Source organism: Gavia stellata, unplaced genomic scaffold, assembly GCF_030936135.1.
Source record: "Gavia stellata isolate bGavSte3 unplaced genomic scaffold, bGavSte3.hap2 HAP2_SCAFFOLD_91, whole genome shotgun sequence".
NCBI classification, from domain to species: Eukaryota; Metazoa; Chordata; class Aves; order Gaviiformes; family Gaviidae; genus Gavia; species Gavia stellata.
The window spans coordinates 6,320-145,210 of record NW_026776984.1 but is presented as its reverse complement, the minus strand read 5'-3'; the positions used below and the strand labels follow the sequence as shown (position 1 = coordinate 145,210).

Here is a 138,891-nt window from a genome sequence, read left to right as displayed (position 1 = left end):
CAAAAGTTCTCCTCCTCCTCCTCCTCCTCAGAAGACCTTATCCTCCTCAGGAGTCCTCCCGCTTGTCCTCATGAGTGCTCCTTCTGCTCTATACGAGTCATCCTCCTCAGGACCCTTTTCTCCTCCTCCTACTCAGGACTTCTCTTTGTCTAGGTTCTCCACCTCAGGGGTCCTCCTCTTCCTCCTCCTCCTCCTCAATGGTCCTCCTCCTCTTCCTCCTTCTTCTCCTAAGGAGTATTCTTATTCCTCCTCCTCCTCTTCCTCAGGAATCCTCATCCTTCTCCTACTCAGGTCTCCTTATGGTACAGAATTCTCCTCAGGAGTCCTCGTCCTCCTCAGGAGTCCTCGTCCTCTTCCTCCTTCTTCTCCTAAGGAGTCGTCTTCTTCCTCATCATCATCAGGAATCCCCCTTCTCCTACTCAGGACTCCTTCTTGTACAGAATTCTCCTCAGGAGTCTTTGTCCTCCTCAGGAGTACTCCTCTTGAGGAGTCCTCCTTCTATTCCTCCTCCTCAGGAGTCCTCCTTCACCTACTCAGAAGTCCTCCTCTTCAGGAGTCCTCCTCCTTCTCTTCCTCCTCTTCAGGAGTCCTCCTATGTCCTCCTCAGAAGTTCTCTTCCTATTCAGGAATTTTCCACTTCTTCAACAGGACTTCCCCTCTTTCTCCTCCTCAGGACTCCTCCTTCAAAAGAGTTCTTCTCCTCAGGAGTCCTCCTCCTCCTTCTCAGGAGACCATCTCTTTCTGCTCCTCAGGATTCATCCTTCAACTCCTAGGAGTCCTTCTCCTCCTCTTCCTCCTCGGGAGTCCTTCTCCTCCTCTTCCTCCTCGGGAGACCACTCCTTCTTTCTCCTCAAGAGTTCTCCTCATCCTCCTCAGGAGTGCTCCCGCTCATCCTCATGTGTGCTCCTTCTACTCCATACGAGTCATCCTCCTCAGGACCCTTCCTCCTCCTCAGCACTTCTTGTCTAGATTCTCCTCCTCAGGAGTCCTCCTCCTCTTCCTCCTTCTTCTCCTAAGGCATCGTCTTCCTCCTCCTCCTCCTCAGGAATCCTCCTCCTTCTCCTACTCAGGATTCCTTCTTCTACAGAATTCTCCTCCTCAGGAGTCCTCCTCCTCTTCCTCCTTCTTCTCCTAAGGCATCATCTTCCTCCTCCTCCTCCTCAGGAATCCTCCTCCTTCTCCTACTCAGGATTCCTTCTTCTACAGAATTCTCCACCTCAGGAGTCCTCGTTCTCCTCAGGAGTACTCCTCTTCAGGAGTCCTCCTTCACCTACTCAGAAGTCCTGCTCTTCAGGAGTCCTCCTCCTTCTCTTCCTCCTCCTCCTCAGGAGTCCTCCTCCTTCTCTTCCTCCTCCTCCTCAGGAGTCCTCAGAAGTTCTCTTCCTGTCCAGGAGTTTTCCACCTCTTCATCAGGAGTTCCCCTCCTTCTCCTCCTCAGGACTCCTCCTCCTTCAGAGTTCTCCTCTTCTCGAGTCCTCCTCTTCCTCCTAGAGGAGTCCTTCTATTCAGGAGTCCTCCTCCTCTACCTCTTCCTCCTCAGGAGTCCATCTCTTCCTCCTCCTCAGGATTCCTCCTTCACTTCCTCAGGAGTCCTTCTCCTTCTCTTCCTCCTCAGGAGTCCTCCTCTTTCTTCTCCTCCTCCTCAGGCCTCCTCCTCCTCCACAGGATGCCTCCTTCTTCAGAGTTCTCCTCCTCAGGAGTCCTGCTCTTCCTCAGGAGTACTCCTCCTCAGAACTCCTCCTTATCTTCCTCCTCCTCAGGAGTCCTCTTCCTCTTCCTCTTCCTCCTCCTCCGCCGCCTCCTCCTCTGAAGTCCTCCTTCACCCCCTCCTCAGGTGTTTACCTCTTCCCCCTAAGGAATCCTCCTCCTCGTCCTCCTCAGGAGTCCACTCCTTCTTTCTCCTCAAGAGTTCTCCTCCTCCTCAGGAGGCCTTATCATCCTCAGGAGTCCTCCCGCTTGTCCTCATGAGTGCTTCTTCTACTCGATAGAAGTCGTCCTCCTCAGGAGCCTTCCTCCTGCTCCTACTCAGGACTCCTCCTTTTCTAGATTGTCCTTCTTGGGAGTCGTCCTCATCCTCAGGAGTTATCCTCTTCTTCGTCATTCTCTCCTCCTTCTCCGGAATCCCCCTCCTTCTCCTACTCAGGACTCCTTGTACAGAATTCTCCTCTTCAGGAGTCCTCATCCTCCTCAGGAGTACTCCTCTTCAGAAGTCTTCCTTCTCTTTCTCTTCCTCAGGAGTCCTCCTCCTTTTTTCCTACTCAGAGTCCTCCTCTTCCTGCTAAGGAAACCTCCTCCTCAAGAGGAGGACTCCTTCTCTTCTTCCTCAGGAGTCCATCTCTTCCTCCTCCTCAGGATTCCTCCTTCAACTCCTCAGGAGCCCTCCTTCTCTTCCTCCTCCTCCCCCTTCTCAGGAGTCCTCCTCTTCAGGACTTCTCCTCCTACACAGGATGCCTCCTTCCTCAGAGTTCTCCAGGAGTACTCCTCCTCAGAACTCCTCCTTACCTTCCGACCCCTCAGGAGTCCTCTTCCTCCTCCACCTCCTCCTCCTCAGAAGTCCTCCTTCACCTCCTCCTCTGGACTTTACCTCTTCCCCCTAAGGAATTCTCCTCCCCGCCCTCCTCAGGTGTCCACTCCCTCTTTCTCCTCAAAAGTTCTCCTCCTCCTCCTCCTCCTCAGAAGACCTTATCCTCCTCAGGAGTCCTCCCGCTTGTCCTCATGAGTGCTCCTTCTGCTCTATACGAGTCATCCTCCTCAGGACCCTTTTCTCCTCCTCCTACTCAGGACTTCTCTTTGTCTAGGTTCTCCACCTCAGGGGTCCTCCTCTTCCTCCTCCTCCTCCTCAATGGTCCTCCTCCTCTTCCTCCTTCTTCTCCTAAGGAGTATTCTTATTCCTCCTCCTCCTCTTCCTCAGGAATCCTCATCCTTCTCCTACTCAGGTCTCCTTATGGTACAGAATTCTCCTCAGGAGTCCTCGTCCTCCTCAGGAGTCCTCGTCCTCTTCCTCCTTCTTCTCCTAAGGAGTCGTCTTCTTCCTCATCATCATCAGGAATCCCCCTTCTCCTACTCAGGACTCCTTCTTGTACAGAATTCTCCTCAGGAGTCTTTGTCCTCCTCAGGAGTACTCCTCTTGAGGAGTCCTCCTTCTATTCCTCCTCCTCAGGAGTCCTCCTTCACCTACTCAGAAGTCCTCCTCTTCAGGAGTCCTCCTCCTTCTCTTCCTCCTCTTCAGGAGTCCTCCTATGTCCTCCTCAGAAGTTCTCTTCCTATTCAGGAATTTTCCACTTCTTCAACAGGACTTCCCCTCTTTCTCCTCCTCAGGACTCCTCCTTCAAAAGAGTTCTTCTCCTCAGGAGTCCTCCTCCTCCTTCTCAGGAGACCATCTCTTTCTGCTCCTCAGGATTCATCCTTCAACTCCTAGGAGTCCTTCTCCTCCTCTTCCTCCTCGGGAGTCCTTCTCCTCCTCTTCCTCCTCGGGAGACCACTCCTTCTTTCTCCTCAAGAGTTCTCCTCATCCTCCTCAGGAGTGCTCCCGCTCATCCTCATGTGTGCTCCTTCTACTCCATACGAGTCATCCTCCTCAGGACCCTTCCTCCTCCTCAGCACTTCTTGTCTAGATTCTCCTCCTCAGGAGTCCTCCTCCTCTTCCTCCTTCTTCTCCTAAGGCATCGTCTTCCTCCTCCTCCTCCTCAGGAATCCTCCTCCTTCTCCTACTCAGGATTCCTTCTTCTACAGAATTCTCCTCCTCAGGAGTCCTCCTCCTCTTCCTCCTTCTTCTCCTAAGGCATCATCTTCCTCCTCCTCCTCCTCAGGAATCCTCCTCCTTCTCCTACTCAGGATTCCTTCTTCTACAGAATTCTCCACCTCAGGAGTCCTCGTTCTCCTCAGGAGTACTCCTCTTCAGGAGTCCTCCTTCACCTACTCAGAAGTCCTGCTCTTCAGGAGTCCTCCTCCTTCTCTTCCTCCTCCTCCTCAGGAGTCCTCCTCCTTCTCTTCCTCCTCCTCCTCAGGAGTCCTCAGAAGTTCTCTTCCTGTCCAGGAGTTTTCCACCTCTTCATCAGGAGTTCCCCTCCTTCTCCTCCTCAGGACTCCTCCTCCTTCAGAGTTCTCCTCTTCTCGAGTCCTCCTCTTCCTCCTAGAGGAGTCCTTCTATTCAGGAGTCCTCCTCCTCTACCTCTTCCTCCTCAGGAGTCCATCTCTTCCTCCTCCTCAGGATTCCTCCTTCACTTCCTCAGGAGTCCTTCTCCTTCTCTTCCTCCTCAGGAGTCCTCCTCTTTCTTCTCCTCCTCCTCAGGCCTCCTCCTCCTCCACAGGATGCCTCCTTCTTCAGAGTTCTCCTCCTCAGGAGTCCTGCTCTTCCTCAGGAGTACTCCTCCTCAGAACTCCTCCTTATCTTCCTCCTCCTCAGGAGTCCTCTTCCTCTTCCTCTTCCTCCTCCTCCGCCGCCTCCTCCTCTGAAGTCCTCCTTCACCCCCTCCTCAGGTGTTTACCTCTTCCCCCTAAGGAATCCTCCTCCTCGTCCTCCTCAGGAGTCCACTCCTTCTTTCTCCTCAAGAGTTCTCCTCCTCCTCAGGAGGCCTTATCATCCTCAGGAGTCCTCCCGCTTGTCCTCATGAGTGCTTCTTCTACTCGATAGAAGTCGTCCTCCTCAGGAGCCTTCCTCCTGCTCCTACTCAGGACTCCTCCTTTTCTAGATTGTCCTTCTTGGGAGTCGTCCTCATCCTCAGGAGTTATCCTCTTCTTCGTCATTCTCTCCTCCTTCTCCGGAATCCCCCTCCTTCTCCTACTCAGGACTCCTTGTACAGAATTCTCCTCTTCAGGAGTCCTCATCCTCCTCAGGAGTACTCCTCTTCAGAAGTCTTCCTTCTCTTTCTCTTCCTCAGGAGTCCTCCTCCTTTTTTCCTACTCAGAGTCCTCCTCTTCCTGCTAAGGAAACCTCCTCCTCAAGAGGAGGACTCCTTCTCTTCTTCCTCAGGAGTCCATCTCTTCCTCCTCCTCAGGATTCCTCCTTCAACTCCTCAGGAGCCCTCCTTCTCTTCCTCCTCCTCCCCCTTCTCAGGAGTCCTCCTCTTCAGGACTTCTCCTCCTACACAGGATGCCTCCTTCCTCAGAGTTCTCCAGGAGTACTCCTCCTCAGAACTCCTCCTTACCTTCCGACCCCTCAGGAGTCCTCTTCCTCCTCCACCTCCTCCTCCTCAGAAGTCCTCCTTCACCTCCTCCTCTGGACTTTACCTCTTCCCCCTAAGGAATTCTCCTCCCCGCCCTCCTCAGGTGTCCACTCCCTCTTTCTCCTCAAAAGTTCTCCTCCTCCTCCTCCTCCTCAGAAGACCTTATCCTCCTCAGGAGTCCTCCCGCTTGTCCTCATGAGTGCTCCTTCTGCTCTATACGAGTCATCCTCCTCAGGACCCTTTTCTCCTCCTCCTACTCAGGACTTCTCTTTGTCTAGGTTCTCCACCTCAGGGGTCCTCCTCTTCCTCCTCCTCCTCCTCAATGGTCCTCCTCCTCTTCCTCCTTCTTCTCCTAAGGAGTATTCTTATTCCTCCTCCTCCTCTTCCTCAGGAATCCTCATCCTTCTCCTACTCAGGTCTCCTTATGGTACAGAATTCTCCTCAGGAGTCCTCGTCCTCCTCAGGAGTCCTCGTCCTCTTCCTCCTTCTTCTCCTAAGGAGTCGTCTTCTTCCTCATCATCATCAGGAATCCCCCTTCTCCTACTCAGGACTCCTTCTTGTACAGAATTCTCCTCAGGAGTCTTTGTCCTCCTCAGGAGTACTCCTCTTGAGGAGTCCTCCTTCTATTCCTCCTCCTCAGGAGTCCTCCTTCACCTACTCAGAAGTCCTCCTCTTCAGGAGTCCTCCTCCTTCTCTTCCTCCTCTTCAGGAGTCCTCCTATGTCCTCCTCAGAAGTTCTCTTCCTATTCAGGAATTTTCCACTTCTTCAACAGGACTTCCCCTCTTTCTCCTCCTCAGGACTCCTCCTTCAAAAGAGTTCTTCTCCTCAGGAGTCCTCCTCCTCCTTCTCAGGAGACCATCTCTTTCTGCTCCTCAGGATTCATCCTTCAACTCCTAGGAGTCCTTCTCCTCCTCTTCCTCCTCGGGAGTCCTTCTCCTCCTCTTCCTCCTCGGGAGACCACTCCTTCTTTCTCCTCAAGAGTTCTCCTCATCCTCCTCAGGAGTGCTCCCGCTCATCCTCATGTGTGCTCCTTCTACTCCATACGAGTCATCCTCCTCAGGACCCTTCCTCCTCCTCAGCACTTCTTGTCTAGATTCTCCTCCTCAGGAGTCCTCCTCCTCTTCCTCCTTCTTCTCCTAAGGCATCGTCTTCCTCCTCCTCCTCCTCAGGAATCCTCCTCCTTCTCCTACTCAGGATTCCTTCTTCTACAGAATTCTCCTCCTCAGGAGTCCTCCTCCTCTTCCTCCTTCTTCTCCTAAGGCATCATCTTCCTCCTCCTCCTCCTCAGGAATCCTCCTCCTTCTCCTACTCAGGATTCCTTCTTCTACAGAATTCTCCACCTCAGGAGTCCTCGTTCTCCTCAGGAGTACTCCTCTTCAGGAGTCCTCCTTCACCTACTCAGAAGTCCTGCTCTTCAGGAGTCCTCCTCCTTCTCTTCCTCCTCCTCCTCAGGAGTCCTCCTCCTTCTCTTCCTCCTCCTCCTCAGGAGTCCTCAGAAGTTCTCTTCCTGTCCAGGAGTTTTCCACCTCTTCATCAGGAGTTCCCCTCCTTCTCCTCCTCAGGACTCCTCCTCCTTCAGAGTTCTCCTCTTCTCGAGTCCTCCTCTTCCTCCTAGAGGAGTCCTTCTATTCAGGAGTCCTCCTCCTCTACCTCTTCCTCCTCAGGAGTCCATCTCTTCCTCCTCCTCAGGATTCCTCCTTCACTTCCTCAGGAGTCCTTCTCCTTCTCTTCCTCCTCAGGAGTCCTCCTCTTTCTTCTCCTCCTCCTCAGGCCTCCTCCTCCTCCACAGGATGCCTCCTTCTTCAGAGTTCTCCTCCTCAGGAGTCCTGCTCTTCCTCAGGAGTACTCCTCCTCAGAACTCCTCCTTATCTTCCTCCTCCTCAGGAGTCCTCTTCCTCTTCCTCTTCCTCCTCCTCCGCCGCCTCCTCCTCTGAAGTCCTCCTTCACCCCCTCCTCAGGTGTTTACCTCTTCCCCCTAAGGAATCCTCCTCCTCGTCCTCCTCAGGAGTCCACTCCTTCTTTCTCCTCAAGAGTTCTCCTCCTCCTCAGGAGGCCTTATCATCCTCAGGAGTCCTCCCGCTTGTCCTCATGAGTGCTTCTTCTACTCGATAGAAGTCGTCCTCCTCAGGAGCCTTCCTCCTGCTCCTACTCAGGACTCCTCCTTTTCTAGATTGTCCTTCTTGGGAGTCGTCCTCATCCTCAGGAGTTATCCTCTTCTTCGTCATTCTCTCCTCCTTCTCCGGAATCCCCCTCCTTCTCCTACTCAGGACTCCTTGTACAGAATTCTCCTCTTCAGGAGTCCTCATCCTCCTCAGGAGTACTCCTCTTCAGGAGTCTTCCTTCTCTTTCTCTTCCTCAGGAGTCCTCCTCCTTTTTTCCTACTCAGAGTCCTCCTCTTTCTGCTAAGGAAACCTCCTCCTCAAGAGGAGGACTCCTTCTCTTCTTCCTCAGGAGTCCACCTCCTCTTCCTCCTCAGCTGGCCTTATGCTCCCCAGGAGTCCTCATCCTCATGAGTGCTCCTTCTACTCTAGAGGTGTCGTCCTCCTCCTCCTCCTACTCCTCAGGACTCAATTCTTTGTCTCGATTCTCCTCCTCAGGAGTCCTCCTCCTCTTCCTCCTCCATCTCCTCAGGAGTTTTCCTCCTCCTCCTCCTCTAGACTCCTTTTCCCCTTCCTCATGAGTCCTTCCTCTTCCTATGGTGTCCTCCTCCATCTCATCTATAGGAGGTCTTCTCCTCAGGTGTCCTCCTCTTCCTCCTCCTCCTCCTCTAGAGTCCTCTTCCTCTTGAGTCCTTCTCCTCCTATGGAGTTGCCATCATTGTCATCCTCCTCCTCCTCCACAGTCCTTTTCCTCTTGAGTCCTCCTCCTCGTCTTAAGGAGTCTTCCCCATCCTCCTCCTCCTCTATTGGAGTCCTTGTCTTCAGGTTCCCCTTTCATACTCCTCAGAAATCCTACTCCTCATCCTCAGGAGTTATCCTCTTCCTCATCGTTCTCTTCCTCCTCCTCTGCTTCCGCCTCAGGAGTCCTTCTCCTCCTTTTTCCTGGAGCCCTCCATGCCCTCAGGTGTCCTTGTCCTCCTCCTCCTCTTCTTCTTCCTCCTCAGGAGTTTTTCTCCTCTTCCTCCCCCTTCTCCTTCTCCTCAGAACTCATCGTAATCCTCATCCTCCTCAGGAGTTCTCCAGGCATCTCCCGGAGTCTTTTAACCTCTGCTTCAGAGACATGAGATCCCAGGTAGCAGCCCCAGACTCCTCCAAGGAAGCTACCCGAGATGTCTTTTCTCTCCTTTAAAGGAAACTCTCTCCTCTGGGATGCACCCGAGACTCCTCCCAAATATCTCCCAGAGAGTTCTGACTTCTGATTTAGGGATGTGGAATCCCAGGTAGCAGCCCCAGACTCCTCCAAGGAAGCTACCTCAGATGTTTTTCCTCCTTTAGAGGAAGATCTCTCCTCCGGGATACGCCTGAGACTCCTCCCAGGCATGTCCCGGAGTCTTTTGACCTCTTCTTTACGGTCCTGAGATACCAGGTAGCAGTCCCAGACTCCTCCAAGGAGGCTACCTGAGATGTTTTTTCTCCTTTAGAGGAACACGTCTCCTCTGGGATCCACTCAAGACTACTCCAAGGCATGTCCCAGAGTCTTTTGACCACTTCTTATGGACCTGAGACTCCACATAGTAGCCCCAGACTCCTCCAAGGAAAATTCACAAAATATTTTTTCTCTTTTAAAGGAAGATCTCTCCTCAGGGATCTGCCCGAGACTCCTCCCAGGCATCTCCCAGAGTGTTTGGACCTCTGCTTCAGGGACCTGTGATTCCAGGTTGCATCCCCAGACTCCTCCAAGGAAGCTTCCTGAGATGATTTTTCTCTTTTAAAGGAAGATCTCTCCTCTGGGATCCACCCAGGACTCCTCTCAGGAAGATCCCAGAGTGTTTGGAGATATGCTTTAGGGACATTAGTACCCGGGTAGCAGTCCCAGACTCCTCCAAGGCAGCTTCCCGAGTATATTTTTCTCCTTTGGAGGAAACTCTTTCCTCTGGGATCCACCCGAGACTCCTCCCAGGCATCTCCTGGAGTGTTTTCACCTCTGATTTAGTGATGTGAGATCCTGCGTAGCAGTCCCGGACTCCTCCAAGGAAGATACCCAAGAAGTTTTTCCCTCTTTTGGAGGAAACTCTCTCCTCTGTGATCCACCCGAGACTGCTACCAGGCATGTCCCGGAGTCTTTTGACCTCTGATGTAGTGACGTGAAATCCCAGGTAGCAGCCCCAGACTCCTCCAACAAAGCTTCACGAGATGTTTTTTCTTCTTTAGAGGAAGTTGTCTCCTCCGGGTCCACCCCAGACTCCTCCAAAGCAATTTCCAGAGTCTTCTGACCACTGCTTCAAGGACCTGAGATCCTGGGTAGCAGCTCCAGGCTCCTCGAAGGAAGCACCCAGAGTATATTTTTGTCCTTTGGGTGAAACTCTCTCCTCCAGGATCTGCCCAAGACTCCTCCCAGGCATCTCCAGGAGTTTTTTCACGTGTGCTTTAGGGATCTGAGACCCAGGGTAGCAGCCCCATAGTCCTCCAAGGAATCTACCCAAGATGTTTTTTCCTCTTTTGGAGAGCAGAGTGGATGGGCAGAATCACCTCCCTTGACCTGTTGGCTACACTGCTTTTGATCTAGCCCAGGATACAGCTGGCTTTTGGGCTGTGAGCACACATTGCCAGCTCATGTCCAGCTTTCCGTCCACTGGTACCCCCAAGTCCTTCCCTGCAGGGCTGCTCTCAATCCATTCATCCCCCAGCCTGTATTGATACCGGGCATTGCCCCGACACAGGTGCAGGACCTTGCACTTGGCCTTGTTGAACCTCATGAGGTTTGCATGGGCCCACTTCTCAAACTTGTCCAGGTCCCTCTGTATGGCATCCTATCCCTCAGGCGTGTCATCTGCACCACTCAGATTGGTGTCATCTAAACTTGCTGAGGGTGCACTTGATCCCACTGTCTATGTCACTGATGAAGATATTAAACTGTACTGGTCCCAGTATGGACCCCTGAGGGACACCGCTTGTCACTGATCTCCATCCGGACATTGAGCTGTTGACCACTGCCCTCTGGATGCGACCATCCAACCAATTCCTTATCCACCGGACAGTCCATCCATCAAATCCATCTCCAATTCAGAGAGAAGGATGTTGTGGGGGACTGTGTCAAAGGCCTTACAGAAGTCCAGGTAGATGACATCTGGAGCTCTTCCCTTGTCCGCTGCTGTAGTCACTCTGTCATAGATGGCCACTAGGTTGGTCAGGCAAGACTTGCCCTTGGTGAAGCCATGCTGGCTGTCTCGAATCGCCTCCCTGTCCTCCATGTGCCTTAGCATAGCTTCTAGGAGGATCTGTTCCATGATCTCCCCAGGCACACAGGTGAGGCTGACAGGTCAGTCGTTCCCAGCATCCTCCTTCCTGTCCATTTTAAAAACGGGTGCAATGTTTCCCTTTTCCCAGTCACCAGGGACTTCACCTGGCTGCCATGACTTTTCAAACAGCATGGAGAGTGGCTTGGCAACTACATCAGCCCATTCCCTCAGGACTCCGGGATGCATCTCGTCAGATCCCATAGACTTATGTACGTCCAGGTTCCTCAGGGGGTCACGAACCTGATCTTCTCTTACAGTGGGAGCGACATTGCTCCTTCAGTCCCTGACTTGCGGTCCATCGATAACCACCAGTGGCAGTCCTGATGGCTGCGTCTGGTCATGATGGCTGCGTCTGGCTCAAAGTGGATTCGGGAGACAGATAACAACACAATAGCCAAGGGTTGATGTGGGCAATGCGCCCACCTAACCACAGTGCTGGTCAAAGTCCCACTCAAGCCAAATCTGGAAGAAAGAAACTAAGATCTCTGTGGTCGGTATGCAAATACGACTAGGAGTCAGTCATCTTACCCCCATAAATAGTGAGCAGCCCAAGAGACCTTTGAGCTCTCCTGCACGGCAGCGGGTTGCATGACGGGATCTCCCCTTGAGCAGGGACGCCTCCCAAGGTTACGCCTGCCGCAGAGATCCCTTACTCCTCGGTGTTGAGAGAGTCCTTGCCGCAGCAGATCCTCGGTAAGTGACTAATAGCTTGCTAAACTTTGTAAGCTTCACTAAGATTATATCTTTGATTGCTTGTGCACATATAATTCTTTAGACATAAACCGTTGTCCAAGTCCAAGACCAAGTTTGGATCCAGCCGCAGCTAGCTCTATGCAGTAAATAATCAAGTGTCCCTTGCCATCGAATCGTGTTAAACCACTGTCACATTTACTATGAAACAGCAATTTAACAAAGTTTGATATCAATAAACATATTGCTGCTTCTCTCTTAGGAGCAAAGTGCATCTATCATGCCATCCACGACACGCTGTCCATTACCTGGCTTAAGAAGTTATCCTCAGTGCTCTCCAGGAGTCTCCTGCATCGCCTACAGCTCGCCGTGCTACTTTTCCAGCAGATGTCGGGGTGGTGGAAGTCCCCCAGCGGGACGAGAGCCTGCGAGTGCGATGCCTCCTGTAGCTGCAGCAAGAAGGCTTCTTCAGTAGGCTCCCCTTGATCTGGTGCCCTGTAGTAGACACCAAGCATAAGGTGACCTTTGTTTCCTCAGTCTCTAATTCTCACCCACAAGCTTTCAACTTGCTCGTGGCTATTCTCCAGAGACAACTCTTCACAACCTATCCATTTCTTGACATAGAGGGCAAGCCCTCACCCCCTCCTTCCTTGCCTGTCCCTTCTGAACAGCCTGTAGCCATCCATAGCCCCACTCTAGTCATGGAGTTCCTCCAGTAATGGCAACTAGGTCGTAGCTTTCTAGCAGCACAGTGGCTTCCAACCCCTCCTGTTTGCTGCCCATGCTGTATGCATTGGTGCAGAGGCACTTCAGCATGTCACCTCCTCAGAGGAACACACATTAATTCCTTTGAGGTATTAAAAGAAGCGTGAGCAGCAGGTCAAGGGAGGTGATTCTGCCCCTCTACTCCGCTCTGGCGAGAACCCAACTGGAATACTGCATCCAGCTCTGGAGTCCTCAGCACAGGAAAGACACGGACCTGTTGAGGCAGGTCCAGAGGAGGGACACGAAAACTATCAGAGCGATGCAACACCTCTCCTATGAAGAAAGGCTGAGAGAGTTGGGATTGTTCAGCCCGGAGAAGAGAAGGCTCCGGGGAGACCTTCTTGCGGCCTTTCAGTACTTAAAGGGGGCTTATAAGAAAGATGGGGAGAGACTTTTTAGCAAGGCTGTAGCGATAGGACAAGGGGTAATGTCTTTAAACTAAAAGAGGGTAGATTTAGACTAGACATAAGGAAGAAATGTTTTACAATGAGGGTGGTGAGGCACTGGCACAGGCTGTCCAGAGAGGTGGTAGATGCCCCAGCCCTGGAAACAGTCAAGGTCAGCTTGGACGGGGCTCTGAGCAACCTGACCTAGTTGAAGATGTCCCTGCTCATGGCAGGGGGGTTGGACTAGATGACCTTTAAAGGTCCCTTCCAACCCACAACATTCTATGATTCTGTGATTTCACTGTTGTTTCCCTCTTGGCTCCTATTACCTCAGGAGCCCCTGGCTCATCTCTGTAAGACTTCACGTCTGCTGCCCTGTACCCAGCACATCTCAGAGCAACGGGCCGAGGGCCCTCGCTAGCACCCTGTCCCGCTAACCTTGGCGTGTCATCCCACAGCTTGTCAGGGCAAGCCTGATATCATCTCCCTCCCCTTCCAAGTCTAGTTTAACGCTCTGTCAATGAGACCCGCTAGCTCGGCAGCAAAGACCCTCTTCCCCCTTTGAGAAATCCCATCCGACCCCAGCTGGCCTGGTGCCGTGTCGGCCTTCCCATTATCAAAAAACCCCAAACTGTGATGGTGACAGGAGTCACAGAGACCTGTATTAAGAGACCGGGTCCGTCTGTTTTCTTCCAGCGTGCGGTTCCCCCAGACCAGCTCCGTCTCAGCCCCCCGACGCCCCCCCACCTTCCTCCCTCCCCCCGCAGCTCTCCCACCGGGCCGAGCAGGCGCTCCGCTGGGTCACCCCTCCGCAGCTCTTCTCGCTCCCGCCCGCCGGCACCAGCCCCAGGCTCCGGCACGCCCGGCAGCCCGAGGCCCGGGCGGCTGCCCCTTCTCGGGGGGGCTCTCTCCGGCTGCCGCCGCCGGCCTGGCGAGCGCAGAGGACGCGGCTTTCTGCCGGCGGGGCACCGCAGCCGAGCTCCTCCCGGCTGCCACGCCGGCCTCGCCCGCTCCGGGCGCCAGCGCTGCCCCGGCCGCTGTCGAGAGCCGCGGGGGCGGCCGCGGCCCGGCGCGCCCAGACCTGCCGCTCCGCTCCGCTCCGCTCCGCTGCGGGCCGGGCCGGCTCCGGAGCGGCTCCCCTCGGCCACCGGCCGCTCCTGTCCGTTACAGCGCGGGGCGACCGCCCGCCGCCGCCCCGGCCCCGCCCCGGCCCCGCCCCGGCCCCGCCCCGGCCCCGCCCCGGCCTCGCGGCGGCTCTGGCGGCAGCTGCCGGCGGCTCTCTCCGCGGCCCGGGCGCTTCCCGCCCCGGGAGCCCCCCGCTGCGCCCAGACCTGCCGCTCCGCTCCGCTCCGCTCCGCTGCGGGCCGGGCCGGCTGCGGGGCAGCTCGCCCCGGCCACGGCCCGCGCCTCTCCGCCACAGCCGGGCAGCGGCCCCAGGCCCCTCCGGGGGAGCTTCCCGCGGTGCTGGAAGCAGCTCTCTCCTGCGGGACCCGCCCGCCACTCTGCCGGGCGGAGGCACCGCACCCCCCTCGGCCGCCCCTCCTGCCGTGTCTGGGACCGCGCCACAGCGAGGGGGTTCGGGTGTCCCCGGGGACGGGGACGGGGACTCACCCCGGTCGCTGGGACACGCGTCCTGGCGAAGAGGACGGTGCTGTGCGAGGGCCTTCGAGGGGGCGGTGACACGCGGAAACAAACTTCACAGCTCACACAGAGGTGTAAAGCCGACAGTGGTCTATTGCGGTCCCGGGTGCAAGGGGATTTCTCCTCCTGACATGCACACCGGGTTAAAATCACGACAGGCATTTAAAACAGTTAACAAAGTTAGTTACGCCTCCTGGTTCTACCCCTTAATTAACTATTGGTTAATACTGTTCTTACCTCATCTTAAAGTTACAGTTCTCTTTTAATTCACCACACATGCTCAGAGAGTAGGGGGCTTAATTGGGTTGGGGCTTTTCTAGCTAGGAGGTGTGTTCCTTAGCATTCTAATGACATTATAATGAGACGAGTTAACTGTAGAGCACTATTTTGGCAGTCCATCCTATTTTTCTACGATTCCTCCTTGTGCTAATCGTTATTACTAGTTAGCAGAGAGTAAGTGAGACAGTCTTTATCTCTAATATGTCTAAGTGCCAGGTGGAGTTGTTACGGAGCATCTTCTTTACATTCTTCTCACTTACTTTTAACCCTTGTTTTTCAAGACGTCCTGTATCAATTTCCCCCTTTTCTTTCCCCTAAGCAAATTCTTTGGCTTTTAAAAGTGGTTCGTTATGTTTCATTATTATTTTTAGTGTCCATACTTGCCCAATAAGTTCCTTGAGTTTACACCAAAGGATAAGATTTATTATTGTTAATGTTGTCGTAGCTATTAGTAAGACCAATATCAGGTGGGTCATTATGTTCAAGATTTTGGTAGCTGGCAGGGAATAACCCCTAAACACATCCCACCAATGGTGCTCTCCCTCTGACCTCACCCATTCCACTGCTTGGTGTATTTCCTCAGCATCATGATGGACAGTAATTAAAGTCTTTCTTCCACTTTCTTCAACTTGTTTTAAAAACCTTTTTAAATTTTTGTGATGCAATAGTTTTCTTATTAGAGGGAGATTCATTCCAATAGGGGTGGGCTGTATATCCTGAATCAATGTATAATTGATAAGTAGTAATTGTAGTAACTGTAGCAATTGATAAGTAGTAACAGGAGCCGTGTAGTTAAAATCACATCCTATAAGACTAACAAAGTTGCAAATGAAAATACTTAAATGGTTGCTCATGTCCACCATTTGATCATCTACTTGTACAAAATCACACTGACTTCTCAGACAAACACATCCCATACCCCTGTAAATTATGATGGTTCTTAGGGTCTCGTTGGGATGCACCTCAAAGTGACAAACATTTTGTTCAGTGTCAAGACAAATATCTTGCCCTTTGATGGTGTTTCCTTCACAAATAAATCCTTGCTGGTCTCGTACGACACAGGCCTCGACATCAATAGTTTGCCACTTATTCCTGTTTTTCATAGCCTATACCCTATGTTCTGGGGGATAAAGTACAGTCCCATGGTAATTTAATCCTAGTGCAACAATCGGGTATATGTTATACACTAAAGCTTTACATATTGTCAGTACAAAAGCTGGAGCTGTATTGTTAGTAGGGTCAAATGTAAAATTAATGAAATGCCACCACGATTGGAATATCCTTTCAAATTTTGTTGCGTTATTCCAAATCACCTTTCGGCTTTCTTTTGGTAGGATTCCGTCTTCACCTTCCCTAATGATTGCAGCTACTATTGTCTGTATCCATAATTGAGCTTGGATACAACTGAGTGCTGTAGAAACATTAGTCTGAGCCACGTCTCATGCATTTATAATTAGTTCACTGTCCTTTTCATTAAGCTTATCCCACTGTGGTAACACATTTGCTGTAAGCCATTGGCCGGTTCCTAAAGTGAGGAGGGAAGATCTTAAAGGGTTCTGTATTTTGTTCAGATCACTGGTCACCGTGGCGAGTTTGTTCCTTATTATCTCAGTATCTATGCTATTTAAAACTCCCAGTCCTGTTCCTACTGCACCAATCGCATGTCTCCTTTTTCTCATTCGGGAAGGAAGGGTCCTCTTATGTGACCATGATGTCCACCCCATATGTAAGGGTCTTATAAATGACGAACAAGCTGGTTGAACGGTGGAAATATCGTTCCGTATTAATAATTCCACTCACTTAAGAGACCATATTCGATTAGACGTTACCTGTTGCTGACCGACATAATTTCGTTATGTATGGTCCTGTCGGATACACATATGGTCCTATGTGCTCAGGCTCGGTGGGACTTGATTTAGTAGCCTGAGTCGGGGTGGTGTAGGCAGGGGGAGTGGTGGTTTCCTCTGGTGTCTGCAACCAAAATCTAAAAGTTGGAGCTTGGGCCCCCTCTTGAGTTGCCCCCAGACATACTATGGTCACCGTTTGAGTTATATTGAAGGGATACCAACAAACCTCCTTGCTTTCACATATTGTGCTGCCTGTCCTATTGGCAGAGTCCCAGACAGCACTGCTCTTGGCAGTAATTTGGGTCTGGAGAGGAGGCGGGTTACTTACATTAAGGAGTCTACAACCTATCTGGACCTCCTTTCCTTTCTCAAACGTCCAGGTATAGACCGAATCTATTCTTTCCCATTCAGTTGGTTGCAGTGTCATGTTATTATTATATATTACCACAGTTGCCAAATTCAACCCGTTTAAATCCTTTCCCCAGCTTCCCGTATACCCAAAATAAGAGTCTGTCCAAGGCCACTCCCAACAGTGGTTACAGTTCAGCAGAGTCATAAGAATCCAGATCATCGCTTTCGAATGCGAAGCTTCAGTGGTCCCATAGGTGTCGATTCCCATTGTGGCTTAGGGGCTTTCTTCACTCTGGTGTGATGCACCCACGAGGTCTGCTCTTTAATCTGGATCGCTGTATGGGATGTCAGCAGCACCTGGAAGGGGCCTTCCCATTTCGGTTTCAGAGGTGAATCTGCAAAGGACTTTACATACACATAATCACCAGGCTTAATATTATGCACTGGCCCATCAAGACCTCAGGCTCTGGTTCCTAAGACAAGTTTCTCTATCTGTTAGAACCAGCAGATATCAAAACCCTCCTTTTCTTGGAAGTTCTGAGAAATCAATTTGCCACTGCTGCCCTGGATTGTTTCCCTTTCCTATTTGTCCTTGTTGGACTTTAGGGCTTACCTTAGGATTATTTTGCAAACATATTTCACACTGCTGTGTCACTTGTTTAACAGTGGTGTAGAGGTTCCGGGCAACTATGCGCTGACACAAATGTTTATACAATGCCTCAGCTCTCCAGTGGGATTTCCTGTGTTCTGCTATAACTATGGCCCACAATAACACAAATGGGATTATTATTTTGCCCTGCGGAGCCTTTGCCCACTTGCCTTTCTCTATTTCTCCACCTACGTCTTCAACTAATTTCTGATCTTCTTTGGAATACCTGGGTCCACAATCAATTTGTATTTTACAATAATTTTTATTTATTGCAAAGACTGCACCTCTAATTCACCTTTCTCAGCTGCTCTTTTGGCTTCTCGATCTGCCATAGCATTGCCCAACTCTTGAGCGGAATCTCCTTTCTGATGAGCCTTGCAATTCATGATAGCCACTTTTTCGGGTTGCTGCACTGCTTCCAGGAGCCTAAGAATTTCTTCAGCATGTTTTATATGTTTCCCTTGGGTGGATAGGAGTCCGCTTTCTTTCCATATGGCTCCATGGGCATGGACTACCCCAAAAGCGTATTTGGAGTCCGTCCAGATATTAACCCTTTTGTCATTGGCTAGCTCCAACGCTCGGGTTAAAGTGATTATTTCTGCTTTTTGTGCCGAAGTATTTGGGGCAAGGGCTGCGGATTCTATTACCTGATTCACGGTGGTTATTGCATGCCCTGCTCTGCGGACGCCTTGTCGAACAAAGCTACTTCCATCTGTGTACCAGGAATCCTCAGCGTCTTCCAGTGGCTCCTCCTTTAGATCTGGTCGGCTGGAATAGACCGCTTCAATTGTTTCCGGGCTGTCATGTGATACCAGTTCTCCCGTGGTTCCACTGAGGAAAGTTGCTGGATTGACAAAGTTAGTAACAATTATTTCCACATCATCCTGTTCCACCAGAACAGCCTGATATTTAAGGAATCTCTGTGGTGAGAGCCAATGCCCCCCTTTCACCTCTAATACTGTGGATAGAGTATGAGATGTCAGCACTGTAATCTTGTGGCCCAATGTAAATTTACGTGCTTCTTGACTATTTAGCACCAATGCTGCTACCGCCCTTAAGCAGCTAGGTCAACCTTTACTTACTTCTTCAAGTTGTTTGGAGAAATAGGCCACTGCGCTTCTATATGGTCCCAAGTTTTGGGCTAGGATTCCCAGGGCTATTCCCTGATTCTCATGGGAGAACAACCAGAACGTCTTAGTAATATCTGGTAACCCCAAGGCAGGGGCTTCCATTAATTTCCTTTTCAGTTGTTGGAATGCTCTTTCTGCTTCCCCGTTCCAGGTGAGGTCTTTTGGATTAGATGTTAACAGTTTATAGAGTGGTCTTACCAAGAGTCCATAGTTATAGATCTATAGATGACACCATCCCATCATCCCTAAACACGTATGGAGTTCTTCAGCCGTCTGTGGTCGAGGAGTTTGGCAGATGGCCTCCTTTCTTGCTGTACTTTTTTTTTTTTTTGCTTGTACTTTTAACCCTTGTTTCTCAAGATGCCCTGTAACAGTAGGATCTTAGAGACACGTAGCTCCGCAAAAGAGTTGCTGCTCAAAAGGTATTTTATAAACCCAGTAGAACAGCATGGGAAAGACCCCAACAGTAGTAGGTGATATATTATGCTTCTGAAAAAGTAGTCTTTTCCTCTTGATGACGTTTGAAAAATCCACATATCACTTTTCTCACTGAACATTCCTGAAGCCAATACTGTCAGAGCAGGAGCGGGGAGTGGGGGAAGGACAGAGACAGAGAGAGAGAAAGTCTGATTAGTGTGTGCTGGTCCACAACAGAAGAAGGAACCAACTACTAAATAGTTCTCCTAATTTCCAGAAGGATTAGGTCTTACTGGAAAAACCTCACAAATGGGTGAAGCATTACCACCAAACCAGAATTCTCCTCTTTGATTCACAATGAGCACAGGAGGTTGTGAAGAAAGCAGTGAAACACAGAAACTGCTGTCGATTGACTTTAAAAACCCTCCCATGACTGTGAGAACAATAGCACTTTACAAGCTTTGTCATAGTAATAATTTTTGAAGAGGGTACTGAACAGCATGGGGCAAAAGAAGGATGGGAAAGGACAGTCCAGTTAGGAGACATGTTCTCCTTCGTCTCTTAGACCCACAGGTACGAGGCTAGCAAGATACGAGACAAACACTGAAAGTATCCTGACAAAGGCAGATTTTAAAAAGTGTTAAACTGAAAAGATGAAACCAAAAGAAAACCAAACCAAAAAAACCAAAACCACACTCCCCAAACCAGAGCAATTGCACACGATGGAGGTGTTCCAACTGCGTACAGCGAAATCTAAGCTACTGATCTCAACACAATTTATGAAACATTTTCATAATCAAGGAATACAGGAAGTTCCTTCCACAAATGGGGAAGACAGTCTAAGCTCTCAGTAACTATGGTATTGGCAGATTCACGTCACACCAAGCCAACTTGTGCCAAAACAAACAAATAAATCCAAAACAAAAAACACCACATGAAAAACAAAACAAGACATTCCCAAGCACCCCAGTTTTCCATTTTCCCCGCACTGCATGCACTTCTATGAAACGTCTCACAAATCAAAGAAAGTTAGCAGAATAATGCTCTTCATCTAGTACAAAACGTTTCTTTAACTTTTTTAACAGTATATGAAGATGTCCAAGACTTAAAAGCATTACGTTTTGAACTACACAGTACCTAAAGAGCACAGAAATAAGAAAACTCTCTTTCTAGAGTAATTTCTACACTGCAATGCTAGGAACCAAATTTTTTAGCAGTGCAGTAAAAGAAAATGTCAAAAATGTATCAGACTGTAAGCGATGCCAAATGCCGTTGAAAACACTTAGGACCCCACTTTCTGTTATTGCTATTCAGTGTCTATTCATTCTGTCACATAATTACCATCTGGAGAATTCAGAGACTTGCATTTATATAATTTCATAGTCTTTCATGGGACTGTTTAAAGGAACTACCAGACAAAAATACAAAGAGACTGTCTCTTCTATTTTTAATCACCCTCCAAAAAACTAACAAGTTATGCATTGCAAGGCAGTTAAATAAAGAAATTAGCATGAGTGCCTAATACTGAGCCCCCTCTATAAAAACGATTCAACTAAACATGAATATGGGTTAATTACTTCCAATACTGCACATACTAAGAATTCCTTCCTATATTACAGAAGCACGCATCTAGACTCATCCTTAGACTAAATGGCTTTTACACAGATGAAAACACCAGTACAACAACAGGGCAAAACATGAGCTTTGAAAAAGGAAAACAAAGACAGAACTAACACTGACAAAGAAAGGTATAAGATGAAAAATATCAGGTTAGATCTTGCAGTGTAGTATTTTTCTTCTGAATCATCCAAAAATCACTACTGCCAGGCTGTTTGTTAGACAGAGATCAAGACACTCAAGTTATTTACACTGTGCCTGAAAGCCAGGTAGATACAAAGAGAAAGTTTCTTGCTAAAAAAACAGTTGTTAGTTGAAGCTCAAACCATGCTAAGCCAGTTCTGGGGATGGAGGTAAAACACAGAGAAGGGTACGGTCACATTACCAGACACTACCGAGTCACACCAAAAGAATGGATTATTGTTCACCACCTGAGCTGTGGCAATGAGCGACAAACTGCCTCAGTAAGAGGCAAGTACGTGCCAGTTCCACACCTCCGTGCACCACCACCAATAACTCCTCATGCTGCAGTGGTCCAGTCCTTTGGCTTATAAACATCAAATTTAAGCATGCTTTAGTGAGACAGAAGCAAAAGGGACAGAAGAACTGCTGTAATGAAAAGGGATCCACATGCCAATTTAAATTGTCCATTGGTTCTATATCTAATGACAAAATACAGTTTTTCTTTGGTCTCTAGACCCAACATCATCGTTTTCAAAATCATAGCTCTGGTTTATCTGGAAAGGACAGATCAGGACTGCATGCTTCATTCTGATAGGAGCAGTGGACCAGTTAGCTGCCCTCTTCAGAAAGATCCAAACAAGCAATCAGGGATCTTCCTTACAGGCAGGGAGATGAGGCAAGTTCTTTGGACAGGTTTCAAATACCCAAACTCCAACAGGAGCAGACAATACTAAGAGATTTCCTTATCAGCAGAATTAATCTGGATCCTTCAAGTCCCTTCTTGGAGCAGCAAGGGCTTCTGCCATTCCAAAGTGCAAAGGTCCTGACTGCTAACCCACAAGGTAGGAAAAGGCTCTGCTCCTCCCTCCCAACAGCACCTGCCGAAGAAGTGCTCTCAAAAGTTGTGCTTTAGTCCCTGCAGAAAATCCCTCTCCCCACTTTAGCAACTCAGGTTCCTAAGGTGCAATGGAAACACGTCTCTGCCCCATGAAGTTGTCCGCTAACTAGTTTGGTTTGGTCAGTAACTGATAAAGCAAGAAAGAAATGGAACAAGTATTTTTAAAACTTCAGCTTCTCCATTAACATCTCTTTGCAATTAGGATTCTGCGTCTGTAGAAATAAATGAAATTCTTAAGGAGCCAAGCATTATAATTTGAACTATACGATGCTACCAATTGTACTTTCTTTATAATCCAGACAATGCAACAGGGAAGCAAAGCCAGGATAATTTGGAATCAGTTCAAAAATCTTTTGGAGTTAACGGATGAGTTTACGGTGAAACACTGACTTCATTACCATGTTTAATAAACACTTGTATAACCAGGGCTCCGAAATGATGTTGTTATGCAGTCATGTCAAGGTCTAAATAACATAGCTGAAACAATTGCCTAAGTCCTACGTGAGACCTGGTAAGCTATTCTCCTTTGTCTCCAACAGGTACTAGAACCTGCAGACTACCTGTCCAGCCGTTGCTGAGGAAGAGCAAGATCACGTACAACCTCATACACCCAGAGCCAGCTGACCCCACTACCAAAGGACAAGGCACCGGGACGGAGATTTTAGTACAACGACAGAGCAGTACAAGGAAACCTACGCCAGAAATCCCACTCACGTGTAGTTTGCAGCCTTCAGAAGAGGAACTACATTCCCAGCTACACACCCTTCCCAAAACCAACTTGGAGCAAAGCCAATGTCCCTCCCACCTATGCACTAAGCCAACTTTTTCACCTCAACACCTGCCTTAGAAAAACAAAGAGAACACAGAAGTCTGCAGTAAGGAAGCAAAGGAGTGTCTTTTTTATCCAGGAATGTGAAGAAACTGCCCAAGTGCACAAGTGTGGAAAGCGACAGTCTCCATAGAAGAGAGGAAGCTGCTGCAATCGTGTGCGTGAGGCAGCACAGACACCTTTTCCCTCACTGCTTGAGTTGCCACACCCCTTGTACTGACAGATCCATAGGATGAAAACATTGGCAACACACCTTCACAGAATACACCAACTGCCAGACTCGGCGTGGCTCGGGTGTCGTGCCGGGCCACAGAAAGATTGTTTGCCTGGGAAAATCACAACCCCACGGAAATTCGATTTTTTAAAATGCATCATACCTCTTTCCCCAGGCTCTCAATTTTATTATTTCCATTCTCAATCAATGTCAATACAAGCACAAGGGAGAGAAATATTTGAATATGCACAGGCATTCTACAATTAAAAAAATAACTCTATAAATAAGGGGAATTCTATACTTGGCTATGAGGTATAAAGGATAGAGGAAACCCACAGGACCAAGGGCTGTTGCTTAGCACATACATCACACCTGGCAGAGCCCACAAATAAGGGGTCTTCTGCGTATACTGCAATGGCACCAAAAGATCCAGGACCAGTATGTCACTTGTCAGAAAAATCACTACCAACTTCAGCAGCGCTAAGGAGGTACGCTACACACCTTGGACTTCTCCTCCTCCACAGACATTTGCAGGGAATAATGTGCAGAGCATAGCCCACGCTGCTTGTAACTCGGGAACTCACGATGTGGCTCCGTCCCTTTCCTCAAGGGTGGACCACATTTCGATCCAGGGCGCAGCCGCCTCAGCGAGCCCTCCGCAGGAGGGGCCCGGAGCAGGTCTGTAGCGCGGGGCTGGGGCTTGCCCCAGGCTTGGCTTGGGGTGGGGTTTGGCGGGGGCCGGGGCTGCCGGCGCCCCGCTCCTTCCCCCGGGGCCCCCTCCTCCCCCTCCCCTCTCCCCTCCCCTCCCCTCCCTCCCCTCCCTCCCTCCCCTCCCCTCCCTCTCCCCTCCCCTCCCCTTCCCCTCCTCCCTCCCCTCCCCTCCCTCTCCTCCCCTCCCCTCCCCTCCCTCCCCTCCCCTCCCCTCCCCTCCCCTCTCCCTCCCCTCCCCTCCCCTCCCTCCCCTCCCTCTCCCCTCCCCTCCCCTCCCCTCCCCTCCCTCCCTCCCTCCCCTCCCCTCCCCTCCCCTCCCCTCCCCTCCCCTCCTCCTCCCTCCCTCTCCCTCCCCTCCTCCCCCTCCCTCCCCTCCCCTCCCCTCCCTCCTCCCTCCCTCCCCTCCCCTCCCCTCCCTCTCCCCTCCCCTCCCCTCCCTCTCCTCCCTCCCTTCCCCTCTCCCTCCCCTCCCCTCCACCTCCCCTCCCTCCCCCTCCCCTCTCCCTCCCTCCCCTCCCTCCCCTCTCCCTCCCCTCCCCTCCCCTCCCCTCCCCTCCCCTCCTTCCCCTCCCTCCCCTCCCTTCCCTCCCCTCCCCTCCCCTCCCCTCCCCTCCCCTCCCCTCCCCTCCCTCCCCTCCCCACCCCTCCCCTCCCCTCCCTTCCCCTCTCCCTCCCCTCCCCTCCCCTCCCCTCCCTTCCCCTCCCCTCCCTCCCCTCCCCTCCCCTCCCCTCCCCTCCCCTCCCCTCCCCTCTACCGTCGGGCGGTAACGGCCGGCGCGAGGCGAGGGGGGCGTTGAAGGCAACGGCCGCCGCCGCGGGGCGCTGCGCGTGGAGCTGCCGGCGGGGCCGGAGCGGCGCTGTCCGGAGGAGGAGGAGGAGGAGGAGGAGGAGGAGGAGGTGGTGGTGAGGGGGGTGTGTGCGGGGAGGGCGGCCGGGTGAGCGGAGATCTCCTCCCGGGTGCTGGCGAGGGGAGAGGGGCCCTTTCCTGCGGGGAAGCGGGCGGCGGGCAGCCCGCCTGGAGGTGCGGAGCCGGTGCCCGGCCCTGCCGTGAGGACCGGCGCTGCAGCGGGCGCCGGCTGTGCTCCGGGCTGCGGAAGGGGGGTGTCACGCTGCGTGTTTGAAGCCGGGGGTCCCGGGGGTTCAGGGGCTGAGCGCTGCAGTCGGAGGATGGGGACCGCGGGTGCTGCCCGTTTCCACCTCACCCGGGACCGTTACGGCCCCCGCCCCCCCTTTGGCACTGGGAAACTAACGGAGTCGGTTATGGCGTTAGTATGGACACGAGGGGCGGGGTAAGACGCAAGGACATTCAAAACCTTTCCTTCCCACAGAACTGCTTGTGTGGAATAAACGAAGCCTGGCCCATGCGCTGAGCTACAGCTGGGGGGTTGGGGGGGGGCAGCAACCAGCCAAGGGCTTTGGGCTCAGGGAGCTCCAGTCGTGCTGTGCTGGACACGGGGAGAAGGAGCCTGGCTTGGGAAATGGCCATGGGGAGAAGGGGCCTGGCTTGGGAAATGGCCATGGACATCACACCCTGAGCCAAGCAGGAGCTGCCCGAGCAGGCTTAACTCTAGCGCTGCCCAGCTTTGTGGAGCCTGACTGAAAAGGTGGTGTGGAGTCATCTTTTCAGAGCAGTGTCACAAATGTGTCTTTGCTCATGGTGCCTGTTGCCCTTCCGTCCCTCCTCCCGCCGTGAGCAGCGGGGGACTCGCTTTCCGAGAGGCCCCACTGCCCTCATGCTTGCTAAAGTCTCGTAGGGTCTAGTTTGAAGTGCGCTGGCTTGAGCGTTGCTTTCCCTGCTAAGTACCTGTTTGCAGAATTTGCTGCATTCTGGTGTTTGGCAGCCCAGGAATGAGTCGCTCTGCTTTATTTTTCTTCTGTATCGCAGCGTAGTAATGCTGCTTGTCTCTTGCAGCATCTTCTGATGAGCTTGAAACTAAGGCGAGGAGACTAGAGCAGACTGGTCACCTCATCGGCTTCTCTGCGATACAGAGCGGGGACCCGTTCTTAGATGTCTTTCAAGCTTGATGGTAAGAAACTCAAGTTGCAAAGCAAGAGATTGTGGAGGTGAAAAGTTGAACGGAAGCAAAACTTGGTAGAAAGCAATGCCTCGTTTAGCTGACACCTAGTCCAGACTTCACAAGCGAGTGTAGCGGTAGCTCATGTTCACACTCGCGCTCAGTGACAGTGTGGGATGCTTTGACCCGACTGAAAGCCACGTGTGGCCCGTTCTCCCTTCTCCTAGCTTTTCCTGTATGTGCAACCCCCAAGTACCGGTACCTGACAGCTCCTGTCTGTCTGTCTGACAGGTCTGCTTGCACCCAGCCACACAAAATGGGGACATCCAGCAGCAGCACCTCAGATTATTCTGGAATAGCCTTTGCTTTGAGATACATTACTTCTTGCTAGAAAGTGGGAAAGGGCCAAAATACCTTCCACGTGACGCGTTTCATAAAAGTTCATCTCTGTCCTTAGATCAGCCGATTCTGTGCAAGGCTTATTGCATGCCTGAAGGGCCATCTCCTCGGTTCCTTCCTCTCTGCCTTCCCAAGGTGAATTGCCTTGGTGGGGTGTCGGGATTCCCCTTTCTGCTTGGTAAAGACAGTGTCATATCTGGTGCTGGTGGTAGCCTCTTGCATTTGGGGAAAGCAAGTGAGGAACACTTGTTCCCTGTGGGGAGGCCAGGAGCGAGGTTTGTAGTTGTTGTGGACCCTCGCAGAGCAATATGGCACCTGAGTCGTCCTGCGATAGCTGTCGTGGGTGAACGTGCTTTCCCTTTGCTGTATGGGGTTGTCTGCGCTTGAAGCGTGGTCCTGCCCACAGGTATATTTAAATGGGAATGTATTTAGGAATGGTATTTCTGTAAAAGGACTGATACATTGTAAGTCTGTAAATACTGGTATCTGTATGTAGATTTCTGAAATATACCTAAAGACTTTTCTATTTAGCCCGAAGGGGTATGTCTCTGTATTAGATACTGCCCAAGAGTCTGACCAGTTCACTGAGTTCCTGGGTGCCCTCCACAAGAGGGTGAAAGCGAGTTTAGCTGAATGTGGTTCCTTCTTCCTCCCCGGGGGAGAGAAAGGTGCGGGGAGGAACTTGAGCTGCACACGGCCAGCTTTCCCCAGGAGGAGCAGTCCTGTGTCTTCTCATGTGCCTGCCAGCCCTGTGCTTTCTAGAACTGTTTTACTTACCCCCATCTGGCCTCAGATGGGAAGACCTAGCTGTTAACCTCTGCCTTCATTTCTGTTACCTGTCCGCAATGGCTTTAGTGTGCCCTAGGCTTGCTGCGCTTCAGTTGTCTGGAAGTGATGGAAGGTAAGGGTTGCTGTCTCCAGCAACTCCCCTGATGTCCTAGGAGCAAGTGTAGTGCTCCGCGGATGCTTTTGTAGAGCTCTTAACAAGAGCGGTTGCTGGTGATGAATTGGGAGAATACTGGAGTGACATGAGAAATCTCTGGGCTTCGTAGAATGGGGTAGGTCGGGGTTGGGGGGTGGTCCTCCCGCTGCCGTCTGGTCTGATTTCCTGCTCAGAGCAGGTGCAGTCGGATCATGTTGCTCCAGGCTATGTCCAGTTACGTTCGGGGTATTTCCAAGGAGGGAGATTCAGCATCATCCCTGGCAACTTGTTCCAGTGCTTGGGCAGCCTCGTGGTGAGCAACTTCCCTTGTCTTGAGTCAGAATCTGCACCTTGTCCATTGCCCCTTGTCCTGCCAGTGTGCCCCTCAAGAAGAGTCTGGCTTTGTTTCCTCCAGTGAGGGAGAGGAGTAGGAGTGAGAAGTGGGGCAAACACCCCCCCAAAACACACACCCAACCCCCTGCCCACACACCTCTGCCCTGTGTAGCATCTTCTCTATAGCTTTTCCTTTGTCCTTTGCCAGTAAGTTCCCTTGCTGTTGAGCAGTGGCTTGCATTTCCCTTAGGCTTCCTTCTGCTTCCAGGAGCCTTCCAGAAGTCCTTCCTGTTGTCCTTCATCTCTTCCTAGTTTGCCTCCAGCTAAGCTGCGGCTTTCCACAGTCCATTCCTGTATGCTGGCGCGATGTCTCTCTGTTCCTCCTGGGTATCCCATCTCTGTCTGCGCCTCGTGTGTTCTTCCTTTTTGGCGTTTGAGGTGTCTCAGGAGTTTCCTGTCCGTCAGTGCTGGCCTTCTGCTACTTGTGACCGACTCTGTGTCTTGGCATGGACCCTTCTGGTGCCTGGGGAGGTGGGGGCTGTGGTCCTTGAAGTTCAAACAGTTGCCCTGGGCCCCTTTGCCCTCCAGGCCGGTCTCCTGTAGGCTCCTGCCTAGAAGCTCTTCAGGAAGCGGCAGTCTGCTCCACTGAAGTCCAGCGTTGAGGTTCTGCTGGTTTGCTCACTTCTCTCGGGTTCTTAAATTCTACAACCGAATGGTGGCTGCAGCCCAGCGTGCCCTTGACCTTTGCATGCTTGATCAGTTTTTCCATGTCTGTGGACAAGGAGTCCAGCGGGGAGTGGAGACGGGTGCCCCCTCATTCTGCTTTCACACATGGGGTGTGAGATGATATTGCTCTGTGCTGCTGTCCCCTGGACGCCTCCTCGCTGCCCCCGACACCGTGCCTGCAGGGTCGGAGAAGGCTGTGGTGGTGTATGTGGTTGCAGGCCTTCCTCACTGGGTTAGCCAGCCTGCTCGCAGAGACTCTCTTGTGCGCTCAGTCAAGGGAGCCGTGTCCCTGGGCCGGCAGTCCTTATTCCTTGTGCTCCTTGAGGAAGGGTCCTGTGGTCATAGGAGCCGAAGCCCTGACTGTGCCACCAGCCCAGTGGTGCTAAGCAGCAGGATGTGTTTGCTCCTACTTGAGCCTTCCTGAGGACAATCCTGCCAGAGCCCTGGGCTCTTCCCCCTGGATGTCGTGGGGATGAGGGCCTGATGAGCCTCCTCAGCCTCCCTGGAGCATCGTGGCCCTGAGCACCCAGTGAGCTGCAAGCCCCTGGAGAATTCAGGCCAGGTTGGCAGGAGGGTGCCTCTACCTGGCTGCAAGAGGAGGGCTCTGATAGCTGCCAGCCCCCCGGCAGCCTTGCCTTGCCTCATCCTTCTGCCTGTGCTCTACAAAGAGGGCATTGCCTGTGTACGGGCAGGAGCGCCCCACCGTCCCCTGCCTCTCTGGGTCTGTTGTGCAGATGAGCAGTGTATGTTCTAAGTCCAGAGTCATCTCCCTGCTCTCTAGACGGCCTGTACTCCACATACAGGCAGGAGAGCCCTGTACTTATGTTACCGAAAATCGTAATGAAGAAACCTCTCCAAACCAAATGATAGTTTAGAAAGCCGACATTGGTTTATTGCAGCTCCGGGTGCAAGGGGGATTTCTCCTCCTAGCATGCATACCGGGTTAAAATCATGACAGGTATTTAAAACAGTTAACAAAGTTAGTTACGCCTACTGATCCTACCCCTAAATTAACTCTTGGTTAGTACCTTTCTTACTTCATCTTAAAGATACAGTTCTCTATTAATTCCCTACACATGCTCAGAGAATGGGGGCTTATTTGGGTTGGGGGCTCTTCTAACTGGGAGGTGAGGTTTTTAACATTGTACTGAGACTATAATGAGGCAGGTTAACTTTAGGGCACTATTTTGGCACTCTCTTTTTCTAGAATTTGTCCTTGCGTTAATCATTATTGCTAGTTAGTGGAGAGTTAGTGGAGACAGTTTTTTATATTTGTCTAAATACCAGGTGCATTTTTTATGAAATAGCTTCTTTCCATTCTTTCCATTCTTTTTCACTTGTTTTTGACCTTGTGTTTCGAGATGTTCTGTAACACACAGTACTTGTGTGCACCAAGTCTTTGCTCTGCCAAGAGAAAAGCCTCACGTCCCCTGCTTGTGTGCTTCTATAGGCAGAGTGTGCCTGATGTACAGAGACACTCCCCTTTCCCCCCCCAGCCTCCCCAGATTTCACATGCTGGTGGGTGGGAAGGCCCTGCCTCACCTGGCCCGTCTCTGCTCCATCAGCAGAATACGTTCTGCATCCCCAACAGGAAAGTGGTGTGCGGTGCTCTCCATACGTCTTCTCTGTAGAGCCATTTTATAGTCTGTCTGGTGACGGAAGGCTATTGCCCCACTCTCACCCTTCTGTTGGTTTCTGTTCCCTGTACAGCCAGCGCACACTGTATAAGCAGATCATAAAACCCAGCCTTGGCAGTATCTAGTCTATGACTAGACATGCTTTGCCTGCATACAGTCTGTCTACAGATGAAATAGAGTCCGTATCCGGAGAGAAAAGCCTCACCGTCTCTCTTCTGATAGGCAGAGTACATCCTGAGATACACCACATCCTGAGAAAGCAAGCCTGGCTTTGCCTGTCTGTGCGTAGTCTTGAGGAAGATGGTATGTAGTCTGTATAGTGACAGAAAAGCCTGCCCTTGTTGCTGGCATGTCGTGTGTACACAGGTGGTCAATAGTCGAAGTAGAGGTAGGTGAGGCGCTGCTTTTCTATGTATGTTTGTTACATTTAGCCCCTGTATTCTCTGTGCAGAGAGAGAAGCCTCTTGTTACCTTGCCTGCATATATTCCACATATGCATGGGCTGTATTCTAAAGAAAAGGCTGAAAAGCCTTCCTCTCCTATCAAACATATTCTGTAGAGATAAACCAAATCCTCCTTTCAGCCCTGTGTGTATTTGGTAGTTAGGATCTCTTGTGCGTACAGACAGAAAAGCGTGACTGTATGGGTCTTCTGTAGTCTTCTATGGAAAGAGGCTCTCTTCTGGAAGCAGAGAAGACCTGCCTCAGCTCTTTGGATCTACTCTACAGACAGACAGGACGTATTCTGTGTAACGGCAATACGTGAGCTCTGTGCTGACGGAAAACCATACCTTGCCCCTCTCTCTGCCTATGTCTGCACGTAAAGTATGTGTATTCATGTCCGTGTGCTCCAGGTCAGGACAGCATACGCTCCATACGCAGAGGGAAATGCCCTTCCTCCCTTGGACTTGAAAATGTCTGCGTTCCGTGAGGAGACAGTATCAATTCAACATAAAGGCATCGACATTCATATTCACCATAAAGACAGAAAGCGTAGCTTCCCCTGTCCTGTCTGACTGCTTTAGTGTAGTACATACCCGACTGACACATCGTACGTCTATTCTGCACGCTCCATGTGTGTGTTCTGTGTAGAGAGTGTATCTAGGGAGAGAAAAACGTGGTTGTGCTACGTGCGTCTGTATACTTTTTTTATGCGTAGATAATCTATCTTCCGAATCGAGAGAGGAAAAAAGCCTCAGCGAGATGAGATCAGCTGAGGCAGATAGAGGATATTGTGTCTGTGAATGTTCTGTATAGCCAGTGCATGGGGGGTGTGTATCTGTGTTGGTGAAAGACATATATTTCTTTGTATCTCTCTCTGTCTATCCGTATATGTTCTCTTTATATTTGCTGCATGTGTTCTGTGTATCTCCTATGTATGTAAACGCATCTAGATGGTGTCCTAGCTGTGTGCATTTTGTATCCAGGCAGAAGTTCCCTTGCTTGGGCGATGCAGGACTTGTTGTGTATGTAGAATGTACACAACCTACAGACAATGTAAATGAAACGAAGCAAGCTTCAGCTAAGCAAGGTGAGGCTTTTTTGTTTCCACTAAAATACATACTCTCTTGTTTATGCCCCGTTTGTATATGCAGAAATCTCAGCCAGACTCTTTGGAGTGTAGGCAGTAAACATACTGTCGAGTTCTGTTCAACCTGTAGAGGGAAAGCAGGGACATAGTCCAAACCCTTTTGTCCGTCCGCCGCGTCTCTGCTGTCTGAATGTCTTCTAGCTGCAGGCCGGGGAACTGGGCTGAGCCTCTGCGTCGCCACAGACGTGGACTTTGTGCTGCTTGTGTATCTCTTGGGTAGCAGGTGAACAGCGAGGGTGAGGTCAGAGTGACCAGAGGAGCAGAAAGGTGGCTCCTGGGTGAACCGGGAGCTCTCCAGGTGGTCATTTGAAGGGGCCAAGGGGAATGTTTTGGGGGCCACCTTGTATCTCGGCCAGAAAGGGCCTTCTGTGAGTTGCAGGTTTCTTCAAGGGCAGAGAAGTGGGTTGTGCCCCGTGGAGGTGCCACCTGTGAAGGGTGAAAGCTCTCTAGGAAGCATTAAGAGCGGTGGGCCGCAGAGTTGACTAATCCCTGTACCATCAACAGGAGGGTTCTGGGAAGAGGTGCGGCATTTGTGTCCCCATCAGGTGTAGCCCGGTGAGGCGCAGGCAGTCTTTCTGTTGTGGGAATGTGCAGCGTGGCTCTTTGGCACAGCAAAACGAGAGAGAAATGAGGAATTTCCCAGGAAGCCCTAGGAGATGAAGAACTGGGATGCATTCAAGGAGTTTCCCAGGAGTTGCTAGGAATGACTGTCTCCTAGGAGATTGGCAGGAACATGGTACATTTGTTGGCTAGGAATTTCCAAATGGGAACAAAGATACCTGTTCCACTGCTGTTTTCTAGGATTGCCCACAGTCTAGGATTGCCCACACTAGTTCTGAAGCATGTGAGGAGCACATCACCATATGGCTCTGGAGGAGCGCTTCACCTTTTGGTTTTCCTCGCGGTCCTGCACCGTTTGGTTTTTTGGGAGCTGTCCACACAGGGGATTTCTTGGAGCGCTCTATCTGGGGCTTTTTGGGAGCTGTCCAGGCCAGGCCTTGGGAGTGCTTCACCCCGGTGCTTTTTAGGAGTGCTCCATCACTTGGGTGTTTTGGAGCTCTGCACCCCGGGGCTTTTTTGGAATGCTTCACCATTTTGTTTTTTGGAAGCCCTTTATGGAAGGGCTTTATGGAAGGGCACTGTTTTCTGGAATGCTACACCACCTGGGGTTTCTGGAGTGCATCACCTTGCCACCCCAGAGGAGTGCTTCACCGTTTGGCTTTTTTTGGGAGCCCTCTATGTGGGGCTTTTCCGGCTTGCTTCACCGGTTGGATATTTTGGAGCGCTTAACACCGGTGCTTTTTCGGAGTGCTCCATCCCGGGCTTTTTCAGAGTCCTCCATCGTTGTGCTGTTTGGAGCTCTGCACCCTGGGCTTTTTGGGAGCGCTCCAACCAGGCACTTTTTTGGACTTGTGCACCCTGAGGCTTGTTTGGAGCGCGTCACCATTTTGTATTTTGGGATCCCTCTACAGTTTTGCTCTTTACTGCAATATTACAACAGCCAGGACTTTTGGAGTGCTTCACCGCTCTGCCCCGGAGGAGAGCTCCACAATGTGGTTTTCTAGCAGCCGTTGTCCATTTGCTTTATAGAGGGGACAGCTGCATCGTTTGGTTTTCTTTTTGGAGCTCTGCAACCAGGCAGTTTTTTGGAGGTCGCCACGCTGGGGCTTTTTAAAGTGCTTAACCAATTTGGTTTTTTGCAGCCCTTTTTGCTGTATACCGAAATAATACAACACATGGCGAGTGCCCCCCCTACGAGAGGATCGCCGCGCCGCCTCCTTGCCCCCTCGCCGCAGAGGGTCGCCGTGCCGCCCACTTGCCCCCTCGCCGCAGAGGGTCGCCGTGCCGCCCGCTTGCCCCGCCGTCGAGAGGATCGCCGCCCACTTGCCCCGCCGTCGAGAGGATCGCCGCGCCGCCCGAGAGGATCGCCGCACCGTCCGCTTGCCCCGTCGCCGCAGAGGATCGCCGCGCCGCCCGCTTGCCCCGCCGCCCGAGAGGATCGCCACGCCGCCCGCTTGCCCCCCGCGACGAGAGCATCGTCGCGCTGCCCACTTGCCCCGCCGTCGAGACGATCGCCGCGCCGTTCGCTTGCCCCGCCGTCGAGAGGATCGCCGCGCCGCCCACTTGCCCCCTCGCCGCAGAGGGTCGCCGCGCCGCCCACTTGCCCCGCCGTCGAGAGGATCGCCGCGCTGCCCGAGAGCATCACCGCGCCCTCCCGCCGCAGAGGATCGCCGCGCCGCCCGCTTGCCCCGCCGTCGAGAGGATCGCCACTCCGCCCGCTTGCACCGCCGTCGAGAGGATCGCCGCCCACTTGCCCCGCCGTCGGAGGATCGCCCCGCCGCCCGAGAGGATCGCCGCGCCGTCCGCTTGCCCCGTCGTCGCAGAGGATCGCTGCGCCGCCCGCCTGCCCCCCGCGACGAGAGCATCGTCGCGCTGCCCACTTGCCCCGCCGCCGCAGAGGATCGCCGCGCCGCCCGAGAGGATCGCCGCACCGCCCAATTGCCCCGCCGTCGAGAGGATCGCCGCCCACTTGCGCGCCGTCGAGAGGATGGCCGCGCTGCCTGAGAGGATCGCTGCGCAGTCCGCTTGCACCGTCGCCGCAGAGGTTCGCCGCGCCGCCCGCTTGCACCGCCGCCCGAGAGGATCGCCGCGCCGCCCGCTTGCACAGCCGTCGAGAGCATCGCTGCGCCGCCCCGCTTGCACAGCCGTCGAGAGCATCGCCGCGCCGCCCGCTTGCCCCGCCGTCGAGACGATCGCCCCGTCGTCGAGAGGATCGCCACGCCGCTCGCTTACCCCGCCGTCGAGAGGATCGCCGCCCACTTGCCCCGCCGTCGGAGGATCGCCGCGCCGCCCGAGAGGATCGCCGCACCGTCTGCTTGCCCCGTCGCTGCAGAGGATCGCCGCGCCGCCCGCTTGCCCCCGCGACGAGAGCATCGTCGCGCTGCCCACTTGCCCCGCCGTCGAGAGGATCGCCGCGCCGCCCGCTTGCCCCGCCGTCGAGAGGATCGCCGCGCCGCCCGCTTGCCCCCCGCGACGAGAGGATCGCCGCGCTGCCCACTTGCCCCGCCGTCGAGAGCATCGCCGCGCCGTCCGCTTGCCCCGCCGCCGCAGAGGATCGCCGCGCCGCCCGCTTGCCCCGCGGCCGCAGAGGATCGCCGCGCCGCCCGCTTTGCCCCGCCGCCGCAGAGGATCGCCGCGCCGCCCGCTTGCCCCCGCGACGAGAGCATCGTCGCGCTTCCCACTTGCCCCGCCGTCGAGAGGATCGCCCCGCCGTCGAGAGGATCGCCGCGCCGCCCCCTTGCCCCCTCGCCGCAGAGGATCGCCGCGCCGCCCCCTTGCCCCGCCGTCGAGAGGATCGCCGTGCTGCCCGCTTGCCCCGCCGTCGAGAGCATAGCCGCGCTGCCCGCTTGACCCCTCTCCGCACAGGATCGCCGCGCCGCCCGCTTGACCCCCGCGACGAGAGCATCGCCGCGCCTCCAACTTGCCCCGCCGCTGCAGAGGATCGCCGCGCCGCCCGCTTGCACCGCCGCCGCAGAGGATCGCCGCGCCGCCCGCTTGCCCCCCGCGACGAGAGCATCGTCTAGCTGCCCTCTTACCCCGCCGTCGAGAGCATCGCCGCGCTGCCCGAGAGGATCGCCGCGCCGCCCGCTTGCCCCGCCGTCGAGAGCATCGCCGCTCCGCCTGCTTGCCCCGCCGTCGAGAGGATCGCCGCGCCGCCCACTTGCCCCGCCGTCGAGAGGATCGCCGCGTCGCCCGAGAGGATCGCCGCGCCGTCCGCTTGCCCCCCGCGACGAGAGCATCGTCTAGCTGCCCTCTTACCCCGCCGTCGAGAGCATCGCCGCGCTGCCCGAGAGGATCGCCGCGCCGCCCGCTTGCCCCGCCGTCGAGAGGATCGCCGCGCCGCCCGCTTGCCCCGCCGTCGAGAGGATCGCCGCGCCGCCCGCTTGCCCACTCGCCGCAGAGGGTCGCCGCGCCGCCCAATTGCCCCGCCGTCGAGAGCATCGCCGCGCCGCCCGCTTTCCCCCGCCGTCGAGAGCATCGCCGCGCCGCCCACTTGCCCCGCCGTCGAGAGGATCATCGCACCGCCCGCTTACCCCGCCGTCGAGAGGATCGCCGCGCCGCCCGCTTGCCCCGCCGTCGAGAGGATCGCCGCGCCGCCCGCTTGCCCCGTCGCCGCAGAGGATCGCCGCACCGCCCGCTTGCCCCCCACGACGAGAGCATCGTCGCGCTGCCCACTTGCCCCGCCGTCGAGAGGATCGTCGCGACGCCCGCTTGCCCCGCCGCCGCAGAGGATCGCCGCGCCGCCCGCTTGCCCCGCCGTCGAGAGGATCGCCGCGCCGCCCGAGAGGATCGCCGCGCCGCCCGCTTGCCCCGCCGTCGAGAGGATTGCCGCGCCGCCCGTTCCCCCGCTGTCGAGAGGATCGCCGCGCCGCCCGAGAGGATCGCCGCGCCGCCCGCTTGCCCCGTCGCCGCAGAGGATCGCTGCGCCGCCCACTTGCCCCGCCGTCGAGAGCATCGCCGCGACGTTCGCTTGCCCCGCCGTCGAGAGCATCGCCGCGACGTTCGCTTGCCCCGCCGTCGAGAGGATCGCTGCGCCGCCCACTTGCCCCGCCGCCCGAGAGGGTCGACGCGCCGCCCGCTTGCCCCGCCGTCGAGAGGATCGCCGCGCCGCCCGCTTGCCCCGTCGCCGCAGAGGATCGCCGCAGCGCCCGCTTGCCCCCCGCGACGAGAGCATCGTCGCGCTGCCCACTTGCCCCGCCGGCGAGAGGATCGCCGCGCCGCCCGCTTGCCCCGCCGTCGAGAGGATCGCCGCCCACTTGCCCCGCCGTCGAGAGGAGCGCCGCGCTGCCTGAGAGGATCGCCGCGCAGTCCCCTTGCCCCGTCGCCGCAGAGAGTCGCCGCGCCGTCCGCTTGCCCCGCCGTCGAGAGGATCGCCGCGCCGCCCGAGAGGATCGCCGCGCCGCCCGCTTGCCCGCCGTCGAGAGCATCGCCGCGCCGTCGAGAGGATCGTCGCGCCGCCCGCTTGCCCGCCGTCGAGAGCATCGCCGCGCCGCCCGCTTGCCCCGCCGTCGAGAGGATCGCCGTGCTGCCCGCTTAACACCTCTCCGCACAGGATCGCCGCGATGCCCGCTTGACCCCAGCGACGAGAGCATCGCCGCGCCTGCAACGTGCCCCGCCGCCGCAGAGGATCGCCGCGCCGCCCGCTTGCACCGCCGCCGCAGAGGATCGCCGCGCCGCCCGCTTGCCGCGCCGCCGCACAGGATCGCCGCGCCGCCCGCTTGCCCCGCCGTCGAGAGGATCGCCGCGTCGCCCGAGAGGATCGCCGCGCCGTCCGCTTGCCCCCCGCGACGAGAGCATCGTCGCGCTGCCCACTTGCCCCGCCGTCGAGAGGATCGCCCCGCCGTCGAGAGGATCGCCGCGCCGCCCCCTTGCCCCGCCGTCGAGAGGATCGCCGTGCTGCCCGCTTGCCCCGCCGTCGAGAGCATAGCCGCGCTGCCCGCTGGACCCCTCTCCGCACAGGATCGCCGCGCCGCCCGCTTGACCCCCGCGACGAGAGCATCGCCGCGCTTCCAACTTGCCCCGCCGCCGCAGAGGATCGCCGCGCCGCCCGCTTGCCCCCCGCGACGAGAGCATCGTCTAGCTGCCCTCTTGCCCCGCCGTCGAGAGGATCGCCGCGCTGCCCGCTTGCCCCGCGGCCGCAGAGGATCGCCGCGCCGCCCGCTTGCACCGCCGCCGCAGAGGATCGCCGCGCTGCCCGCTTGCCCCGCCGTCGAGAGCATCGCCGCTCCGCCCGCTTGCCCCGCCGTCGAGAGCATCGCCGCGACGTTCGCTTGCCCCGCCGTCGAGAGGATCGCTGCGCCGCCCACTTGCCCCGCCGCCCGAGAGGGTCGACGCGCCGCCCGCTTGCCCCCCGCGACGAGACGATCGCCGCGCCGCCCGTATGCCCCCTCCGACGAGAGCATCGTCGCGCTGCCCACTTGCCCCGCCGTCGAGAGGATCGCCGCGCCGCCCGCTTGCCCCGCCGTCGAGAGGATCGCCGCGCCGCTCGAGAGGATCGCCGCGCCGCCCCAGAGGATCGCCGCACCGTCTGCTTGCCCCGTCGCCGCAGAGGATCGCCGCGCCGCGGGCTTGCCCCCCGCGACGAGAGCATCGTCGCGCTGCCCACTTGCCCCGCCGTCGAGAGGATCGCCGCGCCGCCCGCTTGCCCCGCCGTCGAGAGGATCGCCGCACCGCCCGATTGCCCCGTCGCCGCAGAGGATCGCCGCGCCGTCCGCTTGCCCCGCCGTCGAGAGCATCGCCGCGCCGCCCACTTCCCCCTCGCCGCAGAGGATCGCCGCGCCGCCCGTTCCCCCGCCGTCGAGAGGATTGCCGCGCCGCCCGCTTGCCCCCCGCGACGAGAGCATCGTCGCGCTGCTCACTTGCCCCGCCGTCGAGAGGATCGCCGCGCCGCCCGCTTGCCCCGCCGCCGCAGAGGATCGCCGCGCCGCCAGAGAGGATCGCCGCGCCGTCCGCTTGCCCTGTCGCCGCAGAGGATCGCCGCGCCGCCCGCTTGCCCCCCGCGACGAGACCATCGCCGCGCCGCCCGCTTGCCCCCCGCGACGAGAGCATCGTCTCCCTGCCCTCTTGCCCCGCCGTCGAGAGCATCCCTCGCCGCAGAGAATCGCCGCGCCTCCACCTTGCCCCGCCGCCGCAGAGTATCGCCGCACCGACCGCTTGCCCCCTCGCCGCAGAGGATCGCCGCGCCGCCCACTTGCCCCCTCGCCGCAGAGGATCGCCGCGCCGCCCGCTTACCCCGCCGTCGAGACGATCGCCGCGCCGCCCGCTTGCCCCCCGCGACGAGAGGATCGCCGCGCTGCCCACTTGCCCCGCCATCGAGAGGATCGCCGCGCCGCCCGCTTGCCCCGCCGCCGCAGAGGATCGCCGCGCCGCCCGCTTGCCCCCCGCGACGAGAGCATAGTCGCGCTGCCCACTTGCCCGGCCGTCGAGAGGATCGCCGCGACGCCCGCTTGCCCCGCCGCCGCAGAGGGTCGCCGCGCCGCCCGAGAGGATCGCCGCGCCGTCCGCTTGCCCTGTCGCCGCAGAGGATCGCCGCGCCGCCCGCTTGCCCCGTCGCCGCAGAGAGTCTCCGCGCCGCCCGCTTGCCCCGCCGTCGAGAGGATCGCCGCGCCGCCCACTTGCCCCGCCGTCGAGAGGATCGCCGCACCGCCCGATTGCCCCGTCGCCGCAGAGGATCGCCGCGCCGTCCGCTTGCCCCGCCGTCGAGAGCATCGCCGCGCCTCCACCTTGCCCCGCCGCCGCAGAGGATCGCCGCGCCGCCCGTTCCCCCGCCGTCGAGAGGATCGCCGCGACGCCCGCTTGCCCCCCGCGACGAGAGCATCGTCGCACTGCTCACTTGCCCGGCCGTCGAGAGGATCGCCGCGACGCCCGCTTGCCCCGCCGCCGCAGAGGATCGCCGCGCCGCCAGAGAGGATCGCCGCGCCGCCCGCTTGCCCCCCGCGACGAGAGCATCGCCGCGCCGCCCGCTTGCCCCCCGCGACAAGAGCATCGTCTCGCTGCCCTCTTGCCCCGCCGTCGAGAGCATCCCTCGCCGCAGAGAATCGCCGCGCCTCCACCTTGCCCCGCCGCCGCAGAGGATCGCCGCGCCGACCGCTTGCCCCGCCGTCGAGAGGATCGCCGCACCGCTCGATTGCCCCGTCGCCGCAGAGGATCGCCGCGCCGCCCGCTTACCCCGCCGTCGAGAGGATCGCCGCGCCGCCCGCTTGCCCCGCCGTCGAGAGGATCGCTGCTTCGCCCGAGAGGATCGCCGCGCCGCCCGCTTGCCCGGCCGTCGAGAGGATCGCCGCGACGCCCGCTTGCCCCGCCGCCGCAGAGGGTCGCCGCGCCGCCCGAGAGGATCGCCGCGCCGTCCGCTTGCCCTGTCGCCGCAGAGGATCGCCGCGCCGCCCGCTTGCCCCGTCGCCGCAGAGAGTCTCCGCGCCGCCCGCTTGCCCCGCCGTCGAGAGGATCGCCGCGCCGCCCACTTGCCCCGCCGTCGAGAGGATCGCCGCACCGCCCGATTGCCCCGTCGCCGCAGAGGATCGCCGCGCCGTCCGCTTGCCCCGCCGTCGAGAGCATCGCCGCGCCTCCACCTTGCCCCGCCGCCGCAGAGGATCGCCGCGCCGCCCGTTCCCCCGCCGTCGAGAGGATCGCCGCGACGCCCGCTTGCCCCCCGCGACGAGAGCATCGTCGCACTGCTCACTTGCCCGGCCGTCGAGAGGATCGCCGCGACGCCCGCTTGCCCCGCCGCCGCAGAGGATCGCCGCGCCGCCAGAGAGGATCGCCGCGCCGCCCGCTTGCCCCCCGCGACGAGAGCATCGCCGCGCCGCCCGCTTGCCCCCCGCGACAAGAGCATCGTCTCGCTGCCCTCTTGCCCCGCCGTCGAGAGCATCCCTCGCCGCAGAGAATCGCCGCGCCTCCACCTTGCCCCGCCGCCGCAGAGGATCGCCGCGCCGACCGCTTGCCCCGCCGTCGAGAGGATCGCCGCACCGCTCGATTGCCCGTCGCCGCAGAGGATCGCCGCGCCGCCCGCTTACCCCGCCGTCGAGAGGATCGCCGCGCCGCCCGCTTGCCCCGCCGTCGAGAGGATCGCTGCTTCGCCCGAGAGGATCGCCGCGCCGCCCGCTTGCCCTGTCGTCGAGAGGATCGCCGCGCGGTCCGCTTACCCCGCCGTCGAGAGCATCGCCGCGCCGGCCGCTTGCCCCCCGCGACGAGAGGATCGCCGCGCCGCCCGCTTGCCCCGCCGTCGAGAGCATCGCCGCGCCGCCCGCTTGCCCCGCCGCCGCAGAGGATCGCCGCGCCGCCCGCTTGCCCCCCGCGACGAGAGCATCGTCTCACTGCCCTCTTGCCCCGCCGTCGAGAGCATCGCCGCGCTGCCCGAGAGGATCGCCGCGCCGCCCAATTGCCCCGCCGTCGAGAGGATCGCCGCGCCGCCCGCTTGCCCCGCCGTCGAGAGGATCGCTGCGTCGCCCGAGAGGATCGCCGCGCCGCCCGCTTGCCCCGCCGTCGAGAGCATAGCCGCGCCGCCCGCTTGCCGCGCCGCCGCACAGGATCGCCGCGCCGCCCGCTTGCACCGCCGCCGCAGAGGATCGCCGCGCCGCCCGCTTGCCCCCCGCGACGAGAGGATCGCCGCGCCGCCCGCTTGCCCCGCCGTCGAGAGCATCGCCGCGTCGCCCGAGAGGATCGCCGCGCCGTCCGCTTACCCCGCCGCCGCAGAGGATCGCCGCGCCGCCCGCTTGCCGCCCGCGACGAGAGGATCGCCGCGCCGCCCACTTGAACCCCGCGACGAGAGCATCGTCTCGCTGCCCTCATGCCCCGCCGTCGAGAGCATCGCCGCGCTGCCCGAGAGGATCGCCGCGCCGCCCACTTGCCCCGCCGTCGAGAGGATCGCCGCGCCGCCCGCTTGCCCCGCCGTCGAGAGGATCGCTGCGTCGCCCGAGAGGATCGCCGCACCGCCCGCTTGCCCCCCGCGACGAGAGGATCGCCGCGCCGCCCGCTTGCCCCGCCGTCGAGAGCATAGCCGCGCTGCCCGCTTGCCGCGCCGCCGCACAGGATCGCCGCGCCGCCCGCTTGCCCCGCCGTCGAGAGCGTCGCCGCGCCGCCCGCTTGCCGCGCCGTCGAGAGGATCGCCGCGCCGCCCGCTTGCCCCCCGCGACGAGAGGATCGCCGCGCCGCCCGCTTGCCCCGCCGTCGAGAGGATCGCCGCGTCGCCCGAGAGGATCGCCGCGCCGCCCGCTTGCCCCGCCGTCGAGAGCATAGCCGCGCCGCCCGCTTGCCGCGCCGCCGCAGAGGATCGCCGCGCCGCCCGCTTGCCCCGCCGTCGAGACGATAGCCGCGCTGCCCGCTTGCCCCGCCGTCGAGAGCGTCGCCGCGCCGCCCGCTTGCCCCGCCGTCGAGAGGATCGCCGACCGCTTGCCCCGCCGTCGAGAGGATCGCCGCGCCGCCCGCTTGCCACTCGCGACGAGAGCATCGTCGCGCCGCCGGCTTGCCCCGCCGTCGAGAGGATAGCCGCGCCACCCGAGAGGATCGCCGCGCCGCCCGCTTGCCCCGCCTTCGAGAGGATCGCCGCGCCGCCCGCTTGACCCGCCGTCGAGAGGATCGCCCCGCCGTCGAGAGGATCGCTGCGCCGCCCGCTTGCACCACCGCCGCACAGGATGGCCGCGCCGCCCGCTTGCCCCGCCGTCAAGAGGATCGCCGCGCCGCCCGCTTGCCCCGCCGTCGAGAGGATCGCCGCGCCGCCCGCTTGCCCCCCGCGACGAGAGGATCGCCGCGCCGCCCGCTTGCCCCGCCGTCGAGAGCATCGCCGCGCCGCCCGCTTGACGCGCCGCCGCACAGGATCGCCGCGCCGCCCGCTGGCACCGCCGCCGCAGAGGATCGCCGCGCCGCCCGCTTGCCCCGCCGTCGAGAGCATCGCCGCGTCGCCCGAGAGGATCGCCGCGCCGTCCGCTTACCCCGCCGCCGCACAGGATCGCCGCGCCGCCCGCTTGCCCCGCCGCCACAGAGGATCACCGCGCCGCCCGAGAGGATCGCCGCGCCGTCCGCTTGCCCCCCGCGACGAGAGCATCGTCTAGCTGCCCTCTTACCCCGCCGTCGAGAGCATCGCCGCGCTGCCCGAGAGGATCGCCGCGCCGCCCGCTTGCCCCGCCGTCGATAGGATCGCCGCGCCGCCCGCTTGCCCCGCTGTCGAGAGGATCGCCGCGCCGCCCGCTTGCCCCTCGCGACGAGAGCATCGTCGCGCCGCCGGCTTGCCCCGCCGTCGAGAGGATCGCCGCCCACTTGCCCCGCCGTCGAGAGGATAGCCGCGCCACCCGAGAGGATCGCCGCGCCGCCCGCTTGCCCCGCCGTCGAGAGGATCGCCGCGCCGCCCGCTTGCCCCTCGCGACGAGAGCATCGTCGCGCCGCCGGCTTGTCCCGCCGTCGAGAGGATCGCCGCCCACTTGCCCCGCCGTCGAGAGGATAGCCGCGCCACCCGAGAGGATCGCCGCGCCGCCCGCTTGCCCCGCCGTCGAGAGGATCGCCGCCCACTTGCCCCGCCGTCGAGAGGATAGCCTCGCCACCCGAGAGGATCGCCGCGCCGCCCGCTTGCCCCGCCGTCGAGAGGATCGCCGCGCCGCCCGCTTGCCCCGCTGTCGAGAGGATCGCCGCACCGCTCGATTGCCGCGTCGCCGCAGAGGATCGCCGCGCCGCCGGCTTGCCCCGCCGTCGAGAGGATCGCCGCCCACTTGCCCCGCCGTCGAGAGGATAGCCGCGCCACCCGAGAGGATCGCCGCGCCGCCCGCTTGCCCCGCCGTCGAGAGGATCGCCGCCCACTTCTCCCGCCGTCGAGAGGATAGCCGCGCCACCCGAGAGGATCGCCGCGCCGCCCGCTTGCCCCGCCGTCGAGAGGATCGCTGCGCCGCCCGCTTGCACCACCGCCGCACAGGATGGCCGCGCCGCCCGCTTGCCCCGCCGTCAAGAGGATCGCCGCGCCGTCCGCTTGCCCCGCCGCCGCAGAGGATCGCCGCGCCGCCCGCTTGCCCCGCCGTCGAGAGGATCGCTGCGCCGCCCGCTTGCACCACCGCCGCACAGGATGGCCGCGCCGCCCGCTTGCCCCGCCGTCAAGAGGATCGCCGCGCCGTCCGCTTGCCCCGCCGCCGCAGAGGATCGCCGCGCCGCCCGCTTGCCCCGCCGTCGAGACGATCGCCGCGCCGCCCGCTTGCCCCGCTGTCGAGAGGATCGCCGCACCGCTCGATTGCCGCGTCGCCGCAGAGGATCGCCGCGCCGCCGGCTTGCCCCGCCGTCGAGAGGATCGCCGCCCACTTGCCCCGCCGTCGAGAGGATAGCCGCGCCACCCGAGAGGATCGCCGCGCCGCCCGCTTGCCCCGCCGTCGAGAGGATCGCCGCCCACTTCTCCCGCCGTCGAGAGGATAGCCGCGCCACCCGAGAGGATCGCCGCGCCGCCCGCTTGCCCCGCCGTCGAGAGGATCGCTGCGCCGCCCGCTTGCACCACCGCCGCACAGGATGGCCGCGCCGCCCGCTTGCCCCGCCGTCAAGAGGATCGCCGCGCCGTCCGCTTGCCCCGCCGCCGCAGAGGATCGCCGCGCCGCCCGCTTGCCCCGCCGTCGAGAGGATCGCTGCGCCGCCCGCTTGCACCACCGCCGCACAGGATGGCCGCGCCGCCCGCTTGCCCCGCCGTCAAGAGGATCGCCGCGCCGTCCGCTTGCCCCGCCGCCGCAGAGGATCGCCGCGCCGCCCGCTTGCCCCGCCGTCGAGACGATCGCCGCGCCGCCCGCTTGCCCCGCCGTCGAGAGGATCGCCGCGCCGCCCGCTTGCCCCCTCGCCGCAGAGGGTCGCCGCGCCGCCCAATTGCCCCGTCGTCGAGAGCATCGCCGCGCCGCCCACTTGCCCCCTCGCCGCAGAGGATCGCCGCGCCGCCCGCTTACCCCGCCGTCCAGAGGATCGCGCGCCGCCCGCTTGCCCCGCCGCCGCAGAGGATCGCCGCGCCGCCCGCTTGCCCCCCGCGACGAGAGCATCGTCTCGCTGCCCTCTTGCCCCCCGCGACGAGAGCATCGCCGCGCCGCCCGCTTGCCCCGCCTTCGAGAGGATCGCCGCCCACTTGCCCCGCCGTCGAGAGGATCGCCGCGTCGCCCGAGAGGATATCCGCGCCGTCCGCTTGCCCCGTCGCCGCAGAGGATCGCCGCGCCTCCACCTTGCCCCGCCGCCGCAGAGGATCGCCGCGCCGCCCGCTTGCCCCCTCGCCGCAGAGGGTCGCCGCGCCGCCCGCTGCACCGCCGTCGAGAGGATCGCGGCGCCGCCCGCTTGCCCCGCCGTCGAGAGGATCGCCCCGCGGCCGCAGAGGATCGCCGCGTCGCCCGCTTGCCCCCCGCGACGAGAGCATCGTCTCGCTGCCCTCTTGCCCCGCCGTCGAGAGCATCGCCGTGCTGCCCGAGAGGATCGCCGCGCCGCCCGCTTGCCCCGCCGTCGAGAGCATCGCCGCTCCGCCCGCTTGCCCCGCCGTCGAGAGCATCGCCGCCGCGCCCGCTTGCCCCGCCGCCGCAGAGGATCGCCGCGCCGCCCGCTTGCCCCGCTGTCGAGACGGTCGCCGCGCCGCCCGCTTGCCCCGCCGTTGAGAGGATCGCTGCGCTGCCCGCTTGCCCCGCCGCCGCATAGGATCGCCGCCCCGTCCGCTTGTCCCCCGCGACGAGAGCATCGCCGCGCCTCCAACTTGCCCCGCCGCCGCAGAGGATCGCCGCGCCGCCAGCTTGCCCCGCCGTCGAGAGGATCGCCGCGCCGCCCGCTTGCCCCGCCGTCGAGAGGATCGCCGCGTCGCCCGAGAGGATCGCCGCGCCATCCGCTTGCCCTGTCGCCGCAGAGGATCGCCGCGCCTCCACCTTGCCCCGCCGCCGCAGAGGATCGCCGCGCCTCCACCTTGCCCCGCCGCCGCGGAGGACCGCCGCGCCGCCCTCTTGCCTTCTCGCCGCAGAGGGTCGCGCGCCGCCCAATTGCCCCCCCGTCGAGAGCATCGCTGCGCCGCCCACTTGCCCCCTCGCCGCAGAGGATCGCCGCGCCGCCCGCTTGCTCCGCCGTCGAGGTCATCGCCCCGACGCCCGCTTGCCCCGCCGTCGAGAGGATCGCCGCGACGTTCGCTTGCACCGCCGACGGAGAGAATCGCCGCGCCGCCCGCCGCCGCAGAGGAGAGCATCAGCATTTGGGTTGTTTGGGAGTCCTGCACCTTTTGGAGTATTTGTTGGGGGGTCCTGCACAGTTTGCAGTAATTTTTGGAGGGACCCCTGCACCGTTTGCAATAATTTTTCGGGAGCTCTTCACCGTTTGCAGTAATATTTGGGGAGCCCTGCTCCTTTAGGAGTAATTTTTGGAAGGACTCCTGCATCCTCGGTCTTTTTTGGAGCTCTATACGCTTGGTCTTGTTTTGCAAGGGTCACCGTTTTGGGTTTTGGGTGCCCTTTGTGTTTTTGCTGTTTTTTAGAATATTATAAACCCCGTCATTTCTGGAGCGCATCACTCTGCTGCGCACCCCCCCGCCAAAGGAGAGGATCACTGCGCCACCCTCCCCCCGCCTCCGGAGGAGAGGATCACCGCACCGCCCCACCGGAGGAGCGCATCACCATTTGGCTTTTTTGGGAGTCCTGCACCGTTTGGAGTAATTTTTGGAGGGAGCCCTTCACTGTTTGGGGTAATTTTGGGCAGTCCTGCACGATTTCGGGTATTTTTTTGAAGGAGTCCTGCACCCTGCGGTTTTTTTTAATCACTCCAATTTGTCACTTCTTGGAGCTCTGTACCCTTGGTCTTTTTTTTGTGTGCATCAGCATTTTTTGGGAGCTTTTTTTTTTTTTTTTTAAATATTACAAAACCCGTGATTTCTGGAGCGCATCACCACGCCGCCCCCTCGGACGAATGCATCACCATTTGGTTTTTTGAGAGCCGTTCACCGTTGATTTTTTTGGATGTTCCTGCACTGTTTTTTCTTTTTTTCTGGGAGCTCTCCAAACCAGTTCTTTTTTGTACCTCTGTACCCCGGGGCTTGTTTGTAGCGCGTCACCATTTCGTTTTTGGGAGTCCTTTACAGCTTTGGTGCCTTTTGGAATTTTACCAAACCCGTTTTTTCCAGAGACCTTCACAGCGCTGCCCCGGAGAAGTGTATCACCGTTTGTGTTTTTGGGGAGCCCTGCACCATTTGGAGTCATTTTTGAGGATTCGGCTTTTCCCCTATTTTTTTGATATTCCGAAACACAGATTTTCTGGAGGCCTTCACAGCGCTGCCCTAGAGGAGTGCATCACCGTTTGTTTTCTTGGGGAGTCCTGCACCGTTTGGAGTTTTCTTGTAGGGAGTCCCGGACTCTGGGGCTTTTTTTGATTGCTCCAACCTGGCACTTTTTTGGAGGTCTGTACCCCGAGACTTGTTTTGTGTGTGCCACCATTTTTTTTCTTGTGATCGCTTTACAGCTTTGCTGCTTTTTGGAATAGTATAAACCCCGGAATTTCTAGAGGACTTTGCATCCCTTCCCTGGAGGAGTGCATTACCGTTTGGTGTTTTTTTGGGGGAGTGCTGCACCATTTGGTGTTTTTTGGAGGCAGTCCTGCACCCTCGGGCTTTTTTGGAGGAGTCCTGCACCCTGGGACTTTTTTGCATCCCTCCAACCTGGCGCTTTTTTGGAGCCCTGTACCCTGGGTCTTGTTTTGTGTGCGTCATCACCATTGTGGTTTTTGGAGCCTTTTACAGTTTTGCTATTTTTTGGAATATTACAAAACCTGGGATTTTCGGGGTGCATCACAGGGCCACCCCAGAGGAGTGCATCCTCATTTGGGTCTTTTTTGGGAGAGTCCTGCACCATTTGGGTTTTTGGGAGATCTCCAAACCGGCAGTCTTCTGGAGCTCTGTACCCCGGGACTTGTTTGGAGTGCGTCACCATTTTGGTTTTTGGGAGCCCTTTACAGCTTTGGTGCCTTTTGGAATATTGCCAAACCCGCTATTTCCGGAGGCCTTCACAGCGCTGCCCCGGAGAAGTGCATCACCATTTGTGGTTTTGGGGAGCCCTGCACCATTTGGAGTATTTGTTGGGCAGTCCTTCACCATTTGGAGTTGTTTTGGAGGGAGTCCTGCGCCCTCGGGCTTTTTTGGATCCCTCCAACCTTGCACTTTTTTGGAGCTGTGCACCCTGCAGCTTGTTTTGGGTGCGTTCGTGTTCGGGGCCAGCACAGTGCGGTAAGTTCTGCCTCTTCGGAGTAGCCACGGTATTTTTTTTTTTCCCCCAAACATTCTGTTACTTCCTCAGGATCCTGTAGTTGTTGGGGAGTGAAGTTCCAGAGCTTTGGAGGTGAGTTCTCTAGATACCTGCCCATATTCTCCCCCAGGGCCGTGCCACCCATGACCATACTCTCCCGGAGCCTGGGTCATATTCCTAAATTGCTTCAGTACAGAGACCAAGTACCAGATTAAGCTCAAGGTCAGTGTTTTAATAACGAATCTGCCAGGCAAAACATCACTAATCACTACAGAGCAGAGCAAACTGGAAAAGCCAACACCAATCTTTAACAGGTAGAGCAAAAAAGAAGAGCACAGTGCAGATCAAATTAATGTCGAGAACAGCTGAATCAATATCGTGACCTGCAACTGTTAACAGACGTAAATCGCTTCTAATACGCTCTGTTGAACCTTCGAGCCCCACGTCGGTGCCAAAAAGGACTGTCGTGATTTAACCCCAGCCAGCAACTAAGCTCCACACAGCCGCTCGCTCGCTGCCCCCTGCCCCAGCGGGATGGGGGAGAGAATCGGAAAAGCAAAAGTGGGTTGAGATAAGAACAGTTTAAGAAATGAAATGAAATAAAACACTAATGCCAATGTTAATAATAAAAATTGTAATGAAAAGGGAAATAACACCACCACCACCACCACCAATTAAAACCCAAGAAAGACAAGTGATGCAAGGGAAAACAACTGACCAGCCCGTCCCCGAGCAGCAGTCCCCCGGCCAGCTTTCCCCCTGGTTTATATACTGAGCATGACGTCATGTGGGATGGAATATCCCCTCGGTCAGTTGCGATCAGCTGTCCCGGCTGTGTCCCCTCCCAGCTTCTTGCGCACCCCCATCCTCCTGGCTGGTGGGGTGGTGTGAGGAGCAGAAAAGGCCATGACGCTGTGCAAGCACTGCTCAGCAGTAACAAAAACACCTCTGCGTTGTCAACGCTGTTTTCAACACAAATCCAAAACATGGCCCCATACTCGCTACCATGAAGAAAACTAACTCTATCCCAGCCAAAACCAGCACGACAGGTCAAAACATTCCAGGAGATGCCTGGGAGGAGTCTCGGGTGCATCCCTGAGGAGAGAGCTTCCTCTAAAGAACAAAAACCGTCTTGGGAAGCTTTCTTGGGGGAGTCTGGGGCTGCTACCCGAGATCTCAGGTCCCTAAAGGAGAGGAGAAATACTCCGGGACGTGTCTGGGAGGCGTCTCAGGTGGATCCCGGAGGAGGGAGCTTCCTCCAAAAGAGGCCCAACACCTCAGGCAGCTGCCTGGGAGGAGCCCTTGGTTGCTGCCTGGGCTTACGGACACCTGCCAGAGGACGAAAACCACCTCGGCTGTCCGTGCTGGGAAGCCCCTGAGGTGCCTCCAGTGGAGGGAGGGAAGGGCTCAGGCAGCGCTGGTGTCCCCTGCAGCCGGGGCAGCCCTGGGCCCTGGGCGGCAGCTCTGGCTCCTGTTACAGGGCATCGTGAGAAACAAGGGTTAAAAGTAAGAAAGAAAAGTGTAGAGAAGATACTTTGTAACAGCTGCACCTGCTACTTAGACATATTAGAGGTAAAGACTGTCTCCACTGACTCTCTGCTGATAAAGTTTGTCTTCACTGACTCTCTGCTAACTAGCAATAATGATTAGCGCAAGGACGAATCGTAGAAAAATAGAATGGACTGCCAAAATAGTGCCCTAGAGTTAACTTGTCTCATTATAATCTCATTTTAATACTAAAAAACACACCTCCTAGCTAGAGAAGCCCCAACCCAATTTAGCCCCCTACTCTCTGAGCATGTGTGGTGAACTAAAAGAGACCTGTAACTTTAAGATGAAGTAAGAAAAGTGTTAACCAATAGTTATTAAGAAGTAGCACCAGTAGCCGTAACTAACTTTGTTAACTGTTTTAAATACCTGTCATGATTTTAACCCTGCGTGCAAGCTTTGTGGAGAAATCCCCTTGCACCCGGCGCCGCAATAAACATGCCTGCTTTATAACTCTTTGAGTTGTGAAGTTTGTTTCCGCGTGTCACTCCCGTGCTCAGGGAGCAATCGCCAGTTCTGGGCTCAGGAAGTTTTTTTCCCCCAGGCAGATTGGCACAGGTCCCCGGGGGTTTTCCGCCTTCCCCCCCAGCACTGAGCAGGGCCCCTTGCCCGCGCTCCTCAGGGCCGTTTCTGGCCAGCGGTTCCCCGCTGTTGCAGGAGCAGGAGTCCGGCTGTGCCCTCCATCCCGCCGCCTCTCTTCCCTGTGCCAGGCGGGCAGGGGAGCCTCCAGGACTTCCCCGCATGAGGTCCCCTGGGGCTCTTCTGCCCTGTGCCAGACGTGGCCCGCTTGGAAAGGCTGCAGGCGTGCTGCTCCGTCGGGAAGGAGCCGCCGCTCGCTGCGCGGCCGTGCGCGCAATAAAAGCGGAGCGTCCGTCTCCTCTGCCGGAGCTGCCGTGTGTGTCTCGTCTGTCCTGGTCGCGCTGCCCGGAGCTGTCTGTACCCTCCTCCGAGGGGGGCATCTTTTATTTTTAAAATCACTGAGCGTAGTTTAGCATCCCAGTCTTGATGAAATCCCAGACTCCTTCTCCACAACAACTCCCACGTCCCCCCACGCCATCGCACACACTCAGTACGTTGTTGCTGTTACAGGACATGTTGAAAAACAAGGGTTAAAAGTAAGTGAGAAGAATGTAAAGAAGATACTTCATAACAACTCCACCTGGCACTTAGACATATTAGAGATAAAGACTGCCTCACTAACTCTCTGCTAACTAGCAATAACGATTAGCACAAGGACGAATAGAATGGACTGCCAAAATAGTGCCCTAGAGTTAACTCGTCTCATTATAATCTCATTCTAATGCTAAGGAACACACCTCCTAGCTAGAAAAGCCCCAACCCAATTTAGCCCCCTACTCTCTGAGCATGCGTGGTGAATTAAAAGAGAACTGTAACTTTAAGATGAAGTAAGAAAAGTATTAACCAAGAGTTAATTAAGGGGTAGGACCAGGAGGCGTAACTAACTTTGTTAACTGTTTTAAATACCTGTCATGATTTTAACCCGGTGTGCATGTTAGGAGGAGAAATCCCCTTGCACCCGGCGCCGCAATAAACATGCCTGCTTTATAACTCTGTGTGAGCTGTGAAGTTTGTTTCCACGTGTCAATTTTGGCACCCCAGATGGAACCCTCTCTGCCCGGCTGCAGGACCGGCTGAGAGGGGGACATCCTCGGCGCGCCCCGAGATTTCTCGGAGGACCTCCCTCGCTCGCCCGATCACTGCAGGGACAGACACGGACCATCAGCGGACCCGGTGTGTTAAGGAGGGGAACCTGTAAGTCGTGAGGAGACGTCCTACGGGAGGTAAAGAGCGTTGTGCTCGCCCTGGGTGGGATTCAAATCCAGAAGTGAGGGCGCGGGAACCCCTGGATAGGGAAGTACGCGGGCGCGGGAATCCCTGGATAGGGAAGTACGCAGGGGGGTGCTCTTCGCTGAAATTGCAGGAGTGAAGGATACCTACACGAACGCGGGAATCCCTGAATAAGGGAAGTACGCGGGGGTGCTGTCGTTTGTACCAACTATTATAACCCATGGGAACTGAAATTCGTATTATTGTGGCTATAATTGACATTTTATGATAGTCATTACAATCTATATACTTAGGAAGTTTTGTGCCCGGTACCGTGTATTCTGTGAAAAGTGCTTCATTATACAATTAATGTTGTTGTAAGTTGGGTGAGTGTTTGAGTGAGTGAGGCACAGTCGGACTGCGGGGCGAGTGCGGAGTCCTGATCCGCGGTTCCGTGTTCTCCGCGAGGAGAGCGGCCGGAGACGGACGAAGCGTATGACGGACTGTGTTAATCGAACCGATTGTTAACCCTTGTTGTCCTATACGCAGGTATCAGGATTTTTCATGCAACCCAATATATGTTTTTGAATGTTTTGGTTGTAAACAGAACGTTTGAGTACGGTTTGGGGACGAGACGATTTTTGGTGTAGTGGGTGTCAAGGAACCTGGTCTAAATGGAATAAGATTGAGCGCTCAGGCCAGCTTAAGCAAGTGCTTTGTAGAAGTATAAAAGGTATAAGGAATTAGTAAGAATGTCACTGGTATGGAGGGGGATGTAGAACAGAATAGTGACGGGTTTATTTGGCGTGGAACACTGATTTGCCATTGGTGTTGCTTGTTTGTTCGTGCTAAGTGTTTGGAGTGTCATAAGTACATTATTTCCTTTTCAACAATTGTCTTGAATTTCGGTGCATTCGCTGTGGGGCGAGTACGCCCTTGTGTCTTTTGCCTCGGATAGGGTAGTATTGCTGTCAATTCAATCAGGTTGTGTTCTTAGGCTGAGGAATAAGCCCCTGCGGGCAGGGTGTTCATTATGGGAGGTAAACAAAGGGGCGGAATCTTGAAAAGGAGCCCTCTAGGCTGTATTTTAGCTCACTGGGAGGAGATAGGAGAGCTGCCAGGAGGAAGAGTGAGCAGAAAGACTTTAATAAAATATTGTCATCAATGGTGGCCTTTGTATAAATTGGATGATGAGGAGAAATGGCCCTTCAGTGGAACCTTGAATTAGAATACCTTGTTGCATATGATGTTGTGTTTGAGGGGGAGCCGGTGCCGTGTTTCCCGGGTGGGGGGGAAGCAGGGAAACGTCCCCGCGGCCTCCCCCGGCTGGGGAGGGAGCTGGAGCCCAAAAAAACCGCTGTGACGAGGCCCGAGCGCGGTGCTGCGTGGTGTGTGCCCCAACCAGCGCCCAAGGGGGCCCCTCCCGCCTCAGCGGTGCTTCTCGGAGGCAGCAGCCCCGCTGCTCAGAGTCACAGAGGAAGGGCAGACCCTGTCCTTGATTTTATTTTCTCAAGATGAAACCTATCAACCAAGCTTTAACACCTACGGATGATGATTTTGTAACGGTACAGGAGCTACTGGCCAAAGTGAAAAGGGGTATTTTTTAAAAACATCTTAAATTTAGATTGGGAAAGGAATTGGGAATACACAAATTCTTATCTGTGCCTAAGTCACCAAAACCTCTGTTGGGGTGAGACTTATTGGAACAACTAAAAGCGGAAATAAAATTTGAGAAAGGAATTAAGGAACTAATTATAAATGCATTAGACGCGGCTCAGACTAATGTTCTAAAGCACTTAGTTGTATCCAAGCCCAATTATGGATACAGACAATAGCAGCTGCAATCATTAGGGAAGGTGAAGACGGAATCCTACCAAAAGAAATCCGAAAAGTGATTTGGAATAACACAATGGAATTCAAATATTTGCGTTTGCAACTTTGTTAGTCTTACAGGATGTGATTTTAACTACACGGCTCCTGTTACTACTTATCAATTGCTACAGTTTAATTATACGTTAATTAAGGACATACAGCCCACCCCTACTGGAATGAATCTCCCTCTAATAAGAAAACTATTGCATCCCGAAAATTTAAAAAGGTTGTTAAAACAAGTTGAAGAAAGTGGAAGAAAGACTTTAATTACTGTCCATCATGATGCCGAGGAAATACACCAAGCAGTGGAATGAGTGAAGTCAGAGGGAGAGCACCATTGGTGGGATGTGTTTAGGGGTTATTCCCCGTCAGCTACCAAAATCTTAAAAATAATGACCCACCCGATATTGGTGACAACATTAACAATAGTAAATCTTATCCTTTGGTGTAAACTCAAGGAAGTTATTGGGCAAGTATGGACACTAAAAATAATAATGAAACATAACGAACCACTTTTAAAAGCCAAAGAATTTGCTTAGGGGAAAGAAAAGGGGAGAATGTTACAGGACATCTTGAAAAACAAGGGTTAAAAGTAAGAAAGAAGATGCTTCATAACAACTGCACCTGGCACTTAGAACTATTAGAGATAAAGACTGTCTCACTAACTCTCTGCTAACTAGTAATAACGATTAGCACAAGGAGGAATCGTAGAAAAATAGAATGGACTGCCAAAATAGTGCTCTACAGTTAACTCGTCTCATTATAATGTCATTAGAATGCTAAGGAACACACCTCCTAGCTAGAAAATCCCCAACCCAATTAAGCCCCCTACTCTCTGAGCATGCGTGGTGAATTACAAGAGAACTGTAACTTTAAGATGAGGTAAGAACAGTATTAACCAAGAGTTAATTAAGGGGTAGAACCAGTAGGCGTAACTAACGTTGTTAACTGTTTTAAATACCTGTCGTGATTTTAACCCGGTGTGCATGTTGGGAGGAGAAATCCCCTTGCACCCGGGACCGCAATAGACCAATGTCGGCTTTATAGCTCTGTGTGAGCTGTGAAGTTTGTTTCCGCGTGTCACCGCCCCCTCGAAGGCCCTCGCACAGCACCGTCCTCTTCGCCAGGACGCGTGTCCCAGCGACCGGGGTGAGTCCCCGTCCCCGTCGACACCCGAACCCCCTCGCTGTGGCGCGGTCCCAGACACGGCAGGAGGGGCGGCCGAGGGGGTGCGGTGCCTCCGCCCGGCAGAGTGGCGGGCGGGTCCCGCAGGAGAGAGCTGCTTCCAGCACCGCGGGAAGCTCCCCCGGAGGGGCCTGGGGCCGCTGCCCGGCTGTGGCGGAGAGGCGCGGGCCGTGGCCGGGGCGAGCTGCCCCGCAGCCGGCCCGGCCCGCAGCGGAGCGGAGCGGAGCGGAGCGGCAGGTCTGGGCGCAGCGGGGGGCTCCCGGGGCGGGAAGCGCCCGGGCCGCGGAGAGAGCCGCCGGCAGCTGCCGCCGGGGCCGGGGCGGGGCCGGGGCGGGGCCGGGGCGGGGCCGGGGCGGGGCCGGGGCGGGGCCGGGGCGGGGCCGGGGCGGCGGCGGGCGGTCGCCCCGCGCTGTAACGGACAGGAGCGGCCGGTGGCCGAGGGGAGCCGCTCCGGAGCCGGCCCGGCCCGCAGCGGAGCGGAGCGGAGCGGAGCGGCAGGTCTGGGCGCGCCGGGCCGCGGCCGCCCCCGCGGCTCTCGACAGCGGCCGGGGCAGCGCTGGCGCCCGGAGCGGGCGAGGCCGGCGTGGCAGCCGGGAGGAGCTCGGCTGCGGTGCCCCGCCGGCAGAAAGCCGCGTCCTCTGCGCTCGCCAGGCCGGCGGCGGCAGCCGGAGAGAGCCCCCCCGAGAAGGGGCAGCCGCCCGGGCCTCGGGCTGCCGGGCGTGCCGGAGCCTGGGGCTGGTGCCGGCGGGCGGGAGCGAGAAGAGCTGCGGAGGGGTGACCCAGCGGAGCGCCTGCTCGGCCCGGTGGGAGAGCTGCGGGGGGAGGTAGGAAGGTCGGGGGGCGTCGGGGGGCTGAGACGGAGCTGGGCTGGGGGAGCCGCGCGCTGGAAGGAAACAGACGGACCCGGTCTGTTAATACATGTCTCTGTGACTCCTGTCCCCATCACAGTTTGGGGTTTTTTGAGAATGGGATGGCCGACACGGCACCAGGCCAGCTGGTGTCGGATGGGATTTCTCAAAGGGGGAAGAGGGTCTTTGCTGCCGAGCTAGCGGGTCTCATTGACAGAGTGTTAAACTAGACTTGGAAGGGGAGGGAGATGATATCAGGCTTGCCTTGACAAGCTGTGGGATGACACGCCAAGGTTAGCGGGACAGGGTGCTAGCGAGGGCCCTCGGCCCGTTGCTCTGAGATGTGCTGGGTACAGGGCAGCACAGGTGAAGTCTTACGGAGATGAGCCGGGGGCTCCCGAGGTAATAGGAGCCAACAAGGAAACAACAGTGAAATCACAGAATCATAGAATGTTGTGGGTTGGAAGGGAACTTTAGAGGTCATCTAGTCCAGCCCCGCCCCTGCCATGAGCAGGGACATCTTCCACTAGGTCAGGTTCCTCAGAGCCCCGTCCAAGCTGACTATTTCCAGGGATGGGGCATCTACCACCTCTCTGGACAGCCTGTGCCAGTGCCTCACCACCCTCATTGTAGAACATTCCTTCTTATATCAAGTCTAAATCTACCCTCTTTTAGTTTAAAGACATTACCCCTTGTCCTATCGCTACAGCCTTGCTAAAAAGTCTCTCCCCATCTTTCTTATAAGCCCCCTTTAAGTACTGAAAGGCCGCAAGAAGGTCTCCCCGGAGCCTTCTCTTCTCCAGGCTGAACAACCCCACCTCTCTTGGTCTTTCCTCATAGGAGATTTGTTCCTCCCTCTGACGATTTTTGTGGCCCTCCTCTGGACCTGCTCCAACAGGTCCGTGTCTTTCCTGTGCTGAGGACTCCAGAGCTGGATGCAGTATTCCAGTTGGGGTCTCGCCAGAGCGGAGTAGAGGGGCAGAATCACCTCCCTTGACCTGCTGCTCACGCTTCTTTTAATACCTCAAAGGAATTAATGTGTGTTCCTCTGAGGAGGTGACATGCTGAAGTGCCTCTGCACCAATGCATACAGCATGGGCAACAAACGGGAGGAGTTGGAAGCCACCGTGCTGCTAGAAAGCTACAACCTAGTTGCCATTACTTAAAGCTGGTGGGAGGAACCCCATGACTGGAGTGGGGCTATGGATGGCTGCAGGCTGTTCAGAAGGGACAGGCAAGGAAGGAGGGGGTGAGGGCTTGCCCTCTATGTCAAGAAATGGATAGATTGTGAAGAGTTGTCTCTGGAGGACAGCCCCGAGCAAGTTGAAAGCTTGTGGGTGAGAATTAGAGACCGAGGAAACAAAGGTAACCTTATGCTTGGTGTCTACTACAGGCCACCAGATCAAGGGGAGATATTGACGAAGCCTTCTCGCTCCAGCTACAGGAGGCATCGCACTCGCAGGCTCTCGTCCCGCTGGGGGACTTCCACCACCCCGACATCTGCTGGAAAAGTAGCACGGCGAGCTGTAGGAGATGCAGGAGACTCCTGGAGAGCACTGAGGATAACTTCTTAAGCCAGGTAATGGACAGCGTGTCGTGGATGGCGTGATAGATGCACTTTGCTCCTAAGAGAGAAGCAGCAATATGTTTATTGATATCAAACCTTGTTAAATCTCTGTTTCACAGTAAATGTGACAGTGGTTTAACACGATTCGATGGCAAGGGACACTTGATTATTTACTGCATAGAGGACAGGGTCAGACAGAACTGCTAGGGAGACCCTCCCGCTGACTCACGAGGTTCAGAGAGGACCCCCTTTGCATTCTAAACTCCTTCCCTTGGAGGAGTCTAGGTGCGGCTGGATCCAAACTTAGTCTTGGACTTGGTCAACGGTTTATGTCTAAGGGATTATATGTGCACAAGCAATCAAAGATATAATCTTAGTGAAGCTTACAAAGTTTAGCAAGCTATTAGTCACTTACCGAGGATCTGTTGCGGCAAGGACTCTCTCAACACCGAGGCATAAGGGATCTCTGCGGCAGGCGTAACCTTGGGAGGCGTCCCTGCTCAAGGGGAGATCCCGTCGTGCAACCCGCTGCCGTGCAGGAGAGCTCAAAGGTCTCTTGGGCTGCTCACTATTTATGGGGGTAAGATGACTGACTCCTAGTCATATTTGCATACCGACCACAGAGATCTTAGTTTCTTTCTTCCAGATTTGGCTTGAGTGGGACTTTGACCAGCACTGTGGTTAGGTGGGCACATTGCCCACATCAGCCCTTGGCTATTGTGTTGTTATCTGTCTCCCGAATCCACTTTGAGCCGGATGCAGCCATCACGACCAGACGCAGCCATCACGACCGCCACTGGTGGTTATCGCTCGAGCAGGGTTAAGGGGGATAAAGGTCAGGTTGTGGAGGTGGGCTAAGCACACAATGTCACCCAGCCCCACTGGAGCAGGTGCGATACTGGACCTGACGGTCACCAATGCAATTGAGCTAATTGGTGACGTTAAGAGTGGAGGCAGCCTGGGCTGCGGTGATCATGCACTGGTGGAGTTCACAGTCCTGAGGGATGTGGGTCAGGCAAAGAGTAAAGTCAGGACCTTGAATTTTAGGAAAGCAAACTTCCAGCTGTTCAAGGAGTCAGCCAATAGGAGCCCCTGGGAAACTGCCCTCAAGGGCAAGGGAGCAGAACAGAGCTGGCAGATCTTTAAGGACGCTTTCCAGAGAGTGCAAGAGCTCTCGATCTTCAGGTGTAAGAAATGAGGAAAGGAAGGCATGGCTGAGTTGAGACCGGCTGGTCAAACTAAAGGGCAAGAAGGAAATGCACAGGCAGTGGAAGCAGGGACAGGTATCCTGGGAAGAGTATAGGGACGCTGCCCGGTTGTGCAGGGATGGGGTCAGGAAGGCCAAGGTGTGGCTGGAGCTGAACTTGGCCAGGGACACAGAGAATAGTAAGAAGGGCTTCTACAGGTATGTCAGCCAGAAAAGGAAGGTCCAAGAAAGCGTACCCCCCTGATGAACACGACTGGGAAACTGGTAACAACGCACGAGGAGAAGGCTGAGGTACTCAGCAACTGTTTTGCCTCAGTCTTCACGGGCAACTTCTCTTCCCACACCTCTCGAGTGGATGGACCGCAAGTCAGGGACTGAGGGAGCAAAGTCGCTCCCACTGTAAGAGAAGATCAGGTTCGTGACCCCCTGAGGAACCTGGACGTACATAAGTCTACGGGACCTGACGAGATGCATCCCGGAGTCCTGAGGGAATGGGCTGATGTAGTTGCCAAGCCACTCTCCATACTGTTTGAAAAGTCACGGCAGCCAGGTGAAGTCCCTGGTGACTGGGAAAAGGGAAACATTGCACCCGTTTTTAAAATGGACAGGAAGGAGGATGCTGGGAATGACTGACCTGTCAGCCTCACCTGTGTGCCTGGGAAGATCATGGAACAGATCCTCCTAGAAGCTATGCTAAGGCACATGGAGGACAGGGAGGCGATTCGAGACAGCCAGCATGGCTTCACCAAGGGCAAGTCTTGCCTGACCAACTTAGTGGCCCTCTATGACGGAGTGACTACAGCAGCGGACAAGGGAAGAGCTCTGGATGTCATCTACCTGGACTTCTGTAAGGCCTTTGACACAGTCCCCCACAACATCCTTCTCTCTGAATTGGAGATGGATTTGATGGAAGGACTGTCCAGTGGATGAGGAATTGGTTGGATGGTCGCATCCAGAGGGCAGTGGTCAACAGCTCAATGTCCGGATGGAGATCAGTGACAAGCGGTGTCCCTCAGGGGTCCATATTGGGACCAGTACAGTTTAATATCTTCATCAATGACATAGACAGTGGGATCAAGTGCACCCTCAGCAAGTTTAGATGACACCAAGCTCAGTGGTGCAGATGACACGCCTGAAGGATAGGATGCCATACAGAGGGACCTGGACAAGCTTGAGAAGTGGGCCTATGCGAATCTCATGAGGTTCAACAAGGCCAAGTGCAAGGTCCTGCACCTGTGTCGGGGCAATGCCCGGTATCAATACAGGCTGGGGGATGAATGGATTGAGAGCAGCCCTGCAGGGAAGGACTTGGGGGTACCGGTGGACGGAAAGCTCGACATGAGCTGGCAATGTGCGCTCACAGCCCAAAAGCCAGCTGTATCCTGGGCTAGATCAAAAGCAGCGTAGCCAGCAGGTCAAGGGAGGTGATTCTGCCCATCCACTCTGCTCTCCAAAAGAGGAAAAAACATCTTGGGTAGATTCCTTGGAGGAGTATGGGGCTGCTACCCTGGGTCTCAGATCCCTAAAGCACACGTGAAAAAACTCCTGGAGATGCCTGGGAGGAGTCTTGGGCAGATCCTGGAGGAGAGAGTTTCACCCAAAGGAGAAAAATATACTCTGGGTGCTTCCTTCGAGGAGCCTGGAGCTGCTACCCGGGATCTCAGGTCCTTGAAGCAGTGGTCAGAAGACTCTGGAAATTGCTTTGGAGGAGTCTGGGGTGGACCCGAAGGAGAGAACTTCCTCTAAAGAAGAAAAAACATCTCGTGAAGCTTTGTTGGAGGAGTCTGGGGCTGCTACCTGGGATCTCATGTCACTACATCAGGGGTCAAAAGACTCCAGGACATGCCTGGTAGCAGTCTCGGGTGGATCGCAGAGGAGAGAGTTTCCTCCAAAAGAGGGAAAAACTTCTTGGGTATCTTCCTTGGAGGAGTCCGGGACTGCTACGCAGGATCTCACATCACTAAATCAGAGGTGAAAACACTCCAGGAGATGCCTGGGAGGAGTCTCGGGTGGATCCCAGAGGAAAGAGTTTCCTCCAAAGGAGAAAAATATACTTGGGAAGCTGCCTTGGAGGAGTCTGGGACTGCTACCCGGGTACTAATGTCCCTAAAGCATATCTCCAAACACTCTGGGATCTTCCTGAGAGGAGTCCTGGGTGGATCCCAGGGGAGAGATCTTCCTTCAAAAGAGAAAAATCATCTCAGGAAGCTTCCTTGGAGGAGTCTGGGGATGCAACCTGGAATCACAGGTCCCTGAAGCAGAGGTCCAAACACTCTGGGAGATGCCTGGGAGGAGTCTCGGGTTCATCCTGGTGGAGAGTGCTTCCTCCAAAAAAGGAAAACCTTTTCGGGTAGCTTCCTTGGAGGAGTCTGGGACAGCTACCCGGGATCTCATGTCCCTGAAGCAGAGGTCAAAAGGCTCTGGGAGATGCCTGGGAGGAGTCTCGGGCAGATCCCTGAGGAGAGAACTTCCTTTAAAAGAGAAAAAATATTTTGTGAATTTTCCTTGGAGGAGTCTGGGGCTACTATGTGGAGTCTCAGGTCCATAAAAAGTGGTCAAAAGACTCTGGGACATGCCTTGGAGTAGTCTTGAGTGGATCCCAGAGGAGACGTGTTCCTCTAAAGGAGAAAAAACATCTCAGGTAGCCTCCTTGGAGGAGTCTGGGACTGCTACCTGGTATCTCAGGACCGTAAAGAAGAGGTCAGAAGACTCTGGGACATGCCTGGGAGGAGTCTCAGGCATATCCCGGAGGAGAGATCTTCCTCTAAAGGAGGAAAAACATCTGAGGTAGCTTCCTTGGAGGAGTCTGGGGCTGCTACCCGGGATTCCACGTCCCTAAATCAGAAGTCAGAACTCTCTGGGAGATATTTGGGAGGAGTCTCGGGTGCATCCCAGAGGAGAGAGTTTCCTTTAAAGGAGAGAAAAGACATCTCGGGTAGCTTCCTTGGAGGAGTCTGGGGCTGCTACCTGGGATCTCATGTCTCTGAAGCAGAAGTTAAAAGACTCCGGGAGATGCCTGGAGAACTCCTGAGGAGGATGAGGATTACGATGAGTTCTGAGGAGAAGGAGAAGGGGGAGGAAGAGGAGAAAAACTCCTGAGGAGGAAGAAGAAGAGGAGGAGGAGGACAAGGACACCTGAGGGCATGGAGGGCTCCAGGAAAAAGGAGGAGAAGGACTCCTGAGGCGGAAGCAGAGGAGGAGGAAGAGAACGATGAGGAAGAGGATAACTCCTGAGGATGAGGAGTAGGATTTCTGAGGAGGAGTATGAAAGGGGAACCTGAAGACAAGGACTCCAACAGAGGAGGAGGAGGATGGGGAAGACTCCTTAAGACGAGGAGGAGGACTCAAGAGGAAAAGGACTGTGGAGGAGGAGGAGGATGACAATGACGGCAACTCCATAGGAGGAGAAGGACTCATGAGGAAGAGGACTCTAGAGGAGGAGGAGGAGGAAGAGGAGGACACCTGAGGAGAAGACCTCCTATAGATGAGATGGAGGAGGACACCACAGGAAGAGGAAGGACTCATGAGGAAGAGGACTCTAGAGGAGGAGGAGGAGGAAGAGGAGGACACCTGAGGAGAAGACCTCCTATAGATGAGATGGAGGAGGACACCATAGGAAGAGGAGGACTCATGAGGAAGGGGAAAAGGAGTCTAGAGGAGGAGGAGGAGGAAAACTCCTGAGGAGATGGAGGAGGAAGAGGAGGAGGACTCCTGAGGAGGAGAATCGAGACAAGGAATTGAGTCCTGAGGAGTAGGAGGAGGAGGAGGACGACACCTCTAGAGTAGAAGGAGCACTCATGAGGATGAGGACTCCTGGGGAGCATAAGGCCAGCTGAGGAGGAAGAGGAGGTGGACTCCTGAGGAAGAAGAGAAGGAGTCCTCCTCTTGAGGAGGAGGTTTCCTTAGCAGGAAGAGGAGGACTCTGAGTAGGAAAAAAGGAGGAGGACTCCTGAGGAAGAGAAAGAGAAGGAAGACTCGTGAAGAGGAGTACTCCTGAGGAGGATGAGGACTCCTGAAGAGGAGAATTCTGTACAAGGAGTCCTGAGTAGGAGAAGGAGGGGGATTCCGGAGAAGGAGGAGAGAAAGACGAAGAAGAGGATAACTCCTGAGGATGAGGACGACTCCCAAGAAGGACAATCTAGAAAAGGAGGAGTCCTGAGTAGGAGCAGGAGGAAGGCTCCTGAGGAGGACGACTTCTATCGAGTAGAAGAAGCACTCATGAGGACAAGCGGGAGGACTCCTGAGGATGATAAGGCCTCCTGAGGAGGAGGAGAACTCTTGAGGAGAAAGAAGGAGTGGACTCCTGAGGAGGACGAGGAGGAGGATTCCTTAGGGGGAAGAGGTAAACACCTGAGGAGGGGGTGAAGGAGGACTTCAGAGGAGGAGGCGGCGGAGGAGGAGGAAGAGGAAGAGGACTCCTGAGGAGGAGGAAGATAAGGAGGAGTTCTGAGGAGGAGTACTCCTGAGGAAGAGCAGGACTCCTGAGGAGGAGAACTCTGAAGAAGGAGGCATCCTGTGTAGGAGGAGGAGGCCTGAGGAGGAGGAGAAGAAAGAGGAGGACTCCTGAGGAGGAAGAGAAGGAGAAGGACTCCTGAGGAAGTGAAGGAGGAATCCTGAGGAGGAGGAAGAGATGGACTCCTGAGGAGGAAGAGGTAGAGGAGGAGGACTCCTGAATAGAAGGACTCCTCTAGGAGGAAGAGGAGGACTCGAGAAGAGGAGAACTCTGAAGGAGGAGGAGTCCTGAGGAGGAGAAGGAGGGGAACTCCTGATGAAGAGGTGGAAAACTCCTGGACAGGAAGAGAACTTCTGAGGACTCCTGAGGAGGAGGAGGAAGAGAAGGAGGAGGACTCCTGAAGAGCAGGACTTCTGAGTAGGTGAAGGAGGACTCCTGAAGAGGAGTACTCCTGAGGAGGACGAGGACTCCTGAGGAGGAGAATTCTGTAGAAGAAGGAATCCTGAGTAGGAGAAGGAGGAGGATTCCTGAGGAGGAGGAGGAGGAAGACGATGCCTTAGGAGAAGAAGGAGGAAGAGGAGGAGGACTCCTGAGGAGGAGGAGGAGGACTCCTGAGGAGGAGAATCTAGACAAGAAGTGCTGAGGAGGAGGAAGGGTCCTGAGGAGGATGACTCGTATGGAGTAGAAGGAGCACACATGAGGATGAGCGGGAGCACTCCTGAGGAGGATGAGGAGAACTCTTGAGGAGAAAGAAGGAGAAGGACTCCTGAGGAGGAAGAGGAGGAGAAGGACTCCTAGGAGTTGAAGGATGAATCCTGAGGAGCGGAAAGAGATGGTCTCCTGAGAAGGAGGAGGAGGACTCCTGAGGAGAAGAACTCTTTTGAAGGAGGAGTCCTGAGGAGGAGAAAGAGGGGAAGTCCTGATGAAGAAGTGGAAAACTCCTGAATAGGAAGAGAACTTCTGAGGAGGACATAGGAGGACTCCTGAAGAGGAGGAAGAGAAGGAGGAGGACTCCTGAAGAGGAGGACTTCTGAGTAGGTGAAGGAGGACTCCTGAGGAGAATTCTGTACAAGAAGGAGTCCTGAGTAGGAGAAGGGGGATTCCTGATGATGATGAGGAAGAAGACGACTCCTTAGGAGAAGGAGGAAGAGGACGAGGACTCCTGAGGAGGACGAGGACTCCTGAGGAGAATTCTGTACAAGAAGGAGACCTGAGTAGGAGAAGGATGAGGATTCCTGAGGAAGAGGAGGAGGAGGAATAAGAATACTCCTTAGGAGAAGAAGGAGGAAGAGGAGGAGGACCATTGAGGAGGAGGAGGAGGAAGAGGAGGACCCCTGAGGTGGAGAACCTAGACAAAGAGAAGTCCTGAGTAGGAGGAGGAGAAAAGGGTCCTGAGGAGGACGACTTGTATAGAGCAGAAGGAGCACTCATGAGGACAAGCGGGAGGACTCCTGAGGAGGATAAGGTCTGAGGAGGAGGAGGAGGAGAACTTTTGAGGAGAAAGAGGGAGTGGACACCTGAGGAGGGCGGGGAGAATTCCTTAGGGGGAAGAGGTAAAGTCCAGAGGAGGAGGTGAAGGAGGACTTCTGAGGAGGAGGAGGTGGAGGAGGAAGAGGACTCCTGAGGGGGAGGAAGATAAGGAGGAGTTCTGAGGAGGAGTACTCCTGAGGAAGAGCAGCACTCCTGAGGAGGAGAACTCTGAGGAAGGAGGCATCCTGTGTAGGAGGAGAAGTCCTGAAGAGGAGGACACCTGAGAAGGCGGAGGAGGAGGAAGAGAAGGAGGGCTCCTGAGGAGTTGAAGGAGGAATCCTGAGGAGGAGGAAGAGATGGACTCCTGAGGAAGAGGAGGACTCCTGAGGAGGACTCCTGTAGGTGGAAGAGAAGGACTCCTGAGGAGAACTCTGTTGAAGTCCTGAGGAGAAGTCCTGAGGAGGTGGAGGAGGGGAAGTCCTGATGAAGAGGTGGAGAACTCCTGAATGGGAAGAGAACTTCTGAGGAGGACATAGGAGGACTCCTGAGGAGGAGGACTGCTATAAAGGAGGAGGAGGAGCAGGACTCCTGAGGAAGATGAGGACTCCTGAAGAGGAGGAGGAAGAGGAGGACTCCTGAGCACAAGGGCTTGTGAGGAGAAGTGGAAGAGGAGGAGGAGAGGGGGCAGGAGGCATCCTGAGGAGGAGAGGACTCTGGATAGTCACGCCGTCGATGATGCAGTCGTTACCCAGCGCTCCTCCAGTGACGGGTGGCAGCGGCAGAGCCGCGGCAGAGGCCGTGTCTCGGTGCCGGTCCCGCTGCCGCACACGGCCCCTCCTCCCGGCGCACTTCGCTCCGTGGCGGCGGGCAGCAGCCCCGCTGCAGCGTGTCCCTGCGGGAGCCCCCGCCCCGCAGCTCCCCGCCCCTCCGCCCCGCGGCCCGGCCCGGCTCCGTCCCCGTCCCCGTCCCCGTCCCCCCGCCGCCCCGTTCTCCCCCGGCCCCTCTCCCCGCCGGGCCGCGCTGCCAGGGCTCCCCGCGGCGGGGGCGGAGCCGGCCTGAGCGGCGGCTCATGAATATTCATGAGGGCGGGCGGGGCCGCGGCGGGGCAGGTTTTTGGTGTCCGTGAGGGTACGTTGTGTCCGTAGGGTTTGTCGGTCGGATGAACGGAGGGAAAGTTAATTTCCGCCCTTTAGTTCAAGTGTGGAAAAAAGGACACGCTCAATGCTTGCTGCTCTTTGTGGTGACGTGAATTGGGTGGTTTTAGGGTGATGAAGCAGCCTCAGAGTGGTGTTGCAGAGGGTGGGAGCTCCCGGAGCCAAGGTGCATCCATCAGAAGCCGGCACGAAGCCGGGAGGCGAGAGCTGGCCCCGGGCGGGTTCTTGCCTTCTGCCTGCGGGACGGGTTTCCACAGCTCGCGGGTGCTGGGAGAGGCTGGGGGTGGGCACGGGGGTGTCCTGGGGCCCAGCGCCTTTGCAGAGCCTTGCTGCTCCTCTGGCTTCCAGGATGGAGAGAGTTCCATTTCTGTGGTGAGCTTTTCAGTTGCACGTTTTTCAAAAGACAAAGTCTGGTTTTTCGAGTTCGAACATTCAGAAAATAATCTCCTTACACCTGCGGGCAGAGCAGAAACCTGAAGTCATTAAGGTACAAGAAGTAATTGGAACGTGCTGAAAGTTTCTATGTGCTGGGAAGCTGGGAGTGCTTCTGATTGGGAAATATGGCAGCAGCACTTGCTCTGAGACTGGAAATAACTGCAGTAACGTTGTGGCTGTTGATGGCTATAAATGCGATGTCACTAATTGCCATCGTTTTTCTCTGCAAGCTTGTACCGCCTGATGTGCTGCCGGCCTGCCGGTTGTCACCTCACTGCTGGGTGACCGCTCCTGGGTGCTTCTCTGGGGTCCCCTGTGCACCCAGGCTTTTAAGGCAGCCTTGCTGCTGCCCCTTCCCGGTACCCAACCCCTGACCCAGCCCTCCTGCCCCAGTGACACACATCCCTGGGCATCCTCGGCGAGTCCCCGGTTCCTTCCTTGCAGCGGCTCCTCCGTGCTTCTCCTGCGCCGTCCTTCTGCCCAAGGGCAGCTCCTGGGGCTGCTCCTCGTCCTAAGGAGACAACGGGGACTGTCACAGGCTGCTCTGTGCTGTGCACTTCTCACAGCTGCATCTTCTTAAATGTTGAAAAAAAGCCTGTGTGAAAATAAAATTAATAATCAGAATAATTGATAAGGAATTACTAACCAAGAATTATTCGAGATTTAAACAAAATAGTTCTTCTTCCGAACACTTCTGTAGTTCAACTTGCTTATTTTTTCTTCACCTCGCCTTCAAGGTCCTGCTCAGTTCTGCTTTGTCCTGCATCTCTGTTTCTCGTACCGATCTCATGTAGCCAGGCAGACCGATTTCCTCCTCCTTTTCCCCCCTTTTTGCCCTCTGAATCTGTTCTGTCATCGCCTGGTCTTTGTGGAAAGACGTTTAAAAACTGTGGTTGCATGCTCCGGCCTTCCAGGAGGTGCCTGTAGCTGCAGGGATGCCATGTGAAGCAGGTGGGACAGGCCTGGTGTCTGCTCCGGGTCGGTGTTTCCTCCCCTCTGGTGCTGCTGAAGGCAGGGTGCTGTGGACACGCAGCTGCAGCTCGGGTTCAGAGCAGAACGGGTCTGCGGAGGGAAGAGCTGCCGGGTCCCGCTGGGTGAGCCGCCGTGCCGGGCTGGAGCAGCATCGCAGTGCCGGCAGAGCTCTGGTCCCTGGCTGCCTCCTGCCCCGCAGCCCGGTCCCCCAGCAGCGTCCTCTCCCCTCTGCCAGCCTGCTTGCCCTGGGACTGAGCTTGGGCTCAACCTTTTGTTCCTCATTAGTGCGTCAGGGGTTTACCGGGGGTTTTTGTTTGTTTGCTTGCTTTTTATCTGCTATGCTCTGTTTAAAAAAAACCAAAAACCCAAACCCTTACTGTAGCTCTTTGGATTTCTGATATTGAATTAGGTAGTGTTTTATGGGCTGAACTAAAGGAAGTCTGTAGGATTTCTACCCAGGAGTGAAGTGACCAGAAAGAACTGTCCTGGTACGCTGCTGCCGGCCTTCAGTCTAGTGAAATGGCTGGTCGTGGTGTATGTTTGTTGCAAATACTCTGATTTTTAAATAATCAAGATTTGATCATATAGAAAGGTTAAGTTTGATTAATAAATAAAAGAATAAAATACAAAGGTATAAGTTAGGATTGTTAAGTTTGAAACAATAACCATAGGAACCTCACCAGGGAGTCGCTGTTCCGTATTAAGGACCTACTTGTAGCAAGATGTTACTAATCGTAATGAGAGGGAACGATGAAGAATCGAATAGAGCAGTTTTGTCTGGGTCCCGTAACAATGTGACCTGGCCAGTGATGCTGCTTGGAAAGTTCCTTACCTTTCCCACCTTGATTCGAGTATCAAGAATGCCAATCAATAAATATTAATAGAAACAACCATTGATTATTTTAAGTATGGCTATTGATAGAACAGTATAATCCAGAGAGCGATTAATAAAAATTAAATTACATATATTCTGTATGAAGGTAACTAGGTATGATTTATCTGTGATTTAATCATAAACTAACTGCTGAACAATGTAGTATTGTGAATAGGTAAGATTATAGATAGAAGATAGATAGGAAGATTCCAAGAATGGAATTTTGCAACCAACCTGAGCCTGCGCAAAGATGGGGTTCGACTAAAGGACACCATGAGGAAGACTATGGCCGACCACCAGAGGACCTTAGACAACCACCTGTGTCCCTGGAGGAGCATGCGTCACGAGCATTTACATGTATTAATGAGTTCTCGGAAATTGTATGAGTATGTTAATTGTTTCTTGGAAATGTGATGAATATGTATACTTTGATTGTATATAACTTTTGTAGCAGAGAAACTAAGCACGCACACGAGGTGGAGCGATCCCCTGTGCGTCCAGCGCTGCAATAAAGAAGTGCCTGCTCACCCTCGTACAGTGTGTAGGTGAGTTTTTCTATTACAGATTTGTAACATGTTTAACAGTGACGTAACCCAAATGCATGTTACATATACAAGTTTTGCCCTTGTTGCTGATCTGTCTGGGAGATAATTCTCAGGAGGTCATAAACGGTCTGTTCTGCTGTGCTTTAAAATAACCTGTCGCCAGAAATGTCTTCCTTAGTGCCTGCGCAGAGCAAGAACCTCCAGAAGCGAGGGCGTGCTGACCCTCGGGCAGCTTCAAAGCAACGAATACTTGTAAATAGGTTAAAAATCCAGTCCCCTGGTAGCAGCGTGTCTAAGTCCACCTCACTCTCCACATTACTCAGCACTCAGTCAAAAGTTTTTGTGGGTAGGGGTGGATGAAGTCGGTATACTCTAGAGGCAGGTGCTAAAACTGGCCAGGCAGTTTATCTAAATAAATCAAAATTTACCTTTGAATGGAGTGGCATGCCTTTAGATGTGGGGGTGGGGTGTGTATTGCTTTTTCCTTCCTTGGTCTGAGCACAGCGCAGTGAGAGGTGTTTCCACCTGGGGGAGGGAAACTCATCCAAGAGCCATCATCAGCCTCAGGGCTTGTGGTCCTTGATGGAGGCCTAAGTGCTTGGGATAGCTTTAGTTGTGTGGTGCTTCTCATTCTGCTCCCAGCTTTTCCCATTAATGTTTGCTCTTTGGTTAATTTGTCTGTACAGTGTTTAGTAAACATTCTCCATTCAGAGCTCTGAGTCCCCCCTTTTTTTTTTTTTTTTTTAAAGGCAGGTAAACTACATGTGCCTTTCTTTGAAACCCCATGAATAGCTCTGGAGTTTACCTTGGGGGCAGGGAAAATAGGGACCCTTTAGAGTAGAGAAGAGAATTTAATAGGGGAAGCACTTCAGTGATATGCTGCTTGTGAGGAGGAAAGTACCTGCTTCAACTTCTTTTGGTAGCTTCTGCATTGTTTAGCAATGACTACTTAAAAGACTGACTACTTCTGCAAAAGAAGAAGAAATCACTTCTGATTTCTGTGTCTGACTGAAAGAACTAACCTGAACATACAGAAAACTGATGTGAAGAGCCATTTTTGGTCATTACTGGGTCATCAGTGGTGGCCTTTGTATAAATTGGATGATGAGGAGAAATGGCCCTTTAATGGAACCTTGAATTAGAATACCTTGTTGCAATTGATGTTGGTTTTGAGGGGGAGCCGGTACCGCGTTTCCCGGATGGGGGGAAGCAGGGAAACGTCCCCGTGGCCTCCCCCGGCTGGGGATGGAGCTGGAGCCCAATAAAACCGCTGTGACGAGGCCCGAGCGCGGTGCTGCGTGGTGTGTGCCCCAACCAGCGCCCAAGGGGGCCCCTCCCGCCTCAACGGTGCTTCTCGGAGGCAGCAGCCCCGCTGCTCAGAGTCACAGAGAAAGGGCAGACCCCGTCCTTGATTTTATTTTCTCAAGGTGAAACCTATCAACCAAGCTTTAACACCTACGGATGATGATTTTGTAACGGTACAGGAGCTACTGGCCAAAGTGAAAAGGGGTATTTTTTATAAACCTCTTAAATTTAGATTGGGAAAGGAATTGGGAATACACAAATTCTTATCTGTGCCTAACTCACCAAAACCTCTGTTGGGGCGAGACTTATTGGAACAACTAAAAGTGGAGATAAAATTTGAGAAAGGAAAAGTAGAACTTCGAGTGGGGATGACCAGCTAATTGAACTTCTGAGTCTGGCCCTCAGAGATACTCCTGTTAGCTCAGAAGTACCTGAGGAAATCCAGAACCAAGTATATCCAGGGGTATGGGCCTCAGAAATACCAGGAAAAGCGAAAAATGCCTCCCCAGTAATGGTCAGGCTCAAATCAGGGGCGCGGCCTGTAAGAATTAAGCAATATCCCCTCAGAACTGAAAGTAGGGAAGGAATCCGACCAGTAATCAACCGATTATCAAATAGAGTAAGAACAGAGGAGGGGATAGAGGGTCTTCAGTGGCTGCAGTTTTGATCAGTTTTCTTCCCAGGGGCGCTGGTGCTTTGTGGGCAGAAAACTCTCCCTGGAAGTCCTCCTCCTGAAAGGTTTGTTAGGCACTGTACCTCCCACCTAATTTTTGATCTTTCTTTAATAAACCTTTTTTGTTGTTGTTGTTTGGGGTGTTTCCCCCCTCTCCAGGACGTGATATGCCTCTGTTTTGGAGAAAAGCAAGTAAAAGAGCAGAAGCTGGGACAGGACTAGGTAAGTCGGAGGAGTGGTAGAATATCATGGGCAAAAGCGCATTTGGATTTTGGTCTGCTCCGAAATTTTCGTACTGGCCTTCCAACTCGCTTGTTACTAATGTGGAGGTGATTGTGAATGAAGAGAGGAGGGGAGAGACAAAGGAGTGGAGGGAGCGAGGAAGGGCTCAGGGGATTTGCAACACCTCGTGCTGCATTAATCCATTCAGCAGGAGATCCTCCCCACTGCTCCCGGAGCTGTAATGTGCCACTCCTCTAGTGTCAGAAGGGGTGACTTGCCAGTGACACTGGAGCTGTCACTCCTCGCCCCTGACTTCGTAATTCCCTTGGAAGCCAGGGCTACAGCCTCTCTCTTAAGAACGTGTGTTAGAGGTGCGAGTGCACAGGGACAGCAACGTGAACGGCGGGCAGTGCGAACAGGCAACGTCTCAGTCCATGGACAGGGAACTTGTTATTCCTGTCTTCTGGTGACGGGATGTCGTGGGCTTTAGCATCTTGCAGAAGGTTGTTCTTGAGAGGATGAGAAACAGGGAAGTGCTCGTCCGTCTTCCTAAGGTGCGGCATTGGGGAGGCACAGTTGGGCTCCCAGCGTGTGGGAGAATCTGCTTTCATACTAATTAGTTAGTATGTATTAAAATGAATTTGTCCTATCCTGCCCATGTAAAACCAATGTGGGGCTGGTCCCCGTGTGGAGCTGCTCCAGGCAATGCTGAGGCAGCCTAGTGACTTCATCCCCAAGGCTTTTCCTTATTTACCTTTTTGGTTCAGACTTCCCACCTTGTTTCCTGAAGTTTAAGACCCATCCCGAAGACCGTGTTGCCGTAACTGTGGTTTGAAGAATACCCAGTGTTCTTGCAAGTGGTTGCAGAAATTGCTGAAGTGATGTCCAGCTTCCTCATTCAGGGCTGTTCTGGATGGAGTAGAAGGGATGGAAAATTATGATTCCTGTCCTGGAGTTTTCCTGGGGAAGGTTTCCCAAACCCCACATGTTAAGGTTGAAAATTTTCACGGTGGAAATTAATTTACAAATAATCTGGTTCTCCTGAAATCAGAGCGCTCTGTGTTATGCCTCAGTTTTGATGTTTTTCAACGTTGGTGAGTCACTACAACGTTAAAGACATATTTTGGTTTGTGGCACACTTGCTTCCCTCTCAGGCTTTCCCCTCCTGACCCCAGGCTGTACTTTCCTCCCTGTTACCACCTGCGTGAGGGTCCCTGCGGCAGTGTCCGAGGGAAAGGCTGTGCAGGTTTGTGTGTTGCAAGTCCTGCGGCTGGCCTGGCCCACAGCGGTGGGTCTGAGCCAAAAGTCTATTTTTCATAAGGCGATGGAGGTGATTTGGGAAAAAAACTCCACTTTTTCATGAGACTTGATATGAAATTTTTCAAGGTGTTTCAGGAAAGGAAGTAATTTGAGTTGGAGCTACTGTGTCAAGTATTTCTGATTGGTGAAAGTCTAATGATTTTCTCGCAAATACAAAACTTTCCCACAAAAAGCTTAAGCTTTGCAGAATATAAAATCTCTGTCAGGAAGATCTTACCGGTTGGTAATCTGCTCCCGCGCTGTGCATATACACCCTCATAGCACAGATCGGTTTATTCTATCATTCTGCATCTGCTCGTTGAGCGTTACAATCTCTGTCCAAGAGTAATTGAGCGTGCATTTGCAAGATAAGCGTAAGTGACAGTATCACATTTGTGACAGCAAATAACCCTGTCTTGGCCCTATTGCTGGGAGATGGGCCTGTTTGCAGGGAGATGTAATTTGAGATGGCAGACACCCTGCTTCAGAACAGGAGTGGTGCATGGTGGAAATGGAGGCAAGCTTTGTTTACTTCTTCATTTCTAAGCCCTGCAGCTGAGTTCCTACCTTAGAGATGGCAATTCCGGTCGCAGCAACAATGCGGCACAAGGTTCTTGTTCTGGAGGTGCAGCGAGGTCAGTAAGGGACCCAGCCGAGGAGCCTGTCCGGCCGTCTGGGCCGTCTTTCCCCAGCTGACGGCAGGGTCGTGGCCTTTGACAGATGTGGAGTTGTTGTCGTTGGCAATCAATACCTCCTCTGCTCAAAGTGTGCGGAGCAGCCAGCCTGCCTCTGTTACGATCCCAGGTGGAGCGGGTCTTTGCAGCCGAGCGGCCGTGCTGTAAATGCAGCTCTACCTCCTGCCCGGTCTGTCTGGCCATGTTCTGGTCTGGGGCAGGAGCCTCAGTTCACATCTGGGGGGTTTGGGCAGCTGGGTGCAGGCTTTCTGTCCTGGCTTTGGGTGAGACGTGCTGTGCCGTCGGTTTCAGCCACTCTGTTTTAGTGTCTTGGAGGCTGCACCCCCACGAGCCAGCCCCGTTCAAGAGCAAACGTGTGCAGGTCCGTGCATCTGGACTCTGCTCTCCTCGCCTGTCCTCTTGCAGTGTGGAGGAAGGTTACTTTAATAAAGTGAGAAGCCTCTTCCATGGCTTAGTCTGCTCCTCTCTGGTTACACCCAGGGATGATCTCCAGGGACTCCACTCTGCAGGGACCTCTCTCCCCATGTCTCTGGCTTCTTGGTCCTTTGCTTTCTTTCAGGAGATGCAGCTGAACCAAGGCGTCTGGTCCGTGCGAGCGGCAAGTCAGGGGGAAATAGGAGTTACCGGCAGGGCTGAGAAGCTCTGTGGGGTTGGGAGGAGGCTCAGACCGTTTGAGGGCAGCGCAAAGCCCGATGTGCAGGGAGCCAGGGCTCACACGTGCCTCAGACTGACCTGCAGCAGTGGGGCAGGACATGGGTCCCTCTGAGCCCCCCTCATACAAATGCCTGCTGCTGGAGAAGGTCCAGCTCAGTCGCTTGCCCCGTGCCTGGCACACTCACCTCCCAGGACTACCAGAGCCCTCAGCACAGCTGGTGCCCAGGGAAACCCCCAGCACCTCGGCCCTTGCTGGTGCCCCCTCCACAGCAGGACCCTCCCCAGGCCTGGTGTTCCACCCAGTCAGGGGCTTGACTCCCTCTTCCAGCTCCAGCCCCACCTCTGTCAAGGAACGTGACTGTGCAAGGCAGGAGCACGTGTTTGAGCAATCTTTGCAGGGTCTTCAGTTAGGAACACAGGGATGGTGGGACCCCCGGGACAGGGGACCAGAGGCTTACATGGGCTCACAGCGGGGCCAGGGTGCCCAGCAGCCTGAGGGATGAAACTGCATCTCTGCTGGTGGGCTCCCTGTGTGGAGCTGCCCCTGCCCCACACAGATGTGCCCAGGCCCGCCGGGGCTGGGGACCAGCACCAGTGGGGCCTGTGTTGGTGGGCAGGGGTCCGATGGGCCAGCCAGAGCCCTCTGCTACACTCTGTCCCTCTGCTCAGCCCCTGAGCCATAGCTGACCCTTTAAGATCCCCCGACATTCCCTACTTGTCCCCCAGTGCCACCCTTCTGCCCCCTGACCACACCCCTCTAAACTGCTGTGCCTCCCTTGGTTCTCCCCACCCATCCTCCAGTGCCCCCTACTCCCCCCAGTGCCCCCCTTTTCCCCTGATACCCCCCCACTCTGTCCCTGGGCAAGTGCTGTGGGGGGGCCCAGCATGGCAGGACACCGGGGAGGGCAAAGCCTGCTGTGGTGGTATGGTCAGGGCTCTCCTGGGCTGTTCCCTGCGCCAGCCCTTGCTGGTGCCAGAGGTGGTCGTGCCGTGGTGGGAGGGGTGGCAAGGGGATCCCCATGGGCAGTGGGAGGCAAGGCCCCAGGACCCCATGGGGAGACCCCTGCTCTGGGGTCTGTCCCGGCATGACTGCGCTGTGCCCAGCCCACGAAGATCCGGGAGGGGCCATGCAGCTGGCAGCCCCCAGCCTCGGTGTCACCCACATGTGGTCCCGCCAAGCACAAGGGTGCCATCGGGGGAAAAAAGATACACTGCCCTTTAGGCATCTTGTGCTGAGCTTTATTTAATTAACTCCTTGGTGCTGGCTGGGGACAGGTATCGTGGAGAGACTCCTCTAGTGCCTGCTTCACTCGCGGGTCCTTGTTGTGCTGCAGTCCCAAGAGAGCTGGAAGGACACAGGCAGTGCTGTGGGGACCTGGTCCTGGCCAGGCGCTCCCCTGTCTGCTCCGCTCCAGGGATCTTCCCACAAAAACAGACGTCCCAAGGAGCCGGATCTCACTAAAACCCTCTGAACCCTTCCTTCCCCACCCCCTGCCTTACCTCAGCAAAGAAGGCTGTAGCTGTCACCCGCAGCTTAACTGAGCAGGAATCCAGCCATGGGAAGAGGGTCTGCTTCAGACAGGGTGATAGAAGCCCAGCATGGACCAGGACGCTGCGCAAGGGAGCACAAGCGAGGGACACACAGTTACCCAGGAAGGCCAGGTTGCCAAAATTCATGTACACCAATGCAGATACTATTCTTCAGCTCAGGACGGCTTCCCAGGCATGCTGGAAGGGTCCTGCAGGCATTTCCCTGGGCACAGCCCCGCAGGAGGCAGCCATGTGCATCCCTGCGACTCTTACCTGGTCAGGAGACGCACCCCATCAGAATGGGTCAGGGGGTCTTCAAGGAGAGCCCACGCTGCCCGATTCATGAGCAGCCGCATCCACTTCTCTGCCATGCATTTGCCTAGCACCAACTCTAAAGCCATAAGGAAAACCCTGGCAAAAGAAACAAAACACAAACCCAGTCAAAACACAGTCAAACAAAACAAGAAAAAAATCAAAACAGCAGCAGCACCACAAAACCAAAGAAAGATCAAATCACTGCAGTTTAGGGGAAGATTTCTCTTTAGCAGAGCTAAATACCCCGGGAATGATGCTTCGTAGACTGCAGCTAACGACACTGGCATTTTCATCATGCCCCAAACCCACTGAAGCAGAAGAAACTCCACGCCCCTGGACTGACTCCATGCTAGAGAACCAAGGCAACACCTAATACCTCTTCCCACCAGCATTTTGTGAAGAATGATGCCATTGCCCGCAAGAGTCACGCTCCCCCCCGGTGGGGGTCCGCTGAGGGAGTGCAAAGCTATCGTGCATGCAAGGGTATGCAGAAGGCAAGATGACAGCCGTCCACAGCACGAGCTGCCTCAGACCTTCCTGCCTGGGAGCTGGAGTTTCCCCATGAAGGAGCAGAAGTAAACCCAACCACGACGAGCAGTTTGCTCATCTAGGAAGCGGGGCAGGCAAAGCCCTCCCTCAACCCCACAAAGGCACGTGCCTTGGCGAGGGGAACCGAAGCCAGCCCCTCCATCTGCCCCTTCGGCTCCTTACCTGCACGGCTTCTCCTCAAGCACCTGGCCCTTGAGGAACAGTTGTCTTCCGCCTTCTCCCAGGGGGGAAAGCAGCCGCTCCTCGCCCAGGGTTTCGCTGGCCCACCTCAGGAGGCTGGGAAGGAGGTGGGGAAGCAGCTGCCTGAGCTCCTCCGTGCTCCTCAGGGCAAGCACCACTTCAGAGATGGCACGGGTGATCTGCAGAGAAACGTGACCAAGAAGCCCCTCTTCAGGCAAGGCCTTTTCCCACCAGCCTGGTTCCCCTGCCTGCCTGGGGCAGGGGGGTTACTGTCCGCAATTGTCACTTCTGCGACAGCCTTGTGGCTCAGGAGCACAACACTGTCCCAGCTCCCCACACTGCTTGAGGCCGGCCCAGCACAGCGCCCTGGGAGTCTCCAGGGGCATCTGCAAAGGGCACCTGACTCCCCCTTTTCCGAAGCAGGAGTTACAAAGCAGATGCAAAGCTACAGAAACGTGTCTGCCATTGAACATACCATCAAAGTCTCCAGAGCAGTCTCATGGTTGTGCCACTCACAAGCGGAGGAGTTGGTCCCCAGGCAGTTGTTTCGTGCTCTGTTTAGTTTCTCCACTAAGCACCTCAGGACCTGAATCCCAATGGTGCTTCTCCCCAGGCTCCTCCACAGCTCCACCGTGTCACTGCAAGGGAACAGATGTTCACCCCTGAGCCCGTATCTTCGCAGTCCTGCAGTGCCCTCAAACCTTCTCCTCCTCTGCAATGGGGCTTACAACGCCCCAGTCACGGCAGAGACACAAGCACACAGTCTTGCAACACTCAAGATAGCTCAGGCAGAAAAAAGACCTGCTTCTTAACTGGGCCACCCCAGTGCACGCAAGCTGTGGGGTCTCTGTTTGACTACAGTGGGGAAGTGGCTGGTGCACGTACCTGTCCATGGGCAGACCTTTCCGGAGGAGACTGCTGATGACGGGCTCCTGGTGAAAGTGGGCGAGGAGAAACACGGCCCAGAGCAGGAAGGGCCTGTGGGTGCTCTGCCGCATGTAGGTGCAAAGGGTCTTCAGGATTTTTGGCACCTGAATGGAAATGGAGGAGAAAGAAGGGCTCGGTGCATCCTTTACCCCCTCCTGCGGGGCCCAGACACAGTCATTCAGCACAGGAGCAGTGCCTGCTCCCGTGACACAGAGTCCAGACCTAGCTTGAAACCTCACCCCTTCCACCCTGCCTGGCCCTGGCTCACGTCTGGAGCTGGGTGTGCTCTTGGCAACTGTGCACACGTACGCACACATGCACGCGCTCACACGCACAGACTCAGTCACTGCATGTGCCTGGGCCCAACCCTACGAGCAGCTGCGTGCCCTTGTGCACACAGAGGACACGGGCACGTTTCACACCCAACGCTTGAAGAACTCTCCCCACATGTGTGTAGCGATGCAAGAGCAAAACCAAACACGCTCTTTGAGACCCTGAAGTCGCCTTGCAGGGCCTCTGCAAGGGCACCTGACTCCTTCAGCAGCCCCTTGGCTCGACACACAGGTGGCATTTCTTGAGCCTGTGCCAACTGCACAGGGTGTCGTTAAACAGCCAACAGGAGCAAAGACAAAGTCAAATGGGAAAAAGGTCGCCTTTACCTCCTGGACTATTTCCTTCCTGCATTCCACCAGGAAGATGAACACCCACTTCCATAGTGGCTTCACACACGTGGGTGTGACGTGCAGCAAGCTGGGCAGGACCGCAGTCAGAAAGTCCGTAGCCTGCGCTGGAGGGATGCACTTGCAAACAGCCTGGAGAGAAGTCAGGAACAAGAGAGACCACGTCACAGCTCTGCTCCAGCAATTCAGAATGGAAAGGAAACTTGACAGAACTGTTAGTTCGGCAGTCGTGCAGGGGGCAATCACTTTTTCCTCCTGCTGTGCATACAGTGCTGTTTACATCTGATGCAGCTACCCGATTGGGAAGTGTCGCCCCCCATGTTGTTTGCTTATTATGTACCAAATTTGTATTCTGACAAGAGCAATCACACACGCACACATATACAGTATCTGCTCCAGCATGCCTGAAGGACAGTCTTGTCTCAAAGCCTCCTGCTACTTGCTAACAACAGCCATCCTGGACAGCTTGCTCTGGAGACAGCGAGGGACGCTGGAGGGGAGCAGGGAGATGTGCAGGAGCCCAGGAGCTGGGCCCCCACCCCGCTCTTTTGGGGCCAGTTACCTTTGCTATTTTGGCGCAGGTCTGCACGGTGTCTGGGCTGTTCAGCTCCTCACCAAGGCACCTGATCTCATCTGCCTGAGGCACCACCTCCATGGTCCTGGCTGGAACAAACACCAGAAGAAAAGGGGAGTCACGCCCACAGAAAGGCAACCTCTGGCCCTAGATACTGCTAAAGGAGAACCCAGGGGGTGGCAGTGAAAGCCACAGGGAAACCCAGGGCCCTCCTGAACTCGGTGCAGCAGGATTTCCTGAGCCCGATAAATGGCTGACAAATCCCGGGCTGGAAAGAGCCCTCTTCCTCCTCGAACCATTTGTTGGGGCTTCAGGGTTTCAGCAGCTACTGGCCTCTGATCCCAGCAGCTGTGTCCCCTGTTCCCACACAGGCCACCATTGTCTCTGGGAGGCAGGAAACCTCCCCGTGACTGCCTCAGCACAGGCAGACCCTGCTGCCTGAAGAGGAAACGGTTCAAACACAACCCTTTGCGGCACGCCCTGGGCCTGCAGTTCAGATCCCTCTTCCCTGCCCAGTTTGCTCTGGGCAGCAAATTGGTTTCCTCTCTTGTGCTCAGCAGGAGAGTTCTTCCCTGGCGGCGATGAGTTTGGATAGTTTGCCTGGGGAGCTGCCTGTCTCTCCAGGCTCAAGGCAGGGAGCAAGGGGGAAGGCACCCTCTGGAATGTCAGGGGCCTCATCCGAGCGAGTTGTCTGACCACCCTCTGTCTCTCCTGGAACATGGAGGGGGGCAGACATGGAGGGGGACAGTCCCCAGCATTGGTGGCAATGTCCTGCTCTCAGACAGCAGTGGGGGATGGCCCTGACCAACTGCACACATGCGCTGCGGAGGTGGGACTCAGCGACCCTCTCCCAGGGATCCTTCCTGACATGTCCAGGGAGGCAGAGGGCTAACAGGGTGGGGGCACAAAACCAGCCAAGCACGTTGCCTCCCGCTTCCCTCCTGGGGACAGGGCCTGGCCCTGCAGGATCCCAGTGGTGCCAGGCCGGGAAGGGAGGGAGGATCAGGCTGAGCAAGGCTGGGAAGCGCCCACTCTCCTTACCTTGCATTTGGAGAAGGTAGCCAAGGCAGACCCATGCCCTCTGGCGGGACGTGGCCAGGCAGTCGCTGGTCAGAGTTGCCAGCAATCCCACCAGGGAGCCGAACCGCTTGCAAGGACGTCCTCTCTGCAGGGCAGAGCAGCAGGAAAAGGGTCGCAGGCAGCCCCAGCACCCGCTCGCTTCTATCGCCCATCCTGCTCCCTGAGCAGCGACCGGGCAGAGGGGCAGGCAGAAGGGCTGCCCCGTAATCCCTGGAGCCCCAAAACCCAGCACCCAGTTGGGCAGGGTTCCCTTCTGGGGCCATGAATGGTGGGAAAAGGGCGCCAGGGCACGCGAGGGGGCTCTACTCACCATGAGCTCGAATCGCTCCTTGCAAGCTCCCAGCACATGGGCACAAACCTGCAGGGCTCTCTCCCGCTCCCATTCTTTGGCTGAGGTGAGCCAGCCCTTCAGGACCTGAGGCAGGGTGCATCTCTCTCACAACAGGCATCTTTCTCTCCCTGAGATCCCTCTCCAACTCCCTCCTTCTCTGGCCCCTTCCCAGTGCCAACCCCAGCCCCACCGAGCACTGGCACTGCTGCCTCCACTGCCTCGCTCCCTCCAGCTGCCTCTGCCCTGAGGCTGCTGTTGCTACACTGCCAGCGTCTCCCGACTCCAGCCTTCCTCCAGGCTGCTCTCAGCCAGCTCAGGGCTGGCTCTGGGCTTTCCCTCCATCAGGGCCCACTGCTCTGCCTGGCCAGAGGCTGCAGTGGCCGGGCGCTCCCGTCCCCCAGCTCAGCCCCTGGCCCCGGCCAGACGCACAGCCTCAGAGCAAGGAGCCAAAGCCCCACATTCCCGCAGGAAAGGTATCCACCTCCTAACACCCTCTAAGGCCTCCACTCTCTGCCCCTGAAACACTTTCCCTCTTGCCCCACGGCTACTCACATGGACCATGTCATCAAAGCAGGCAGAGGTCACCTCTGCCTCCAGAAAGGTTTCTAGGAGATGGCCCAGATCTTCCACGCATCTCCTGTGCAGAAGCTGAAAGCAGGAAAGCAGAGCTGAGGTTCTGCATCATGGGGGCTGCCGGGGCGCACTGAGGTGGGATTCTGACCCAGGGGTGGGCAGGCACTGGCCAGCGGGTACCTGCATGTTCACAGCTGCCCTCACTGTCTTCCTGCCCTTTTTCATCTGCTCCTTGGAAGGACAGGACAAGACAGTCTGGCAGCACACTGCCAGCAGCTTGTGATTTTCCTCCCGCCTCAGAGGTGGCCTCAGCTTGCTGGCCAGAGGAAAAAGGAAGAGAAAACACAAAGGAGATTTACTGTCTCCAGAGTGGCTCAAACCACACCTGGGTTCCTCCTAATCGAGGGCCCCAAATCCAACACACCCCCGCCCACGCCAGCGAGCACTGCCTTCAGCGCCAGCAATTCCTGCCTCCTCCCAGGCAGCAGGCAAACCCCTGCCCCCAGGTTAAGGAACCCCGGGGGCTCCCTTCCTGTGGGAGACACCCGACATGGGGGACACCCTCCCACTCCACAGCCCCAGCAGCTCCCGGCCCCATGCTCAAGGCCACTGGGGCTGCCCCAGCCAGCTGGGATGGGGCACACTGGGAGTCCCCACAGCCCGGGGAACAGACCTCACCTCAACTCCTCCAGGGCCTGGAACACTCCATACACCAGGGAGTCCCAGGGCTCCCCCTTGATCCAGTCCTGCAAGTCCCAGAGAGAGAAGCACAGAGTTGGCAGGGGCACGAGACAGCCCTCCCGCCTCCCCTGGGGACAGGCTCTGCTGCCAGGCCTGGGCAGACACTGCCCCGTCACCCCCACGCATCCCCAAAGGCACTGCAGGAGGGACCCTGCTCCCCAGCCACAGCCACCCAGCACCAGCACTCAAGAGCCCCACCAGCTCCGGACACAGCTCCAGGAGCTCACGTGAAGCCCAGAGACCATCGTGCCTCTGGGGTAAGGAGTCCGATGGCACAGCCCAAAACTCCCCCGTGCGACCGCCCCGGCTACAGGCACTCACCAGCAAGGTCCACGTTGCCTCCTGCTTTAAGGACAGCTCAAAGCTGCCGCAGTCGCCCACAGCCTGGATGGCACAGCTGACCTCGGTGATGCTCTGCACCAGGGCGAGCTTGAGCTGCAAGTCCTGAGGCCAAAGAGAGCAAAGCACCCCTTCAACTCTTTGAAGGGCTGAGAGGTGGAAGAAGAGCATGGGCAGGGGAAACCCATGGGGGGCTGGATCTGGACGTTGAGGACAAACCCTTCCTTGGGAGATCTTTAGAAAGGGACCGTCCACCTCGGTGCACCCCAGCCCCAAGGGGCTGAAGCTGGGACACCCAGGCATCCCTGCCCTGTGTGCCCCATGCTCCTACCCTCTGTTTAGCTCTGGAGAGCCGCAGGATGTTGCCCACGATTTCTTTATCCACGCGGGTGAGCAGCTGCTCCTTGGGGGCACGCAGTGCAATGCCGCTGTAGGTGCACATCAGAGCAGCACGAATGGCCTGGGCGCTCTCCATCTTCTGCCACTGCTGGACCTGTGTCAACAGAGATGCCCTGAGAGGTCAGCCCCGGGACTTTGGCAGGCTCCTGCGGCAGGCCCTGCCCTGCACCCTCACCAGCTCCTTGTTTCCCTGGGCACCTCTCAGCAGCTCCCCAAGCCACTCCTCGAGCTGCGAGTTCCAAGGCCAGAAGTTGTTCCCATCCCACAGCTTGGGATCTCGCATGGGGATGGGGATGAGGTGCAGCCAGCATCGCACACACTGCTGGCTCTTTTACCACTGATTTGAGAGGTCGGGGAGCTGCCTGGAACCTTTCTGTGGAAAGGTATCTGACATAGCCTGTCACGGTCCTGCTCAGACACGCAGCCCGTGCTCGTCAGGGGTGCAGATGAGCCCACTCTGCTCACCTCCCCAGGCCAGGCTGCACCGCTCTCTCTGTAGGGCCCTGCCCTGCCCTGAAAGGCTTCCCCACAGCCCCCAGGTGGGGAGCAGAGCCAGCGAGACTTCACCAGGCTCCTGCTCTTGGCTCTCAGCTTTGGGGAAGGGTCAGAGTGTCACACCGTGCCCACCCCCTTGTCGCCAGCTCCTGCTGAAGTTAAGTCAGGGGCAAGGTGGCTGCAAGCAAGCAACCGCTGCAGCTGCCCCAGCTGGGTGGCTCTGATCCACCCGGTGTCAAACCCCCTCCTCTCCAAAGACACCTCAGGGGCCCCAATGTCAGGACGTCCCCTCTGAAACAGAGGTCTCGGCTAGCTCTTACACGAATGCTTATCTCAAGGCAGCTGCCACAACTTGGCTGCTGCAGGTGTAGAAGTGAAAGAAGGCCAAAAAAGGAAAGCCAAACAGGGAAACCCTGGATCCTTTACCTTCCAGCCCATGGAAGTCTGATAAAACCAGCCTCTGGTGAAAGCAGTGGAGAACATGTTCACTGTGTCCAAGACCAGATGGAAGTGGCTCTCAGCCATGTGGGACACAACAGAAATCATTCCCTGCAACCACAGAGAAACAGGGAGTTGGCTCCAGCCCAGGCACTCGGCCATGGCCAGCAACAACGGCCAGGCAGGACATTGCGGCAAGGGGGAAATGGCAGCATGGGGGAAATCGAGGTCTGGAGCAGCCCTGCCTCTCCCCCAGGAACAGGCAGGGGATGCTCAGGACAGGAACATCACCTCACCTGGGCTTCAGACAGCTGCACAGGGTTTGTCTCCTGCAGGAACCTCAGCACCTGCCCTTGGACGTGTCTGAGATCCTGACAAGCTGCCAGCACTGTCCCAAGGGCCTTGTACAGGAAAAGCTGCAAGAGAAGAGGCCACGTCCGAGATGTGGTCATGGACCGACCTGTCAGGAAAGGTCTGGCCCCAGACAGACCCGACCACCCCTGGTGGTAGCCAGCCACTGGAGTAGCCCAGGGAGGCACATTTTGGGGGCAAGAGAAGGGGAAGCAATGAAAACCGCCTGCGTGGGCAGAGCCCCAGCCCTGGCGCGGGGCAGGAGACACACCTTCTCCCAGGAGCCAGGGGCAGAGCTGCCCAGCTGCTGGCTCAGCTCCTGGCTCAGGCCCATGGTCCAGGCCCTGTCCTCGATGGGCTCCAGCGACGCTCGCAGGAACTGTGGGGAACAGAGAGGAAGCGAGTGTTCCCCTGCCCTTGGCCAGGATGCTTTCTACGCTCGCATGTCCCGGGACACTGCTGGGGGGAGCTACTGGGAATGGCAGACTCTTCCCCTGCCCCACCCAGCCCTCTTTTCACCAGCCTCCCTCTTCCCCTAACACCTCAGGCGAGACCCTCCTGGCATGCCAGACATAGAGGAGGAGGCAGTGCTAAGGCGTGTGCCACAGCGATAGAGGGCATTAGCCATCAGCCGTGGCACGTGCGCAGACAGCAGCTCCTCTGAGTGGGCAGGCACCTACTGCGGGGGGAGGCACAGGGCACTCAGGAGGTGCCCCCACCTCCTGCTGCCTACACAGGCAGCCCCGAGCTTCCTCCCACAACTTTGTCTGTTCCCTCTTCTCCCCCTCTATTTGTGACACCCCCCAAGGATGCTGTACCTTGAGCACACGATGCTCCCACTCTGCAGAGTCCAGGGACCTCTTGGTTTTCCCTAGAAAGCAAGAGGAAGCAAAAGCCGTCGCTGCTATTTAAGCTCACACCAAAGACGAGCCCTGTGGTCTCCTCTGCGGTCAGACCTCCCAACATTCCCAGGCCATCAGGCTAGAAAGGGCCTACAAGCACCTACACCAAAGCCCTTGTGAGGCCAAAGACACAGGAGGGATCCCAGGGACATTTGTCAGGGCCACTGATTCAAGCTGGGCAAGGACGTGCTGTCCACAGCAGATCCCCACTGCTTGACTGCAGCTCCCAGAACAACTCCGACCACTGCGTGCCAGCGTGCATTGGCAACACACATTTTCTCCTTAATGACCCACCACTTTCTGCCCATTTGCAGCTCTTCTCCCAGGCTATTGCCAAGGACAGCTGCTGCAAACCTGGCCTGGCCTGGCAACTTGGTTCTCCAAAGCCAGGGGCTGCACCCCCTCCAGGAGCACCAGTCCTGTCCCTCCCCCAAACACCGTCCCGGCCAGGACATGGGGGTGCCGCCAAGACCTGCCCTCCAAAAGGACATCAACAGCCCCATCCATCCCCTGGGCCAAATCGACACTGGGGGACGGCTGCCCCCAGCCTCAGCTTTGGCTCCCTGGAAGGGGAAAGGCTGCAGAGCAAGTGCTGGGGAACTGGGGACAATTCTCCTCCGTCACGCTGGGAAGCTGCATTTTCCTGACCCCCTTCCCTCCCCCCAGCCTCTCCCTCCCCACCCGCACTTTACCTTCCAAGTACTGCAGCAGGAGGGGGATCTCGGTAGTCCACACCACCCCCAAGGCTCGGTGTATCCTGCCATGCAGGGCCTGCAGCAGCTGCAAGGCAGCGACTGCACGTTCGCCGCTCTTGTGAGGAGCTGCTGCCACCACCTAGGCGAGGGCAGGAGAGAAGGGTCACTCCTGCCACCAGAGCTGCAGTTTTTCCCGGGAGGGAGGGAGGGAGGGAGGGATGGAGGGAGCTCGATGCCGCTCCTGCACCCGGGGTGCTGCTAGCCCCAAGAAAGGAGTGGGATACCGGACAGGCCCAGGCAGACTCAGGCACACTACCTCCTCCTTGGGGGATCCCGGCACGGGCCTCAACAGCATCTCTGCCCTGGGCTCCCCCACCACCCCTGGCCAGAAAAGCTCTTTCCCCCGGGCCCCACTACTCACCAGCAGCCGAGCCAGCAGGGCCTGGGGAGCCGGCAGCCGGGCTGTGGGGAGGAAGAAAGGCTAGGTGAGCCAACGAGCCCCTGCCATGCCGTGCCCATCGCTCCTCCGATGCCCCACACAGGGCTGAGGGCTGAGAGCAGCTGTGCTGCCACGGCGCTGACCCGGGAGAAATCCCCAGGGCTGCCCAGCACGGGACGAAGGCAGCTCCAACATGGCCAGGAACAAGCCCCGGCTCGCCAGGAGAGTGCTGCGAGCAGGAGAGGCAGGCCTCTGCGCTGGGCAAGGGGCAATGCAGGGCAGAGCCCCTCGTGCCCAGCAGCAGAGCCTGGCTCCGCCCTTTGGTTCTCCCAGGCTTCTGCTGAGGGCTGGCAGGGTGCATGTAGACACAGACTGGCCAAGCCCCTGGCTGAACCCATTAGCTTCTACCTCGCTCCTGGGAGTCCACGGCGTCAGGCTCCTCCTCGTCTTCTTCACACCCTGTGCTCTCCCGTCTCTCAACTAGGGCTCGGAGACAGCGGGAGAGCGGGATCAGCATGCCGCTGTACTGGGCTGGCACCACATACTGCAGCAGCCTCGGCCACAGGAGCTGCAGAGAAGAACAAGGCAATTCACCACATCAGCATTTCTATTCAGCTCGAAGACAAAAGTGACAGTCTGCTTTTCCCTGAGCCTTGTGTGCTTCAGCACATGTGAGGGGAGAGGTTCACAGCATGGGGAAGCACGAAGAAAAATGTCCTGAAGGCAAGAAGTGGCCACAGCAGCAGGGCACAGGGTGACTTACTTTGGTCATCCCTCTCAGAGAGACGTCCAGCGAGCCCAGGATGTCCACACACAGGGCTCGAAGAGCTCCTTCCTCCGGTGTTACCCAGGCAAAAAGGCCTCCTGCCACCTGTAAGACAGAGTTGGCAAAACCCCTGTTACTCTCAGCTCCCGACCGACAAGGCTCAGGCATGGCCTCACCAGTGCTCCTGCGCCAACCTCCCAGGAGCACTGACCTCCAGAAGGAGGACAAGAACGGCCAGACCCAGCTCGGGAACCACTTCCCAGACCCTGGGAAGGACTAGAAAGCCCTGGAGCAAAGCAACACCCACAGATCCCCCGGTTGGAGGGAGGCTCTAGCCAGAGGGAAGGTCCTCAGCAAGTCAGCAAAAGGCTCAGCCATGCCCATCCTTCATCTCCTGGGCACCCAGCTGGAAACACTCACCAAAGGGACTGCCAGACGGCCTGTCCCCTTGCCAGAAGGGATGCGGGTCCCCAGACTGCTATTGGATGGGCAGGGCATGCTTTGGAGGGCCAGAGTATGAGAACACCACAGAAAGATCCTCTAGCCAGGCCCATCTGGCTGCAGTGGCTGTGTTTTGCTGATTGACTGTGAGCACTTAAGGATGGAGGATGTCCTGTCCCTAGAAGACCCCTCCCTTTGCAAGGCAGCTTTGCTGAAGGTGTCTGTGGGCACAGCTCAGCCTGTGGGGTGCGCAGGCAGCCCCACAGTCCCAGGTGGCACGCCCGGGTGCAAACCCTCATCATTCACTGACGTCTCCACCAACATCAGCACACACACACACGAGGAACAGCCATTTGCAGGTCATTCCAATGGCAGCGCCGGCGCTGATGGCCCTGCAGCGTGGAGCTCTCCATGCTCAAGGATGCCTGCAGAAGCTCTCAGCACAGGCCAGGCACTGCTGGAAGCCCCAGGTGTCTCGCTCTGCCCTTACCAGTCTGCCTGAGGTCCGGCTGAACTCGCTGAAGATGTGCCCCACCACATCCCATGCCCAGCAGCTCTGGGAGCCAGAGCTGAGCAGCTCCCGGATGAACTCCAGAACTGCCCTCCGCACCTGCCAGGGGAGAGCGTGGTTATGGTCCTCCTGTTCAAAATCCAAAGGGAAGCCGCCTTTGCTTGGGGGCAGCCTTTGTGGCTCGCGGAGAGATGACAAGCGCACGGCAGAAGCTTTCGCTCCGGCCATCAGGGCTGGGCTTTAGCACCAGGCTGGACGGGCATTTGCCCCACAGAGCACAGCGACCTCCCTGCTCCACTCTGCCAGCTCTCCCCGGGGAGGAGCCATCACCCACTGCCTGGGCAATGCGCCGGCACCTCCCCAGGCACCCCAGCTCTGCCCTGAGGGAAAGGCTTCCTCTGCCTCCCCTGGTGGCACTGTCCCTTCCCAAACCAGCTCACCTGGGCACTGGGGTCGTTGCACACTGACTCCACGGCCTCCATCACCTGGGGCAGCTTCTCTCTCACTGCAAGTGCTGGAAGAGATATGGAGAGGTGTGCATTGAGGCAGAGCCCCAATGGCAGAAGCTTCCAAGTTTTTCGCACACCAACGGGACAGAAAAGCGGGGCCTGACTCTGACTTCACAGGAGGCAGCGGCATAGCCAGAGCGACTCCATTTCTAGAGGCACAGCTGTTTTATAGGGACTGAAAGCTATGGTAATATGGTAACACAGAGCACGTGAGAAATGACTTGGGTACAAGCAGCTCCTGTGCACCAGCCCACCCGCCCACCCACCAGCCTGCCCGTGTTACTGAGCTTGGAGCATCATCCCTGGTGTGCACCATTTCTAACTGCCGGAGGAGAGCTCGAGCCCTGTCGCAGGGCATCAGCTCGGCTGGGGGACCCGCTCTTTGCAGCTCCTTTTGGGTGCAGGTGCACCGCTTTCAGCCCGTTCCTGCTCTCAGCCCAGCAGCCCCAACCCCTGCCTTCTGTCCCTGGCCCATGGTACTGACCGTCAGAGTGGGCCAGCGCTCCCAGCAGGCCCAGGGCTGCCACGCGACCGGCCTTGCTCCCACCGCTCTCCGGGGAGTGCAGAAACATGCCCGTCTCCTCAGGGCATATTCGTGCTGCAGGGAACAAATCGCATTCTGCACTAGCAGGCAGCTGCCTCTGACTGCCGAGGACAGGGAGAGAGCCGCCACAGCACGACGGGGGATCGCCCAGTCTCCTCTCCTTACCCTGCAGCGTGATGCAGCGGGAAAGCTCTGCCTTAGGGGCCAGGCCAGGCTCTTTGGTCACGTCAGGGAGCTGTGGGAACAAGGTCTGTTTTAAAGAAATCTGCATCAGCATTGAGGGGGACTGAAAAGAAAGAGTGCTCTCTGCCCTCCTCTCCCAGAGTCCTGCTGCGACGTGGCTGAGAGGGAAATCACTGTGGGAACAGGGCTGCCCCTCAGGCCCATTCCGAACAGCCAGGATCAGGCCTCCTGCAGCCTTAAGGAACCTACGTGGCACCTGTCTCTCAAATCCTGGCGTGTTCCTGGCCTGCAGGAAGGTCTGTGAGACAACGGGGGAGGAAGAGGAGGCTAAAGCTACCTAAAGGCACTTGGGAAGGGAGAAATCCAGCACATCTGGGAGAAGGGGAGTCCCTAACAGCAGCTCCCAGGGAAAACCACAAACCCTCGTGGATGGGGCTTCTTGTTTGCCCTCCCCTCAGAGCAGCATCGGCAGGGTCTCTTTCCTCTGAACAGAGCCCGCTGTTGACAACTCCGTTTCCCGGCACTTCCCACTCATCAGACCTCAGCCCTCACTGGACAGGACTGGACATAGCGCTGGGCATTAGGGCAAAGCTCTTCCCATGCACAGAGCCCTACAGAGATGGCAATGCCTCCCTTCCTGAGAAGACGAGCCCCGGGGACTCTTGCCTCCCTTCTGGCCCCTCCCTGCATTTCTCTTTTCTTGCCCAAAGAGTGCGGGGAAGTCTCAGGCCTCCTCTGCTCTCCCCCTCCCTGTTCCTTCTCTAAGGCCTTCCCAGCTCCTCCTGGCACCCCACAGCTCCCCAGTGCCTCGTGGCACTCGCGCAGACCCACCCCAGCAGCCACGCCGGGCCCTGCGCAACACCTCACCTTGTTGACCCGGGAGGTGTCTCGGACCTCCTGAGATTGGTGCAGCAGCCAGAGGAGCTGCTCCCAGGCATGCTCGCGGTGCTGCTCCTCACGCAGCAGGACCTCCATCATGGCAGCCACCGCCCTGAGCACAGCCTGCTTGTCCTGAAGAGGGAAGGGAGAGGCTCTGCTTGGAGGGCTGAAGGTCTGCCTAGCACTCAGCATCGCCTGCACACCAGTCTGCCCTTCCCACTGGGAGGGGTTTCCCTTTCCCTTCTGCCCTGCAGCAGAAGGGCTCACTCCAGAGGAGAGAGAGCAGTTCCCCACGCTCGCACCCCAGCCCTCCCTGCAGAAAGGCCCCAGGACTCGGCTGCTTCCTGCCAGAGAGCCTCCAGCCCCAGGCACAGTGACAGCAGGCTCCCGGCCTGGGATGCTTTCTCATTCAGACCACTCCCTCCCCTCACCCCTCTGCTCGCACCCCACCAGCCACAGACAGACCCACCAACGTGGACATCCCTGCTGTGGCCCCAGGCGTGGAAAGCAGCACTTCTTACCTCTTCTTCCTCGCAGCCCAGCCAATTTACCAGCGCGTAACGGAAGACTGGGTAAATGTCTTCACAGAGCTGCGCTTCCCCGTTGCGAGGGAAGGGGCATTGCTCCTGGCTGCCGAAGTATGTATTGACCCCTTTTGACCATTGCTCCAGAACTGCACCAGGAGAAAGGGAAGGGCAGCACGTGAGAGTCTGCAGCAGGGACGGAACCTTGCACCCTCACCCAAGCCTGCTCTAAGGATGGTCCCAGGCTCGGCAGGGCTCAGCGCAGGACCAGATCTGCATCTGAGGCCAAGCTGTGCCCTTGAGGTGTCTGGTTTCAAACACCCCACTGTTTCTCTCCTCCTCCCCATCCTTTTCCTCCTCAATGGCCTGTTCCCCTCCAGTATTTCCCAGGGTAAACAGGGGAACAGAAGCCATGGGAAGGGACCCAGGAGTTCCCCTGTGCAGCACCGTCGCGTCCTACCCACAGAAACCTCCGGGGCTTCTCCCGCTCCTTCTGCACACTCACAGAGGTTTGGGACCGCCAAGGCCTGACCTCGCTGTGGGCTGACACCTGCCATGTTCCCTCTGAGATCACATGGAGGCATCAAAGGCCACCCCAGCCCCTGACCCTGGGACCCCAGCTAAGGAGGGGACACTCACCACTGCAGACGGCGCGCAGGATCCGGCCGCTCCCCACCCGGCTCAGCATGGCACGCAGGGCAAGCAGCGTCATTCCCACGAAGGGGATGCACCGCAGGGCTGCAGAGAAGGCAGGGACAGAGGGACCGAGAGGGTCAGTGAGAGACACGGGAGACCGGGGTCGATCCCTGGCAAGGCTGGGGCTGCTGGGCCATGTGGGACATGCCAGAGGGTGTGGGGAGGGCTGCCTTCCCCAAGGGGGACACAGGAAAGCCCTTTAGGGAAATGGGGAGGACAGTGTGGGGCAGAGACCCTGCGGGTTTGTCTCCAGTGGGTTCCCACCCTCCAGGAACCAGGACTGGGCTAGTAAGGCAGAGCTGCCGGCCAGCCCTGGCACAGAGCAAGGAGGCATGGCGACTTCATAGCCCCCCAGTTCAACACAGAGCCTTCAGGAAGGGGGAGGGTGCTTTCTCCCCGTTATCACAGACCCCTACCCAAACCAAGAGGCCCAGGGTGCCGTACCGTAGCTGCGGGCCATTTTGCCCAAGGTGAGGAGCACGATCTCATCAGGGACCTTCCCCATGGCCTTCAGGTGGCTCTGGAGCTCAGACATGACAAAGTGGAAGCGGGAGCGGGCCAGAGCCACCAGGACGTCGCTAGCAGCCATCTTCACATCATCTGTCACACCCTGAAAAAGTGCCACAAGTTAAACACTCCCGAGAAAAAGGCTGAGGCACTCGGACAGGCTGAACGCCCCTGCCTCACCTGCAAGACCCCACGGGGCAGTTTGCTCAGGCCGGGCGCCTGCTGCCTCTTGTACCCTGGGGTAGGCGAGCAGCTCCCCGGTGAGACGAGGGAGGCTTTTCCCTAGCACAGCCCTGTGCTGCTGCCTTCTCTCCCTCTCTGCAGAGATGCCAGGAACAAACTGTCACAGACTCAAGGACCCCCTGGGGCCTCTCCACGGGGCTGCTGGGTTCCCAGGGCTGTTCCTCAAGTGAGCTTGAACCCAGCTCTCGCTCAGTTAGAAACAGCCCCGCGTCCACCTCTCTGCACTACTCTCTGCATCTCCTCTTCAAATTCCCTATAAGGAGGAGTCCCCTTCGGACCTCCACTGGGTCTGAATAGTTGAGGAACATCTCTGTGCTGCTCTGGATTTCCCCAAAAACCAGGGCCAGAGGCAGGCTGCTTTGGCGGCCTTGAAAGAGAACAAGCTCACCTGGGCTGCTCGCATGTCACTGGACACCTCTGCTATCAGGCGGTTCACGACACCGCTCTGCAAACTGCCATCGTCTCCTTGCAAGAAGCTCTCCAGCTCCCGGTATGTCTCCACTCGGTCACCCTGGGGACAGACCACACATGGGAGTGATGGGACTTGCTTTGCCCTCATTGCCAGGGACCCACGAGAGAGACCTACTGCCCCCCAAATCATCTCTCTGCCATGGGCACGAGGTACGAGCTGCAGGCATCGGTCAGGACAGCCATGGGGAACGGCAAGATCTTCCACAGCACCTCTGACACTACCAGAGAGCCAGACAGGGAGGTTGATTCCACCAGGGTAAAAGGCCATGCGGGAGCCTACGAAGTCGGTCCTGAGGATGGGGGATGGTGGAGGTCAGACGGACAGTGCCAGGCGAGGAAGGGGAAGATGTGGGAATGAGACCAGTCCCTGAGGAGGGGGAGCCATGAACTCCCTGCACCTTGGGGCACAGTGTCGCTCCCCTCGCACAGGCAGGAGCCCAGGCGCTGGGACAGTTCTGGAACCAAAGCTAAAGTGGGGCCTTGAGCGCTTGGGCAAAGGTGCTGGAGAGATGCTGGGATTTATGCCAGAGGCTTTGCCTTGTCCAGGAGAGCACTGCAAGCTCCCAGGGAAAGGAGGGAGGGAGCAGTGGCATTAGTCCAGCTGGAGCGGCAGGATCGGCGCTTGGGGACGAAGCGCCTGCAGGAGGGCAGAGGTGCCATCAGGCAAGATCCCCCTCTGCCACGGCACCTGGGGAAGTCAAGGGCTTGGAGGGGAGCCCTCGAGCCCCCTTGTCTCACCTCACGGTCTTGCAGCCGCTTTAGCAGAGAAGCCCCACTAGCCACAAAGGTAGTGACGGCTTTAGGGACAGCCTTCTTTGCCCTGCCTCCATCCTCAGGATGTGCAGGTCTGGACTGAGAACCAAAGCACGGGCAGAGAGCTGGAAGAAAAGAAAGAAATGGTTTTGCTGGCTGCAGGGCTTTGCACCAGGGAGGGGGGAGGATCTTCCCAGCCTCTCCCAGCACTAACAGCCCGTGCTGGGCTGTACTGGCAAGAGGGCAGTCAGTGGGATGAGGGAAGGGAGTCTTCCCCTCACTGCGGCACTGGGAAGACCGCACTGGGAATACCACACTGGGGGACTGGATCCATTCTGGGCTCCCCAGTGACAGAATGGCAGCAATGTGCTAGAGCGAGTCCAGCACGGGGGCCCCGAGGTGGGCGGGACATGGACATGGGGCCCTGCAAGGAGGCGTTGGGAGGGCTGGGGCTGGGCAGCCCCGACAAGAGTCGGCCGGGCCAGGTCGTCTTTGAGCAGTCCCCAGCTGCCCCATGGAGGGCAGGGAGAGGATGGAGCCAGAGCCCCCTCGGAGGTGCCTGGCAGCAGGATGAGAGGTGACGGCGACGCAGGCCCCAGCAGGCATCAGCCCCCAGCCCCCCACCACCGCCTCACCTCTGAGTGCTCTCATCCTCCTCAGGGCAGCAGGATCCCCCAGATGGACGCACTGCTCTCTCTGGGTCCTCCTCCTGCGAGCGCCATGAGAAACTGGGGCAGCACCAGCCCCAGTGGGAAGATATAGAGCCTGCCCACTGTGACACCACTGCAGGGCGCGGCGCCTCACAGAGGGCTGCTGTGACACAGGGACGCGTGCTGGGGACATGCCATGGGGCGGGGACCAGACACGCAGCACCCTGCGGATCCCCACAGGCCCCGAAATGCAGGATTTCCCCATTCTCCATCACTTGAACTCACTCATGGTCCTCGAACAGTTCTAGCAAGGACCTTCTCCCGAGAGCCCTTCCCAGCCCCGTCCCCGATCCACGTCCCCCTCCAGGGACCCGAGGCCACCGGAGCAGTTTGTGCCACCGCTCACAGCCGCACGGCGTTACTCAGCCATCTGGAAAGCCTCGCTGGCACCCAGGGCCTGAGAGCATCAGGCCACAAGCCTCCAGTAAACACGCACGGCAAAGTTTCTCCCCATTTTCCCATTTTCAGCCCAGAACATCAGCGCTGATGGGGGGCCCCAGTCCAGCCTGTCTGGGCCCTTGGGGCACAGCTGCTCCTGGCCCATCCCGCCCTGCGGGCCGTGCTGGGCCTTCTCAGGGGAAGGCGCGGGCCCTCGCCCTGAGGCCTCGCAGCACGAACAGGCGGAGGGTGCCCAGCCCAGCCCCGGTCGGGCGCCCTCCTGCTCCCTCCCTCAGTGCCAGTGTCACCGAAATCGGGAATGAAACCCCTTCACACTGGTCTATTAAAGAGCAGGCATTACTGCATTCGGCGCCGGGTGCGTGGGGGATCTCTCCAGCCAGCATGCACCCCGGGCTGAAATCATGACAGGGATTTAAAACAGGTGACAATGTTAGTTACGCCTACTGCTCCTACCCCTTAACTAACTATTGGTTAGTACCTTTCTTACTTCATCTTACAGATACAGTTCCAATTCCCTACGCATGCCCAGAGGGGAGGGGGCTTATTTGGGTTGGGGGCGTTTTCTAGCTAGGACGTGTGGGTTTCACACGACAATGAGGCAGGTCAGCCTTAAAACAGTTTTGGCACTCTATTCTATTTTCCTAGATTTCGACCTTGTGGTAATCCTCACCGTTAGTTAGTGGAGACAGTTTTTAACTGTAATTTTATGTCTACATACCAGGTGCACGCATTACAAAGTATCTTCTTCACATTATTTCCATTCCTTTTACACTACTTTGACCCTGCGTTTCGGGATGTTCTGTAACACCAGCACCAGGTTGAGCCACTGACTGCGGGGGCCTGGGGTTGCGGCCGTCAGCTCCTGCTGAGGCGTAGGAGCCCCCAGGTGTGGGGGGGCCTGGCTCTCAGCCTGCGGAGAAGTGGCCTCACCCTCAGCCTGCGGAGAAGTGGCCTGTGGAGAGGGTCCAGGTCGGGCCGGTGCCCTCCCCTGCCCCATCCCTACTTTCAGGGGCGCAGTGTGATGCTGTGTGGTTACGCACGGGTGGGCCGGGAGCGGCAAGGGGCTTCTGCAAGTAGGTTCCCAAGAGCTCAGTTACTGTGTTGCTCCTCTTCCATACTGCCCCTTCTGCCTTCCGTGCAGCGGATCAGCCTGGGGCTGAGTCAGGTGGGGCGAGACCTTGGCTGTCCCAAACAGGTATTCCCCCCTCGGGGCAAGACGTCTTGGTGCCAGGCCTCTGCAAAGGGAGGACAGACTCTGGGTTGGAAAGGGCAGAGCCAGCCATCAGAGGGGTCCCTCTCTCTCCAGCCAGGTCCCCCACAAAAAGCCAATTCAGGTGCCCAGCAAGCCCCTCTCCGGCGTCAGGGAGGTACTTACCAGGGCAGCTGCCGCTGCAGCTCTTGCTGCTGCCTGTTGGTCTCAGTGACGTGCTTGAATATGTCCCAGCCTGCTTGATGCGGCTCCAGCCTTTCCAGGACCCGGACCGCTCCTGGAGAAAGGTGGCTGCAACAGCAGGGAAAAGTCATCCCTCAGCTTCTGCTGGAGACCCCTTCTGCCTCCACGCCCGTCCGGCCTCTGCACCCACCCACTCCTCCGTCCACCCGCACTTTCGCCCCGTGGTGAGTTTTAGGCCTTGGCTGTGGGGGGAACCCTGGTCATGCCCATGTTAGGAGGAATTAGGTACACTTGCTTACTCTTTTATTACAGGAGCAACGAATCACACACACACATAGTCACAGAATCACCAAGGTTGGAAAAGACCTGTAAGATCATCAAGTCCAACCATCAACAAAAAAAAACCCCAAAACAAACAAACAAAAAAACCCAACACACACCACACACCGCCATGCCCATTAAGCCATGTCCCGCAATGCCACCTCCACACGTTCCTTGAACATCTCCAGTGAGGGTGACTCCACCACTTCCCTGGGCAGTTTATTCCAGTGTGTCACCATTCTCACAGTAAAGACATTTTTCCTAATGTAGATGAACAGCAGAAAAGCTTTGGAGAAAAGCACCTCTTCAAATCTGTTATAAAGCTGTTATCTTCAAAATCTACATACTTATTGGGAAGAGTTGAAGAGATGATTTAAAGGGAATATGTGAAGGAGAAAAAATAGTCTGTAAAGACTTACACCTCCTGTCCTTTCCAGTATAAACCTCCCCTGGCACAGCTTGAGGCCATTTCCTCTCATTCTATCGCTAGTTACATGGGAGAAGAGACCAAGACCCACCTCACCATAACCCCCTTTCAGGTAGTTGTGGAGAGCGATGAGGTCTCCCCTCAGCCTCCTGTTCTCCAGGCGAAACAACCCCAGTTCCCTCAGCCACTCCTCATAAGACTTGTGCTCCAGACCCCTCACCAGCTTCGTCGCCCTTCTCTGGACACGCTCCAGCACCTCAATGTCCTTCTTGTAGTGAGGGGCCCAAAACTGAACACAGCATTTGAGGGGCGGCCTCACCAGCGCTGAGTACAGGGGCACGATCACCTCCCTACTCCTGCTGGCCACACTATTTCTGATACAGGCCAGGATGCCACTGGCCTTCGTGGCCACCTGGGCACACTGCTGGCTCATATTCAGTCAGCTGTCGACCAACACCCCCAGGTCCTTTTCTGCTGGGCAGCTTTCCAGCCACTCTTCCCCAAGCCTGGAGCGTTGCATGGGGTTGTTACGACCTGAGTGCAGGACCCGGCACTTGGCCTTGTGGAACCTCATACAATTGGCCAGGAGAAAATGCAAGGAAAGGATGAGGAGAAACAAAAGGAAATGGATGAGGAGAAAATGCAAGAAAAGTTGAAGGAGAAAGAGAAGGAGGAACACAAGAAGGAAGATGAGGATAAGGAGGAGGAAAAAATAGGATGAGGATGAAAAGGAACAGAACGTGGCGGAGGAGGAGAAAAATGAGAAATGAGCAAGCGGAGGAAGACGAGGTGGTGGAGGAGGAACAGGAGGAGAAGAAATAGGAAAAGGAACAGCAATAAGAAGAAGAGGAGGAGAAGGTGAAGGAAGAAAAAGTAGGAGGGGGGATAGGAGGATGAGGCGGAAGAGAAAGAGGAAGAGAGGAGGAGGAATAAGAGGAAGAAAAAGAAGAAAAAGAACAGAAGAACAGGAGGATGAGGGTAAGGAAGAGGAGTGTTAACAGCATAACTGCATAACAGGAAGAGGAGGAAGAAAAACAGAAGGTAATAGAAGCAGGGAGAAGGATGGAGGAGGAGGAAGGAGGAGGAGGAGGAAGAACAGGAGTAAGAGGAATGGGAGGAGGAGGACGATGATGATGACGAAGAACCAGCGGAGGAGGAGGAAAAGGAAGAGGAGGAGGAGGAAGAAACACCTCCACAATCACACTAGAGTGTCAGCACATCAAAATTCTTGGATGGAGCACCTGCTACATCCCTTTGTCCATGGGGATTCACTAAATCCAAGCCTACTGGTGAAGCCATTACTCACAGGAGTTGTTCCATGTTGTGGCCATCACTCCTCTCAGGAACAGACAGGAAAGCTTTGAATGACAATGGCTGTCAGGACGCGATCCAGAAACAGAAGACGAGTGCAAGAAGATTCCCATCACCTAATGGCATAGAAATAATTCTAGCTCAATGCAATGATTATTGAAAATGAAACACACAGAACAGCATTCGCCATAAAAATTCTTTCAGTGAGCTGCAGGCTGATGACCTTACCATCACTGTCACAGGACCCCAAAAGAAATAACAACTGGCAAAGAGTAACTCTACCCATAGCCCATACCTATCTAGCCTTCAAAGGTAGAGTAGAATAGCTCAGCCTACAGCTCTGAAGGTATAGACCAGCCTATACTTATATCTTGTGTCTGCCTATGCGATGATCTGTCCAGAAAGTCAAATCATAATTACCTTTGAAAGAGGGTGGAACTGAAGGGGGGGAAGGGGGGGAGAGAGAAAGAAATTGCTGAAAAAAAGGGAAGTGTAGGCACCCAATTAAAAAAGAAAGGAGCCGAGTTATCCCAAAGACCATCTCAGCCCAACTCACTTTCGCTGGCAAAAAGCTGTGCAGCTTGGAGGAAGAAAACCTGACTTGGTGCTGGGATGCACACAAATGTCTGAGTTCAGATCTGAAACAGCAGAAAAACCTTGACACAGCTCCTTTTCATTGTCCTCATACATGCGTGCATGCTTTGACTTCCTCGTTTCCCTGAAGTCCTCTCAGACTAACAGGGAAGTGGCTTCTGTCCAGTCCGTGTGCCATGAAGAGAAGCAGTTTTGACCACTAAGGGGGCAGCAAGTAACTGCATCTGCAGAAGCAAAGGGGCAGCCGCACCTTGGCTTCGGAGATGCCCAAACCTGCCCTGAGCCCCAGGAGCCCCCAGCGCTCCGGCATTTGCTTGGCCCTGAAGTTCTGTGGGGCCTGCCAGCACGGGGGAGCTTCGGGAACAGAAGCGAAGGACAGCGGCCAGTCCCCGCGGGGAGAGCGACGGGGGCTCTGTCCTTCCCTCTGGCCACAGGAGGATGTCCTGGGCCGCGCCAGGACGGGGTGTCTCTCCTCCTCATTGCCCAGAGGAAGGCGAGGCCTGAGGAAGGCCCTGGGCTCAGCGCAGAGCCCTGCCTCCTGCCAGGTGCCGGCCTGGCCGATGCGAGAGGCTCCCATCACGCAGCTCCTCCTGCCCAGGGCTGTGGCTGGCAGCACAGGCACACCTGCTTTTCTGGAGAGACTGACCACGCCAGAGCAGATCCAAGGGAGCGCCCCTCCTGCCCCGCTCCCTCTCCCCTCCCCGAGCAGGCCCAGACCCCTGAGAGCACTCAGGGACAGGGAGGGCAGAGCTGTGCACGCGCCTCGTGCTGCGGAGCGAACAGCCCCCGGTGCAAGGGCCCTGCTCGAAGGGCCCTGCCCGAAGGGCCCTGCTCGAAGGCCCTCTCCCCCAGGCCCGGCGTCCCGGCCGGCTGAGCACTGCGCTGCAGCACAGCGGGGCAGCAGGCACGGGGCAGCTCGGCGAGGAGCCCGGGCTGCCTGTGCCCACCCAACAACAGCCACGCCATTGGCCGTGGCTGAGCCAATCAGCGGAGCTGGCGGCAGCCTGTCAGCCCCAGGCAGCCTGAGGCGGGGCCGGAGGGGGCAGAGGCTGAGCAGGCTGAGGAGGAGGAGGGGAGGGCGGGGCCCTCGCCAGCCCTGGGCCCGAGTGCTCAGCCCCACAGCCAGGGTCAGAGCGGTTCCTGCTGCTGCCCCGGGGGTCCCCAGCTGGAGCCCGGACAGCTGGAGGTGAGTGTTGCCTGTCGGCAGGCCAGGGGAGGGCAGAGTTGCCTCCTCGCCGAGGGGCGGCTCCAAGCTGTGGAGCAGGCGTGCTCTGGTGGGGACAGACCGGGTGCCTTTGCTGTCCCCAGGCCTTGAAGCGGGTCTCATGCTCATGGACAACCCCATCGCTGTTGACAGCCTTTCATAAAGGGGGCTTTCCAGACGTGGAAGCTGTTTCTCGCTCCTGGTGAGACCATGCACCGGGGCTTTGTTGTCAGAGAACTCGGTGGGGAGCGGCCCTGGTTGGAGGCAGCTCCCTTTGGCAGATGTTGGTGCCTCTCTCTCAGCCCCAGGTTCTGATATGTGCCTTTCCCCCCACCGACGCTGTGCTGCCGGCTTTTGGGAAATGGGGGTACAGGGGGTGGATGGTTTTACTGGAGCCAGGAGAGGCCGTATTAACTGTATGTGCGAAGTGACGGAAACAACTTGAGGGTTTTAAGGAGACTGTCAGTTGTGATTAAGGCAGCGAGTGAGATACTCCCTGTAGGAGCTTTCTGAGAGGGCCAGAATGGGGCAAGACTGCATGTAAGGCCAGAAAAGGCTGTGGCAGCAGCTGAGCTGATCAAACTCAAATAGGAGATGATTTGGGCAATATCTGGTGGAGTCATCCTCTTGTACGTGTTGCGCAGACTGCGTAAGGCCTGCCTGCGGGCAGGGAAGGGAGTGTGAAAGGAGTGTTGGAGTGCCAAGGAAGGGGGATGGGAATGACTCATTTCTCAGTTTTCATTGGGCTGTCTGTGTAGCCCATGTAACTCATCTTGCATTCAGAAAGAAGTGCCATGCTTCTGGTGAAAAGAAAAAAAGAAAAAGGTAATTTGTGACAGAGCTAGAACTTGGAGTGAGATTCCCATGCTTAGTCTTACCATTCTAGAGTGTTAAAAACATTTCCTTGAAACACTTTCCCAAAATCACAAGGCGTGACTTTCTGAAAGAGCTGTTTTCCTAGGAGCTGCATCTCAGCTAAGGCAGATTAGAGATTGTTGCTTGCTGTTAGTCACTGGGGCTGATGACAGGTCACCCAGCAGTTCTGGCAAGGACAGAACAAGATAGATACATCTGGTTCCCTGTGCTGACTGTAATTTCTGGAACGTGTCTTGCCTAAGTTGGTCTTCACATTTTGCAGGTTGTAGGTTTGGCAGGATCTATTGTGTCATTAGCAGGATGGTAATAACAAAATCTGGTGCGATGGGGTTGAGAATCAGAAGGGTAAAAGTGAGAAAGAAACTTGTGAGTTGAGATAAAAAGTTTAATACATAAAAAGAAATTTAAAAAAAAAAAAAACTAAGGAAAAAACCCCCAAACAACAGAGAGAGGAAAATAAAACCCAAGAAAAACAAGTGATGCAAATGAAAAGAATTGCTCCCCACCAACTGACCGATGCTCAGCCAGACCCAGAGCAGTGGCCCCCCTGCCACCCTCCCCCCCAGTTTTATTGCTGAGCACGACATCCTATGGTATGGAAAATCCCTTTGGTCAGTTGGGGTCAGCTGTCCCAACCATGTGTACCCCCCCAGCTTCTTGTGCACCCCCAGCCTACTCGCTGGCGGGGCACTGTGAAATCTGAATTTACTACCTTATGAACAAGTGCATAACTGCCACTGTGAACTGGCACCTATGCGTGTAGCTTTACTGTTCTCCGCATGTTTACTACTTCCTTGCCCTCTTGAAAGCCAGAATAAAGAGAAGGTAAGTACAGTGACGTGGATTTCTTAATCTCTAATACTTGATACTTTCTACAATAGTGGGAAAAAATAGATGAAGGCACGCCAAACCGTAGAAACGGAAGACCTGAACTCTCAGCTGACAAATAGAGAAAGCTTTTCTGAACACACAGCTGCTAATTCAGCATGGCAAATCTGCAAGAAGCAGGATAGTTAGACTTCAGTTTGTGGTTGGAAGTAATAATGTATATGCAAAGAATCAGAATTCTGTTACGTACAGATTATTTATTGTGGGGTTCTTAAAGAGTAAATTGGGCGGGGAGAAAACATAGAAGACTTTAAAATCTCTAATGTGGAAAGCATATGCAATTTTGGTGTGCCATCCAATCGATCATCTCGTTGTGTCCTATCTGAAACATGTTTTAACTTCGAAGCATGTTCAATTTTATCGTACTGTTTTAACTTTTTCAGACTTCCAGCAGCACCTTTGATATTCCTCTCACTTTGTCTGGAGCAGTATTCTACGGGAAAGACTAAATTACGAAGAAAAGACACATTATTTTGTCATTGTTCAAGCAAATGTAAGTATAGCTCTCTTAACGACCATTTGTGCCACTGATTTGGGGGGGGTTTAGTTTGGAGATTGAGATTTTTCAAAGGAAAGGAAAAGTCTCGCTGAACTACCAGGTCTGATAATACTCTTCTCCTGAAGATCTTATTTAAGATTTATCTCGGTTGCTGAAAGCTTAGACATATTATTACTGGTTAAAAAAGCTTGCTCAGTGTGTGTAACAAGACAACCTTTTTGGCACAAAGAGCAAGTTGCAAATTCATAGTACAGCCCATGCATAAAAGTGCCTTCTGGTGTCACTAAGTGTTCATTTTCTAACAAATCTAGCGATGCTAATTTGATCTCAAACGAGTTTAATGGCTATAATTTGGTTGTATCCTTCAGGTTTGAAATGCATTTTTCTATGAAGGTATGATTTTTCTTTCAAGTTGTCTTGCAAGCGTATGTGGAGGTTTTGATAGAGTGGCTGGCAGTGGATAATGCATACGGAGAAGAGTGATGTTTAAACTGTATCTTATGTATCTGTCATCAGGGAAGTTTTTTGGTGCCCTTGAAGGCTGTGAAAGCTTTTTTCCCTTTTTGTCCTTCCGACAATAGCTGAAACGAAAACTTCTCCTCTGTTGTTTACCTCTGTTGTGACACTACTTTGTTTGTGGGAAAATGAGAATGCTCTGAAGCAACTTTAGATAGCTTGCTCCTGAATTCACGCATTTATATTACTGTCATCCTTCTGATACAGAATTGTAAATACATTTTACAATCCACTTCCCTACATATTTTGTGGCATGTTCAGCATTCCCCCAATAGAAGACAGGCTCCGAGGGTGTCTCGGTGCTTCTCGCACTCAGATATATTTAAAGATGCTCCTGGCCCACACAGTTACAGCTGTTGGAACAAGTCGTTTTACCCGGGTAACGTAACTTGCTGATCTCTTGAAAAGGAATACGTGAAGGCTCAGAACTGATTTGCCTTGTTGTTTTACCAATAATTTATTCTGCATTTATTCTGCTCTTTTCCTTTGATGTCAGAGCTGTGAGTTTCATGAGACACAGCACTCCTAGAAAAGTAACTGGGGTAGTTGAGCAGGTCGTGGTTTTCAAGAGACGGGCATGGCATGCAGCAGTGCGAACACCTCGCGTGAGGAGGGAAGCCTGTCACGCTGGGGGAGTAACTGGTGAAGGCACAGCTTGGGATCCATGGTGGCAGTACAGCAAAGCAATCTCATCTTAATTTGTTCGTTCCTTTGAATATATGTCCTTAGACAGTAAATTGTCACCTTTGTGGTACTGGGTTTGGGACTAGAGCTGTGCTGATAGCCTCTGTATCGTGTTTTTTTATCATAGGGCAGCTTGTATGATGGAAATGTCTTGCAAGGCCATGTGTTTTCTTATGAAATCAATAACTCTGTATCTGTGCTTTGACCCAGTATTACTCAAGAGCACATATTGGGGGAATGTAGAAAAGATTGGTTGATGATGAAGGCTGCTCCTTGTAGCTGTTACTGTTTTTCATCATTGACCATGAAGAAAACTGAATTCAGAAATTCACGTATTTAGTAACTGTAAAGGTAAAGGGGTTCCAAGAACTGAGTGGACTCCAAAATAGGAAAAAAAGTATAAGTACCCAGTCTGATTCAGAGCAATGACCTATTCGTCTTACGCAGATGACGATATTAAACAGCATAAATACTTAAAAAAAATTGCTTTTTTCTGTCAGTGTTATCCTCGGATAGGAGGGCAAGACTTAGCTAATGGCCCATACTCCCTCCGCAAGATTTTCTTTTTGTAAAGAAAAGCTATCACAACAGTTGCTTCATGAAAATGGAAATATTTTTGACTATTTAAAAAAAAAGTATTGGAGAGTCATGCTGGTTTTTTGCTATGATAACAAAAGAAGAAAGAAAGGAACGGTGAACTGTTGCTAGCGTGTACATTGTTCAGCGTGTAAAAATAATCCGGGTGGTTCCCACAATTCAGGAAAGTATAGTTTTATTCTGTACCATCTGGAAAGAGAAAAAAGAGACAATAAAGAAGTTGCAGTAGTCAATGGTGTCTTGTGTACCCAAAGAGTTAAAAAAACCCAAAACAAACAAACAAACAAACAAAGTGAAACCATGATAGATTGAAAAGAACCTGTCACGCAGCATGGAGACTTTTTTGGGATGCAGCATTGTAGCTGCTTTATTGTGGACAGAAGTGTTCTTCAACCTTTAAACCATGAGCAGTATAACTCATTCTCTAGACAAATCAGCTTTCCACATGGAGTACAGTTTGGAGATCTTAGATCAATCTCATTGCTGTCCTCTGGCTGGTTATTTTTTTGGGGGGGGGGGAGGCGGGGAAGGAGGTGCTAAATCTTTCCTAAAATGTGGCATGCAGAGGTGGATTGAGCATTACAGTCCATGGCCTTCCCACTGCCAATTAGAAAAGTAGCTGTTACTGCTTATGCTTTCTGTTTCTGTAAGTGAAAGTCCTTTTACTTACAGATAGGATCCGGTAGAGCTACACAAGGCAGCATAAGAGTACATTTCAGATTTTAAGTAAGGCACAAGGCACTCTCTATCTCCTACAAATATGCTCCATTTTTATATATATTTAACAAGACATGTATCTTCATCTCACACATTTCCTGAGAATTAATTTCTCAAAACTGTATTATTTCTGAGTAATAGATGTCTCACACCATTTCTTAATTCAAGAGGTAAATTTTTACCTCTTAATTGTATTTCTGAGCCTTTATGAAATTAAAGGCTGTAGCTCGGAGGCGGAAGTTTCTGTAATTAGCTATTTCCTAGAACCTGGATAATTATGGTGCTTATATGTTTTGCCCTTCGCTTTAACTTCAGACTTTTTTGTAGATTCTGAGTTCAGAAAGTCTCACCAGATGTAACTCGTTTGCTCCACAGGACTGAGGACAGAATCTTAATGAGCGAAGGACAAGTACAACCAGCCTGACAGTAGATGTGCTCGATGGGGACGATGTGGGACCAATGTTTCTTCCCTGTGTCTTGGTGAATAATACTTGTGACTGTAGACCTCTCACCTACCAAGCGAGCTTGCCAGAACTGACTGATCCTGTAAGTCCTCTTGATTTTTTGCGAGTTTTATATGTTTATTTTTTATGTTATTTTTATTATATATATATTTTTAATAGATATAAAAATGTATATAAAATCCATTATTATATTGTATATATTGTAAAATGCATATATATAGTTATAAAATACATTTTATTTTTATACGTTTATTTTGCAAGCGACTGTCGTCTTTTTCTGTGGACACAGTTGAGAACTGTAACTAGAAAGGTCACGTACGCTTTATGCCACATTTTATGTGCTAAACGAAAGAAAACCGTGGTAAGAGGTATGTAGGACTAGATGGTGCAGTTCTAGCTTTGATACAGTGGCAAACTGCTTGTTTCCTACAAGGGCTGAGTCTCTCTGAAATTTGGTAAATTGTGGAATTGCTTTTCCTGATGTGTCCGTGTTTTGCTCTCGAAATACCCTGAAGAAGCACCTTTGAGAAGGGACTTGACACATTATTCCATTCAGGCTTGTTACAGACCTTAGGAGAAAGATTTTTGGAAGAGGAAGCATTAGTCACTAGTCCCTGAAAAGATTGTGTGTTGCTACGGTCTGGTTTCAATCAAGAGGCACTAAAGAGCAATGTTTTTTCTCATGTAAATGCTTGCACTAAGTAGATCGGTTAATGCGTCAGTTAGGGTAGGGATAAAGGTCAGCGTGAGGCTCATTTCACACTGGAACATGCAGAGTGAATCACAAAAAGGGGCAGCTGAGAGCTTTATAATTTCTTGATGAAAGATGGTGCCAACTCCCCTTCCTTACAGGAGAACTGCTGCTTGGTATAATGGAGATGTGTGTCTCTGTGGTGGGTGAAGCAGAAGAATTAATTTCCTGACTGATATTGATATATGACCTTTGATTCATGTATTTCAGAATAAGAAAAGGGAGAACCAATTGAATCACTAGGTATTACCCCTCCGGATTGACATTGACATTAAGAGAACATTGAGTATTGACATTAAGATCATGACTTCCCTTGTTCATTGCAGGACACGCTCTCTGTTCTGCTTCCTCCGACCAGGAGACAGGGGAGGTTTAGGCTCTAAGTGTGGAGGTTCTTGCTATCCTCTGCCTTACTCATCCTCTCTGCCTTACTCATCCTCTCTGCCTTACTCATCCTCTCTGCCTTACTCATCCTCTCTGCCTTACTCATCCTTGCCGTCCTGTGCCTCGTAGTCTTTTGCCAACCTGCACGTTACGGTTTCCTGCTTTGTCTGGCCTCAGGGTCCCGCTGCAAATATGCTTGAGCAGGGTCACCAAGCACTGCTGCCACTGTGCTTGGTTGATTCAGATGATACTCTTAGCGAGTTTCAGAATCTCCCACAGTTGTTTTATTCATTTTAGGACCAGCTGAAATTGTGTCTAATATACAGCAGTTGATCAATTGCTTCTGCACAGGTTAACAGTACAGGCTCTGGTTTAATAACCAGTGCAATCTCAAGGAGGTAAGACAGGGCTTATTGTAATCAAGGTGTGTGATTAGTGTGCCTTCTGGATAAGGGAGGGCTGGAACAAGCTTCGGGGAGGTGGTATAAGTCTGTCTGGACCCTTTGGGAAACTTCGGGGAGAAGACTGGGTCTTGCAGGGCACGTGCACCTCCAACAGAGGTGATTTCTCTCTACTGGAGAATCACTTCCTAACAGCTGCAGCCTGATTTGTAAGGTGTAGCAAGACTGGAGCCTTGATATTCAGCTTGTAACAGCAGCAAATCAGCTGTGAAAGGGAAGGGGAGAGATGTTCCATATTTAACCTTGTTATATTGACTTACACTTCTTTTTTTGCACTTCTACATGTTGGCATTTGATAACCCTTTGTAACTGTGTTGTTTGTTTTTGACTTTGTGAATAAATGCTTTTCTTTAAATTTTGCATTAATTTGGCTTGGGCTTAGTGTCATTTTAAGGAAACTGGGCAACCACAAGTTACTGTCCAGCTGAGTATGCGGCCTCATCAGGGTTACTAGGGCACCCAAACTATGCAGGGTGACAAGAGTATGACCCCATTGTATCTGCACAGATCTGATGGAGTGCCCAGTACAGAGGCAGTGAGGCAGAAATTATTAATAACCGCTGTTTGGTCGTTACCTTGGTTTTTGTCTGGTTATCTTAAGGTATAATGCAGATCATAGAATTTTCCTGATACAGCTCTCACAGATGAAAGGAATCCAGCTCTGTATCCATTCCTGCCCTTCGTCAGGCACATACGCTGTGCTGGGAGACAAAGCAGTGTCTGCCAAGGAGCGTGTCTAGGCTAGGAAAAATCTGACTAGTGATTTAGGTGCTGAGTTGCCAAATGTATTCGTTTAACTTCATAAGCTACAATCTGTTCAGGTGTCGGCTTTTTGTGTTTGCTTTTTGGCTTTTTTGTGTCAAACTGCACTTTGAGAAATCTGATCTATGAAATGAGAAACCGGTTCTGTTGATAAACTACCGGCTCTTTGCTGTTTATCTATTTGGAGTGCTGTAGCAATTTTGATAAACTGAAGTGGAAGAAGGATGTTTGAACTCAAAGTTTTACCTTGGTACCTCAAATCTTTACCTGACTTGTAAATGATAATTCCTTTAGAAGATATGGATGGTACCTAAAAAGATTCAGCTAGTAAATAAATGTAGTACATTTGTGCTGCAAAAAGCAGTGTGATAAAGTGCAGAGAAGCCTGAGCATCTGGACTAGCCAGGGGCTGGCAGTGGACTCCTGTGATGCTCTGATCTGACAAAGCAGCCTGGGCAGAGGACCTCGTTCAGAGATAGGTTGGAGCCTTCTGCGTGATGTGAAACGGCTGCATTGCACCACATAGACGAGACCCATCTGAGTCCGTGATGCTGTAAGACTTTAACTATGATGTCAGGTTATATACAAGCTGATAGTAGCCAATACGCTCCTCAGAATGATTTGTCTGAAGTGACTCGCACCAGTTGTTTTGGTTTTTTTAAAGATCAAAATTTACTGCACTGTAGGTGTTGAACCTCCAGTGTGTGTAGCAAAAGGAACAGAATGCTGATTGCTGAGGGTTTTTTGATGGTAGCCACTACATAGGCCAAAGGACTATTTTTAGTCCAATACCATCTTTTTTTTTTTTAATTTGCTTTTTAATTTTTCAATGAACATGAGAAGGAATATTAATGACTCTAGAACAAAGTTGAAGTATGAATTATTCAGAAGCAGTAGCTTGAAAAAGAAGTCCTGCTTTACAGGGCAAGACGTCTACTCAGCTGACCCCTAAAGTAAAGCATTTCATGTAACTGGTAAGAATAATATTTTTGTTCAGTCTTGCGCAATTACTTACCTTTAGCTGGCATCTATCCATGAATTTACTGAGGTCAGAATCATATTTCCTTTCCAAGCTTCTTTCCCTTCGACGCTCTAAAGCAGTTGGATAGATTGGCAATGAAGAATCCGTACAGTGTGAGCTTTGTTTATGGTCTTTGGTGTGCAGAGATGGAAAAGGCCGGCAAAATTAATGGATCTCTTTGTTACCAGAGAAGCAATTTATTTTCCTGAAGAACAATATCAAGGTTTACACTATGCCCTCTGAGAGTTGGTCTGACTCATGGCAGTATTAATAATAATATTATTAAATCTGCTCCAGGCTGGGCACAGTGCTGTATAATTACAGTTTATACACTTGTAAAAACCTGTTTTGCAGTTCTGCCATTTGCACAGACAGTGTAAATTCCCCCGAAGCTGCAGGTCTTCCCAGCAGAGCCAAAGGTCATCTCATGGTCCTCTCTGGGTGTGCATATAGGGTGAAATGTTGTGAGAGTCCCTTCTCGGTCAGCTGGGTGCTGCCTGTAACCGACCGAGCTTTGCCACAAGGTGCAACGATCTTCATTGGTGGTTGCCTGGTTTTGTGAGTGTCACTTTTGCAGTGCCACCAATGAGCTACTGTAATTGATTGCTATCATGGCCTTATTAGGTCTAGGATCACAGCTAAGGTCATATAAACATCAGTGCCTCTGGTATCAAATGCTTGTGAGGTGCTTCTGCAACTTTGTAGAGGAGGCAGAAACTCGTAGTTCAGAGTAAACAAACTTTGGATGTTTTTGCAGCACGTGAGCTATTCTGAATGCTTAATCCTGCAGTAGGTGAGTGGTAAGTGTGGGCTAAACTGCCTCACCGCTGCTGAAGCGCGGACACAGAGCTAAGTTAACAGCCTGTGATCTGCACCTTAGATTAGGTATTGCTTCCCTGGGCAGAAATTTGCTTGTGAAGTGCTACCTGTTGAGTCCGATTCAGTGCCCATGACAGTGGTGGAGTAAACTGCTTTACAAGTTCCCAGACCAGGAGGGAAAAGAAATAAATCTACTGAGTTTTGAGTCCTCTAATAATCATTGCAAAAATTATTATCTTGCAAAAAAGTCACCAAAGCCCACGATAAGACAGCGTTCAAAGTCATTGTTCAAAGTTCTATCTCATAATACATGTGCAAATCCTTTCACTTCATTTCCGTTAGGGGAATGCAAAGCACAGCTTCAGTATTGTCTTCCAATGAGCTAGCATAAACCTTTCAAAAATTCAAGTGTCACAAACCAAATATATTGCCTTATAACAACAGGAAAAACCATGTCCCATGTCTTTGCTAGATGAAAGGATGCATGTATGAACTCCTGTGTCTGCTAATTGCTCCGTATGCTTCTGTGTGCATTCCCTAGTTGTCGCCATCTTACTTTCTCTCTGGGAATGAATTTACTGTTGTTAGATAAATTCCGGTTTCCAAGAAAACCTGTGGTGTTTGTTGTTTGGGTTCTTCTTTTGCTGTTGTTACATAGTTTTATATTTACTTTAGTGTTTCTGTGTCTGATCAAATCTGGTAAGTAATTTTTTTTTTCCCCATTGTCTCAGGAAGCCTTCAATAAATTAGCATTTATTATCAGGATGTGCAAGTCATCAAATGGAGTTAAAAAAAGACATCCTCGTGAATGTCTCATAACATTGGAAAGAAAATTTCTCCTCCCTCTTTCCCCTTCGGTCTGTTCCTGGCATGCTCACTTTGTGAAGGTTTTGTCCATTTCTATACTGATTTTTTTCCATCATCATGCAAAGAAGAAAAGCCAATTAGCAGTAAAATGTAGATTAGGTTTATTTAATCAGTTGCTGGACTAGTTTTGCAACGAACAGATTCATTATCAGGTTCCATGGGGTAATTATCAGTCCACATGAACACTAATATACTCCATGACACCTCAGAGGCTTTCTTTGTACCAATTCAAGATTCAACACTTTAAACACGTAGCTGCATTGTGAGACATCGCTTATTAATGCACCACTGAAGTATCTTTTTACATGAAAAGCATTTATTTTTGTACTAATTATCCTCAGTATCCTTAGGAGTTGTGTCAGCAGGGATCTGACAAAGTCTGTGGGCTCAGCTGCCCTGTTGAGCAGAGACTCAAGGAGATGGGTAGACAAAAGGCTGAAAAAGAAAAATAAAAAACTTCTGCTAAGAACAGTGTGGTCGAGGGGGGTAAAAAAAGACATTGAGGAGCAGGAAGCACCCTCAGAAGCCCTCAAGCTGTTGTTAGCAAGAAGGACCTCTTTAGTTAGATGAGTTTGGATTCAGGGGAAGAAAACTGAACTTTTAAGAGGTGGAATTGTAATCCTGCTGGTTAAAAGCCTTGCTCGATCAGTCAGGGAGCGAGTCCTCCCTGAAGAGCACTGCGTGCGTCCTGCAACACATAGTTTTGAAACTGTGGAAACTGCTGACTTTTGATGGTAAGGTGAAGTGAACGGTTTGGCTCTACTGTCACGGAAATCAAGAGTTACAGTATTTTTTTATTGCAGAGTTTAGACCATTGTAAATTCTATATTTAAAACTGAGTAGAGTCTTTTCTGATCACTTCAACAACCTTTTTTATTTTATTTTATTTTTTTTACAAGGAGAAAGGTTTTGACTACTTCATGCAAGGGACAAAAAAGTTCATTGACTTTCACATACACAAAGCAATATAAACCATCATAATCTGAAGAATTGTGGCTATACAGTAAACTCATCAAATCCTCAGTATATCTTGACGGAAGGTACATCTTACTTGGAATCCAGAATCACTTGAAGAGTTTCCAGTTAGCAGTGAAAAATTGTGTTTTGCATCAGACTGATAGTTATGTCAAAAATGGCAGGTGCTTTTTAAAACTCAGCTTTCATCTTTGCATTTCTTGCTGAAGCTCTAGGGGCAATCACAAGAGTTTTTCTCCAAGCCATTTCCCATTCCCTTGCAGTGTTCTAGCTCAGCATCGTACGGTGACGTACTGTAGCGGCTGCAGTAAAATAACTTTCATACCACCTTCCGTGGTGTATTGCTGTCCAGCAGTTATTTGCATTTATTGTTTGGGGAATTGGGAACTGCCCCTTTATGGTACCTTCTGGGCCCCAGCACCTATTGCAGTAGGGAGACCACGGCGTATGGAGGGAAACGGGTTATTCTCTGGGTGGGAGAAATGGATGTGCCGTAAGGGGGAACTAAGGTTACAGCAGTACAGGAAAGGCTAGTTTTATTGCGGTGGAGAAGAAAAAAGGAGTTTGGTGGAGGACTGAAGTCAGTGGCGGGGCCGCTGTTGGGAACGCAGCCCGCTTCTGTACGCAGCCAGGTTTAATCACCTCTGTACAAATGAGTTTTATGCTTATTATTGATAGCTGATTAACATTGCAGAGGATGTGCTGGTTTTTCAGTACCTCCAGGCCTGAGGATGACAACCACTTACCAATTCTTTCTGAAGTAGTTTCATTGCAGTTCCTTCCTATCCGACTGTACAAATCCCAATTCCTTCCAAACAGAAAACCTGGAAATTTTCTTAAAGACACACATTAGTATAAAACCTGCTGCAAAACAAATAAACAAATCTCAGATTAATGAAACTTAGCTAACTGTACTGAAAAATGTCTGAAAGTTTTGGAAACAACATCTCCCGATCTTAGTTGTAGCAACAGCTATTAGTCAAAGAATAAAGTTCATCAAATGTTCTGGGTATTTTTAGATTTTTTGTTGTTGTTGTTTTTCTTTTTCCTTTTTAATTTCTATTTTTTGCTGCGGGAAATACCTACCCATAGAAGACTTTTTATACAGGTATCTACTATGCAAACTAAAAGCAAACAACCTTCCCTGAGTTTTGAGAGTAACTTGCTAGTTCAGCCTGAGCTTCCATACAGATGCTAAGTAAGATTTTTGTGGCACCGAAATCCCCAGTCTTTATAATTTGGCAAATGAAGACGTTAGTCTGAGTTGAAATAAATGTGTGTGGTTAAAATCAAGTGCAATAAAGACCTTACAATGTATAAGGAAGGGGCCTTTTTTTTACCTGTCTGAAGGATAAAATTTCACAGAAAGGCAGGAATGCTTCCCCCTGATAAAGGTGATTTCTTTCCTGGCTTTTCTTGTAAGCATGACTGCTTAAATGTGCGTGGGGGTGAATTTACCCCTGCAGACAGTCAAACTGCATGCAGCTAAAAAACCAAGTTAGATTGCCAGTTTTTATTGCCAAATCAATTTTTTTTCCACTCTCCAGGCCACCCAAGACGGTCTTGAATCGCTCCACTCCATCCATTTCTGCTCTTCCAGTAAAAGGCTCCAGCACCTGCTCACAGCTGCAATGAGAGAGGATCAGCAGCTACCCCACAAGCCAGGACAGGAGTGTGCAAGTGCAGACCCGTTGTAAAACAAAGAGTGGGACTCAGAAGAAAGACTCCACTGAGAGGCCACTAACAGTCAAAAGCTCAAGAGCAGCAAAAGGCAGGACTTCTACCACCGTGTACACGGGTTGAGGCAGGACACAGGGCGTACACAGACCCTTCACAGCATCTATCATCATGCAAGGGAGTTTTGATACCAACAGCTCTTGCCGGGAGCAGCATCCTCTCTTTTGTACCCAGCGGTGTTTTGCACCCAAACTAAGGAGCAAAGAAAGTTGCAATCAATGTCTGAGACCAGGCCAGCTCTGAAGAAGAGGGTGATGGGAATGCCTCATGACTGAGGGTGCTCTGAGGAATAACCATGAGAAAACACTTGCTCCAAAACCTTGTCCAAACATCTATGTGACCCTTCTTTCTGATGGGACAGAGGAGTGACAAGAAAGGGAAAGATGCATCTGAAACCACACGCTGCCAGCAAGAGAAAGGCTTTCGGTGAAACTTAAGGCCCCAAGAGCCACCAAAGGAACGTGAGGACTTGGGAGGCCACAGAGACTCCGTTTACCCAAGGAGAGCGGGGAATGGCACAGACAGGGACAAGGAAGTGCCCCAGCTCATTCAGAGGGAAGGGAAGAAAGGTGTCCACTGCACAGGAGTGTAAAATAATAAAAATAAAAAAACCCCACAGATGCAGAGAAAGACAAAGAGGAAAAAACACGGAAGCGCATCAAGCCCTCAGAGATAAGTTAAGAGGCACGATCAGAGAGAAGCAAATTAAGCCGTGCAACAGGGCAGAGCAGCTGAAGTCTCACAGGCATGGACAAACAGAAGGAAAGTATTTTGTAAGTCCCAGAAAAAGTGTATGATGGCGGTGGTACCAGGAAATGTACAGTAGGGGAAAAAGCAAAACAAGCAATGTGATGATAACAAGGATTTACTAGAGAGCAGGAAACTTCCACCACCATTTTCCCTCCCCATTCCAGCAACTGTCCCGAGATATCTGGGCACACGTCACGCGGCCGGAGCTGTGGCTGTGTGAAGTTGTCTCCGGACACTGGACAAGGCTTTCACCTGGTCGTGCATAAAAGCCTTGAGGCATCAGATGGTCTCCTGCCTGCCCTGTGTACCATATAAACTGTGAGGAAGCAAATCAGTAAGCTGCCAAACTTTTGGAAGAAGACACTTCCCCTGTCTCCTCCAGAGCTCTCCGACTAGGCTATGATGAGAACTTCAGCACCAACAGTCACAGTGAGATTCCACCTCAATTGGCTCTTACCTCCAGAAGACAGCAGAAAAGGTTGTTGATGCAGGAAACCACCAGACTCAATTCCAATGCAGCCAAGATTCACACTGCGATCAGTTGCCCCCCCCCCACCTCACAGGAATCCCTCAGCTCAGTCTCAAGCACACACAGCCCCATCTCCATCTCAGAAGAGATCTTTAAGCCCCCAAACAAACCACTGCCTCATCCCCACATGAGCGACCTGCCCTGATCCTCGTTCCTTTTCCCTCCATCCCTGGCTGTACCACACTGAACCGGTATTTCTTTCCCTACTCACATAACCACACCATATCCAAACACAGTAATAATCGTGCATAGGAAAACCGTCTGCAGTGCCCAGGGACTGCTCTTCCCCAGTTGCAGCACAGTGCACCACAGTGTCATGGTGTCATCACTGATGTAGTGCTGCACACTATACAACAATCAGCAGAAAGCACAGGAGGTATAAGTCTTGACAGACTATTTTTTCTCCCTCACATATTCCCTTTAAATCATCTCTTCAACTCTTCCCAATAAGTATGTAGCTTTTGAAGATAACAGCTTTATAACAGATTTGAAGAAGTGCTTTTCTCCAAAGCTTTTCTGCTGTTCATCTACATTAGGAAAAATGTCTTTACTGTGAGAATGGTGACACACTGGAATAAACTGCCCGGGGAAGTGGTGGAGTCACCCTCACTGGAGGTGTTCAAGGAACGTGTGGAGGTGGCATTGCGGGACATGGCTTAATGGGCATGGCGGTGTGTGATGTGTGTTGGGTTTTTTTGTTTGTTTGTTTTTCTTTTTGTTGATGGTTGGACTTGATGATCTTACAGGTCTTTTCCAACCTTGGTGATTCTGTGATTCTGTGTGTGTGTGTGATTTGTTGCTCATGTAATAAAAGAGTAAGCAAGTGTACCCAATTCCTCCTAACATGGGCATGACCAGGGTTCCCCCCACAGCCAAGGCCTAAAACTCACCACGGGGCGAAAGTGTGGGTGGACGGAGGAGTGGGTGGGTGCAGAGGCCGGACGGGCGTGGAGGCAGAAGGGGTCTCCAGCAGAAGCTGAGGGATGACTTTTTCCTGCTGTTGCAGCCACCTTTCTCCAGGAGCGGTCCGGGTCCTGGAAAGGCTGGAGCCGCATCAAGCAGGCTGGGACATATTCAAGCACGTCACTGAGACCAACAGGCAGCAGCAAGAGCTGCAGCGGCAGCCGCCCTGGTAAGTACTTCCAAACAGGGAAGGTGCTTCCCCCGGCTGCAGGGCCAGCCCGGGGCAGGGAAGAGGGGACTTCTCTGACACTCCTCGTGAGACAGAATCAGGTTTTGGAGCCTGGCGTTGGACTGGAGTTCCCTGATGCCGGAGAGGGGCTTGCGGGGGACCTGGCTGGAGAGAGAGGGATCCCTCTGATGGCTGGCTCTGCCCTTTCCAACCCAGAGTCTGTCCTCCCTTTGCAGAGGCCTGGCACCAAGACGTCTTGCCCCGAGGGGGGAATACCTGTTTGGGACAGCCAAGGTCTCGCCCCACCTGACTCAGCCCCAGGCTGATCCGCTGCACGGAAGGCAGAAGGGGCAGTATGGAAGAGGAGCAACACAGTAACTGAGCTCTTGGGAACCTACTTGCAGAAGCCCCTCGCCGCTCCCGGCCCACCCGTGCGTAACCACACAGCATCACGCTGCGCCCCTGAAAGTAAGGCTGGGGCAGGGGAGGGCACCGGCCCGACCTGGACCCTCTCCACAGGCCACTTCTCCGCAGGCTGAGGGTGAGGCCACTTCTCTGCAGGCTGAGAGCCAGGCCCCCCCGCACCTGGGGGCTCCTACGCCTCAGCAGGAGCTGACGGCCGCAACCCCAGGCCCCCGCAGTCAGTGGCTCGGCCTGGTGCTGGTGTTACAGAACATCCTGAAACGCAGGGTCAAAGTAGTGTAAAAGGAATGGAAATAATGTGAAGAAGATACTTTGTAATGCGTGCACCTGGTATTTAGACATAAAATTACAGTTAAAAACTGTCTCCACTAACTAACAGTAAGGATTACCACAAGGTCGAAGTCTAGGAAAATAGAATGGAGTGCCAAAACTGTTTTAAGGCTGACCTGCCTCATTGTCATGTGAAACCCACACGTCCTAGCTAGAAAACGCCCCCAACCCAAATAAGCCCCCTCCCCTCTGGGCATGCGTAGGGAATTGGAACTGTATCTGTAAGATGAAGTAAGAAAGGTACTAACCAATAGTTAGTTAAGGGGTAGGAGCAGTAGGCGTAACTAACATTGTCACCTGTTTTAAATCCCTGTCATGATTTCAGCCCGGGGTGCATGCTGGCTGGAGAGATCCCCCACGCACCCGGTGCCGAATGAAGTAATGCCTGCTCTTTAATAGACCAGTGTGAAGGGGTTTCATTCCCGATTTCGGTGACACTGGCACTGAGGGAGGGAGCAGGAGGGCGCCCGACCGGGGCTGGGCTGGGCACCCTCCGCCTGTTCGTGCTGCGAGGCCTCAGGGCGAGGGCCCGCGCCTTCCCCTGAGAAGGCCCAGCACGGCCCGCAGGGCGGGATGGGCCAGGAGCAGCTGTGCCCCGAGGGCCCAGACAGGCTGGGCTGGGGCCCCCCATCAGTGCTGATGTTCTGGGCTGAAAATGGGAAAATGGGGAGAAACTTTGCCGTGTGTGTTTACTGGAGGCTTGTGGCCTGATGCTCTCAGGCCCTGGGTGCCAGCGAGGCTTTCCAGATGGCTGAGTAACGCCGTGCGGCTGTGAGCGGTGGCACAAACTGCTCCGGTGGCCTCGGGTCCCTGGAGGGGGACGTGGATCGGGGACGGGGCTGGGAAGGGCTCTCGGGAGAAGGTCCTTGCTAGAACTGTTCGAGGACCATGAGTGAGTTCAAGTGATGGAGAATGGGGAAATCCTGCATTTCGGGGCCTGTGGGGATCCGCAGGGTGCTGCGTGTCTGGTCCCCGCCCCGCAGCGTGTCCCCAGCACGTGTCCCTGTGTCACAGCAGCCCTCTGTGAGGCGCCGCGCCCCGCACGGGTGTCACAATGGCCAGGCTCTATATCTTCCCAATGGGCTGGTGCTGCCCCAGTTTCTCATGGCGTTCGCAGGAGGAGGACCCAGAGAGAGCAGTGCATCCATCTGGGGGATCCTGCTGCCCTGAGGAGGATGAGAGCACTCAGAGGTGAGGCGGTGGTGGGGGGCTGGGGGCTGCTGCCTGCTGGGGCCTGCGTCGCCGTCACCTCTCATCCTGCTGCCAGGCACCTCCGAGAGGGCTCTGGCTCCATCCTCTCCCTGCCCTCCGTGGGGCATCTGGGGACTGCTCAAAGACGACCTGGCCCGGCCAACTCTTGTCGGGGCTGCCCAGCCCCAGCCCTCCCAACGCCTCCTTGCAGGGTCCCATGTCCATGTCCCGCCCAGCTCGGGGCCCCCGTGCTGGACTCGCTCTAGCGCATTGCTGCCATTCTGTCACTGGGAGCCCAGAATGGATCCAGTCCCCCAGTGTGGTATTCCCAGTGCGGTCTTCCCAGTGCCGCAGTGAGGGGAAGACTCCCTTCCCTTGTCCCACTGACTGCCCTCTTGCCAGTACAGCCCAGCACGGGCTGTTAGTGCTGGGAGGGGCTGGGAAGATCCTCCCCCCTCCCTGGTGCAAAGCCCTGCAGCCAGCAAAATGATTTCTTTCTTTTCTTCCAGCTCTCTGCCCGTGCTTTGGTTCTCAGTCCAGACCTGCACATCCTGAGGATGGAGGCAGGGCAAAGAAGGCTGTCCCTGAAGCCGTTACTACCTTTGTGGCTAGTGGGGCTTCTCTGCTAAAGCGGCTGCAAGACCATGAGGTGAGACAAGGGGGCTCGAGGGCTCCCCTCCAAGCCCTTGACTTCCCCAGGTGCCGTGGCAGAGGGGGATCTCGCCTGATGGCACCTCTGCCCTCCTGCAGGCGCTTCGTCCCCAAGCGCCGATCCTGCTGCTCCAGCTGGACTAATGCCACTGCTCCCTCCCTCCTTTCCCTGGGAGCTTGCAGTGCTCTCCTGGACAAGGCAAAGCCTCTGGCATAAATCCCAGCATCTCTCCAGCACCTTTGCCCAAGTGTTCAAGGCCCCACCTTAGCTTTGGTTCCAGAACTGTCCCAGCGCCTGGGCTCCTGCCTGTGCGAGGGGAGCGACACTGTGCCCCAAGGTGCAGGGAGTTCATGGCTCCCCCTCCTCAGGGACTGGTCTCATTCCCACATCTTCCCCTTCCTCGCCTGGCACTGTCCGTCTGACCTCCACCATCCCCCATCCTCAGGAACGACTTCCTAGGCTCCCGCATGGCCCTTTACCCTGGTGGAATCAACCTCCCTGTCTGGCTCTCTGGTAGTGTTAGAGGTGCCGTGGAAGATCTTGCCGTTCCCCATGGCTGTCCTGACCGATGCCTGCAGCTCGTACCTCGTGCCCGTGGCAGAGAGATGATTTGGGGGGCAGTAGGTCTCTCTCGTGGGTCCCTGGCAACGAGGGCAAAGCAAGTCCCATCACTCCTATGTGTGGTCTGTCCCCAGGGTGACCGAGTGGAGACATACCGGGAGCTGGAGAGCTTCTTGCAAGGAGACGATGGCAGTTTGCAGAGCGGTGTCGTGAACCGCCTGATAGCAGAGGTGTCCAGTGACATGCGAGCAGCCCAGGTGAGCTTGTTCTCTTTCAAGGCCGCCAAAGCAGCCTGCCTCTGGCCCTGGTTTTTGGGGAAATCCAGAGCAGCACAGAGATGTTCCTCAACTATTCAGACCCAGTGGAGGTCCGAAGGGGACTCCTCCTTATAGGGAATTTGAAGAGGAGATGCAGAGAGTAGTGCAGAGAGGTGGACGCGGGGCTGTTTCTAACTGAGCGAGAGCTGGGTTCAAGCTCACTTGAGGAACAGCCCTGGGAGCCCAGCAGCCCCGTGGAGAGGCCCCAGGGGGTCCTTGAGTCTGTGACAGTTTGTTCCTGGCATCTCTGCAGAGAGGGAGAGAAGGCAGCAGCACAGGGCTGTGCTAGGGAAAAGCCTCCCTCGTCTCACTGGGGAGCTGCTCGCCTACCCCAGGGTACAAGAGGCAGCAGGCGCCCGGTCTGAGCAAACTGCCCCGTGGGGTCTTGCAGGTGAGGCAGGGGCGTTCAGCCTGTCCGAGTGCCTCAGCCTTTTTCTCGGGAGTGTTTAACTTGTGGCACTTTTTCAGGGTGTGACAGATGATGTGAAGATGGCTGCTAGCGACGTCCTGGTGGCTCTGGCCCGCTCCCGCTTCCACTTTGTCATGTCTGAGCTCCAGAGCCACCTGAAGGCCATGGGGAAGGTCCCTGATGAGATCGTGCTCCTCACCTTGGGCAAAATGGCCCGCAGCTACGGTACGGCACCCTGGGCCTCTTGGTTTGGGTAGGGGTCTGTGATAACGGGGAGAAAGCACCCTCCCCCTTCCTGAAGGCTCTGTGTTGAACTGGGGGGCTATGAAGTCGCCATGCCTCCTTGCTCTGTGCCAGGGCTGGCCGGCAGCTCTGCCTTACTAGCCCAGTCCTGGTTCCTGGAGGGTGGGAACCCACTGGAGACAAACCCGCAGGGTCTCTGCCCCGCACTGTCCTCCCCATTTCCCTAAAGGGCTTTCCTGTGTCCCCCTTGGGGAAGGCAGCCCTCCCCACACCCTCTGGCATGTCCCACATGGCCCAGCAGCCCCAGCCTTGCCAGGGATCGACCCCAGTCTCCCGTGTCTCTCACTGACCCTCTCGGTCCCTCTGTCCCTGCCTTCTCTGCAGCCCTGCGGTGCATCCCCTTCGTGGGAATGACGCTGCTTGCCCTGCGTGCCATGCTGAGCCGGGTGGGGAGCGGCCGGATCCTGCGCGCCGTCTGCAGTGGTGAGTGTCCCCTCCTTAGCTGGGGTCCCAGGGTCAGGGGCTGGGGTGGCCGTTGATGCCTCCATGTGATCTCAGAGGGAACATGGCAGGTGTCAGCCCACAGTGAGGTCAGGCCTTGGCGATCCCAAACCGCTGTGAGTGTGCAGAAGGAGCGGGAGAAGCCCCGGAGGTTTCTGTGGGTAGGACGTGACGGTGCTGCACAGGGGAACTCCTGGGTCCCTTCCCATGGCTTCTGTTCCCCTGTTTACCCTGGGAAATACTGGAGGGGAACAGGCCATTGAGGAGGAAAAGGATGGGGAGGAGGAGAGAAACAGTGGGGTGTTTGAAACCAGACACCTCAAGGGCACAGCTTGGCCTCAGATGCAGATCTGGTCCTGGGCTGAGCCCTGCCGAGCCTGGGACCATCCTTAGAGCAGGCTTGGGTGAGGGTGCAAGGTACCGTCCCTGCTGCAGACTCTCACGTGCTGCCCTTCCCTTTCTCCTGGTGCAGTTCTGGAGCAATGGTCAAAAGGGGTCAATACATACTTCGGCAGCCGGGAGCAATGCCCCTTCCCTCGCAATGTGGAAGCGCAGCTCTGTGAAGACATTTACCCAGTCTTCCGTTACGCGCTGGTAAATTGGCTGGGCTGCGAGGAAGAAGAGGTAAGAAGTGCTGCTTTCCACGCCTGGGGCCACAGCGGGGATGTCCACGTTGGTGGGTCTGTCTGTGGCTGGTGGGGTGTGAGCAGAGGGGTGAGGGGAGGGAGCAGTCTGAATGAGAAAGCATCCCAGGCCGGGAGCCTGCTGTCACTGTGCCTGGGGCTGGAGGCTCTCTGGCAGGAAGCAGCTGAGTCCTGGGGCCTTTCTGCAGGGAGGGCTGGGGTGCGAGCGTGGGGAACTGCTCTCTCTCCTCTGGAGTGAGCCCTTCTGCTGCAGGGCAGAAGGGAAAGGGAAACCCCTCCCAGTGGGAAGGGCAGACTGGTGTGCAGGCGATGCTGAGTGCTAGGCAGACCTTCAGCCCTCCAAGCAGAGCCTCTCCCTTCCCTCTTCAGGACAAGCAGGCTGTGCTCAGGGCAGTGGCTGCCATGATGGAGGTCCTGCTGCGTGAGGAGCAGCACCGCGAGCATGCCTGGGAGCAGCTCCTCTGGCTGCTGCACCAATCTCAGGAGGTCCGAGACACCTCCCGGGTCAACAAGGTGAGGTGTTGCGCAGGGCCCGGCGTGGCTGCTGGGGTGGGTCTGCGCGAGTGCCACGAGGCACTGGGGAGCTGTGGGGTGCCAGGAGGAGCTGGGAAGGCCTTAGAGAAGGAACAGGGAGGGGGAGAGCAGAGGAGGCCTGAGACTTCCCCTCACTCTTTGGGCAAGAAAAGAGAAATGCGGGGAGGGGCCAGAAGGGAGGCAAGAGTCCCCCGGGCTCGTCTTCTCAGGAAGGGAGGCATTGCCATCTCTGTAGGGCTCTGTGCATGGGAAGAGCTTTGCCCTAATGCCCAGGGCCGTGTCCAGTCCCGTCCAGTGAGGGCTGAGGTCTGATGAGTGGGAAGTGCCGGGAAACGGAGTTGTCAACAGCGGGCTCTGTTCAGAGGAAAGAGACCCTGCCGATGCTGCTCTGAGGGGAGGGCAAACAAGAAGCCCCATCCACGAGGGTTTGTGGTTTTCCCTGGGAGCTGCTGTTAGGGACTCCCCTTCTCCCAGATGTGCCTTTAGGTAGCTTTAGCCTCCTCTTCCTCCCCCGTTGTCTCACAGACCTTCCTGCAGGCCAGGAACACGCCAGGATTTGTGAGACAGGTGCCACGTAGGTTCCTTAAGGCTGCAGGAGGCCTGATCCTGGCTGTTCGGAATGGGCCTGAGGGGCAGCCCTGTTCCCACAGTGATTTCCCTCTCAGCCAAGTCGCAGCAGGACTCTGGGAGAGGAGGGCAGAGAGCACCCTTTCTTTTCAGTCCCCCTCAATGCTGATGCAGATTTCTTTAAAACAGACCTTGTTCCCACAGCTCCCTGACGTGACCAAAGAGCCTGGCCTGGCCCCTAAGGCAGAACTTCCCCGCTGCATCGCGCTGCAGGGTAAGGAGAGGAGACTGGGCGATCCCCCGTCGTGCTGTGGCGGCTCTCTCCCTGTCCTCGGCAGTCAGAGGCAGCTGCCTGCTAGTGCAGAATGCGATTTCTTCCCTGCAGCACGAATATGCCCTGAGGAGACGGGCATGTTTCTGCACTCCCCGGAGAGCGGTGGGAGCAAGGCCGGTCGCGTGGCAGCCCTGGGCCTGCTGGGAGCGCTGGCCCACTCTGACGGTCAGTGCCATGGGCCAGGGACAGAAGGCAGGGGTTGGGGCTGCTGGGCTGAGAGCAGGAATGGGCTGAAAGCGGTGCACCTGCACCCAAAAGGAGCTGCAAAGAGCGGGTCCCCCAGCCGAGCTGACGCCCTGCGACAGGGCTCGAGCTCTCCTCCGGCAGTTAGAAATGGTGGCACACCAGGGATGATGCTCCAAGCTCAGTAACACGGGCAGGCTGGTGGGTGGGCGGGTGGACTGGTGTGCACAGGAGCTGCTTGTACCCAAGTCATTTCTCACGTGCTCTGTGTTACCATATTACCATAGCTTTCAGTCCCTATAAAACAGCTGTGCCTCTAGAAATGGAGTCGCTCTGGCTATGCCGCTGCCTCCTGTGAAGTCAGAGTCAGGCCCCGCTTTTCTGTCCCGTTGGTGTGCGAAAAACTTGGAAGCTTCTGCCATTGGGGCTCTGCCTCAATGCACACCTCTCCATATCTCTTCCAGCACCTGCAGTGAGAGAGAAGCTGCCCCAGGTGGTGGAGGCCGTGGAGTCAGTGTGCAACCACCCCAGTGCCCAGGTGAGCTGGTTTGGGAAGGGACAGTGCCACCAGGGGAGGCAGAGGAAGCCTTTCCCTCAGGGCAGAGCTGGGGTGCCTGGGGAAGTGCCGGCGCATTGCCCAGGCAGTGGGTGATGGCTCCTCCCTGGGGAGAGCTGGCAGAGTGGAGCAGGGAGGTCGCTGTGCTCTGTGGAGCAAATGCCCGTCCAGCCTGGTGCTAAAGCCCAGCCCTGATGGCCGGAGCGAAAGCTTCTGCCGTGCGCTTGTCATCTCTCCGCGAGCCACAGAGGCTGCCCCCAAGCAAAGGCGGCTTCCCTTTGGATTTTGAACAGGAGGACCGTAACCACGCTCTCCCCTGGCAGGTGCGGAGGGCAGTTCTGGAGTTCATCCGGGAGCTGCTCAGCTCCGGCTCCCAGAGCTGCTGGGCATGGGATGTGGTGGGGCACATCTTCAGCGAGTTCAGCCGGACCTCAGGCAGACTGGTAAGGGCAGAGCGAGACACCTGGGGCTTCCAGCAGTGCCTGGCCTGTGCTGAGAGCTTCTGCAGGCATCCTTGAGCATGGAGAGCTCCACGCTGCAGGGCCATCAGCGCCGGCGCTGCCATTGGAATGACCTGCAAATGGCTGTTCCTCGTGTGTGTGTGTGCTGATGTTGGTGGAGACGTCAGTGAATGATGAGGGTTTGCACCCGGGCGTGCCACCTGGGACTGTGGGTCTGCCTGCGCACCCCACAGGCTGAGCTGTGCCCACAGACACCTTCAGCAAAGCTGCCTTGCAAAGGGAGGGGTCTTCTAGGGACAGGACATCCTCCATCCTTAAGTGCTCACAGACAATCAGCAAAACACAGCCACTGCAGCCAGATGGGCCTGGCTAGAGGATCTTTCTGTGGTGTTATACTCTGGCCCTCCAAAGCATGCCCTGCCCATCCAATAGCAGTCTGGGGACCCGCATCCCTTCTGGCAAGGGGACAGGCCGTCTGGCAGTCCCTTTGGTGAGTGTTTCCATCTGGGTGCCCAGGAGATGAAGGATGGGCATGGCTGAGCCTTTTGCTGACTTGCTGAGGACCTTCCCTCTGGCTAGAGCCTCCCTCCAACCGGGGGATCTGTGCGTGTTGCTTTGCTCCAGGGCTTTCTAGTCCTTCCCAGGGTCTGGGAAGTGGTTCCCGAGCTGGGTCTGGCCGTTCTTGTCCTCCTTCTGGAGGTCAGTGCTCCTGGGAGGTTGGCGCAGGAGCACTGGTGAGGCCATGCCTGAGCCTTGTCGGTCGGGAGCTGAGAGTAACAGGGGTTTTGCCAACTCTGTCTTACAGGTGGCAGGAGGCCTTTTTGCCTGGGTAACACCGGAGGAAGGAGCTCTTCGAGCCCTGTGTGTGGACATCCTGGGCTCGCTGGACGTCTCTCTGAGAGGGATGACCAAAGTAAGTCACCCTGTGCCCTGCTGCTGTGGCCACTTCTTGCCTTCAGGACATTTTTCTTCGTGCTTCCCCACGCTGTGAACCTCTCCCCTCACATGTGCTGAAGCACACAAGGCTCAGGGAAAAGCAGACTGTCACTTTTGTCTTCGAGCTGAATAGAAATGCTGATGTGGTGAATTGCCTGGTTCTTCTCTGCAGCTCCTGTGGCCGAGGCTGCTGCAGTACGTAGTGCCAGCCCAGTACAGCGGCATGCTGATCCCGCTCTCCCGCTGTCTCCGAGCCCTAGTTGAGAGACGGGAGCGCGCAGGGTGTGAAGAAGACGAGGAGGAGCCTGACGCCGTGGACTCCCAGGAGCGAGGTAGAAGCTAATGGGTTCAGCCAGGGGCTTGGCCAGTCTGTGTCTACATGCACCCTGCCAGCCCTCAGCAGAAGCCTGGGAGAACCAAAGGGCGGAGCCAGGCTCTGCTGCTGGGCACGAGGGGCTCTGCCCTGCATTGCCCCTTGCCCAGCGCAGAGGCCCGTCTCTCCTGCTCGCAGCACTCTCCTGGCGAGCCGGGGCTTGTTCCTGGCCATGCTGGAGCTGCCTTCGTCCCGTGCTGGGCAGCCCTGGGGATTTCTCCCGGGTCAGCGCCGTGGCAGCACAGCTGCTCTCAGCCCTCAGCCCTGTGTGGGGCATCGGAGGCGCGATGGGCACGGCATGGCAGGGGCTCGTTGGCTCACCTAGCCTTTCTTCCTCCCCACAGCCCGGCTGCCGGCTCCCCAGGCCCTGCTGGCTCGACTGCTGGTGAGTAGTGGGGCCCGGGGGAAAGAGCTTTTCTGGCCAGGGGTGGTGGGGGAGCCCAGGGCAGAGATGCTGTTGAGGCCCGTGCCAGGATCCCCCAAGGAGGAGGCAGTGTGCCTGAGACTGCCTGGGCCTGTCCGGTATCCCACTCCTTTCTTGGGGCTAGCAGCACCCCGGGTGCAGGAGCGGCATCGAGCTCCCTCCATCCCTCCATCCCTCCCTCCCTCCCTCCCGGGAAAAACTGCAGCTCTGGTGGCAGGAGTGACCCTTCTCTCCTGCCCTCGCCTAGGTGGTGGCAGCAGCTCCTCACAAGAGCGGCGAACGTGCAGTCGCTGCCTTGCAGCTGCTGCAGGCCCTGCATGGCAGGATACACCGAGCCTTGGGGGTGGTGTGGACTACCGAGATCCCCCTCCTGCTGCAGTACTTGGAAGGTAAAGTGCGGGTGGGGAGGGAGAGGCTGGGGGGAGGGAAGGGGGTCAGGAAAATGCAGCTTCCCAGCGTGACGGAGGAGAATTGTCCCCAGTTCCCCAGCACTTGCTCTGCAGCCTTTCCCCTTCCAGGGAGCCAAAGCTGAGGCTGGGGGCAGCCGTCCCCCAGTGTCGATTTGGCCCAGGGGATGGATGGGGCTGTTGATGTCCTTTTGGAGGGCAGGTCTTGGCGGCACCCCCATGTCCTGGCCGGGATGGTGTTTGGGGGAGGGACAGGACTGGTGCTCCTGGAGGGGGTGCAGCCCCTGGCTTTGGAGAACCAAGTTGCCAGGCCAGGCCAGGTTTGCAGCAGCTGTCCTTGGCAATAGCCTGGGAGAAGAGCTGCAAATGGGCAGAAAGTGGTGGGTCATTAAGGAGAAAATGTGTGTTGCCAATGCACGCTGGCACGCAGTGGTCGGAGTTGTTCTGGGAGCTGCAGTCAAGCAGTGGGGATCTGTTGTGGACAGCACGTCCTTGCCCAGCTTGAATCAGTGGCCCTGACAAATGTCCCTGGGATCCCTCCTGTGTCTTTGGCCTCACAAGGGCTTTGGTGTAGGTGCTTGTAGGCCCTTTCTAGCCTGATGGCCTGGGAATGTTGGGAGGTCTGACCGCAGAGGAGACCACAGGGCTCGTCTTTGGTGTGAGCTTAAATAGCAGCGACGGCTTTTGCTTCCTCTTGCTTTCTAGGGAAAACCAAGAGGTCCCTGGACTCTGCAGAGTGGGAGCATTGTGTGCTCAAGGTACAGCATCCTTGGGGGGTGTCACAAATAGAGGGGGAGAAGAGGGAACAGACAAAGTTGTGGGAGGAAGCTCGGGGCTGCCTGTGTAGGCAGCAGGAGTTGGGGGCACCTCCTGAGTGCCCTGTGCCTCCCCCCGCAGTAGGTGCCTGCCCGCTCAGAGGAGCTGCTGTCTGCGCACGTGCCACGGCTGATGGCTAATGCCCTCTATCGCTGTGGCACACGCCTTAGCACTGCCTCCTCCTCTATGTCTGGCATGCCGGGAGGGTCTCGCCTGAGGTGTTAGGAGAAGAGGGAGGCTGGTGAAAAGAGGGCTGGGTGGGGCAGGGGAAGAGTCTGCCGTTCCCAGTAGCTCCCCTCAGCAGTGTCCCGGGACATGCGAGCGTAGAAAGCATCCTGGCCAAGGGCAGGGGAACACTCGCTTCCTCTCTGTTCCCCACAGTTCCTGCGAGCGTCACTGGAGCCCATCGAGGACAGGGCCTGGACCATGGGCCTGAGCCAGGAGCTGAGCCAGCAGCTGGGCAGCTCTGCCCCCGGCTCCTGGGAGAAGGTGTGTCTCCTGCCCCGCGCCAGGGCTGGGGCTCTGCCCACGCAGGCGGTTTTCATTGCTTCCCCTTCTCTTGCCCCCAAAATGCACCTCCCTGGGCTACTCCAGTGGCTGGCTACCACCAGGGGTGGTCGGGTCTGTCTGGGGCCAGACCTTTCCTGACAGGTCGGTCCATGACCACATCTCGGACGTGGCCTCCTCTCTTGCAGCTTTTCCTGTACAAGGCCCTTGGGACAGTGCTGGCAGCTTGTCAGGATCTCAGACACGTCCAAGGGCAGGTGCTGAGGTTCCTGCAGGAGACAAACCCTGTGCAGCTGTCTGAAGCCCAGGTGAGGTGATGTTCCTGTCCTGCGCATCCCCTGCCTGTTCCTGGGGGAGAGGCAGGGCTGCTCCAGACCTCGATTTCCCCCTTGCTGCCATTTCCCCCTTGCCGCAATGTCCTGCCTGGCCGTTGTTGCTGGCCATGGCCGAGTGCCTGGGCTGGAGCCAACTCCCTGTTTCTCTGTGGTTGCAGGGAATGATTTCTGTTGTGTCCCACACGGCTGAGAGCCACTTCCATCTGGTCTTGGACACGGTGAACATGTTCTCCACCGCTTTCACCAGAGGCTGGTTTTATCAGACTTCCATGGGCTGGAAGGTAAAGGAGCCAGGGTTTCCCTGTTTGGCTTTCCTTTTTTGGCCTTCTTTCACTTCTACACCTGCAGCAGCCAAGTTGTGGCAGCTGCCTTTAGATAAGCATTCGTGTAAGAGCTAGCCGAGACCTCTGTTTCAGAGGGGACGTCCTGGCATTGGGGCCCCTGAGGTGTCTTTGGAGAGGAGGGGGTTTGACACCGGGTGGATCAGAGCCACCCAGCTGGGGCAGCTGCAGCGGTTGCTTGCTTGCAGCCACCTTGCCCCTGACTTAACTTCAGCAGGAGCTGGCGACAAGGGGGTGGGCACGGTGTGACACTCTGACCCTTCCCCAAAGCTGAGGGCCAAGAGCAGGAGCCTGGTGAAGTCTCGCTGGCTCTGCTCCCCACCTGGGGGCTGTGGGGAAGCCTTTCAGGGCAGGGCAGGGCCCTACAGAGAGAGCGGTGCAGCCTGGCCTGGGGAGGTGAGCAGAGTGGGCTCATCTGCACCCCTGACGAGCACGGGCTGCGTGTCTGAGCAGGACCGTGACAGGCTCTGTCAGATACCTTTCCACAGAAAGGTTCCAGGCAGCTCCCCGACCTCTCAAATCAGTGGTAAAAGAGCCAGCAGTGTGTGCGATGCTGGCTGTACCTCATCCCCATCCCCATGCGAGATCCCAAGCTGTGGGATGGGAACAACTTCTGGCCTTGGAACTCGCAGCTCGAGGAGTGGCCTGGGGAGCTGCTGGGAGGTGCCCAGGGAAACAAGGAGCTGGTGAGGGTGCAGGGCAGGGCCTGCCGCAGGAGCCTGCCAGAGTCCCGGGGCTGACCTCTCAGGGCATCTCTGTTGACACAGGTCCAGCAGCAGCAGAAGATGGAGAGCGCCCAGGCCATTCGTGCTGCTCTGATGTGCACCTACAGCGGCATTGCACTGCGTGCCCCCAAGGAGCAGCTGCTCACCCGCGTGGATAAAGAAATCGTGGGCAACATCCTGCGGCTCTCCAGAGCTAAACAGAGGGTAGGAGCATGGGGCACACAGGGCAGGGATGCCTGGGTGTCGCAGCTTCAGCCCCTTGGGGCTGGGGTGCACCGAGGTGGACGGTCCCTTTCTAAAGATCTCCCAAGGAAGGGTTTGTCCTCAACGTCCAGATCCAGCCCCCCATGGGTTTCCCCTGCCCATGCTCTTCTTCCACCTCTCAGCCCTTCAAAGAGTTGAAGGGGTGCTTTGCTCTCTTTGGCCTCAGGACTTGCAGCTCAAGCTCGCCCTGGTGCAGAGCATCACCGAGGTCAGCTGTGCCATCCAGGCTGTGGGCGACTGCGGCAGCTTTGAGCTGTCCTTAAAGCAGGAGGCAACGTGGACCTTGCTGGTGAGTGCCTGTAGCCGGGGCGGTCGCATGGGGGAGTTTTGGGCTGTGCCATCGGACTCGTTACCCCAGAGGCACGATGGTCTCTGGGCTTCACGTGAGCTCCTGGAGCTGTGTCCGGAGCTGGTGGGGCTCTTGAGTGCTGGTGCTGGGTGGCTGTGGCTGGGGAGCAGGGTCCCTCCTGCAGTGCCTTTGGGGATGCGTGGGGGTGACGGGGCAGTGTCTGCCCAGGCCTGGCAGCAGAGCCTGTCCCCAGGGGAGGCGGGAGGGCTGTCTCGTGCCCCTGCCAACTCTGTGCTTCTCTCTCTGGGACTTGCAGGACTGGATCAAGGGGGAGCCCTGGGACTCCCTGGTGTATGGAGTGTTCCAGGCCCTGGAGGAGTTGAGGTGAGGTCTGTTCCCCGGGCTGTGGGGACTCCCAGTGTGCCCCATCCCAGCTGGCTGGGGCAGCCCCAGTGGCCTTGAGCATGGGGCCGGGAGCTGCTGGGGCTGTGGAGTGGGAGGGTGTCCCCCATGTCGGGTGTCTCCCACAGGAAGGGAGCCCCCGGGGTTCCTTAACCTGGGGGCAGGGGTTTGCCTGCTGCCTGGGAGGAGGCAGGAATTGCTGGCGCTGAAGGCAGTGCTTGCTGGCGTGGGCGGGGGTGTGTTGGATTTGGGGCCCTCGATTAGGAGGAACCCAGATGTGGTTTGAGCCACTCTGGAGACAGTAAATCTCCTTTGTGTTTTCTCTTCCTTTTTCCTCTGGCCAGCAAGCTGAGGCCACCTCTGAGGCGGGAGGAAAATCACAAGCTGCTGGCAGTGTGCTGCCAGACTGTCTTGTCCTGTCCTTCCAAGGAGCAGATGAAAAAGGGCAGGAAGACAGTGAGGGCAGCTGTGAACATGCAGGTACCCGCTGGCCAGTGCCTGCCCACCCCTGGGTCAGGATCCCACCTCAGTGCGCCCCGGCAGCCCCCATGATGCAGAACCTCAGCTCTGCTTTCCTGCTTTCAGCTTCTGCACAGGAGATGCGTGGAAGATCTGGGCCATCTCCTAGAAACCTTTCTGGAGGCAGAGGTGACCTCTGCCTGCTTTGATGACATGGTCCATGTGAGTAGCCGTGGGGCAAGAGGGAAAGTGTTTCAGGGGCAGAGAGTGGAGGCCTTAGAGGGTGTTAGGAGGTGGATACCTTTCCTGCGGGAATGTGGGGCTTTGGCTCCTTGCTCTGAGGCTGTGCGTCTGGCCGGGGCCAGGGGCTGAGCTGGGGGACGGGAGCGCCCGGCCACTGCAGCCTCAGGCCAGGCAGAGCAGTGGGCCCTGTTGGAGGGAAAGCCCAGAGCCAGCCCTGAGCTGGCTGAGAGCAGCCTGGAGGAAGGCTGGAGTGGGGAGACGCTGGCAGTGTAGCAACAGCAGCCTCAGGGCAGAGGCAGCTGGAGGGAGCGAGGCAGTGGAGGCAGCAGTGCCAGTGCTCGGTGGGGCTGGGGTTGGCACTGGGAAGGGGCCAGAGAAGGAGGGAGTTGGAGAGGGATCTCCGGGAGAGAAAGATGCCTGTTGTGAGAGAGATGCACCCTGCCTCAGGTCCTGAAGGGCTGGCTCACCTCAGCCAACGAATGGGAGCGGGAGAGAGCCCTGCAGGTTTGTGCCCATGTGCTGGGAGCTTGCAAGGAGCGATTCGAGCTCATGGTGAGTAGAGCCCCCTCGCGTGCCCTGGCGCCCTTTTCCCACTATTCATGGCCCCAGAAGGGAACCCTGCCCAACTGGGTGCTGGGTTTTGGGGCTCCAGGGATTACGGGGCAGCCCTTCTGCCTGCCCCTCTGCCCGGTCGCTGCTCAGGGAGCAGGATGGGCGATAGAAGCGAGCGGGTGCTGGGGCTGCCTGCGACCCTTTTCCTGCTGCTCTGCCCTGCAGAGAGGACGTCCTTGCAAGCGGTTCGGCTCCCTGGTGGGATTGCTGGCAACTCTGACCAGCGACTGCCTGGCCACGTCCCGCCAGAGGGCATGGGTCTGCCTTGGCTACCTTCTCCAAATGCAAGGTAAGGAGAGTGGGCGCTTCCCAGCCTTGCTCAGCCTGATCCTCCCTCCCTTCCCGGCCTGGCACCACTGGGATCCTGCAGGGCCAGGCCCTGTCCCCAGGAGGGAAGCGGGAGGCAACGTGCTTGGCTGGTTTTGTGCCCCCACCCTGTTAGCCCTCTGCCTCCCTGGACATGTCAGGAAGGATCCCTGGGAGAGGGTCGCTGAGTCCCACCTCCGCAGCGCATGTGTGCGGTTGGTCAGGGCCATCCCCCACTGCTGTCTGAGAGCAGGACATTGCCACCAATGCTGGGGACTGTCCCCCTCCATGTCTGCCCCCCTCCATGTTCCAGGAGAGACAGAGGGTGGTCAGACAACTCGCTCAGATGAGGCCCCTGACATTCCAGAGGGTGCCTTCCCCCTTGCTCCCTGCCTTGAGCCTGGAGAGACAGGCAGCTCCCCAGGCAAACTATCCAAACTCATCGCCGCCAGGGAAGAACTCTCCTGCTGAGCACAAGAGAGGAAACCAATTTGCTGCCCAGAGCAAACTGGGCAGGGAAGAGGGATCTGAACTGCAGGCCCGGGGCGTGCCGCAAAGGGTTGTGTTTGAACCGTTTCCTCTTCAGGCAGCAGGGTCTGCCTGTGCTGAGGCAGTCACGGGGAGGTTTCCTGCCTCCCAGAGACAATGGTGGCCTGTGTGGGAACAGGGGACACAGCTGCTGGGATCAGAGGCCAGTAGCTGCTGAAACCCTGAAGCCCCAACAAATGGTTCGAGGAGGAAGAGGGCTCTTTCCAGCCCGGGATTTGTCAGCCATTTATCGGGCTCAGGAAATCCTGCTGCACCGAGTTCAGGAGGGCCCTGGGTTTCCCTGTGGCTTTCACTGCCACCCCCTGGGTTCTCCTTTAGCAGTATCTAGGGCCAGAGGTTGCCTTTCTGTGGGCATGACTCCCCTTTTCTTCTGGTGTTTGTTCCAGCCAGGACCATGGAGGTGGTGCCTCAGGCAGATGAGATCAGGTGCCTTGGTGAGGAGCTGAACAGCCCAGACACCGTGCAGACCTGCGCCAAAATAGCAAAGGTAACTGGCCCCAAAAGAGCGGGGTGGGGGCCCAGCTCCTGGGCTCCTGCACATCTCCCTGCTCCCCTCCAGCGTCCCTCGCTGTGTCCAGAGCAAGCTGTCCAGGATGGCTGTTGTTAGCAAGTAGCAGGAGGCTTTGAGACAAGACTGTCCTTCAGGCATGCTGGAGCAGATACCGTATATGTGTGCGTGTGTGATTGCTCTTGTCAGAATACAAATTTGGTACATAATAAGCAAACAACATGGGGGGCGACACTTCCCAATCGGGTAGCTGCATCAGATGTAAACAGCACTGTATGCATAGCAGGAGGAAAAAGTGATTGCCCCCTGCACGACTGCCGAACTAACAGTTCTGTCAAGTTTCCTTTCCATTCTGAATTGCTGGAGCAGAGCTGTGACGTGGTCTCTCTTGTTCCTGACTTCTCTCCAGGCTGTTTGCAAGTGCATCCCTCCAGCGCAGGCTACGGACTTTCTGACTGCGGTCCTGCCCAGCTTGCTGCACGTCACACCCACGTGTGTGAAGCCACTATGGAAGTGGGTGTTCATCTTCCTGGTGGAATGCAGGAAGGAAATAGTCCAGGAGGTAAAGGCGACCTTTTTCCCATTTGACTTTGTCTTTGCTCCTGTTGGCTGTTTAACGACACCCTGTGCAGTTGGCACAGGCTCAAGAAATGCCACCTGTGTGTCGAGCCAAGGGGCTGCTGAAGGAGTCAGGTGCCCTTGCAGAGGCCCTGCAAGGCGACTTCAGGGTCTCAAAGAGCGTGTTTGGTTTTGCTCTTGCATCGCTACACACATGTGGGGAGAGTTATTCAAGCGTTGGGTGTGAAACGTGCCCGTGTCCTCTGTGTGCACAAGGGCACGCAGCTGCTCGTACGGTTGGGCCCAGGCACATGCAGTGACTGAGTCTGTGCGTGTGAGCGCGTGCATGTGTGCGTACGTGTGCACAGTTGCCAAGAGCACACCCAGCTCCAGACGTGAGCCAGGGCCAGGCAGGGTGGAAGGGGTGAGGTTTCAAGCTAGGTCTGGACTCTGTCTCAATGGAGCAGGCACTGCTCCTGTGCTGAATGACTGTGTCTGGGCCCCGCAGGAGGGGGTAAAGGATGCACCGAGCCCTTCTTTCTCCTCCATTTCCATTCAGGTGCCAAAAATCCTGAAGACCCTTTGCACCTACATGCGGCAGAGCACCCACAGGCCCTTCCTGCTCTGGGCCGTGTTTCTCCTCGCCCACTTTCACCAGGAGCCCGTCATCAGCAGTCTCCTCCGGAAAGGTCTGCCCATGGACAGGTACGTGCACCAGCCACTTCCCCACTGTAGTCAAACAGAGACCCCACAGCTTGCGTGCACTGGGGTGGCCCAGTTAAGAAGCAGGTCTTTTTTCTGCCTGAGCTATCTTGAGTGTTGCAAGACTGTGTGCTTGTGTCTCTGCCGTGACTGGGGCGTTGTAAGCCCCATTGCAGAGGAGGAGAAGGTTTGAGGGCACTGCAGGACTGCGAAGATACGGGCTCAGGGGTGAACATCTGTTCCCTTGCAGTGACGTGGTGGAGCTGTGGAGGAGCCTGGGGAGAAGCACCATTGGCATTCAGGTCCTGAGGTGCTTAGTGGAGAAACTAAACAGAGCACGAAACAACTGCCTGGGGACCAACTCCTCCGCTTGTGAGTGGCACAACCATGAGACTGCTCTGGAGACTTTGATGGTACGTTCAATGGCAGACACGTTTCTGTAGCTTTGCATCTGCTTTGTAACTCCTGCTTCGGAAAAGGGGGAGTCAGGTGCCCTTTGCAGATGCCCCTGGAGACTCCCAGGGCGCTGTGCTGGGCCGGCCTCAAGCAGTGTGGGGAGCTGGGACAGTGTTGTGCTCCTGAGCCACAAGGCTGTCGCAGAAGTGACAATTGCGGACAGTAACCCCCCTGCCCCAGGCAGGCAGGGGAACCAGGCTGGTGGGAAAAGGCCTTGCCTGAAGAGGGGCTTCTTGGTCACGTTTCTCTGCAGATCACCCGTGCCATCTCCGAAGTGGTGCTTGCCCTGAGGAGCACAGAGGAGCTCAGGCAGCTGCTTCCCCACCTCCTTCCCAGCCTCCTGAGGTGGGCCAGCGAAACCCTGGGCGAGGAGCGGCTGCTTTCCCCCCTGGGAGAAGGCGGAAGACAACTGTTCCTCAAGGGCCAGGTGCTTGAGGAGAAGCCGTGCAGGTAAGGAGCCGAAGGGGCAGATGGAGGGGCTGGCTTCGGTTCCCCTCGCCAAGGCACGTGCCTTTGTGGGGTTGAGGGAGGGCTTTGCCTGCCCCGCTTCCTAGATGAGCAAACTGCTCGTCGTGGTTGGGTTTACTTCTGCTCCTTCATGGGGAAACTCCAGCTCCCAGGCAGGAAGGTCTGAGACAGCTCGTGCTGTGGACGGCTGTCATCTTGCCTTCTGCATACCCTTGCATGCACGATAGCTTTGCACTCCCTCAGCGGACCCCCACCGGGGGGGAGCGTGACTCTTGCGGGCAATGGCATCATTCTTCACAAAATGCTGGTGGGAAGAGGTATTAGGTGTTGCCTTGGTTCTCTAGCATGGAGTCAGTCCAGGGGCGTGGAGTTTCTTCTGCTTCAGTGGGTTTGGGGCATGATGAAAATGCCAGTGTCGTTAGCTGCAGTCTACGAAGCATCATTCCCGGGGTATTTAGCTCTGCTAAAGAGAAATCTTCCCCTAAACTGCAGTGATTTGATCTTTCTTTGGTTTTGTGGTGCTGCTGCTGTTTTGATTTTTTTCTTGTTTTGTTTGACTGTGTTTTGACTGGGTTTGTGTTTTGTTTCTTTTGCCAGGGTTTTCCTTATGGCTTTAGAGTTGGTGCTAGGCAAATGCATGGCAGAGAAGTGGATGCGGCTGCTCATGAATCGGGCAGCGTGGGCTCTCCTTGAAGACCCCCTGACCCATTCTGATGGGGTGCGTCTCCTGACCAGGTAAGAGTCGCAGGGATGCACATGGCTGCCTCCTGCGGGGCTGTGCCCAGGGAAATGCCTGCAGGACCCTTCCAGCATGCCTGGGAAGCCGTCCTGAGCTGAAGAATAGTATCTGCATTGGTGTACATGAATTTTGGCAACCTGGCCTTCCTGGGTAACTGTGTGTCCCTCGCTTGTGCTCCCTTGCGCAGCGTCCTGGTCCATGCTGGGCTTCTATCGCCCTGTCTGAAGCAGACCCTCTTCCCATGGCTGGATTCCTGCTCAGTTAAGCTGCGGGTGACAGCTACAGCCTTCTTTGCTGAGGTAAGGCAGGGGGTGGGGAAGGAAGGGTTCAGAGGGTTTTAGTGAGATCCGGCTCCTTGGGACGTCTGTTTTTGTGGGAAGATCCCTGGAGCGGAGCAGACAGGGGAGCGCCTGGCCAGGACCAGGTCCCCACAGCACTGCCTGTGTCCTTCCAGCTCTCTTGGGACTGCAGCACAACAAGGACCCGCGAGTGAAGCAGGCGCTAGAGGAGTCTCTGCACGATACCTGTCCCCAGCCAGCACCAAGGAGTTAATTAAATAAAGCTCAGCACAAGATGCCTAAAGGGCAGTGTATCTTTTTTCCACCGATGGCACCCTTGTGCTTGGCGGGACCACATGTGGGTGACACCGAGGCTGGGGGCTGCCAGCTGCATGGCCCCTCCCGGATCTTCGTGGGCTGGGCACAACGCAGTCATGCCGGGACAGACCCCAGAGCAGGGGTCTCCCCATGGGGTCCTGGGGCCTTGCCGTGCCCTCCCACTGCCCATGGGGATCCCCTTGCCACCCCTCCCACCACGGCACGACCACCTCTGGCACCAGCAAGGGCTGGTGCAGGGAACAGCCCAGGGAACACCCTGACCATACCACCACAGCAGGCTTTCCCCTCCCCGGTGTCCTGCCATGCTGGGCCCCCCCACAGCACTTGCCCAGGGACAGAGTGGGGGGGTATCAGGGGAAAAGGGGGGCACTGGGGGGAGTAGGGGGCACTGGAGGATGGGTGGGGAGAACCAAGGGAGGCACAGCAGTTTAGAGGGGTGTGGTCAGGGGGCAGAAGGGTGGCACTGGGGGACAAGTAGGGAATGTCGGGGGGATCTTAAAGGGTCAGCTATGGCTCAGGGGCTGAGCAGAGGGACAGAGTGTAGCAGAGGGCTCTGGCTGGCCCATCAGACCCCTGCCCACTAACACAGGCCCCACTGGTGCTGGTCCCCAGCCCCGGCGGGCCTGGGCACATCTGCGTGGGGCAGGGGCAGCTCCACACAGGGAGCCCACCAGCAGAGATGCAGTTTCATCCCTCAGGCTGCTGGGCACCCTGGCCCCGCTGTGAGCCCATGTAAGCCTCTGGTCCCCTGTCCCGGGGGTCCCACCATCCCTGTGTTCCTAACTGAAGACCCTGCAAAGATTGCTCAAACACGTGCTCCTGCCTTGCACAGTCACGTTCCTTGACAGAGGTGGGGCTGGAGCTGGAAGAGGGAGTCAAGCCCCTGACTGGGTGGAACACCAGGCCTGGGGAGGGTCCTGCTGTGGAGGGGGCACCAGCAAGGGCCGAGGTGCTGGGGGTTTCCCTGGGCACCAGCTGTGCTGAGGGCTCTGGTAGTCCTGGGAGGTGAGTGTGCCAGGCACGGGGCAAGCGACTGAGCTGGACCTTCTCCAGCAGCAGGCATTTGTATGAGGGGGGCTCAGAGGGACCCATGTCCTGCCCCACTGCTGCAGGTCAGTCTGAGGCACGTGTGAGCCCTGGCTCCCTGCACATCGGGCTTTGCGCTGCCCTCAAACGGTCTGAGCCTCCTCCCAACCCCACAGAGCTTCTCAGCCCTGCCGGTAACTCCTATTTCCCCCTGACTTGCCGCTCGCACGGACCAGACGCCTTGGTTCAGCTGCATCTCCTGAAAGAAAGCAAAGGACCAAGAAGCCAGAGACATGGGGAGAGAGGTCCCTGCAGAGTGGAGTCCCTGGAGATCATCCCTGGGTGTAACCAGAGAGGAGCAGACTAAGCCATGGAAGAGGCTTCTCACTTTATTAAAGTAACCTTCCTCCACACTGCAAGAGGACAGGCGAGGAGAGCAGAGTCCAGATGCATGGACCTGCACACGTTTGCTCTTGAACGGGGCTGGCTCGTGGGGGTGCAGCCTCCAAGACACTAAAACAGAGTGGCTGAAACCGACGGCACAGCACGTCTCACCCAAAGCCAGGACAGAAAGCCTGCACCCAGCTGCCCAAACCCCCCAGATGTGAACTGAGGCTCCTGCCCCAGACCAGAACATGGCCAGACAGACCGGGCAGGAGGTAGAGCTGCATTTACAGCACGGCCGCTCGGCTGCAAAGACCCGCTCCACCTGGGATCGTAACAGAGGCAGGCTGGCTGCTGCTCACACTTTGAGCAGGGGAGGTATTGATTGCCAACGACAACAACTCCACATCTGTCAAAGGCCACGACCCTGCCGTCAGCTGGGGAAAGATGGCCCAGACGGCCGGACAGGCTCCTCGGCTGGGTCCCTTACTGACCTCGCTGCACCTCCAGAACAAGAACCTTGTGCCGCATTGTTGCTGCGACCGGAATTGCCATCTCTAAGGTAGGAACTCAGCTGCAGGGCTTAGAAATGAAGAAGTAAACAAAGCTTGCCTCCATTTCCACCATGCACCACTCCTGTTCTGAAGCACGGTGTCTGCCATCTCAAATTACATCTCCCTGCAAACAGGCCCATCTCCCAGCAATAGGGCCAAGACAGGGTTATTTGCTGTCACAAATGTGATACTGTCACTTACGCTTATCTTGCAAATGCACGCTCAATTACTCTTGGACAGAGATTATAACGCTCAACGAGCAGATGCAGACTGATCTGTGCTATGAGGGTGTATATGCACAGCGCGGGAGCAGATTACCAACCGGTAAGATCTTCCTGACAGAGATTTTATATTCTGCAAAGCTTAAGCTTTTTGTGGGAAAGTTTTGTATTTGCGAGAAAATCATTAGACTTTCACCAATCAGAAATACTTGACACAGTAGCTCCAACTCAAATTACTTCCTTTCCTGAAACACCTTGAAAAATTTCATATCAAGTCTCATGAAAAAGTGGAGTTTTTTTCCCAAATCACCTCCATCGCCTTATGAAAAATAGACTTTTGGCTCAGACCCACCGCTGTGGGCCAGGCCAGCCGCAGGACTTGCAACACACAAACCTGCACAGCCTTTCCCTCGGACACTGCCGCAGGGACCCTCACGCAGGTGGTAACAGGGAGGAAAGTACAGCCTGGGGTCAGGAGGGGAAAGCCTGAGAGGGAAGCAAGTGTGCCACAAACCAAAATATGTCTTTAACGTTGTAGTGACTCACCAACGTTGAAAAACATCAAAACTGAGGCATAACACAGAGCGCTCTGATTTCAGGAGAACCAGATTATTTGTAAATGAATTTCCACCGTGAAAATTTTCAACCTTAACATGTGGGGTTTGGGAAACCTTCCCCAGGAAAACTCCAGGACAGGAATCATAATTTTCCATCCCTTCTACTCCATCCAGAACAGCCCTGAATGAGGAAGCTGGACATCACTTCAGCAATTTCTGCAACCACTTGCAAGAACACTGGGTATTCTTCAAACCACAGTTACGGCAACACGGTCTTCGGGATGGGTCTTAAACTTCAGGAAACAAGGTGGGAAGTCTGAACCAAAAAGGTAAATAAGGAAAAGCCTTGGGGATGAAGTCACTAGGCTGCCTCAGCATTGCCTGGAGCAGCTCCACACGGGGACCAGCCCCACATTGGTTTTACATGGGCAGGATAGGACAAATTCATTTTAATACATACTAACTAATTAGTATGAAAGCAGATTCTCCCACACGCTGGGAGCCCAACTGTGCCTCCCCAATGCCGCACCTTAGGAAGACGGACGAGCACTTCCCTGTTTCTCATCCTCTCAAGAACAACCTTCTGCAAGATGCTAAAGCCCACGACATCCCGTCACCAGAAGACAGGAATAACAAGTTCCCTGTCCATGGACTGAGACGTTGCCTGTTCGCACTGCCCGCCGTTCACGTTGCTGTCCCTGTGCACTCGCACCTCTAACACACGTTCTTAAGAGAGAGGCTGTAGCCCTGGCTTCCAAGGGAATTACGAAGTCAGGGGCGAGGAGTGACAGCTCCAGTGTCACTGGCAAGTCACCCCTTCTGACACTAGAGGAGTGGCACATTACAGCTCCGGGAGCAGTGGGGAGGATCTCCTGCTGAATGGATTAATGCAGCACGAGGTGTTGCAAATCCCCTGAGCCCTTCCTCGCTCCCTCCACTCCTTTGTCTCTCCCCTCCTCTCTTCATTCACAATCACCTCCACATTAGTAACAAGCGAGTTGGAAGGCCAGTACGAAAATTTCGGAGCAGACCAAAATCCAAATGCGCTTTTGCCCATGATATTCTACCACTCCTCCGACTTACCTAGTCCTGTCCCAGCTTCTGCTCTTTTACTTGCTTTTCTCCAAAACAGAGGCATATCACGTCCTGGAGAGGGGGGAAACACCCCAAACAACAACAACAAAAAAGGTTTATTAAAGAAAGATCAAAAATTAGGTGGGAGGTACAGTGCATAACAGACCTTTCAGGAGGAGGACTTCCAGGGAGAGTTTTCTGCCCACAAAGCACCAGCGCCCCTGGGAAGAAAACTGATCAAAACTGCAGCCACTGAAGACCCTCTATCCCCTCCTCTGTTCTTACTCTATTTGATAATCGGTTGATTACTGGTCGGATTCCTTCCCTACTTTCAGTTCTGAGGGGATATTGCTTAATTCTTACAGGCCGCGCCCCTGATTTGAGCCTGACCATTACTGGGGAGGCATTTTTCGCTTTTCCTGGTATTTCTGAGGCCCATACCCCTGGATATACTTGGTTCTGGATTTCCTTAGGTACTTCTGAGCTAACAGGAGTATCTCTGAGGGCCAGACTCAGAAGTTCAATTAGCTGGTCATCCCCACTCGAAGTTCTACTTTTCCTTTCTCAAATTTTATCTCCACTTTTAGTTGTTCCAATAAGTCTCGCCCCAACAGAGGTTTTGGTGAATTAGGCACAGATAAGAATTTGTGTATTCCCAATTGTTTTCTCAATCTAAATTAAGGAGGTTTTTAAAAAATACCCCTTTTCACTTTGGCCAGTAGCTCCTGTACCGTTACAAAATCATCATCCGTAGGTGTTAAAGCTTGGTTGATAGGTTTCATCTTGAGAAAATAAAATCAAGGACAGGGTCTGCCCTTTCTCTGTGATTCTGAGCAGCGGGGCTGCTGCCTCCGAGAAGCACCGCTGAGGCGGGAGGGGCCCCCTTGGGCGCTGGTTGGGGCACACACCACGCAGCACCGCGCTCGGGCCTCGTCACAGCGGTTTTTTTGGGCTCCAGCTCCATCCCCAGCCGGGGGAGGCCACGGGGACGTTTCCCTGCTTCCCCCCATCCAGGAAACGCGGTACCGGCTCCCCCTCAAACACAACATCAATTGCAACAAGGTATAATTCCAGGTTCCATTAAAGGGCCATTTCTCCTCATCATCCAATTTATACAAAGGCCACCATTGATGACAATATTTTATTAAAGTCTTTCTGCTCACTCTTCCTCCTGGCAGCTCTCCTATCTCCTCCCAGTGAGCTAAAATACAGCCTAGAGGGCTCCTTTTCAATATTCCGCCCCTTTGTTTACCTCCCATAATGAACACCCTGCCCGCAGGGGCTTATTCCTCAGCCTAAGAACACAACCTGATTGAACTGACAGCAATACTACCCTATCCAAGGCAAAAGACACAAGGGCGTACTCGCCCCACCGCGAAAGGCCGTGGGGACGTTTCCCTGCTTCCCCCCCATCCGGGAAACGCGGTACCGCCTCCCCCTCAAAACCAACATCAATTGCAACAAGGTATTCTAATTCAAGGTTCCATTGAAGGACCATTTCTCCTCATCATCCGATTTATACAAAGGCCACCACTGATGACCCAGTAATGACCAAAAATGGCTCTTCACATCAGTTTTCTGTATGTTCAGGTTAGTTCTTTCAGTCAGACACAGAAATCAGAAGTGATTTCTTCTTCTTTTGCAGAAGTAATCAGTCTTTTAAGTAGTTATTGCTAAACAGTGCAGAAGCTACCAAAAGAAGTTGAAGCAGGTACTTTCCTCCTCACAAGCAGCATATCACTGAAGTGCTTCCCCTATTAAATTCTCTTCTCTACTCTAAAGGGTCCCTATTTTCCCTGCCCCCAAGGTAAACTCCAGAGCTATTCATGGGGTTTCAAAGAAAGGCACATGTAGTTTACCTGCCTTTAAAAAAAAAAAAAAAAAAAAAAGGGACTCAGAGCTCTGAATGGAGAATGTTTACTAAACACTGTACAGACAAATTAACCAAAGAGCAAACATTAATGGGAAAAGCTGGGAGCAGAATGAGAAGCACCACACAACTAAAGCTATCCCAAGCACTTAGGCCTCCATCAAGGACCACAAGCCCTGAGGCTGATGATGGCTCTTGGATGAGTTTCCCTCCCCCAGGTGGAAACACCTCTCAGAAACACTGTGCTCAGACCAAGGAAGGAAAAAGCAATACACACCCCACCCCCACATCTAAAGGCATGCCACTCCATTCAAAGGTAAATTTTGATTTATTTAGATGAACTGCCTGGCCAGTTTTAGCACCTGCCTCTAGAGTATACCGACTTCATCCACCCCTACCCACAAAAACTCTTGACTGAGTGCTGAGTAATGTGGAGAGTGAGGTGGACTTAGACACGCTGCTACCAGGGGACTGGATTTTTAACCTATTTACAAGTATTCGTTGCTTTGAAGCTGCCCGAGGGTCAGCATGCCCTCGCTACTGGAGGTTCTTGCTCTGCGCAGGCACTAAGGAAGACATTTCTGGCGACAGGTTATTTTAAAGCACAGCAGAACATACCATTTATGACCTCCTGAGAATTATCTCCCAGACAGGTCAGGAACAAGGGCAAAACTTGTCTATTTAACATGCATTTGGGTTACGTCACTGTTAAACATGTTACAAATCTGTAATAGAAAAACTCACCTACACACTGTACGAGGGTGAGCAGACACTTCTTTATTGCAGCGCTGGACGCACAGGGGATCGCTCCACCTCGTGTGCGTGCTTAGTTTCTCTGCTACAAAAGTTATATACAATCAAAGTATACATATTCATCACATTTCCAAGAAACAATTAACATACTCATACAATTTCCGAGAACTCATTAATACATGTAAATGCTCGTGACGCATGCGCCTCCAGGGACACAGGTGGTCGTCTAAGGTCCTCTGGTGGTCGTCCATAGTCTTCCTCATCCTGTCCTTTAGTCGAACCCCATCTTTGCGCAGGCTCAGGTTGGTTGCAAAATTCCATTCTTGGAATCTTCCTAAGTTTTCCTCGGTTTACCGACAAGGCCTACAATTTGTCATTCTCTTGACAAGCAAATCCTACCTATTCACAATGCTACATTGTTCAGCAGTTAGTTTATGATTAAATCACAGATAAATCATACCTAGTTACCTTCATACAGAATATATGTAATTTAATTTTTATTAATCGCTCTCTGGATTATACTGTTCTATCAATAGCCATACTTAAAATAATCAATGGTTGTTTCTATTAATATTTATTGATTGGCATTCTTGATATTCGAATCAAGGTGGGAAAGGTAAGGAACTTTCCAAGCAGCATCACTGGCCAGGTCACATTGTTACGGGACCCCGACAAAACTGCTCTATTCGATTCTTCATCGTTCCCTCTCATTACGATTAGTAACATCTTGCTACAAGTAGGTCCTTAATACGGAACAGCGACTCCCTGGTGAGGTTCCTATGGTTATTGTTTCAAACTTAACAATCCTAACTTATACCTGTGTATTTTATTCTTTTATTT

General features: G+C 55.4%; 2 protein-coding genes and 2 long non-coding RNA genes across 4 annotated transcripts; 3 read left to right on the top strand and 1 right to left on the bottom strand.

The window, feature by feature from the left end:
• Positions 1-72,543: 72,543 nt before the first annotated feature.
• On the bottom strand, positions 72,544-90,017 carry LOC132321556 (maestro heat-like repeat-containing protein family member 2B; the record flags this gene model as incomplete). Its single annotated transcript, XM_059835050.1, has 33 exons — positions 72,544-72,662; positions 72,818-72,929; positions 73,121-73,258; positions 73,874-74,070; positions 74,367-74,529; positions 74,777-74,922; positions 75,478-75,630; positions 76,061-76,161; positions 77,114-77,237; positions 77,463-77,567; positions 78,036-78,131; positions 78,237-78,372; positions 78,735-78,802; positions 79,119-79,241; positions 79,468-79,629; positions 80,457-80,579; positions 80,765-80,884; positions 81,091-81,198; positions 81,638-81,690; positions 82,414-82,555; positions 82,838-82,878; positions 83,264-83,423; positions 83,619-83,726; positions 84,553-84,672; positions 85,014-85,087; positions 85,567-85,680; positions 85,792-85,876; positions 86,677-86,820; positions 87,210-87,361; positions 87,852-87,950; positions 88,353-88,518; positions 89,047-89,169; positions 89,868-90,017. Coding segments are annotated over 33 exons (3,945 nt in total), but the record flags the coding sequence as incomplete, so codon positions are not given.
• Positions 90,018-96,137: 6,120 nt separating this feature from the next.
• Positions 96,138-109,915, top strand: LOC132321563 (uncharacterized). Its single transcript, XR_009484790.1, has 4 exons — positions 96,138-96,223; positions 98,389-98,498; positions 101,394-101,564; positions 109,070-109,915. It is a non-coding gene; the product is annotated as an uncharacterized LOC132321563 (long non-coding RNA).
• A 208-nt stretch (positions 109,916-110,123) lies between these two features.
• On the top strand, positions 110,124-112,396 carry LOC132321562 (uncharacterized). Its single transcript, XR_009484789.1, has 3 exons — positions 110,124-110,487; positions 111,545-111,670; positions 111,907-112,396. It is a non-coding gene; the product is annotated as an uncharacterized LOC132321562 (long non-coding RNA).
• A 1,174-nt stretch (positions 112,397-113,570) lies between these two features.
• Positions 113,571-131,563, top strand: LOC132321564 (maestro heat-like repeat-containing protein family member 2B). Its single transcript, XM_059835056.1, has 34 exons — positions 113,571-113,614; positions 114,124-114,263; positions 114,962-115,084; positions 115,613-115,778; positions 116,181-116,279; positions 116,770-116,921; positions 117,311-117,454; positions 118,247-118,316; positions 118,428-118,541; positions 119,024-119,097; positions 119,439-119,558; positions 120,382-120,489; positions 120,685-120,844; positions 121,230-121,270; positions 121,557-121,698; positions 122,422-122,474; positions 122,914-123,021; positions 123,228-123,347; positions 123,533-123,655; positions 124,483-124,644; positions 124,871-124,993; positions 125,310-125,377; positions 125,740-125,875; positions 125,981-126,076; positions 126,545-126,649; positions 126,875-126,998; positions 127,951-128,051; positions 128,482-128,634; positions 129,190-129,335; positions 129,583-129,745; positions 130,042-130,238; positions 130,854-130,991; positions 131,183-131,294; positions 131,450-131,563. Exons 1-34 carry the CDS (start codon positions 113,599-113,601, stop codon positions 131,486-131,488), a joined length of 3,936 nt encoding a protein of 1,311 aa, XP_059691039.1. The 5' UTR covers positions 113,571-113,598; the 3' UTR covers positions 131,489-131,563.
• The last annotated feature ends 7,328 nt before the right edge of the window (positions 131,564-138,891 follow it).

What these genes read in the sequence shown, in the direction of transcription:
- LOC132321564 (XM_059835056.1), top strand. An exon ending in AGCGCTGGCCCACTCTGACG is followed by an intron (nt 118,542 to 119,023) that starts GTCAGTGCCATG and finishes TATCTCTTCCAG; the next exon opens with CACCTGCAGTGAGAGAGAAG. An exon ending in TCTCCAGAGCTAAACAGAGG is followed by an intron (nt 124,645 to 124,870) that starts GTAGGAGCATGG and finishes CTTTGGCCTCAG; the next exon opens with GACTTGCAGCTCAAGCTCGC.